General features: G+C 52.8%; 2 protein-coding genes across 2 annotated transcripts; both read left to right on the top strand.

The window, feature by feature from the left end:
* Positions 1-28,292: 28,292 nt before the first annotated feature.
* On the top strand, positions 28,293-86,129 carry CHST8 (carbohydrate sulfotransferase 8). Its single transcript, XM_087827096.1, has 3 exons — positions 28,293-28,464; positions 84,457-84,494; positions 85,023-86,129. The coding sequence occupies exons 1-3, from the start codon at positions 28,335-28,337 to the stop codon at positions 86,127-86,129; spliced, it is 1,275 nt and encodes a 424-aa protein (XP_087683222.1). The 5' UTR covers positions 28,293-28,334.
* A 19,513-nt stretch (positions 86,130-105,642) lies between these two features.
* On the top strand, positions 105,643-121,245 carry KCTD15 (potassium channel tetramerization domain containing 15). Its single transcript, XM_087826774.1, has 7 exons — positions 105,643-105,767; positions 107,355-107,453; positions 108,783-108,875; positions 109,487-109,662; positions 114,532-114,676; positions 116,925-117,230; positions 118,415-121,245. Exons 3-7 carry the CDS (start codon positions 108,810-108,812, stop codon positions 118,571-118,573), a joined length of 852 nt encoding a protein of 283 aa, XP_087682900.1. The 5' UTR covers positions 105,643-105,767; positions 107,355-107,453; positions 108,783-108,809; the 3' UTR covers positions 118,574-121,245.
* Positions 121,246-141,547: the final 20,302 nt, after the last annotated feature.

Below are 141,547 nucleotides of genomic sequence, written 5' to 3'. Positions count from 1 at the left end.
AGGGATGCATTTCTGCCAGCGTCTCCATGGCTCTTAGTACTATTTTGGATCTTCTCAGTCTGTTCTCTTCCTTGTAACCTCAGTCTCTGCTTTCCCCCACGCGAACCATTTCCTTGAGCAGATTATAATTTCTATATGATATTCTAGGGAAGCAAAAACTAGCCAAACTAATTTAAGATTGGTGATTTTTTTTAAATGTTAGCCCTGGGCTTCCTGGGTCCTAAAAGTGTTGGGATTCCCGCACACCCACAGGTAGTGAAAATCTGCGGACTCCACGGCCATGGTGCCAGCTTGGGATTTCCATTCTTTCTGGAAACTCCTCCCGTCCCTCAAGGCTTTTTATATTTCCCCAGATGGGTTGAGTTTTCCAGCCCCCATTTCCAACAAGGTGGGATCCCTGGCAGAGCCTGAGCTTTGTGCAGGAGCCCAGGCCAGCTCCTCGTCTTGGGAGAGCCCAGCGGGACCTCCTGCCCTTGTGGACACCAGCGCCCGGTGCTGGCCTCTGAGGTCTGCTGTTTTTTGTTAGTGTCTTTGGGGCCCCAGCTGACAGTTTGTCACTGCAGCTCTCACATTTCTTCGTTTTTTGGCACCTGAGGATTTCCTTTTCTTTCCTTCAAGCTCAATTATGTATTTAATTATTTTAGATTGTATTTTATCCAGCATTTCCGTGCATTTGGAGCCAGGGGTGGTGGTGGTGCGTCCTGTGTGTGTCTACCATGACCTCTTATGTAGGGTTTTTCCATCTAGAGTGACAAACGATTAGTCTGTGATTTTATTTTTGCTTCACCTTTGGCAGGTTTTGGTACCAGGGTTATGCGTTATTCATAAAATTAATTAGGGAGTGTTTCTCGTTCCTTTATCCTCTGGAACATTTTCAGTAGCATAGAAAATTTCTGTACCTTGAAGGTCTGAAATTTCGCAGTGAAATCTGCCTGAGGACGACGCCTCTGGGGGACAGTGATTGTTTTCCGTGTGTTTTCTATCCGGCTTTTCTACTTCTTAAATCAGTTTGTGTAACTTCTGCTTCCCTAGACTATCATACATTCGATTAATATCATACATTCGATCAAGATTTTTAAATTTATTAGCATAGAATTCCACATGGTATTCTTATATTTTAATAATTTCTTTGCTTCTCTGGTTATATCTTTTTCATTAATGTTGCCTCTCTTTTTTTTTTCGTGATTAGACTTTACCAGGCAAGTTGTATATTTTATTGGCCTTTTCTAAGACGCAGCTGTTGAATTTATTTATTCATCCTGCTATTAAACTCTTAAAAATCTCTACTTCCTCCTTTCATCCTTAATCCCCTTTTAAGGTTCATTGTCTTGCTCTTTTTCTAATGTTTAAGTTGAATGTCCAAGCCATTTATTATCTTTTTTCCTTAAGAATGAAACACTTAAAGCAATAAAATTCCCTCTGAGCACAATTCTGGCCACATTCCAAAAGTCTTGGTGTGCATAAGTTATCATTATCATAATTTTTCATACCATAAAATTGCTATTTTTATTTCCCTTTTGATATGAGAGATATTCAGGAGGATGTTTTAAAGCTTTTTCTTTTTTTCTTTTGTTATTAATTTCTAGTCAGATAGTATTGTAACCCATGCATTTTTTTAAACTCCCATATTTTCATGAAATCTAAAATGATGCTGATTGTAATGCACACTGTTATTTTTTGTGCCACTAAGAAAGGGAGAAAAAAACCCCACTGCTAGTTAAACTCGAACATTCCATCAATTGTAAGATGTGTCTTGGCTTCAGAGATGAGATAAAGTGCATCTTAGAATGCACGAAATATGGAGTTTGTCGTTCATTTGAAATTTAAGTGTGTTGTGGTAAGAGAATGTAATCTGTATTACATTAGTTCCTAGCAATCGATTATAACCTGGTATGTGGTCAGTTTTTGTAAGTGCTGGTTTTTTTTCAAATATGTTTTTATTGATTTCAGAGAGAGGAAGGGAGAGGGAGAGAGAGAGACAGAAACATCAGGGATGAGAGAGAATCAGTGATCGGCTGTCTCCTGCACACCCCATGCTGGGGATCGAGCCCGCAACCCGGGCCTGTGCCCTGACCGGGGAGCGAACCGTGACCTCCTGGTTCATAGGTCGATGCTCAACCGCTGAGCCACACTGGCCAGGCTCTAGTGTTTTACATGTGCTTGAGCATAATGCATCTCTTCTGTTTGCTGCCTATAGGAAAATAGATATTTGCATCCACTCATATTTGTGCACATTCCATTATACACATGCATATAGAAAATTAGTCTTGAAACAGCTTTTCAAATTTTCTATATGATTGTTAATTTTTTAATCAGCTTGATCTTTCCATTTCTGAGCGAGACCTGTTAAAATCTTCCACTTTAATGGTGGATTGGTGAATTCTCCTCGTGATGGCCAATGTTTGCTTTATATATTCCGAGGTTCCGTTGCTAGATGCCTACGAGCTCCTAATTGTTATAACTTTTTTTAGATTGTTCTTTATCTATTTATGTTGTACTGCTCCTTACCCCTATTAATTCCTTTTTGCCTTGAAATCAATATCACCGTGTCAGCTTTCCATTGGTTAATATTTACTGGCCTTCCCCTTGCCATCCCCTTAATCCCAGCCTTTCTGCGCTGCTTTTGAAAGGGTCCTTTTTCGTGTTTTTTCACCACGATTGATGGTCTTCGTCTGGCAAGCAGTAGGCTCTCTATGTGCGTGAGCACCTGTTCGTGAAGGTGGCAGAGAACAGGAGGAAGGACGGACGGGCTGGGGAACCCACACGCTCAGGTCTGAAACCCAGCTGGCTGCCTACCAACTGCGGGCACTGCACTCATTCCTTCACCTCCTGGGGCCTCAGTTACCCATCTAAAAATGGGATAACTACACTACCTAGCTCCTGTGCTTGTTTTGAGGATTAAATAAGCCAGCACATGTAAAACGTTTGGACCATGGCCTGGCACATAGCGAACATCACTAAATGTTAGATGGGCTTAATCCCTTAATATTTATTGCTCAGTAATATTTTCGATTTCTTTCCATCACCCTACTTACGGCTTCTGTTTACTCGCCTTTCTTGTGCTCAGTCCAATCAATACATTTTTTCCTCTATTGATTTGAAAATTATAGATTTTTCTCTATCATTTAACTGAGTACCCCCAAAATGTTAACACACATATTTAACTACAATTTTTTGAGCAAGTTACCTCTTTCATCCTTGGAAATAATCAAGGATCTTTGCACACTATACACTCTCTCCCTCTCCCTTCCTGCTTGTTAAAATGTTAGTCAGGGATTTTCTTTTTTCTATCTTAATACAGAAAAATGCATTATTAATATGTAGAGTCAATAATTAAATTTGCTAACAACTTTTACCAGTGTTCATGTTTTTAAAATCCTGCTCCTTCTCTCTGGGTTCATTTTTCTTGCAGAAACGTATCCGTTAGTAATTCTTTCATTTTAGGGGGCAAAAGGTCTTTATTTTGCCCACACTCTTGAATAGTTGAATAGAAGGACCTTCATTTTCCTACAGTGCTTACCGAAAATGATACCCCTCCACTGTCTTCTGGCAGCTCCTGAAGCCAAGACCTGTCTGCTGTTGGCCTCACTGTTGTAGGCAGCATCTTTTCTTTTTGGTAAACTTTAAGGTTTTTCTTTTTGCTGTTGGTATTCTAGAGTTTTACTAAGATGGATGAATTAAAAAAAATTTTTTTACCCTGCTTAGTACTGTGTGTACGTTCTCAGTGTAGGAAATCATGTGTCTCTTCAATTCTGGAACATTCTTAGCCGTATCCCCTCAATGTATAGCTTTTCCTACCAGTATCCCCTCCTTTTCTTCTGGAACTCTGCATTAAATGGGTGAGGTGATTCTTTTTTAACAACTGTGCAGGATTCCAGAGTTTGGATAGACCAAACATTAAGTCAACATTCTTCTACTAATGGCAATTTGTACTTTTCCATCTTTTTCTATGAAAAATAGTGCTGTAGCCAACATTTTCATCTCTCTTTTTTGTTAGATTCTGTTTTTATTGCATTATGGTTAGGTAATGACTTCTATTGAGATTTTTTCCTTTAGTCTAATATAAGCCCATTTTTCTAAATAGTCTATGAGAGGTTGAGAAAATTGTGTTCTGTTTGCTGAGTGCGAAGGTGTGAGAGGGAGCTTCAAATTTTTATTACTGAAATCTTTAATATTCTCACTTAATTTTGTTTGTATAATTTACACGTTAACACCTTTATGACTGGGGATTTGTCAAGTCTCCGTTTGCCCCAATTGTTTGCTTTCTAGATTCTGAAGCTACATCGTGAGACACATGCCTGTCCTGGAGGTCAGTCTGAGGGGCTGACCCCTGGCATCCCCTGGAAGCCTTCATGGGCCTCCTTTGTGGGCCCTCGGGCTCTCCCCAGTGCCCTGATCTATGAGGGGCTGCCCTTCGCCTGCCCTGTGCCCTCCTCACCGAGCTTGCAGGAATTCCTGCCTCTGCCTGGTTTGCTGCCTCACCCCGAGCAGTTTCCCTCCATGGATACAGGCCCCACCACCCCACACTCCATTTTTACATTTGTCTGATCCTTTCAATGGAAATTAGGAGGGAGAGAAATTAGACAAATGGTGTTTGTTGCCATTCTTAACACAGAAGCGCCTTTCCTTCTGACAGCTGCTTTTCCAAGCATGCAAGTTCTTTCTCTTACTCAGCTTGACCCCTTCCCTAGCTCCAGCCTCCCCACATGCATGAGTTCATGGCAGGAAGGACCGTTTCTAGCACCTCTGGCCCCCCTCATGGGGACACAGAAGCCTGTGGGGTAGCAGCCTGGGCTCCATTCCAGGAGGGAGGCTCCTCTGCTTTCCTGCCTGTCAGCAAGGCCCCGGGGTCTTGCTCTCCTGGCGGAAGGTAGCGAATGGCCAACAGTGGGAGCCCCCTGAACAGCTGCAGTGAGCCCAGCACTGGGTTGGGTGCGCTACCGTGTGAGCTCATCAAGTTCTCACAGTGGAGCCCTGAGAACTGCCAGTGAGGAGGAGCCCGAGGTTAAGCACCATGCACATGGTCATCCAGCCAACCAGTGGCCCAGCGGGCTTTTGAACCAGATCCTCTGTTCCTGGCCACCTCCTGAATTTCAGCTGGACCAGAGCTCAGCATCCCCTGGAGCCTCTCTCTTTTTCCCCAAAGGAGGGTCTGTGGGGCTCTTTGCATGAAGGACAGTCTGGCTTCCCAAGGCTGGACCATCGGGGAGGCAATACCCACTCCCCAGTCACCCCTGCCCAGCCTCATGTGGGACCCCTGAGTCTTTGGCCGGGCGTTCATCCAGCGCCACTCAGGCTGCCCCTGGGTGAGTGGAGTAGGTGGGTGGGACAGCTGCCTCCTACAGATCTCTTCTCCACCAGCAGCCAGAGTGGGTCATTTTAAACAGAAAATTCCCTACATCTCAGAGGGAGAGGTTCATGCCCGGTCCACCAGACCTTTGCCAGGAGTCCCAGATCCTTACTTGCCCCGCCCCTCCTTCAGCTCTCATCTCGAGTCCTAGGCACAGGGGCCTTCCCTGGCTGCGGGACTGTGCCTCCCTGGGAACTCTGCGAGGGTGGTATACACAGGCTGGCACATAGTAGGTGCAGTGTTCAGCGAGGGTTTGGGGAGGTGGGGGGAGGGAAAGAGGAGGAGATGAGAGGTGGGGGTACCTTGAGCCAAGCCCCAGGCTCTGCCTGTTCTGAATGCCCTCCTTTGTGGCACTGTTCCCAGCGGGTGCCAGCTCTGAATGCCTGTTTAAGTCGCTCCACGAAGCTCAGCTTCTCAATCTGTTTTGTATTTGCAGGGGCCAGATTCATCTTCCTTTTTTAAAAGTCAAGCTTCTGAAACAGTCATTTAAATTCACAATGATTCTTCTCTCAAATAGCTGCTCTGAACGGGCGTTTGGAGCCTTGGATCTCGGGGACTCTGCCAGGAGACGTGCGGGTCATGCAGAGACACCTTGACGGGTGCTTGTTGTCCATGACAGGGCTCCCAGGGTGGGGCCAGCTTAAAAAATGGGAGGGAGGGTTGTCAGGGGCTGCAGTCCATCTCGCTTTCCGAGGTGACCTGTGGACCTTGGATCCTCTCTCCTGGGAAGGAGAGTTGGTTCAGCAGCCGCACCAGATGTTTGTCTGCACCGAGATTAGACATTGCAACACCTGCACCTTGGAATATTCTGGACAGTTAAAAAGCATGAGGTAGATCTGCATACACTGCCTGGGAACGTGTCCAAAACATATTGTTAATGAAGAAGCCAACTGTGAACAATATGTACATATATACCATTTATAGCTAAAAAACACATACATGCAAAAAAAGCCACAGCTGTACATTCACTGTTTACATAGGTGTAAGTTTATATCTCGAAGGAAGTCTGGACTGGACTGGGGTGGCTTTCAAAGGGGCCTTTACTAATTATATTGTTTGAAGTTTTTCCTATGAGAATGTTTTCCTGTGTGAGTGTGTAATTTAAAGAGACATAGATTTAGAATTGGGACTCTACATGGCTTACCCCGAGCTTCCGGGATTTTCATTTTTTTCTTTCTTTGACTGATGATGTTGGATGGCTTATGCAACATTTATTGCACATTCCAAAAAGTGTTCTGACTCATACTTTATATGTAAATTATATTTGTAGTTTAGGTCAGAGGTAGCCAACTTACTCTTAAGAAAGCAAGTTGTAAATATTTTAGGTTTTATAGCGCAAAAGGTCTCTGCTGAAACTACTCAACTCTGCCACCATAATGTGAAGCAGCCATAGATAACATGAAAATGAATGGGCATGGCTGCATCCCAATAAAACTTTATTTACAGAAAGAGGTAACCAGTAGGATTTGGCCTGTGGGCTGCAGTTGGCTGACTCCTAGGGGTTTAACTGATCTTTAAGGCACAGACGGATATGAAATAGAGAGAAACAGCACATGGAAATGTTTTAGCAATTTAATCAGAACTGTCATGTTGAAAGGATAGCTTGAGGATCTACAAAATTCAAGGGGGGAAAAAGCATTACTTTTCTCAAGCATCGTTCTGTAGCCTCTTCCAGCTGGACCAGGGCTAGGCTGGGGCTGTCGGAACCCAGGAGAAAGGCCTGAGAGGACAGTGTCCTCTGTGCTCCGGGGGGAGCAGGCCCTCCCGAAGGTGCTCTGGTGGTTCCCAGATCCTGTGCGAGTCTTTGAGGGGCCTGAGCTTGCACAGGGTTGGCACTCACTGCGCTTTGATGATGTGAACAGGGCTCCTAGTGGCCTGCCCAGCCCTGGGAGACAGTGGACAGGGCCAGACTTGGGGTAGACGAGTGACATCCTTACGTTTGGGAAGAGATTAGTAGCATCCCTGTGGCTGGATGCTGAGAGCTAGGCCTCTCCCGGGGCCAGCCTCGGCCTTCTTGGGTGGGGTGTCGGAACCACTCTGCCTGACCCCAGTTTCTCAGGGTTAGGGGCTGAGGTTAAGTGCCGTGGGCTGCAGGACAGGCAGGACCCATTAGCTCCAGCTACGTAGGCCACGTTAATTACACACGGCTGCAGATGGAACACTTGTGTCTGGAACTGAGCACCTCACGCCCCACACTAGCAGGAGGGTCAGGGCCCCCAGGGTGTGTGCGTTTTCTCTGCTCCACCCCCACCAGCCGCAGACCTCCACGCTGGGCAAGCAAGGTGTGCAGATGGGCGTGACAGGGAAGCTATCACTAACTGAGGACCGAGAACCCCTCCTCCCAGCCTCATGGGGAGCATTCTGTCTGCCTGATGTTTCCTGGGCCTCAGGTGGTCAGGGTAGTGAGAAGCAAGGCATTCCCCGTCCTAGAGGGAAGGGGGGACAGGGCTACCCAGGGAAGAGCAAAGTTATTAGAGCTGAGAAAAGAAGGGAATGGAAGGTGAGGGGCCAGCAGGCTGAGCCTGAGGCTGGGTGTGAGGGGAGAAGAGCCGGTTTGGGGGAGAGGGAGGAGGGGAGGGGCCCTGGATGGCCGCTTTGCATCCAGGTGAGATCTCAGGGAGGGAGGGAGAGAGGGCTCTCACAGGCAGCTGGCTGTGACCAGTGGGATTTTGTAATCCTAGTGAGTTTCCAGAATAGATGTAATCAGAGATTGGTTGTTAAGTGGGTCTTTTTCTGAAAGGGACCTCAGGGATGCCAAAGCCAGCCTCGAGCTAGGCCCTTTGCGGTCTCAGGGGTGCGTGTGCGTACATGGAGCACACCCAGGTTTGGACATACCAAGGCTGGCCCAGATGGGTGCAGCCAGCCTCATTTCACTTTGAAGTATGGGATTCGTAGAAGGAGGGTTCATTTGGTCTGTGTCCTGGCAGACAATGGCCAGCCCTGTGCGATGTCACCCACAGACCCTTCTCCTGGGTCTGGGCCTGGCTGTGGGCAGGGCAGTGGGAGACATGGCATAGGAAAGAGCCTTAAGGCAGCGCCCACAAGGAATTTCCTCCCCGGCTGGAAGTCAGTGCCAACTCGCACCCTGGCGCAGCCAGAAGGCTGGCGCTGGCTCTGTTTGGTAACATCGCGGCAATCGGTGCCTCGTCTCTATTTTGGTTTTGGCCACCGCCGCTTCTTTCTGCACCTTTCAAGAAGTGTTCCTTCCTTCTGGAAGGCCAGGGTGCCAGCTCTCCCAGCTCCTTCCCATTGTGGTAAATTAAGGAACACATGGTGCCAAATTGCTCTCATCTCTTTCACGAGATTATTCGGAACCAGCTTATTTTTTTCTTGCCATTGAACGAGTGCATTAAAACTAAAATCATTACCCGAAGCACAGAAAATGCTCCCCTTCATAATTATATCTTCCTAATTGGCATCTGAGGGCCCAGCTCATCTTAATGCTTGTTGGAAAATGTCTCAGACACATTTAATTTTTTTAGGTTTAAAGGTCAACAAGAAGACCTTGCCATAATTTGACAAGTGCTCAAGAAATAATGCAAGACTGGTTTGCGTTCAGGTAATGCACAAAGAAATCTATAAATCAAGCCGGGGGAATATTAGATGATGCCATATCGGAACCCTCTGCCTTCATTCTCAGAAGAATCGATACCACAGAGAAAGCGCCGGAGATGTAGTGATTTATGCTCTTGTGTCGGGGGAGAAATATTGGCCATTTTTAGTCACTTCATATCATCCTAAAACAACAGGGCCTGAGGGAAAGAGTGAGCGCGGCCATAACCCTGCACGTGTCAGAGAGCAAATCTGACAGTTGGGTTTTGATCGTCTCTGCTCAGAAACGATGATTCTGGGCCCCTCCGTGCCCGTGGCTCTGCCCCAGTCTGCTGCTGTATGCAGTGTTGGGTGCTCAGATGGTGTGGAAGGGAGTTAACTGAATTGCCTCCGAGTGGGCGTTGCCAGCGGATGGAGGCTTACAGCTCAGGGACCCTGGGTTTTCCATGCCAGGCGTGCTGCTTAAAACCTTGCCTTCCTTTCTAGAACCTTCGCTGGCCTTCCCTGTCTCGGGACTGGGGAGAGGCAAGGCCTCCGGGAGCTCTGTCTTCCACCCTCTACCATGTTGGATGTTGGGGCTTTCAGACCAGGGTGTCTAAAATGAGAGGGGGTGCTGCGACCCTGTGGGGAGGGAAGGAGAGTCTCGGAGCAATCAGGGTTTGGAAAAACAGGTGGCATCGTTTTTCCACCTTCCCCAGAGGTGGTGGCCGGCAGCAGCCCTCCACCGGGAGCTGGGGGGAGGCACCGATCAGGTGAACCTCAGGCAGGTGCGCTCATCTCTGGGGAGGGAGAGGGGCATTTGTAAGGCTGAAGAAAGAATATTTTGCAATTGGAGAGGCTTCTTGGGAGGGGGGGTTGGAGTATAAAATTACATTTTCATAAGCTCTAGAGAGTAAAGTTTTTCACAATTTTCCTGGTCAGGAAATTCGAATGAAAGGGATTATGAGATTTCGCTTTATGACCCTGTGGTAGGTACGTGTGGACTGTCATGTGTTTATGTTATTGTGTGGACTACGGTTCCCACTATATATCTTAAACGTAGTGTTTTCTATTTTACGGCGAAGATGTGCTTTGAGGAAAGTTTGATTTTTGTATTTACTGTAGACTAGCGCAGAAGAGGCACTGGGAGCCCGTTACAGCTTCAGTTTCCTCCTTTCCAAGAGTGGAAGTTGGTCCTAACACTACAAGCTGGAAATCAAAATAGGATCATTTCCATCACCACAGGCGTGATACACTGTTCTCAGGACTTTTTGTGCTAAACAAATCCACCGTCACATTCCTGCTTCTTAGAGCTGGGGCAGGATGGATGCCTGGCCTGCCACACCACCCTCTGACTGCTGGCCATGCGGGCCACACTGCCATCTGCAAGCCAAACTTGAGCCTCAGGACTCTTAATTTTGCTTCCTTTGCCGCTTTTAGAGGAGCTGACGATGATGCATGAGGCTTATATCAAGGGTGCATTTATGTCTATTGCAAAGGTGGGGTGCACCTTCCTGCAGGGGGTGGCAAATTCTGGGCAGCGATGCCAAGCCACCTTTATACCTTAAGTCCTGTTGGACCAAGATCACATGAAATTCATTCTAAAACCTGTGGGGTTTATGTTTTCTCGCAAAACGTCCTTCCCTGCTTCGCATGAAAGAAACTAGCAGCTGCACACATCATTGGGATCTGAAAGGTTTATCATTCATCCGTACAAAGCCCTTTCAACCCTAAAGGATACAGATCTTTGCCTTATTGGGAACTCCCGTGAACCCGGCGGTGAGGGCAGTCAGACCCCACCTTGGTGGAGAACTGGGAACGCAGCCCAGAGGAATTCACTGTGAAGGCCAAACTAACTATTGAGGTTGGCAGGCTAAAAGTTTGCCAAAAGGTCAAATCTATTATTTGGCTATTAGTTGTGATGAATGGGATGATAAAGGAAACCATGCACAACTAGCAAGGTATGTGTGACACATGGCTAAAGAGACAATTAGAGAGGAATGGCTGTTTCCCTGAGCCTTGGAGACCACCAATAGATGTGATTATGTCTCTGAACTGGAGTCTAATTTCCTCGAAGTCAATGAGCTGAATTGGAAAATAATATTAGACTTGCATCATGGGTGTACTTGCAGTGCCAGATTCAAGGCAAGGACTGTGTGTTGTCTGTGTCTGTGTGTTCAGAGGGAAAACCTCACAAATATTTTCAGAATATACTCCATCATTCCCTGCCAAGCTTCAGCTTCTGACATTTTGCCAAAATTTTACAAGACTTTAACCTTGCTAGCAATGTAATTAATTATGTAAAAATAATAATAACAAAAACCCAAACACCCCCAAAACCAATGCATAGTAAGCTATGCTGTTTTCCTAGTTCTGTGAAGATCTGAATGCCAGTGAAATCAAATTGCATGCTGGGTTCTTTTGATCCGAACTGAAATTGTCAAAGGTGCTTGGTGAGTAAATGGACTGAAGGTAGATGGTTCCATATTTTTAATCATCAGGGAAAAGACCAACTGCATTAAACTTTCAAAATCGATCATTCTGATGTGGTTGGCATACTCGGCAGACGTGATGGAAATGGTTTTGCGAACGCAGAACTTCAAAATAAATGCCAACCCCATTGCTCGTTGAGACAGGCACCCTATCATGGTGGTAGCCCAGGTCCAGTGCTGGCCAAGTCACATCCAGCCCAAGCCCAGAACAGCTGGTGACTTTCCCTTCTCAGTGAAGCACTTGAGGGCCAGTCTCATGGAAGCCCTTCCCAGGAGGGTCACGTTTCTCTGTGGGTTTGCCTGTGGCCTGAGCTCCTGAGGCATTTTTTTTGAAACTTCACAGCCCCCGTTTCTGGCTGGCATTCAGGCTTTTCTAGATGGCAGCAGGAGACGATTGTTTCTCCAGCTCCGGGTTGATGGACTGGCCTGAGAGGGATGCATTTTGCGGAGCTCAGTTCATCTTCCCCAAAGCAGTCGCTAACATGGCCGAGCACCCTGTGCACCCAGTATTCCTCCAAAAGCGACACCCTTATTGCCCATGTAGCCCTCATTACAACCTTGTGAAGTTGCCATCATTCCACCCACTTCACAGGTAGGAAAACCAAGGCATGAGAGCTACCGTAGCTCACCCCGAGTGACCTAGCTGCTGAATGATGCAGCCAGGCAGCCTGGCAGCTCCGGGGCCCGCCTCCCAGTCTTTGCTGTCTCATTACCCCATTTTTATTTCACTCACATATGCCAAGCGGCCGAGTTTCCTTCATGTCTGGATATGAAAACAAGCAGGGAGGGCCAGGCTTAACGTGAGGAGTAACATCATTTTTTCAGGAGCCAGACTACTCACAGCAGAAAGCTTATGGCCAGCAAGTGACCTAAGACATAATGATGTCAGAGCGTCAAGACACAAACACGTCATTTTCAACATGAAAATAAAGTGTCCTCTGAAAGTGTAAACCCTCATGCGAATGGCAGACGTGGATTTTCATGGCGTGGCTGAAATTTCTCAGCAGGACTCCTAAGGTGGCCTCTTTCCTGGCCTCCCTGTGTGGCCAGAGGGGTGCTGCTGAAATCCAAGTCACCTAATGTCCTTCCTCCTCTCTGTCCCACTCAGAGTAAATCCAGCATCCTTTGGGTGGCCCACAGGACTGGCCCCCACATTACTTCTCTGACCCTATCTCCTTTCACACTTCTCTATGTTCATTTCTCTCCAAACACACTGGGTGTCAGGAGCTCCCCCACCCCAGGGTCTTTGAACAGGTGATTCTCTAGATACCCACGTGGTTCAAATGTCACCTTCTCGGTGAGGCCCCATCCCACTTGCTTAGCTCTTGAGACCTGCCTCTAGCTTCCAGCCCTCCCCAGTCCTCCCAGTCCCCCTTACTCTGCTCTGCTTTTCTTTTCTCCATGGCATTTATCACCCTCTAATGTTATTTAGAATTTACTGATTTATTATGTTTCTGGAACTGTCTGTCTCTCTCCTGGTTGCTATGTAATTCTATGAAGGGCAGGATCTTTGTTTTGTTCACCAAAGGATCCTGATCACCTAGAACAGTGCTAGGCACATAGTAGGTGCTCATTAAATATTTACTCCATGTATAGCTTCCTCTGGGGGGGGGGAAGGGGTACAAAGGAGACTGAAAATTTTGGCAATTGTTTTATTCTTTAGGTTGAGGGTAAGTGCACTGGTTGTTCATATATATGAAATATTTTATAATAAATTTTTAAGAATCAAACAGGCCCAAAATGTAGAATTTATCGATAGTTTATATAAGTGGGATAGTCCCCTTCTCCATCTACACATCTTGCCTTGTTTTTGTGTATTGTCCTGGGTCAGGGGCTGCAAGGGCAGGTTCTTAGTAATGGGGGAGATGTGGGGGGAGGTGTGGGGAGATTGAGAAGAAAAGCTGGGCCAGGGTTTCTGATCATCAGGGCAGCTGGACTTGGAGGGGGAACAAAATGAAGGGAGCCCCAAGCTGACTTGCAGAGCAGACCGTCAAAGCAAGTTGGGGACAGTTGAGAAACAAGACAGAGTGTCAGCCAGGCTCAGACTGCCCAGGGTCAGCTCCTGAGAGCAGGGTGCCTTGTCAGGAGGGCTTGTGTCCCCTCTGTTTGTCAGAGGAGAGACTGAAAGAGGTGTTTTCTGCGCCACCTGAAAGGTGAGGCGGGAGCTGAGTGGGCTGAGTCAGGGACCTGGTCCAGTGCACTGGACGGAGGGTGACCTGCACAGGATAGAAGTCTTAACTCAGCTCTGTGACTTCCTGCAACCCTGTAAGGTCCCCAGATGCTCGAAAGAAGACCCAGTTTCTGGATTTGTTTTCATCACGACCAGTTTATGTCTGTGATACTGAAGGAGTGAGTCCCGGCTGTGTGGAAGCTCTGGCCCAGCTGGGGCCTATGGTGTGCAACGAGGTGAGCTGGTCAGTGTCCCGGTCTCATGTCTGGGAGGACACATCTCCCCCCACACACCAGGCAGCTTCCCAGACGTCGATCAATGCCTCTGGTGAGCACGATTCCTTCTAGAGGAGGGCCATTGATCAGGTCAGACAGAAAACAAGTGGCAGATATCGGGACGAGTGAATATTCATTTGGAAATGTCAGTGAACAAGTGGGATTATGCCTTCGGTGACTTGCGTGGCAGGATCGATTTTAGACATGAGGTTTACAGAGGCTGTAAACCAGAAGTTTACAGAGGCTGAGGGCCCAGGCCGGGGGCCCTGGGTCAGGTGGGGGAAAGGGCCAGAAAATGCCTGGAACAGTGAGACCAGACATTTCCCTGCCATCCCGCCCTCACAGTTCTTGAGGTGCCGATTTAAGCTGGGCTGAATAGGCTGTGAGGTTTGAGACCAGTGTGTTTATGGCTGTGCGTGGGCATCCTGTCCGGGGCCTTTGTCTTTAGGTGAGTCACTCTCTGCACAGTGGCACCAGGCCTGGGGACATCTGTGTGCCTGGAAGGGGTTAAAGGACCTCAGGACACACAGTTGCTGGGCTCCTGAGCCTGCCTTGGTCTGAGTTACCCACCTCCCTTCTGCACCATGGGAGGGTCTTCAAGGATGCCAGCTGCAGCAGGTCTAGTCTCTAGCTGAGACCCTTCTCCCCACCTTCATCCCAGCTCTGCTCACATAAGGGGTGGGGCGAGGGGAGGCTGTGGTGCCTGTCTTGTGGTGCCTGGGAGGGATGATGGGTGGATGGGTGGGTGGATGTGTGGATGTTTGGGTTTACCTACTTTACCCTGGGAGCCCTGTTCCCTGGCTAGAAGCTCCCTAGACAGAGGTGGGAGGTCATAGCTGCTGGCCTCGGAGGCCAGCAGCCCTGCCAGCTCATTGCCAGGTGCACTGTCACCTAGGTGCGGCCCACGTCTCCCCCCAGGCCCAATTAACCATCTGCAAGAGCTGCCATTGGCATGGAGAGGGACTTGCTCTCGCTTCTCCGTGCAGACTGCTCAGCTAATGAGGGGGTTTGTGAAATTTTTAATTATGGCTTCCATGCCTGGCTTAATTATTTGCATATGGCTTTTGCAAGTGAGAAGAAGACGCCTGCACGCAGCGCTTCTCCTCAGCCCCACGTTTGACTTTAATTAAAGGCAGAACCTGAGGTCTTTCCATCACTAATGATCGTGGAAAATTAGCTTCCAATTCCCAGGGGTCGCCAGAGCAATGCACCCTGAGGCGGAGAGGAGATGGAGGGGGGAGCGGAGCAGAGGCCCAGATGGCATATGGCCCCGCTGGGTGGCCCTCCTGAGCCCCCTGCAGCCCACCCTCCCCATCTTCCCTCCAGGCCCAGTGCAGAAGGGAGCCTTGCTCTCCTCTGCCAGGGAGGCTGACCCCGGGCAGTGGCAGTGGGGGGGCACCGCTGAGAGGGGGGTGAGGGCTGCTCCTGCTCCTGCTCTTGGTGGCCAGGAGCTGGGAATGGCTTGGGCAGTGGCTGGACTGCTTTCAGCTGGTGGTCACTGGGCAGAGGAGTGAGAGGTTCTGAAATACCCACCCCTGGGTGCACACGAGCACCCCCCGTCCCCCGCACACAATACACAGGCCTTCATCCACAGGACGGAGTCGGAGGCAAGTCTGCATGTTTACACACATGTGCACACGAAAAGGCATGGAAGTGTTTACGTGTGAGCCAAAGGCCGTCTCGGGGCCTCCCTCTCTTTCCTTGACCCTCGAGCTCTCACCGAGGCCAGGGTTCGCGTGGTCAGTGGGCTGGTGCTGCGGGCAGGATGTGGCTCCGTGGGAGGGCTGCTGAGAGCAGTGGAGCGGCCCACCCACTTCCCTGCTGACCAACGCAGGTCTGTGCTGGTATGCGCCCAAGATGTGGCTTCCTCGGTCACAGGTGGCAGGGTTCATGCTGGGAGTGGTGGGAGCACTTTCTTTGGAATAAGCCCAGGATTCATTTCTGCAGTGTGGCTCTGGGTAAGTTACTCAGCCTCTCTGAGCCTTTTTTCTCATCTGTAAATGGGGGTTATAACTGTCCATGCGGCTTTTGTATGGAAGAAAGGAGAGAATGCGTAGTGGATTCTGTCACCAACTCTGTGTCACCCCCCCTCCTTGGAGGGGCTGACCCCATGGCCAGCTCCAGGGAAGGCAGTTCCATCCCTCTGGTTCCAGTAACCCAGGTCTGCTCCCTCCAGAACAGGACATTCCCTGGCCCCTTGCGTTGATCAGGGAGGTGCCATTGGCTTGGGTCCAGAGGTTTATTCCAGGGTTGGGGATGGGGCGCCCACTCTCCTGCTGGATGTAACGAAGGTGCACGGAGGCTGGACTGTGGCTACAACCGTCATGCAGGAGCCCTCCGAGGACAAACCTGCCCCAAGGACAGAAGAGCAGGGCCACAGGAAGGACTTGAGTCCGGGCAACACCATAGAGCTGCGGGGCTCCCACTGAGCTAGGTGTTCTTTTACCCACCTGCAAACACATCCTGGTTGTCACACGGTTCATGGCAAATGCTTGGGTTGACACTGTCTGCAGTTGATGGCAACCGTAGAACGAGGCAAGAGCTAGTCTCCTGGCAACAGCCCAGCCCCCTTCTGAGGACACTGCCCTGCAGGCCAGGGCTGAGCCCTCGGCCACAGGGGCTGTATTATGTGCTGGGGCTGCTGCAACAAAGGTCATGGACTGGGGGCTTAAACAACCATCATTTATTGTCCCACAATTCTGGAGGCTGAAGTCTGAGGTTAAGATGTCAGCAAGGTCAGTTCCTTCTTAGCGAGTGAAGGAAAATCTGTCCAGGCCTCTCCCTAGCTTCTGAGGTCTGCTGGCCATCTTTGGTGTGCGTCCCTTGGCTTGTAGATCTCTGTTTTTATCCACAATGCAGTTTTTCTGTGCACAGATTTCCCCTTTGGTTAAGAACATCAGCCATATTAGGTTGGGGCCCACTCTATTCCAGCATGACCTCATCCTAACTAACTGCCTCCTCAATGACCCTGTCTCCAAGCGAGATCACGTTCTGAAGTACTGGGGGTTAGGACTTCACCATATGAAGGGTTTTTTTTGCGGGGGGGAGCACAATTCAGCACATGAAAGGTGCATATGAACGTGAGTGTGTGTGTACACGTGTGTGCCACTGCTGGGCAGGGATCTGGTGCCACTGTTCCCCTGTCCTCCCTCTGCAGGGACCATCCTCTGGGCTGAGGCAGGTGCCCCGGGCTGGACTCGCGTGTTTCTGCGTGAGGGCCATTAGGTCACAGGGCTGTGGGAAGCAGCTCCTGGCCAGCGAGGCTGCCGCGGCCTCTCCACACCAGCTGGCTCACAGGCTTTTTCTTCCTTCAGCTGATTTTGCACAAAATTTCTGACTGTTAGCATCATTTTTATCCAGAGGTCAGGTGCTTTTCCCCAGCCAAGGCCATCTCTCCTTTTTAAGGCAGGGGTAGCAACAGGGGGACCCCAGGCCAAATCCAGCTTGAACCCGAGTTTTGATTCACGCAGGTAGATTGTTTTGGGGTTTTTTTTGTGTGGGTTTTTTTTTTTAATGAACATCACTTGCCAATTTGAGAATCAGGAAATTTCACGTTAAACTCCGGATTTTCAAATTGGAAGATCTGAAAGTCTGGGTCTGTTACCGAGGGTCATCGGATATGTCATTTTAAAAACAATTTTCATTGTAAAAGTGTCTACGGTTATTATAGGAAATGGGCTGCTTCACACAAGTGTTCACTGAAGACCAATAATTGGCCACTTTGGGTCTCATCATAAAAATGTGTATTTCCACGTTTTTCATGAACCATGTAAGAAGTCAAGTGACCCTTTCTCGATAGTGGCACAAGGGCACAAGTGTGGGGCCTGTGTGGATGCCATCCTGCTTCCAGGTGTTCCCAGCCAGCCAAGCGCTGCCTACATCCGTGGCCCATCACTCCAGCTGGCAAACATGCCACCGAGTGCCATGGCCAGGGGTCATAAAGGTTTAACACCTTTTTTGTGTCCTTGAAGCTGAGAGATGAAGACATCTGGGACTTGGGACAGCAGAAAGAGGCTGCAGGCTCGGGGAGAGAAAAACCAGACTCCCCCCTTCTCTGTTGTTCAAGATAAACAAAGAAGTCAGCAAAGCCGTTTGGCAAAAAGAGAAAGACTCACCTTCTGTAGAGGAGCATATGCCCCTCTGGGAGAGGGCTGGGACCCAGCATCCCACCCCACCTGCCCCGAGCCTCTTTACTCCACCCCAGGACAGCATCTCACCACAGCAGGAGTCTTCACGAACAGCTTCAGTTTACCAGGGACCAACTTACCGGTTAGAAAACCTGAAACTCAGAGATGTAAAATGATGCCCTAAGTCTCCCAGTGAGGAAATGTCATGCAGATGCTCAAAGCCCAGTGCTCCTTTCTCTGCACTAACCTCTGCTACCTGTGTTGGAGGAAAGCCCAGGGTCTGTGGGACATGCATGGCGGTGCCTCACCTGGCCTGAAGGTTGTCTGGGAATGGTGAGAGATGAGACTGGAGGTGGGAGGTCGGCAGAGACTGGTTACTGGCGGGCCCTGTGGGACATGCTGAAACATTTAAACTTGGACCACTGGGCAACGAGGGGCCCTCAGACCGTTTTTTGAACAGGGGAGTGACAGCAAATTTACTTTAGGGACTGGTGTGGATGTGGGGAGCTGTCCAGACCACCAGTGCTGAATCAGCCTCACCGAGGGCCTGGAAAGACATACAGGACACATGCAGGAGGCGAAGCTTGCAGTTGGATGTAGGGGAACAGGGGAGGGAGGGTTAGGGTGAGCCTACATTTCTGGCTTTTCAGCACCCTGTGGTGAAAGGAAGAGAAGGCACTGGGGGTCAGAGTGGTGGAGGAGACTTGAAGCACAGGATGTCCGCTGGAGGCAGGAGGCAGAGACTCACAGAGAAGGCAGGCTCCTGTCTCATGCATAACGACTCATTAGAACCTCCAGGTCACTCACAGTCCTACCCCCATCCTGGTTGCCTGCAAGAGACCCAGTGATCCACAGAGCAACCAGGATAAGGCCAGCAGATTTGACTGTTCTGCCACACTCTTAGTCTTTGAGCCCTTGGAGGGGAGGAAACCAACTGGGGAGAGCGCCTGGGGAAATCATGCCAAACTACTGGGGGTCAAGAATGTGATGGTCATCCTTGGAGCCAGCTTGGAGAGGCCAGCCTGCTCCCAAAGAGGGTGGCTGTGAATGCGCACTGTGCAGATGCACGGGGCACACCTGCTAGACTCCACGTGACCTCAGTCAGAGGACCCAGCCAGCCCTAGTGTGCAAGCATCCCTGACCCCCTTCCCTCTTACCAGCTCCTTTTGCTCCCCACACATTGCCCAAGTACCTACTCTGTGCCTGGCGCTATTGGCAGCAGGGTACACAAAGGCAAGTCCTCTGGGGCCTCCTGTGCCAGCCACGGGGAGAGGGATTCCCTGGAAGGAAAACAAACCTCCTTACCACTCTCTCCTCCTCTGGAGTCTGTGGATTGCTGTTAGCAGCTTGGAGGCAGTTGCACCCTGCCAGGGGCCAGGGCATTCTGGTTTTACTCATACATCCCTTTCTGTCCATATTATACCCCAACTTTCAATTTTGAGAAGTAAATATGCAATTTTTTCCCCCTCCCTGTAATTTTCCCTGCTGTGGCTGTGGATGTCAGAGCAGCTGGAAAATGTGAATAGCTCAGTGCTTTCTAAAAGTAAAAGAAGGCCGTAAGGCATTGTGCATCGCCCGCTGCTCTTGGCTAGATCCAGAGGCTCTGCTGGGGAAGATGCTCTCCTGGCTGAACCGTCAGGGGAACTTTAACCCAAATAATCTGTGTCCTCGCCTTCCATTAGCAATGAGATAATTGCCAAGAGGTGAGCGCGTGTGCGCGCACATGCATGCGTGCGTGCTGCAGGGATGTGAGCAGAGGTGAGGGGAGGGTACCTGCTTATGTAGTCAGACTTTCTGCATTTTCCTCTGGAGACTTTTGGAGGTCAGGACAGCCTGGTGTACATATTTGTTGGGGAGAAGCAAATCAGACATATCTGGGATGGCTTATTTACTGTGTAACCTTGGGTGTATTTAGTCTATCTGGGTCTTAATTTCATCATCTGTAAAACAGAGTGGTGGGCTTGGAAATAGGCTGCCCAGATCCCCTTCCAGGAAGGACTCACTGACCACCCACAGGATGTGTGGTCAGCAGCCAGCCCCCAGCTGTCGGCTCCTTCAGGATCTGCCTCGCCTGCAACAAACTGCCGCGTCCGAGGTCATGCCCTTCCCTGAGCAGCCTACATCTGGCGACTGAGTAAGGGAGCTGGGAAGGGGCGGCCGTTTCTGCCTGTGACAGGCCACCCCTGCGCCAGAGCCCCCGTCCAGGCTTGGCTGGACCTGCATCCTGTTTGACTTCTGCCTACTTCGGTGCCCTTCCTTTTCCTTTCACAGGCGCTGATCCTTAATAAACATCTTGCACCCCAAGCTCCACCTCAACATCTCCTTAAAGAGAACCAAGCCCATGACAAATAGAATAATTATTTTCACTTCAAGAGGTTATTGTGTGAAAGCTACATGGGATGTTTGTATGTATCTGGTTTATATGATGAATACCTGTTTCTTTCCCTTCCCTTCCCTAGAAGTGGTGGCACTGAATCCCAGTCCAGGTCTTGGGCAAGTGTTCATTACCTGTGCTCTGTAATATTGGTTTGGATAAAGCCCAGAGAGGAAAGTGGCCCTGCAAGCCTGTGCCGGCTGCTAAATTGGAGGCCCGAGCCAAGGGTTCTGGAGCCAGTCTTGTCCCTGTGAATTTCATTGTGCTTGGGTCACATTGGGCCTCTTCAAGGTTCCTCACTGAAAAGAAATTGGGCATTTAAATGCTCTTTTATCATAATCACCACGTATCCACATGGTAATTCATAAAAGTGCGGGAAATATATTGAAATTCAATATTGTTTTAGTCCAAATCAATATTAATAATTGTTTGCATTTTTAAAGTGCACTTTGCAATTGAAAAATGCACAAAGATCAACCAGTAGTTGCTAACACATCAAATTTTCCTATTAAAGGCATAGTCCCTTCCCTTTAAAATGTTTCTTATAGAGCAGAGGATGGCGCTGATCCATGAAAATGGTTATTTATTATTTACGTGCACAACATTAGAATTTCCTTCCATTATGCATGAACTGAAAGGCCAGTAACTTTTATTTTTAAGTTCTTGATTTTTTTAAAGTACACTTTTTATTTTGAGATCATTTTAGATTCACCTACCATTGTAAGAAATAATACAGAGAAATCCTCTGTACTCTTTATCCCGTTTCCCCCAGCAGTAACATCTCACACAGCTATAGTGCAGCATCACAGTGAGGATGTTGACATTGAGATAGTCGGGACAGAGCACTTCTTCATCACCAGAAGGATTCCTCATGCTGCCCTTTTAAATTCTTTAAAAAGTAATGATCTTTAAATGACAAAGGTGACTATAAGTACAGTGGGATCCCCATCACTAGCCCTGTTTAGATTTCTGCCTCAAAATGATTTCTATCAATAAGTGAGGCACTGTCCCAGCTGGGCTCAGTGCAGGGGTTCAAGCTGAGCAGCGGTTACCTCAGTAGGGAGTGGCCCACGGTGGGACTCACCTCAGCCAGGCAGGCCTCAGGGGAGCACAGCTTTGAGGATCAGAAAGAACCTGAGAACACGATTTCCAGTTTAACACTTGTGCCAGGGGCCTTTGCTCCCTCCATAAGGACAAAGTAGTCCCAAAGAGAGACAGGTTGGCAGCTTTAGTCCACAGGGGCCCAGCAGTGACCCAGCAGTGACCCAGATTTGTGGCAGGAGTGTGGGTGAGGGGTGTCCTCCCTAGAGAGCCGCCTGCTCTGCCTGCAAGTGGCCTCATGCAAATGAAATTGATGCGGTGTCTTTCTGTTCTCTGAGACATTTGTCGTCACACCAGACTTGCAGGGAACTTGGGAACTCGTCTACAGTGGATATTTTGGATGCAGACTGATTCTGAGATTAGGAAAATCAAATCTTGAGGGTCACACCGATGATTGGAGGGGCAGCCAGGCCTAGAACCTGAGCTCCCCACTCTTAACCTGTATCCATTTCATGACAGCCTGATGCTTGATCAGGCTTCCTGGGGCCACAAACTCAGCTCCTAGCGTCCTGGTCACGTTTCACATGGTCATGAACTTGACCACTCTCATCTCCTGGGCCCACACCCAGTCACCTGTGGGATGAGCGAAACTAACAGGTAGAGAGTGATTTCTGCTCAGTATCACCCTTCCATTGATTTTTTTTTTTTTATTGTGGTAAGGGATATATGTAACATTTTCCATTTTAACCATATTTAAGTTCAGAGACATTAAGTACATTCATATTCTTGTGCAACCGTCTCCAGAACTTTCTTCCCCAGCTGAACCTCTGAACCCATTAATTGTTTTCCATTTCTCCTTCCCCCACGGCCTTTGGTAACCACTATTCTACTTTCTGTCTCTGAATTTGACTACATGGAATCATACAGTATTTGTCCTATTGTGACTGGCTTGTTTCACATAGTATACTATCCTCAAGGCATGCATATGTTGCTCTCATTGACTTTTGATTGGCATATTCAAAGTATAATTTTGTTTGGGAATTTCCTAACGTAATACCATATATTTGGGGGTTAATCCATTTCATGCATTTAAATGTCTTGTATATTTGTTTGTGCATATACCACATGTGTTAATGTACATGTCTATGTAGAGAGTCAACATTGACCTCTGCAAGTATATTAATTAGCTTTCAAGCCCCACGATTTGAAATCTGTCCTACCAACACGGGGGAACAAAAGTACTGCGCTTGCAGGGAGTGTGCTGTCAGTATTTGGGAGCTGTCGGGCTCCGTCAGGCTCCTTGGTGGAGTTCACCTCCTTGCCTCTTTTCCTGTCATGAGATTGGGCTACAATTCAGACCTGATTCTAACCCAGACCTGATAAAAACAAACTCGCAGCTCCTTGAAACATAAATGACCTTTTTAAAATTCCGGGTCCATGGAGTACCTCTTTCCGTGTGGCCCAAACACTTCCACCTATTAACTCGCGCTCGTGCGGCATGCAGCAGAGGCTATTGATCACCTTCGCGTGCCAGGCACTGTGCAGCAGTGCTGGGAATGCACAAACCAGGAGAGGCCCAGCACAGCTCCCCGGGCTCCGAGAGTCTGAGGCAGGCGCGCAAACGCTCCCCATGCTGCGGGGGCAGGGCTGACATTGAGGGACACACACTCACAAGATTTGGGGTCCTGAGTCCCCATTCCAGACTCTGCCAGGATGGGGGTAAGGAGGGACTCGGTTTCTCTACCTGCAGAATTACTATCCCCTACCCTGCCCCATTGGCATAAAATGCCCTGAAAATGTAAGAAGTCCTGGGCACAGGTGGTGTTTATGGTGTGGTTCTACCCTTGACAGCTGTTGGAGGGCCTCGCAGCCTCTGGCACCTTGGCCAGGGTCTCAGGACCCCTCTGCCACAGCTGTGTCTTTGTGGGCTTCCCCTCAGCCTCTTTGTATAAGCAACCATGGGAAGCTGGGACGTGAGGTTCCTAGTGGAGCCGTGGGACAGGACTTTGGGGCTGTTTGAGCCCGATTTATACCTCGGCTTCTGCCTTAGGGCTCCCTTCTCCCCACTGCAGAAAGCACGAGGGGGTGAAGGGAATCCCTCCCTTGTAACAGGGAGCTGGAGGGCAGGAGAATTTCCCGCCCCAAGAAGCGTGTGACCGGGCGGGGCCCGGGTGTTTCAGGACCCTGGCCAGCGCCCCCTCGCCCACGCCCGCCCTTGCCAGGCGCGGGGCCTGAGCTATTCGGAGCCTGGAGCCTGCAGCCCCGCCCTACAGTCCCAGCCCTGGCAGCCGTTCGTCATCCTCCAGGAGCATTGCAACTTTATGCCTACGCATAAAAATTGGAGGGATTCATCCCAGAGTTTGCCGCCGCCGCTGCCATTAGAGCGGTTTTAATTAGCCGCAGGATTTTAATGATCTGAAATCAAGAAGAAGCCCATCTCAGAAGTAATGCGGGAGCCGCGCACACAGAAGAACTTGTCTGACAAAACAGATGGAGGTGGTGGTCCCTAGGGACTGGGCTGTGAGCTCCGATTCAGTGAGGAGCAGAGGAGTTCCTGAGGCCAGAAGGCTGAGGAGGGAAGCGGAGGTCAGTCCCAAAGCCACCCCGGCACCCAGGCGGGGGCAGAGCCAAGGCTGGCCCTTCTGCCGCCAGGGCTAACGCTCGGTGCCGGATTCAAGGTGACGGCAGTGCCTGGCTCCATTCTCCTCAAGTTGCCATAGCAGCCTCTCTCTCTCAATGAGCAGCTTCTCCTGGAGCCCTCAGCTGGGAGGGAGGGACGTCATCGTTAGCTCCTGCCCATGCGAGGAGGAGACCGACTGGCCAGAGAACTTTCCCGGCCCGGGGTCTGCACAGCAAGTGGGTGCACCCATGGGCACGTGCTCGGGCACCTCCTGCTGCCTCCACTGTGGTATGGGGTGGGTCCCCACAGCCAGAAGGGGTCCTCTGGGTGACTGGGGGAAGCATCCAGGCCTTGGAGCAGCCGCAGCCAAGCGTGTCCTTGGAGCCGTCCGTCCGTCCGCCTGCCGGCCTGTCGCCACTGGAGGTGCGTGTGTTTTGGCTGAATTCCCAAGTCCTTGCTTGCACCCTGAAGTGAATTTTTCGAACAGACAAATTTTTAAATCAGATAAATAAGGAAATGGGAGGAATCCTTGGCCCTGCCCTGTGTCCCAGGAGGTGTTTACAAGATTAATTGGATTTTTTTTTTCTTACAGTAAAAATTGGTGACGCCATTCAGGTGGCGGGGAGAGAAGCCGCTGGGAGTTCTAGGAATTGTGATGAGGGCAGGACCTTCTGGAAACTCAACGGGCTGTTTATTTTTCTTGCCTTACGGCTCTCCACTCCACCCTCAGTTATATGACTTTTCTTATTGTCTTTTGGTCTTGGAAGGAGGCAGGGGGGTAGAGGAGGGTCTCCTACTTGTCGTTGGAACTGAGGGTGATGCAGTGCATGGTGGTGATGCAACAGTCCCAGGTAGGCTGCAAATGTGTTTAGGGGGGCCTGGGAAGTCCACCCCTGCCTGTGACAGATCATAGTGCCCACAACCCAGGCAGCTGCTCGACTCCCAGGAGAAGGAGACAAGCAGCCTTTGGACCAGCATATCCCCATTGCCTTGAAAATAACCTCTGACTTTGAAGACAAGGACCCCTAGGGGAACAATAGGAGATCAGTTGTGCACACTCTCTGGAGTGTCTGGAGGTGTGTTGATGACCTCCCATCTACCCCCCGCCTTTAAAAGAAGGAGATTCTTACTGATTCTATGATGTTGGCCCCCTCCTGGGACACTGAGACGCAGCCAGACTTTGAACAATCACCCAGGAGGGGAGGCATGGCAACCTTTTCATTCCCATTTGCACGGAGCAAGGAGTTAGCTGGTCAGATGGTCTGCAGTGAGAGCGCACACTGACGGGAGGGTCTGATGCTTAGGGGCCGGGCAGGGGAGGCCATGCACGGCTCTAACTCCAGCTCCCTGGCCGTGGAGAGGGTGACTGTATCCTCTCGGGGGTCAACAAAGGGAAGGGTCTCTGAAAAGAGAAATGTGAATGGCTGATGCTCTCGCCACAGTGAAGGTGCAGATCCTGAGGCTGCGTAACTTCTCCCTCAGACTTGGGGCCTAGGGTGTGGTTGTCATCCTGGCTCCCTGGCTCATGGGCTGCCGGAGCCTAGCTCCATGTGGTGGGTTGGTTTGGGCAAGTTCAGAAACAAGTGAGTGCGGGTCATGGCTGCAGGACAGGGGAAGTCGAACGGTGACAATGTGACAGATTGCGGAGAAGAGGAGACTGGCCAGCTTTTCTCTAGACACTTCTGCAGTGCCAGCTACTGTAAATGTGATGATCGTCATATGGGCATCTGAGTCCCCTTTCTTCATCAGAGTGTTTGGGCTGAGGTTGGGTGGCACTTTATCAGTTGTTTCACCAGGAGCTTTTAGCCATAAACTTGCCATCCTTTCTTCCCCTTTTCTCTCTCCTTCCCTTGCTCCTTTCTTACAAAATGTCCTGATGTCGGAGGTCACCTTAGATCAGATTGTCCTCCTGGCCTCATGTCAGACTCAGGGGGCCCATGTGGCTGCAGAATGTGTGCCAACACCATGACCGGCATAATCAGGGCTTTGCGGCAAGTTATTTACAGCTGGGGTCTGCCTGGGGACCATCAATGGCGTGGGTGTACAGGTGCTCGCTAGTGAACCTAGGCATGTGTGTGTACATGTTAGTGCACGTGTCCCATCCCCCCTGCCTCACTCTGTGTGATGTCATACCCACTCTCTCAGCTTTTTTCTGTGATGCCTGGGAATTTCCAGGGGTTAAGCCAACTGCTGGGGGTAGGGAGCAGAACAAGGATAGGAGAAAATAGCTTCACCCCCCCCATCAGTGCTCACACGTACCCTGGACCTCAGGGCTGGCCCCAGTGGGCCTCGAAAGCAGTGCCTGGGAGACCACAGGGCATGGAGCATGCTGTGGGTAGCACTGAGAGTGACTGTTCTTCAGCACAGCCCGGGGCCTGCACTGGCCCCCAGGACAGTCGGATCCAGGGAAGCCACAGAAGGAGAGGCCAGGGCCCCACATGAAGAGCTTCAGGGTCTGAGCCATTGCGGAGGGGACATGTGGATGCGCATTTTCACCACTGCAAGCCCAGGGCAGGGTTTCCCCTGTAGTGGCAGGAAGCAGCAGTCTCTCTCTGAGGTGGGGGCCATTGCAGTGAGGTGGGGACCAACCTGACACCCCAGAGCCAGCTCCAGAAACAAAGCTGAGCCTGGCTCAGTGCTTCCTCCCAAACCTAAAAGCTGGGAGGTCGTGGGAACCACCTGCTCAGCACAGCCCAGAGAGCCCAGCGCGTTCCTTGTGTGTAGAGGCCTGGGGCAGGTTAATTAAAGTTAACTGAGTGAAAAAATAATTACAGAGACTGCAGAGGGGAGAAACCCAAACCTGCAATTTAACACTCTTCAGCCCAGAGCTTTCCTGAGAACAGTCCAGTCCATTTTCATGTGGGTAGGGGAGGGAGGGGCTTCTCTTATGATCACTTCCTGCCTCATGCCCCACAGGCTGGACGCAGAGAGTACAATAGCTGGGACTTCCTGCCCCAGCCCTGGGTGTCAGGTCAGGAATGGGTTCCCTGCAACAGAGGAGACCCCGAGCAGAGAAAGGTCCTGTGCTGAGCAGCACATCCGGTTTGGGGCCCAACCAGCCACCCACCTGTGGTCTCAGAGGCTTCTGGGAGCTGCCCACCTGGCTCAGCCTTCCTTGGACACTGCCCTGTTCCAGGATGGGGAAGCTAGGGCTCCTTGGATGGAAAGAAAGTGGTGTCCCTGGGCTGGTAAGGACTGGAGAAAGTAGGGAGACAGAGTGAGTCTCAAGGGGGAGGTCCTGGGATATCTGCCCGTCTGGCCTTCATGGTTGGATTCCTCTTTAGCACCCACGCCACCCCACTGCAGGAGCTGGCATCCTTCCTTGCAGCAAATGGCAAGGGTTGCCCCCAGCCTGGCCCAACCGGGGTCACTGGTTGATACTGGGATATTTGGAATTTCTTCCCCTTCAGGAGGAACCAGGGTAAGTGGCAAGTTGCATGTAAGCTCTGGGTCTGCAGTGCCCATCTGTAAGAACATGAGGTTGTTGGTACCAGCTTCTGAGCCTGGGATCTGCCAGACTTGGTCTGGCTGCCCTGCATCAACCCCAGGCCTGAGGGCCTCAAGATCAGAGACAACCGTGATCTGGCCAGAGCATCAGCTCTGCCAGTGTGACTGTCCACAATCCCACCAGCCCATCCATCCAGTCTGTCAGGGAGGGACAGCTCTGGCTGGTGTGGGGAATGGCCAGGTGGGGGAGTCCATCTGTCCCTGACATCCTCTGGGCCTGAGAGGCTCCTTTTCAAAGCTTCCTGCACTGTGGACACCTTGTCCCGCACATCTCACAGGGAGGGACCAGGCAGAGGAAGATCCAAGGCCTTCACTGTCCACAGGGCGAGTTGCAAGGGACAAGGACCTGGAGTCCTGCCTGTACCTAGAACCCACTAAGGAGTGCGTGTGTGCTTGTTTAGAGGCTCAAAGTCTGGACAGTGCAGGTGGGTGGCCACTGTCCCTGGCTCTGGGTCTCGGGGCCTTACTTCGGGCTACGCCAGACAGAGGCCAGAGTGTGTCTCTCTCCATGGTTTTCTGGGAGTGCCAGTACATACAAGAGACCCTGGAGGGAAGCTGGTGTCCCAGCCACAGGTGGTGACTGGACTTCCCTCAGCCTCTTTGGACTTGAAAAGGTGGAAGGGACACACCTGAGTAAGTTCCGAAGGGCTGAGGGCTCTAGGGATTACAATCGGTCACTCACAGTGATTGGGGCTCCAGCCCGCCCAGGGGGCCCTGCGCCTCGGTGATGGACCATCTTTCTCCCCTTCTCTGCCCTGTAGACTGTGGCCTGATGGACACCTGGTATAGACAATGAGGGAAGAACTCGCCTCCCACACCCAAGAGGTGACCCCGGAGCAAGGCCCAGATGACCCTACGTGCCGGAACGATGCGGCTGGCCTGCATGTTTTCCTCCATCCTGCTGTTCGGAGCCGCAGGCCTCCTCCTCTTCATCAGCCTGCAGGACTCCACGGAGCTCGCCCCCCAGCAGGTGCCAGGTGAGCCCTTGCATTCGGCCCTGCCGCCTGCTTGCCCTCCAAGGCTGCCCTGGTGCCAAATCTGTGCCGAGACCCCTGGCAGGCAAAGGAGGGGTCCTGGCCTCTTCCTGGCGGGCATCAGCCTCAATATGGGGAACACTGTACCTGGTGTCAGACTGCTAGCCTTTGGGCTCTGGCCTCTGACCTCTGACCTCTGGCCTCTTGGTCTCTAGCCTCTGCACTCCTTTTGGGAATGATGGCCAGGCTGCCCATCTCTCAGCTGGTTGTTGCCTTCAGTGAAACTCAGATTTAAGGAGGAGTCTGCCACCTCTCCACATAATCTGGGTCATCAGAGGGTGAATGATGTCTCCTTTAACCCATGTCTCCAAGTGGGACTCTTTCTCTGTCGAACCCTGGGGACCCCTTGAATCTAGCCCCTCTGGCCTGGGCAGAGGGATTAGGGGTACCTCCTGGCTTTTTGAGGCCGAGTCTACTCCTGCTGGCGCCCCACCTGCTGCCTCCCATCCCACCTGTCTCTGGTGGCCCACTGGAGGGCAACCCTCCCTGACTGGCAGGTGTCTGCTGGGGACTAGGGGGATGGCAGTGAGGGGAGAGCAGGATAAATGGTTCTGGAGCCTTGGGCAGGTGGGATGTGGAGAGGGGAGCTCGGGCAAGGTGCCTGCCTGTGGGACACAGCCCCTGCCCCAGAGAACACAGCAGGATTGGAGGGCAGCAGACACAGGGCCAAGGCCAGGGCTCGCTCAGCTTTGGAATGAGAGGAAAGCACCATTGCCAGGCCCAGCGTCTCTCAGCAGTGGTCCCGGGGGCCTTGTTGGGGGGTTGTCCATGAAGACACCCATGTGTTCTGTGCTCTAGGACATGGGGAGGAGAGGAGGCTGGGCGCTCAGGCAGAAGGTTCCTACGCCATCCCTGCCAGCAGCACACAGGATGGGGGCAGAGCACTTCCTGGGGGCACCTGGCCCTCAGAGGGGCACAGGGTCCTCAGGCAGGCAGCCTCCCCCCAGCCACCCTCAGCGCTGGCTGGCTCACACTCTCGGGGTCGAGTGTGGGCCTGTAGGCAATAGGTGGGAAGGCAGAAGGAGCTCTAGGAGGCCAGAGTTAAGAGCCTGGGCTTGGCGGCTGCTATCAGAGGCCCTGCGGGGGAGGCCTATGAGTTGATTCTTTCATCACTGAGTCAGTGAGAGGCAGCCAAGGCCGTGTGTCCCAGGAGACGGCAGCCAGTCATTGGTGCTGACTCACGCCTGGCTGGACCCTCACAGATGGTGGCTGTCACAAGTGGGTCTGGCTGCTCCCCAGCAAGGACATGTGACCAAGCTGGCTCCCCTGTGGGGACTTTGCAGCCTTATGTGAGATAATGACTGTGTCAGCCAAATCGGGCCCCACAGGGCAGCCCGCTAGGACGAACTGAGAGTTGACCCCGCAGTGTGTATTATCTGTGAGGAAGCAAGCTCCTGAGAAGGGGTCCTGAAACACACATCTGTGCTGCGAGTCTGTGCGTGTGTGTGCTGGGGCGCACACATGGGCAGAGGGTCCTCATGGCTGAGGTCTGAGGTCTGTGTTCTGTGGACGAGCCTGGGAGAGAGGGAGTGTGTCTGTGGTGTCCAGCAGGGACAGGGGCCATACACCATCCGTGGTGCACTGTAGGGGAAGGTGCTGTATCCCTGGGATTTCTAGGGTGAAGTGGTGAGCCGGGCGGGGGCTGGGGGCTGGATCTCGGAGGCTGGGGCTGGCAGGGTGTGAAGGATGGAAGGGAGCTGAAGCTAGCATGCCCTGCAGCCACGGACCACGTGCGCCCGGCCGATGCAGGCAAGGAGCACGCTTGGGTCCCGAGCCGTGTTCTTCTGGCTGTAAATGGAGCTCGACCACCTTCGCCACACGCCAGGTGATGGGCAGCCTTGACACTTTAGGTAAATCACATCAAACACAGTCATAAAACTTTAAATAATGCTTCCGTTACTTTCCCTGAGCAAAGTGTTCCTGACACAGGCTGTTTGTGTTGATTTGTTACAATTCATTTATTCTTTCCCTGTACTTCTCACAGCAGCCTAATTGTGATTCGGTACCCAGAAAGCAATATCAAAGTAATTTTCCACAACATTAGTTACAATTTTCTTCTGATCTTTCAAGTGAAACAATCCCATCCTGTTGGCTTCTCTGAGCATATAAACCTTGATTACATTTATCTGTTGGAAACCAGTGCTTACAAAGTGTATGTATCCAGTTGCATGGGTGGGTGGCCCCAAGGGCCCTGGACGAGCCTTCTCTGGGTGGATTTCTGCCCGTGGGAGTTGCAGACACGGGAGGCTGCCCTGCCATCCAGATCCAGCGAGGCTGAGGGGGCGGGGGGAGCTACAGAGGAAATTCTACGCAGGCTGCTCCGTCTTTCCCAGTGGCAGAAAGTTCCCTGGGAACAGAGTCACTGGCACCTGCTGTTGGTGGCACTGACCAAGGTGGGAAGGGGGAGGAAGACAGGTGAAGATTTGGAAACTAGCTTGAGAGGGTGCGCTGGAGCTCTTAGTTACTTGTGTTCCCTCAGGGTTGGGGTGTCATTGAGATTTCTCCCCTCAGCTACCAGGTGTTAACAGCAGCTGAATTTCTCAGGGAGCAGTCAGCAAACATCACCTGGCTCGTGCATTAGATGTAATCTTATGGAGTTGCCAACTCTTGTAAATCAAGCCATATTTTCAAAAACATTTGCTATATTTAAATCAAATCTTTTGAAATGTGAATCGCTGCCAGTTAACCTACCTTCAGTCTAAGATTAGATTTCCTTGTGTATCAGAGAATTCACCTATCCAACTTTTTATTTTTCAATATTGCCAGGCTCTGAGGCCTCAGGAACCTCTCTTGACCCAGAAGACTAGACTTGCCCCTTTCCTAAGTGGAAGACTCGGAGAGCATCCCAACACACTGGCCCTGGGAGGCGGGAGGCAGGCTCCACGCCCATGGCTGGGCAAACTCAATGTTTATTTTTATGAGCTGCTTTTCTCTTTCTTTCTTTCTTTCTTTCTTTCTTTCTTTCTTTCTTTCTTTCTTTCTTTCTTTCTTTCTTTCTTTCTTTCTTTCTTTCTTTCTCTCTCTCTCTCTCTCTCTCTCTCTCTCTCCCTCCCTCCCTCCCTCCCTCCCTCCCTCCCTCCCTCCCTCCCTTTTTTTTTTAATGTTTTTAAATCCTCACCCAAGGATATTTTTTCCATTGCTTTCCAGAGAGTGGAAGAGAGGGGCAGAGAGAGAGAGAGAGAGAGAAACATTGATGTGAGTTGCCTCCCACACACTCCCTGCCTGGGGCTGGAGATCAAGCCCAGGACCCTTCCGTCCACAGGCCTACGCTCTAACCACTGAGCAAACTGGCTAGGGCTGAGCTGCTTTTCTTTATGAACTTTTTATTACGGAGAGTTTGGAACACACAGAAGAAAATTAGAACAGTGCAATGAACCCCATGCCCCGAGCACCCCCGACGTGGTCAGGCTTGCCCCATCCACATCGCCACCCACTTCCCTCCTGCTGTATGATTTGGAAGCATATACCAGGTGGAATGTCAATTCAGCTATAACTATTGCAATATATTTCTCAGTGTAAAAGAGAAGAGTTCTTTTTTTAACATTCAACAATTTTTAATGTCAAATATCCAGCCGGTGTTGGATAGCTTGTTGTCTCACAAATACTATAAATACCTTTATTTCCAATGTTTTGTATTCAGAACTCAGGTCAGGCCCACACACTGCAGTTGGTGGGGGAGTCGTTGAATCTCCTCCGCCTGTAAGATTCCCTCTCCATCTTTATTTGTCTCTTGCTATTTGTTGGAGGAAACTGGGTCACAAGTCCTGTAGAGTTGCCCACAGTTGGGAATTTTGCTGATTGTGTCTGCTTGGTATAGTTCAATATCGCCTTCTGTCCTTTGTCTTCCCTATAAGTTAAGTAAATTAGCTGTTCAATCGGATACAGATTTGGTTTTACCTTCTTTCTTTGTCCCCAATTCATATGCGGTACCAGGTCCTTCCTTCCGGAGGCGCACATCTGCCCGGCCCTCCTCTGTGATGCCAGTTGCCTAGGTCCAGCCATTCGGTGGGGCTGCAGGATTCCACGTTCTATTTTATCAGCCCTCATTCTTTTAAGTGGGATGGATTTCGTTTTAATGGGATGAAGTGAGTCGTAGGTAGTGACCCATGAAGCCGAAGTGACCAACTGGTTGATTGGCTTATTCATTGATACATTAAAAAATTGACTTTATGACACAAATTCTGTTGCGAGCACACTATAAATCGTTTTTCTTAATGTTTGGTTTTTGTAGAGTGAGTTGTCTGAAAGTGGTGTAACTCTGCTTCCCCAAAGCTGTGGAGTTGTGGGTGGTGGTGCTGGGGGCTGGGGCTGGTACTGGGGTGTTGGGGTGGGAGGGCAGCCGCCGTGATGGGAGATCCCGCTCAGGGGCCCCAAGTGCAGGCAGAGGGGACTGGGCAGCTCGGATGATGTCTCGGTCTGCAGCCTGCCCCAGGTCATTCCTTCCAGGGCACAGGGCCTTCAAGGGTAATAATAATAACAACCAACCTCGGGGCATGTACCACACGCCACGTCTTGTGTTAGCACTTCACATGTTTTAATGCATGTGATTCTTATAAGCAATGACTATTCACATTTGCAGGCAGGTGCCAAGCACTCCCTAGGGTGGACACACCACTACCGATGTGGTGCACGCTCTCAGGGATTCGCTCGTGACGGGCACTGCCGCAGCTCTCTCCATGTATTTGGCATTCATTTAATCCTTTCGAAACCCCATGAGCTAAGTGCTGTTACACCATTTGACGGATGAGCCCGCTGAGGTAGGAGAGGTTAAGAGCTGTGCCCAAGGCCACTCGCTTTGGGCTTCGGAGCTGGCTGTTGCCCGCCGCACCTGCTGCCTTCCCAGCAGCCGTGATGCTCAGTGTTGCCTGGTGCGGGCCCGGAGCAGAGCCTGGGCAGAGAGAAGAGCGTGGATCGATGTTTGGAGGCGCGAGAGAGTGCGGCGTGGCAGGAACTCCCAGTGGGTTCGGGGCTGGAGTGCGCCCTGCGGATCTAGACTCGTGGCTGAAGACACAGCCAGGCTGGGGCCCGGGGAGCCCTTGGAGCACTGCGGAAGAGCAAGCCTCTCCGCAGGTCACAGGGTGCTCGGGATTCTGACGGGGGTGGCTATTAAAAGGCCCTCTCTAGTGGCTGCATGTAGGCAGGAGAAGAGGAGGGGACAACCACAGGAGAGCAGCCGGGAGGGGGTGAGTGAGGCCTAGGGTGAGCGGGGACGGCGTGGGGTGGATTCAGGGCATCAGGGGTCAGGTTCAGAGTTGGATCCCGTGGGTGAGAGGGTGTGGAGGGTGAGGAAGGCAGCCATCTCCGTTCAGGCTGGCTTCCACGTGGGTTTCTGGCTCTGGCAGATGGGGGTCAGGGGTGCCACTCACTGGGGCAGACATACAAGACAGGGAGTGGCCGGGCAGAGGGGCTGTAGACTACACATTCTGTTTTAAGCAGATGGCATCTGAGATGCTTGGTAGGGTGTGAGGAGTCACTCTATAACTCTTCCGCTCAGCACTCCAGCCCCATAGACCTCAGAACCAGGCGAGAGAAGTAGGAAGCCCCCGACTGCCCCACCTTGCCTCCACCCACATCTTCATTCACAGGTCATACACCCACTCCTTCCCTCTCACACACCTGAGGGCAGAGTTCTCCTGGCAGGGTCAGGAGGGCTTCTTGGAGGAGGGGATTTGTGAGTTTCTTGCAGAAGCAGTGAAGTGGGCTTGAGTGAGTCTGGAATTTCTCCCCGGAGCACACACTGATGAGTGTCTTGCCCAGTATCTCACAGCTAGAAATCGACAGAAACAGAATCCTAACGCCATGGGCCTGACCAATTCCGGGGGGCCTGCTCCAATCCCCTGGAGGCGGGGTTGTGTTGGCTGGAGGCGGTGTGGCCCTCACTCTCGGTGCCACAGTTACCAGGGACACACAGCCCTGCCTGTGCCAGTGATGAGGCTACACTGCAACGTCAGAGGGTTTGTCTTGTTCCTACAATGACCGTTTCTGTCCAGGTGTTTACCCTGGGAGCTCTGAGCGCACACCACCGGCCCAAGCCCGGGGCGGGCCAGGGCCACAGCGTAACTGCTGCGAGGCTCTAACAGCTCTAACATCACCTGTGTGAGGCTGATGGGGGAGATGGAAACTTGGTGGCCATCCCTCCTTGGCTGTCGGGGGAGGGGCAGCCTGCTGGGTCGGGGTGTCCAAGCCCACGGTCCTCTGGGCCAGGGAGCCAGCCCCTCCAGTTTCCGTGGAGCCCCGGCCAGCTGGGTTTTATTGGAATCCTCTCTGGACAGGTGGGTTTTATTGGAATCCTCTCGAGTCTGTTTCCTGAAACCGTTTTCTAACGGCATTGCGGAACATCATATATATTTCCTACAAACCTTGCAAGGCTGACACTTCCTTGTTGTGACTGTGAATATCAGAAGTGACATGTAATTGCAGTGATCCATCCTGTTAAGTAGCTAGCAATCTATCATCGCAAAATCAGCAGGGCTGGGCCTCTCGGAACCTGGTGTTTCTAGGCAATTCAGCCTCAGTGAGCCGAAGCTCTTGCCAAGTGCCGCTGGGCTCACGAGGCCGCTCTGCCCTCCCTCCACTCGCCTGTCTGCGGCCACAGCAAAGAAAGTGTGCTCTGCGGAAACCATCCCCTGCTCTCATTCTCTGGAGTGCCCTCTCCTCGTCACAGCATGCGCCAGGCTCTCAAAGTCAGGCTGTGGGTCAGGTGCCTGTAACAGTGCCCCTTCCAAGCGTGGCCCTTGGCTTCCTCCCCCCTCCTCCTTGTCATCTCCAGCACAGCTTTGTGGGGGTTCTTTCTGGTGCCATGGAGTGGTCAGTGAGCTGGAGCCCTGGTGGGTTCTGTGTGGACAATGTGAGGGTTTAGACAGAGAGGGGACCGGGGATGGCCTCGCCTGCCTCGATGGGGTGGACGCACCGAGGCAGGGCCTGCACATTTGGGGGCACCACTCACACTGTGTTCTGTGTTAATTCTCGGGAAGTGTTGACTTAAACTGCACTGTGAAGGGTGTCCCCTGGAGTTGTGCAGAGGGCAGTACTGGTGCAGAGGGAGACATGGGGCCCCCACCTGGCAGTTGGCCAGTGAGTGACATAAAGGGGGGCGGTGTCAGATATGAGCCCTCAGGTGTGGGCACCCGGAATCCAGTGGGTTTGGGGGGCCCTTGGGATGCTGGCTTTGGGCCTTTTCTGATTGTGTGTTGAGCGGCAGGGCTTCATGAAGGATCCTCACTACTACCCTCCCTGGGCCCTGACCTCGGCACCCACCGTGGGCCCCATCTCTGCAGTGGGAGTTGACCTGCCACAACCCTCTCTCACCTGAGACTGGGCTGCTCCAAGTGGGAGCACCCGCCCTCAGCTCCCTGCCTCTGCTTCCCTGGTGTTGTCTCCATTTCCTGGGTTCCTCTGCCCTCCTGCAGGGGCCGAGAACATTTCCCTCCTCCCTGCAGAAGATGCCCTGAGGGTCTGCAGCCAGAGCCTCTCTTTCCTTTGGTGCATTAAAATCTGCTAAATGAAAAATAATGAGCGTGTAGGAACTAATAACGGGAATCACCTAATTAAATTAGGAAACAGACATCATATTGCTGTAATCTGAAAATTCATATTAATAGAAAATGGTCCCAGAATTGTTATGCTAAAGGTTCCTAGGGGTGGGGAAATTAAAGAGGAGAGCAGAACAGAATATTGGGACAATTATATCCAATAAGAGCAAGACTTGGGTTTTAAAGGAACTAAAGTAAAATGCTAAAAATAGAAGACAGGATCATCGGGTGGCTCTAATGAAGTAAAGGACAGAAATGGCTTTGAAAGCCATGGAGCTCCACACATGCGTGACAATAATTTTTAAAACAAGACAATGTAATTAGCTTCAATGAGCATGGAACGTAGTAGCAGTTATCGCTGTTGGCGCCTGACACTGTGCTGCATTTCACCTTCCTTCACCCTGTGGGGCATCATTGTCCTCAACTTAGACTCAGAGAGGTTAAGTCAGATGCCCAAAGTCCTGCAGCCAGAGTGGCCCAGGGCGGGTTTCAAACCCAGATGTGCCTGACTGGTTACAAAACTTTCGTTGGGCTCACTCTGCCCTCGCCTGTTGCTACTAGTTGAAGTCATGGTCTGCATTTCTTGTATTCTCTGTTTTTCTACCATTTCCTCAATGGGCATTTCTTGCTGACACCCCGCCGATTTCGGCAGCGGCCGCCTCCCTGACCCCAGCCCCAGGTTGCTCTGGTGTCTTGGTTAATGATGCCCACGCGAAGCCTTCTGAAATTACAGTCCAGCTGGAAAACTGGGTCTGCCATTGTGTCCGGGCCTGGGTGGGAGCCGAGCAGGGCGGGCAGTTCCGATGCTGGCACCGGTGCCCGGAAGACCCGGTTTCAGGTAGTGTCTGCACCAAGGCCGATTGCTCCCCTGGGCCCCCCACTCAGGGCGTGAATCGGGCTCTGTTCACCTGCGACATGAGTCATGAGTCCGCAGGCCCAGAGCGGGGCTCAGGTGTGGGCTGACCCCTTTCCCACTCTGCCAAGCCCAGAATGAATTGGAGACACCCCGAGAGGAGAGGAAAGATCTCTGTGTGAGATGCCCCAGAATTACTCTGCTGGGACTGCAGCTAGGCTGGCGTTGAGCCCAATGTTGGGGTGGTGCTGGGGAGGTATTCCAGACCGGGGTGGGGGGCTGCCCCCCACCTCCCCCACCTCTCTCCATTCACTGCTTAGGCATCTTTAGCAGAGCCACCTGACATTAGAGCCCAGCCCCCACCGAGCCCAGGAGATCTGCCAGGAAGAGCGGAGGGCAGAGCGGGACTGCAGCCCCGAAGTGGCAAGGACCCAGAGGGGCGGCCCCTTCTGCCTGGCTGGCCTCCCTGCTCAGCCCCACTTGGCTTGTAGTCTCAGGGCTGTGGGATGGGGGGTGGAGGGGTGGGCTCAGGACACACAGGGAATCAGAAGACGACGCTCACTGCAGTGTGGGGGGGTCTGTAGAACCCTAGCCCAGGCGTCGAGGCCCCACCCACCTCCCTGCCATCCTACGCTATTAACGCAGGCAGTGGAGACACGGTTCTGTGCCAGGACAGGGTCCAAGGACAGGACCGTTGCTATGGTTGCTGTCCTTCTCCATGGCCACTAGGCAGTTCTTGGTTTTTTAAATCCTGAAAAGGTCATGGTGGTAGTTATGACAATGGAGGCGCTGAAGGGCTGGATCTGGAGGCTGATGCACTTCTCCTGTTTATGGTGGCACATTTCATGTGGCTTTAGGGTCAATGTGGGTGTTCTCCTTCCCAAAATATTTGCAGTAACTTGGGAGCTCAGGCAGATCCCACCTAAGCCAGAAGCTCACAGTTACACATCTGCTGATATTTTCATTATAAATCTTATTTCCCCAGATTGTGGCTCTGCAGAATTAATTTGAATCACGGTGGAACTCAGTGGACAATTCTTTCATTCAAAATGTTTATTTATATGGGAGAAACAGCTAAACTTAAATGGGTCCCGTTGCCCCCGACAGCCTCTGCTTGGGGCCCCCTGCCCGGCTAGCTGTTCTGACAGAGGGTCAGGAGCACAGGGGTCTCCCATTCTCACGGTCTGGGACCCAGGCAGGAAGTTAGGGTGCCTCTCACTGAGCGAGCCCTAAGGCTTGGCCAGAAGTCCTAAAGACCACCTATAGGGTACCTGGTTCCATCCAAGCTCCCCCTTCTCCCCAACTTGGTTGTCCCCAAAGCAGGTCAAGGGTCTAGGGTCTGGCCAGTGGTTCTCAGCCCAGGTAGGCTCCTAGCCTGGGTTGGACTGAACCTCTCGCCACATTTTGGTTGTGGGTCCTGTGCTTTGTCCTGTGAAAGGCAGCGGGGAAAAGAGTCTGGGATTCCTCCCTCCCCCCAGAGCTGCCATTTCTGAATGCATTCGACCTTTGCCCTCAGAGTCTGGGCCAGCCCGGGGGGAGGGTGATGAGGGGGGATGTCAGTGGCAACCGTGTGGGGTCTCCAGTTTACCAGAAAATGCACACTGAGTGGGGTCGGGAGGGGAAGTGGACAGGCAGCCCCTGGGTGGGCAGCTGCGTGGCTCCAGCCCAGAGATCTGTGCTGGGTGCTGCCCAAAGTGGCCAGATCCTCCTCTTCATTTTTTAAAAGAAACTAGGAATCTGTAACATATTTATGTGAAGTCTCCTGATTTTTAAATGGCAGCTCAAATTTTAGGTGTTTTCAGAGTCGGACAATAAGTCATCTTGGTTGGATGGGCTGGAAGGAGAGGGTCTGTCCAATATCCCAGCCTCCCTCAGGCTGAGACCTGCCCCCCACTCCCTGGGCATCTCTCCCGTCAGTCCCCCCACGACAGAGAGGTGGTGGGTCCCCCTGATGAGGAGGGGACTCCTTAACTTTCCAGCCCCAACAGGACTGCATCAAGCCAGACCCCAAGGGAGTCATGGGCAGAGCCCTCCCAGGTGCCTGCTGACCAGCAGGGCCTCCTTCTGGCTCAGAGGGACAGGAGCCCTGCCAGATACCGTTCACTGTTCACTGGTCAGGCATGAGACCTGGGCGCCTAGAAGGTGACTGGTCAGCAGAGGTGTGTGGATGGGCAAGGGCCCTGTGGGGGTCTGGGTGGGACACACAGTGAAAACCTCCCTTCATTTGCAGTTATTCATATGCAAATATCAGCACCCCAGAGCAAGCTTTTGTTGCTGTGACTAAAGGATGAATCATCTTCCTGCAAGGGTGGGCCCTTCACCAAGGAGCTGGGGAGTGGGCTGTGGGTGTCTGTGGAGTGCACTTGGGTGTAAATAGAAAATGATTTCCTGTTTCCCACAGTGACAGCACGTCAGGGACAGCTGCACTGGCCTTTCTTCCCCTCCTAGGACACTTGTCTGGGGCCAAGCCACCAGGGATGTGAATGGGACCAGAGAGTCCCAACAGGATCCTGGAGGCGGCACCTCAGAGAGTGGCTTGAGCAGTGATGAGGTAGGGAGTGCTGAGTGCCTACTGTGTGCCGGGCACTGCACTTTACGTGCCTTACAAATATTCTCCCACAGAAGCCTCACAGCACCTTGTCTCCATTTTACAGATGGGGAAACTGAGGCATGGAGAGGCAAAGTCATTTGCCAAAGATTATCCAGCCAGGAAGTGTCAGTGCCTAAACTAGAACCTGGGTCTTCAGATCCTAGACACACAGGGTCTTATGGTGACTGACAGCCACTCAGAGCTGTAAATGCCACACTGTGTGACACTCGGTGTTGGAGGGCAAGCCTGGGGCCAGCACGGCACCCCCACACTGATGTCTGGGGCGTGCTTCATTTCTGTGCATGGCAGACGTGTTCCAACCTGTGCACGTGTGGGTGCTGGTGAAGCCACGGGACCTCTGTGAATCTGTGTGCATGTCTGGCTTTCATTCACAATCGCGTGAACGAGTGTGTGTGTGCACAATCATGAGCTGTGTGCATGCCTCGGGCTCACAACTCACGTGGGAAACATTTCCCATTGAAGTTTGGGTTTGGCTGCTCCGGGTGCACACTGACATTTTAACCTGCCATGAGCAGGCTTGGGACACAGGGCCCAGGATGGGGCAGGTGACTTTGGCACCACAGTTGTAAGCCGCAGAAGTGGGTGAGGAATTGCCATTTCAGCATGAAGTCGGCAAAACCAGTTATTGTAACCCCCTGCCTGAGACCTGGGCAGACCAAGTGATGAAATTACATTCGTAATATTTCTGGCCAAGCGATCGCTGCTTGAATTAGTTCCTTCCCAGAACCCAGTCAGAAGTAGCAGCAGTAATTAAAGGATTTTCTGGGCTTAAACCAAGCCTGCTTGCCAAGCAGGTACAATATACAAGGGCTTTCGAAATGTGTATGGGCCTTGTCCCTTCCTGGGGAGTGAGAGGGAGCGACAGTCAGTGACAGCAAGAGGACCACAGCCAGGAGGGGGGGGTGGGTTGTTACTGCTGGGGCACTTTCCCACTTGCACCTGTTTATTTCAGAAATGTCTATGAACCCCACCCAACCTGGTTGGGCGCTGGGATTCTGCAGAGGATGGGACCATGAGGTCCCCGTTCTAATTGAAATCAGTGACCAGGGGGATAGGGGGTTCCTGGTATCCACCCCCGCTCCTGCCCAAGCAGGGGTTTCGGCGCTGTTCCCAGGAGCTCTCGACGTCCAGAACTGCCTCCCCCTTCCATTCTGCGGCTGTAAACTGGGTCTGCGGCTGAGACCAGACTGGGACTTTGGCCGATCAGAGAAAGAAAGGGCATTAGCGTGGCTTGACCCTATCTGACCATTCCCGTGTCCTAGAGAGTGAGGGAGCCAGGCCCAACAGCCAGCACACCAAAGTGGGGACCACCAAGCCTGTTTCGCATTTCTTCCATTGGCTTCACTGAGGGCAGCACACAGCCTTTCTCGGGGAGTGGAAAATGCCAGAATCTCATGAAAGCAAATACCAGCAATGTGGCCAGTGTGGGCTGACTGAGCTGATGTGCCCGCCTGCCCTGGGTAAAAGGGAACCAAAAACTTTTTTGAAACTCAGGAAGAATTTCAGGAGCCAGAAAAAGAGAAGATGAGGGAAGTGGGGAACTCCAGGAATGCCTGCCGCAGGGCATGGGGCTAGGGCCTTTTTTTTTATTTTTATGTTTTTATTGATTTTAGAGAGGGAGAAAGGGAGAGAGAGAGAAATATCCATTGATCAGCTGCCTCCTGCATGCCCCTGACCAGGGATTGAGCCTGCGACCTGGCATGTGCCCTGACCAGAAATCAAACCCCGAAACCTCTTGGTCCCTGGGATGACACCCAACCAACTGAGCCAGAGCAGGCCTTTTTTAAAAAGCTTTATTCAGTTAAAATTTACATGCCATAACATTAATCTATTTTAAGTGTACAAATCAATGATTTTTAATGAGCTTACGGACCTGTACAACTATCACCACAATCCAATTTTAGGATATTTCCATTGCCCCCCAAATCTCCCATGCCCACTTGCAGCCACTCCCAGGCAACCACTAATCTACTTTCTGTCTTCATTTTGTTTTTTGAGCATTTCACATGGTGTAATCATAAAATATGTAGTCTCGTGGGCTTTTTTCACTTAGTGTAATGTTTTGAAATGTGTCATGTTACAGCTTGTGTTCGTGGTTCACGCCTCTTTATTGCTGAACAGCATTCCAGTTTGTGGAATTTTGGTTTATTTGTTCACCGCTTGGTGGACATGTGGATTGTTTATACTTTTTTGGCTATTATGACTAATACTGCTATGAACATTCACACACAAGTCTTTGTGTGAACATATGTTTTTATTTCTCTTGGGTAAATATTTTAGGTTGTATAGTAAATTTATGTTGAAATTTTAAAGAAACTTCCAAACTGTTGACAAAATGGCTGCACCATTTACATTCCCACCAGCAAAGCACAAGGCCTCCAAAATCTCCACACTCTCGTCAACACTTGTTATTATCTGTCTTTTAAATTATAGCCATTCAAGGGGGTGTGAATCGGTATCTCCTTGTGGTTTTAATTTGCATTTTCTAATGACTAATGATATTGAACATATTTTCATGTGCTTATTAGCCATTCAAATATCTCTTTTAGTGAATAATCTAATCAAATCTGCTCATTTTTTAAATTGTTATTTGTCTTTTTATTGAGTTGCTCTTTATTTTCTAGATCCAAGTACTTATTACATTTGCAAATAATGTCTTCCATCTGTGATTTGTCTTTTCATTTTCTTAATGGTGTCTTCGAAGTGCACAAGTTTTTAATTTGAAGTACAGTTCATCAATTTTTTTCTTTTATGGATCCTGCTTTCAGTGTTGTATTTAAGAAATCTTTGCCTAACCTAAAGTCATAAAGATTTTCTCCTATGTTTTCCTCAAAGTTGTTATAGTTTTAGCTCTTATATCTACGTCTGTGATCTATTTTGAGTTCATTTTTGTGCTTTGTGTGAGATAATGGCCTAACTTCATCTTTTTGAGTGCGGATATCCAACTGTCCCAGCCCCACTTTCTGAAGACCATCATTTCCCCCCATTGAATTGCTTTGGCACTGTGGTCAAAAATAAATTGGCCATAAATATAAGGGTTTTATTTCTGGTGTCTCAATTTTATTCCATTGATCTATATATAAATCCTTACTCCAACAGTACAATGTCTTAATTACCATAAGTTTATAAAAAGGACCACACACCATGAAGTCAGGAAGTATAAGTCCATTTTCAAGATCATTTTGGCTGTCTAGGCCTTTGTAAAACCATGTAAGATTCCATGTAATTTTAGGATTAGTCAGTTCCTGCCAACAAAAAGCCTGTTGGGATTTTGATTGGCGTTGCATCAAATCTAACATCAATTTGGAAAGAATTATTCTCTTAACAATATTGAATCTTCCAATCCATGAACATGGAATGCCTCTCCATTTATTTAGACTTCCTTTTGTTCTTAGCAGTATTTTGTAGCTTTCAGTATACAAGCCTTACCCTTCTTTTGTTAAATTTATTCCTAAGTATTTTATTAGTTTTGATGCTGGTAACTGAGATTGCTTTCTTAATTTTATTTCTGGATTGTTCACTGCTAATATAGAGAAATACAACTGATTTTTCTGTATCAATCTTGTACCCTTCAACGTGTTGGTTGATTTTAGTAGTTCTTTTTGTGAATTCCCTAGGCTTATTTGCCGACAGCAGGGTCATGTCTGCAAATAAAGAGAGTTTTACTTTTTCTGATCTGAATGCCTTTTTTTTTCTTTTCTGATTGCACTGGCTAGTACAATATGAAATAGAAGTAATAAATTCTGATCTTAGCGGGGAGAGCATTTAATCTTTCACCAGTAAGTATAAGGGTAGCTATTGGATAGGTAAAGATGACCTGTACCGTCTAAGGAAGTTTCCTTCTACTGCTACTTTGTTGGAAAAAAAAATTTTTTTTTTAACATGAATGGGTGGTGGGTTTTGTCAAATGCTTGTTCTACATCTACTGAGACGTTTAGGTGATTTTACCCTTTATTCTGTAAACATAGTGTATTACATTAATACATCAGTCTTGCATACTTGAGATAAATCCCACTTGGTCATGGTGTATGATCCTTTTTATACATTGTGGGGTTCAGTTCGCTAGGATTGTTTTGGGGATATTCTGAAAGATAGTTGTACATCGTTTTCTATTGTTGAGATGCCTTTGCCTGGCTTTGGTATCAGATTAATATAGCTGTAATGTCTATATGAGAAAAGGAGGATCTCAAATCAATAACCTAAGCTTCTATCTTAAGAAACTAGAAAAAGAACAATAAACTAAACTGAAAGCAAGCAGAAAGAAGGAAGTAATAAATATTAGAGTAGAAGTCGATGAAACAGAAAACAGTAAAAGACAAAAGCAATGAAACTAGAAGTTCGTTATTTGAAAAGATCAACAAAATTGACAGACTTTTGGCTAGACTTAGCAAAGGAAAAAGAGAGAATACACAAATTACTGAAATCAGGAGTGAAAGAGGGAGCATCACTAACGAGGATGAGAGAGCACTATCAATACTGCAGGTCTCCGCCTGAGCCGGGTGCTGAGCTGGAGGGCGACCTCTGTGGATATTGCTCTCACAAGCCGTCCAGCCTCTGCCCGGTGGCCCAGTTTGCCTGGGAAGGTCCCAGTTTACGCTGTGGCCCTGGTATAAGTTGTATCAGTGCCCCCCTCACCCTCAGGAGTGGCTTCATTTTTACGATCAATCGTTGTATAGGCATACTTCCGTACAAAGAAAAAATTAACCAGAAAGAATGGGGTATAAAAAAATAATGGTAAGGAAATAAATTGTAGGCATGTAGATAAATGTGAACAAGTACTTACTTTAAAAATAATAAACAACCCTAATTTGGGGAGGGGGAGTTTAGGAACTGTAATAACATGCAGGTTTAGATAGGGGACAGTAATTGGAGTTAAGAATTCTAATATCTTTATCTTGTTAGGGAGGAAAATAAGGGTGGTAAACTTGGGCCTTTATTTTAAAATAAAGCTGACCACTGGAAGTTTATCTTCTGAACTTCTGCACTGGCCTCTCTCAGTGTAGCCCCACCACTACAGCTGGGTACCTGTTTAATCACCTCCTAGTCACCTCATTAGTAAGGGGTCGCCCCCCTTGATTGTAGGGATGACCAATACTTAGCACTGGACAGATGAGCCCCACAGCAGTGGATTAGTCACATGAACTGGCAGCCTGGGGGAGCAGACACCACATGTCACACACATCACATGGAGAGCAAGCAAGCAGGGGCTGTAGAGGCAGGTTAGCAGTATCAAGAGGGTGGGGTGACACCCTGGTCCTTGCAGGGAGGTGATATTGGCTTGTCTGAATAATCCCATGGGCTGGGAGGGCACTGAAACCTGCTACCAGGGGTAAGAAAGAACTGCCTTCTGTCCCCTTCTGAGGTTGTTTGGCTAGGGGACCTCATCAGCAGGAGTTCGGCTGTTTGAGGGAGGCCTCCCAATTTCACCAGATGTCCAGGAAGCACATGATATTGGGCCTTAATTTAAGGCCTTTCACCATAGCAGCAGACTGTCCCAATGGAGAATAGAAACGCCTCATCCTGAATGGGGGCAGCCCTGAGCCAATGTGAGCCAGACAGGAGGCTCCTTGCTCAGCCTCAGAACTGCTCACCCCAGCTAGGGTGCTGGCACCCTGCTCTACTCCTGCCCTGGTCAGCCTCTGCCCTTCCACCCTGCCTGCCCATCTCTCTCTTTACCACCTGTCCATCCTCATATACAGGCACATGGTATAGAAACCCATAGCCCCAGGGCCTGGTTTGTGACTCCTTCAGAACTGTCCTAGATGGAGACTGTCCAACCAGTGTGGACCCTCATGTGGACAGCAGCCAGGCCTCGGTGATGAAGCTCTGAGCTCACATTGGGGTTTCTGGCACTTGCACTCCCTGCCTGGATAGGTAACTCCAACCTCCCCTGGCAAAGGCCCTGCATTCTTGACCCATTGCTGCCATTTCAAGAACCAATGTAGTCAATGGGTGGGTGAAGTGAGGTTCCACTGGCCACTTGTGGCTTCTTCTGGCTCACAGGGGTCTGTGGAGGTGCCACATATCCCAGCATCTGCCTTCCCAGGGGAGGAATGGGTTGGTCACCCCGGCGGGCACCATTGCTTGGCATACTAGGTCAGCAGTAGCAGTATGGCAGGCTCCCACCTCAGTGGTATTGGACACATTCCCTCAAATGCCACCGTGGCATGGGCAGTGTGCTGGCGAGGCAGCTGCCTCCCCCGTTCCCTCCCTGGGGTCTCCATTCCTCAAGGTGTGTAGCTACCAGGCCAAACCCAGGCATTTCAAGTTGTGGCTGGAGAGGCTGGGGTTGGAGTTCTGAATCTGCTGTTTTTCTGAGCTACAGAGCCTGGCTGAGGGGTGCAGGACTTGGAGAGAGCAGCCTCAGAAGTCCAAGTCCAATGCCAAGGCTTCCATCTCCGTTGCACCAGGAGGGGCAGCTGCTACCTAGAACAGTTCTCTACCTGGGCCGCTTGTCAAAATCACCTGCGGAGGTGTTAATGTTTAAAACCTGGTGTCCAGGCTGCACCTCAGACCAATCCAATCCACGCCTTAGGGGAGGGACCCAGGCAGCAGTTTTCAAAGCTCCCCAGGTGACTCTACTATGTGAGCAACTTTGAAAGCCTTTAGTTCAGAATAGTGCTTCTCAGACCTTAACCTCACTACAGGTCACTGGGACCACTTGTTAAATGCAGGTGATGATCCAGCAGGTCTGGGTGGGGCCCAAGATTCTGCATTTCTAACAGCAGGGCTTATACTTAGAGCCCTGCAGCTGAGAGTGTAGCTCTAGACACTAGCACCGGCTACATGTGGGAGCTTCCTGAAAATGCAGACACTCCAGCCTGGCCCAGGTCTACTGGACCAGAGTCTGCATTTTACCGCGATCCCCAGGTGGTCTGAATGATGAAAGGCTGAGAAATGGTGGTTTAGGAGACTTTACTGGCCCAGCAAGTCTGAGAAATGGAGGGTGCTTTCTAACCTCATCAGGGGTCGCAGGCAAATATCTCTTTGTCATCAGAATGACAGAGCCCAGGCTTGGGTCCTTCCAGCTGGGTAGCTCTTTTAATTCTCTCTCTCTCTTCTCCTACCTGTTGTCTGCTCTGGGAGGGTACTCAGCTGGCCGCGCCTCTCTCTTTGCCCTCCCCAAGCCCCCTGCTTTAGCCTCCCCCTTGCCTATTCTTTCCTGGTACGGGGCTCTCACTCCAGGCCTGCCCCACGCTGCCCCAAACCTCTGAATTGCGCCCAGGCTTCCGCACAGCCTGCTGACTGCACAGCGCTCTCTCAGCACAGCATCCCCACTCCGCCCCACCCTGACAGACCCAGCCAGCCCCTCCCTCCACTGGCCCGACCCTAGTACCAAGGTCGCGTCACCTCCTGGACTCATCTGCTCTGTTTTCATGTTTGCCCTGTTGCCCTCTGAGCTGCCCCCCTTCTCCAGCCAGTGAAGAGCTCCAGCCCTGCCCTTGTACAAGTCACTTCCTAACATGCCACACCCTGGGCCTCCCCTTCCCCACTCATTGGGGCTGCTGCGGTCAAGGCCAGGGATGTGCTGTGACCAGCCTGAAGCTCACAATCTATTGTCTGGCTGTGCTTTCCCCTGCCTTGTCCCTGGTATGATCTGAGCCTCCGAGAGCTTGGACCCAGGCCCCCACTCCCAGGGGTAGGTAACGTGGGGATCTTCGCTGGGCTGCTGCAGCTTCTCCTGACAGCCGGGGTCAAGGAGACACAGAGGACAGGTTTCTGCACTGACAGTGACAGGCCTTGAGGGAGCACTGACAGTGACAGGCCTTGAGGGAGCATTGATAGGACTGTGATTCAGGAAATGAAGACAGGACTTCCCTGGGACTGTCTGCTCTGCATCCCAGCACACTTCTGGTTGCCTTGGCAACTCAACAGGTTCAACTTCTTTTCTGGGCATCTGTATCTGTTCTGGCAGGAGGTGATAGGGCCCATGAAGTGTGCAGGTCTTCAGGGGGCAGACACTTGGTGCTCAGGATGACTCTCCTCCTTGCTGGGTCAGCTGTCCCTGGTTGTCATCTAGCTACCTTCACGACTATATGATCGTGTCCATCCTCCCACTCATCTGCCCATCCATCCATCCATCCATCCATCCATCCATCCATCCATCCATCCATCATCTTTTTGTCTAGTAAGCAGTCACTGACCACCTGCTGTGTCTCCGCTTATGCTAGTTTCTGCAAACAGGTATGTGAGTTCCTCACCCTCCAGGTCAAACAGGAATCCTCTGTGGGCTCCGAGTTATCCGAGCAAGCAGAGAGGTCAGGAAGTCCACGGCAACTTTTTTACCTGGCACGCGTGTGGGCCCATTTAGAAGATATTCTCAGCACATGCCCACCGCAAGCCTGCCTACCGCCTTCTGCCAGACCCTTCTTACATACCTGCAGCTGCGTGAACGCAATCGCCGCCTCCTGCTGGAATCTCTTTTCTCTCACCTAATGCTACGTGGTAGACCTCTTTCCACGTTGATACATAGAGTATAAAAGGGGTGAACCCCTTTCAGCAGCTTTACGGTATTCATTGTAAAGATGCTCCGTTGGTTCATTTCACCAGCTCCCTACTGATTTATGTTTAAGCTGTTTGCGGGTTTTTGGCTAGTTTATGAATTATTTTTGTTCCCTCTAGGGTCACCTTTTTCTGCTTCTTTTGGTCTTGCTTGTGCGGGAGGCTGTCCCCAGATGCCTGGTGACCTTTAGTTACCCATTCATTGTTGAGAGTGGGACACCAAATGCCTGACTGATGTAAACGGGGACCGGGCTCTATGCACATTGTGCCACAAGGAGTTGGCACCTTCCAGGAGCGCTCCAAGGAAGAGTGGACCAGTTTGCTAGCTGCCACGAGCCGCCACAGACTGGGGGGCTTAAACAATGGGAATTTATTCTCTCACAGTCCTGGAGGTTAGAAGGCCAAGCCCGAGGTGTTAGCAGAAGTGGCTTCTGAGGCCCCTCTCCTTGGCTTGTAGACGGTTCCCTCCTGGAGACTTCACATGGTCTCCCCGCGTCCGGGCGTGGATTTCCTCTCCCTGCAAGTGCACCGGTCAGGTTCAATTAGGGCCCATCCTAATGACCCACTTTAACTTAATTACCTCTTTAAAGGCTCTGTCTGGAGTCACATTCTGAAGTCCTGGGGGTTAGGACTTCACCATTTGAATTTCGGGAGGACGCAGCTCAGCCCATAACTGAGAGATTTGCGACCTCCAGCCTGGGGGGCTCCTGGTGGGGCAGGCTGGGTCGGGAGCCTGGGGCGCTGGCCTCTGTCCCTCTGAAGGCTTCCAGTTAATCCTCTTATTTCCCTGCTGCCCAGCTCTCCTCCCAGCCTGAGTGCCGGTCCTTTGTCCTTAGCGATTCCCGGGAAGGGTCATGTCCCATCTCCTGCTAGGTAGGGGCAGGTTGGGGGGGGCATGTCAACCTCCGGCTTCAGTGAGGCAGGTCGGCCCTCTACACGCACCCCTTCACCTGGGGCATCGGTTACCTCGCTGCACCCACTTTCCCATTTCCAAAAACTTGGAATCTGGCACCTGCTGCTGTCTTCCCTCCAGGTCTCTTTATTCATGTGAGACTCGGTTTTATTCCCTCACTGTCGTTACGCTGGGATGTTGGGAGGAAGGTGAGATAAATGTATATGTTCAGTCCACTGTGTCCTGCGGGGACGCAGCTGGGACACGGAGAGAGCTCAGGCCCGGTGGATCCGCGGGGGGGCTGTGCCACCTGAGCTTGGGAGGGCAGAGACGAGGCTGCAGCTGGACCTTGGGGTCTGCCCTTTGAATCCAGAATCCCTGCTGCTACTCAGAGACAGGGAGGGAGGCTCCCAGGCCTTGGTCTGCATGGGATGGGCGGGGCGGGCTCTGGACCCCAGGCTCCGGTTCCCTGGGCCTGGAACTTGCCTTGCCTGCCAGTCCCCTCTCCCCCTGGTGATGTCATAGGTGTGACACTCCAGAGCCAGAGATAAGGTGGGCGTCTGACACCTCCAAAATAATACGTGTTTTCTAAACTGTCGCTGAAGCTGCTAAAATGTTTTTTGGGTTTTTTTTTAACCATTGGCACTTCCCTTAATATAAGGCAAACACCTTCTGGCACTGGGTGTGGGTCAGGTGGGGGAGGGCTGGAACTGGAGAAGCAGGATCAGAGCATCTCTGGGTTTTGGTGTGTGTGTGTGTGTGTCCCTGCTCCCCCCCCCCCCCGCGCCCAGGCACAGGGGGAAGCTACTGGGGAGAGCAGGCCTGGGGGAGGGCCCTCTGCCTGTGGGTGGGGCTGCAGGACAGGCAGGTAGGGGCTATAGAGCAGTTGCAAGATATCCATGGTGATGCTAATCTGTTTTTAGTCCTGGTTGAATTTTCCCTCCCAAGGTCTCTTGGTGTCCTTGTGGGTGTGAGCTTGTGCCTGAGGACACACTCCCCATTTCTAACTGGTGTTTTGGAAAGCCAGAGCTCACCAAGGAATTGTTCTAGGGAAAATGACAGAAGGCCAGCTCTGAAAGAGGCGAGGCAGACTCAATGTCCAAAGCTGAAAGGAATGGGAGTTTGCCTGAGGCTAGGAAGAGATAGGTGTTTGGGGTCCCTGGGTAGTAGTGACAGGACTGTGGGGGACACCTGGGAGACTGGAAAATACCTGAGAGCTGGGCCATCCACCTACCTGTAATGACCAAGAAGGAACAAAGGTAGAGCACCCTCCCGACGCCCCAGACTCTGGGGGCTCTGCCAGACCCTGGAGAGAGGAAGGAGGTCCTACACAGCTGAGCCTGACCCTGGCCTCAGCAGAATGGGGCCTGGAGCAATACATTTTGAGTGACAAGAAATAAAAGAAACTTGTGCAGTGGGACCCGAACTGTTCGCAGCAAGCCTGGACTCTAAGCAGCTCTCCAGCCAGCCTGTGTGACGGGGCCGCAGCTGCAGCCACAGTTGCCGGGTGCTGATAGGAAGGTGGCGGGTCCCAGAGGAGACGCCTGGGCTCTGGCTTCCCCACTGTAAGGGCTTCTGCACTGTTCCTTTGCTCCATGGGCCTCATGTCTCCCTCCTGCCTAGGCTGGGAGTTGACCCCTCTGAGCCACAGAACCCCCGCCAGGCCTTCCCAACTAGAGAACCTGCTATCAGAGGTGAGAGAAGGACCCAAGGTTCCCAGTACCTTAGAGAGGGACTGTCTAGTCCCTGTGTTACGCACACACACACACACAGACATCCAACACACGTAACACATACCACATATCATACACACTACATATTCACTCAGATTTCACACACATACCACTCTACCCTATTGGCCACCCTTCACCAGCCAAAGTCACGCCCAGCCAAAGCTCCTCTGCCAAGCCTGGCATCTACTCACTGCAGAGGGGCAGCTCTTTTCCCTGCTTTAACCCTCTGGCTCCCACAGTGACCTCAGCACCTCACACTGAGGAGGGGTAGGTGACTTCTTCACTTCAAAGCCATAAGGACACAGGAGACACAGGGAGCTGGTGTGCAGTGCAGGAGTTTCCAGAAGCAAGAACTTGCTTGCTTATCCTAAATGTCACCCCTTGGCTCCTTTCTCCCTGCAGGGGCCAACCTAGCGTGGGAGCTGGGGCCAGTTGGGGAGTCCCTGTCAAAGATGGCCATGCCTGTCGTTGCTGAAAGCATCAGTGGCCAACACTGTGCTCTGGCCCAGCCTGGATGCAAAGATGAATGGTGGTCCGACCTGGCCCAAGCCAGGGTGCCCAAAGCTTGGTCTGACCAAAATGGTCTACCTGTACTTGGCCTGCACCTGTCACTACACCCAGGCTCAAGGCTGTTTGTCCCAGATATGCCTGGTCTGTAGCAACAGGAAACCCATAGTTCACATATCCATGAATGAAACCTTTGTGGGAGGTGGGAGGGCCTGACAGGAGGGCTGATGGTCTCTGAGGCCCCCTTCTTGGAGCCCCATGGCCACCCCTGCAAGCCCAGTTCCAAGGTCTCTAGAGCCAGTGTTGACTTTAGAAGTGTGCGTTTGCTTTGCCACCAGCAGAGGGCGCCCTGAGCCAGCTCACAAGGTACTAATCTGCCCTCAGTCCTCCGTCCTTCTGGTCCTTTGAGACTGGCCACCCCTACGGACAGGGCCCAGATCTGTTCCTACCTGTTTACTTCTAGCCACCTCCCCGCCTCCTGTAAGCATAATGGAAGCCAGGATCACGCTGGGTACTTAATGTCTATTGAGTGGAAGAAAGGAAGGGAGGGACAAGCAGATGGTTGGTTGGTTGGTTGGTTGGTTGGTTGGTTGGTTGGTTGGATGGATGGATGGATGGATGGATGGATGGATGGATGGATGGATGGATGGATGGATGGGCAATGGGTGGAGGGACAGATGAGTGGGTGGATGGATGGACAGACAGACGGATGGATAGGCAAATATACTATAAGAAGGATGTGAGAGGGAAGTCAGGAAGGGTTTATTGATAGACTAAAGCCGTAGCACCCACTGAGGACTAAATTCTATCAGGAAACAGATAAAGCTTAATAACAGCTTCAAGAAAAGAGTCCAAATGCTGATTTTTAAAATTTTTTGTAGCTCTGATGACCAGTGTTTCTGTGGTCTCTGACCCCCTGTTCCCTGGTCATACCCCTTCCCCTGTCCAACCTGGCTGGGCGTTCAAAACTAGGAACACAAGCCTGGAAGGGCTGTGGCCGCACAGCTGCGATTTCCGAGGGGAAGCTGCTGTTTCCCGCAGCACCCACCCCTCACACTGACGTGGCCCTTCCCTTCCTCCCCTGCTCCTTATGTTCTTCAGCTGGTGCTGGCTCAGGCTTTGGGGTTGCTGGTATGAGTACACTAAGTGGATCAATAACGTGTCAGCCCTTTGCCAAGAGCAAACCGCATCAATCAAGTGCTGAGCGACAGCTAATCATTTTCACCTGGTGGTCACCCTTCCTGCGCTCCTCAGGCTGCTCTCCGAGGCCTGCTGGAGGCAAGAGGCGGCAGCGGACTCTGCCCCGCACCGCGCCGAGGGTGCGTGCTCAGGCCCTGTTTCCACTCCAAGCACACATGAGTGTGCAGTCTAGTGGGAGAGTGCACACGGCCTGGGCTCATGAGAACCCGTGTGCCTATGGGTGTGAGCAGGAGGGGGGATGCCTGGCTTTGGGCATGAGGGCTCATCTGCAAGTGTGTGTATGTGACTGTTTGAGAATATGCATGTCTGTCTGTGTGTGTGTATGTGTGACTGTGTGCACATGTGTGCCTATCTCTGAGTATCCGTGTGAGTGTGAACACACAGGTGTACGGGAGTGCATGTCTTTGTGAACATGTGTCTCTCTGCGCGTGCACATGTGTGTCTGCATGAAGGTGTGTGTTGGGTGCCTGTGTTTGTCGTCAGGGTGTCACTGTGCAAGCCAGAGACTATAGTCCCCTTGGCTGCTCCTGAGTTCTCTCTAGGAGAGGGGTGCCTGCAGGATGCCCTATCCGGGCCATCCACTGTCATTCACCCTGGGCCATTGCCTGGAAGGGAAGCATGGTGGTTGGAGCCCTGTCTCCACCCATTGTCCCCTTCCTGAAAGAAAGGTCCTGGGTTGACAGGAACATTTCTGTTGAAAGGGACAGCGTCAGACAGGGCTGTACCCAGGCTGTCTCGGTGCCATCACACTCAGCTTCCCCTGATGGCCTTCACTCCCAGGCAGCCTTTCCTCTAGGGGCAGCCCTGGCATCTCCAGGCCTCCATCATCAGCCTAAGCTTTGTCACCTGACCCTTCATGACCAGTTCCTGTGGCTGAGGGATGGACCGAGCTAGTTGGTCCAGCTGAATCACATGCCCCGGCTGGTGTATATGGTGTCACCTCATCCAAAGCACAGGGGCTGAGGGTGAGGAGGGGGAAGCAGGTGCTGGTGGGAGGGGAGGGAAGGGGACAGAAGTAGCCTGTGTGTGCTTGCTCCCTGACATAGGTCTCACATCCCAGGCGCTGACAGGTACATCCTAAAGAACGCTGTGCCTGCCTCCTCGGTGTCCTTAGCCCCACACAGGGCTCACAGCAGTCAGTACCAGGCCCTGGGTGAGGCCAGCTGCTCTTGCTTGCTTCAGGCTTTCAGCGACCCTGGTCTCTGGCCACATGCCCTTGACCAGACTCTACTGGTTACCAGCCATCCAGGCCCTGAGCTGATTCCTTCCCTTCAAACCCAAACCCTACCCCAGACTCCCTGGCCAGACCCTGACCGCAGGCAGTATCTTCACCCCAGGCTTGGGGCCTCTGGCCCTGTGAAGCCTCTCAGAAGAAGGGAAAGGTCCTAAGCTAGGCCCCCCCATGGGGTCAGGTACAGTGTAGGGGCGGGGGGCTCTCGCCTCCCCCAGTGGTCCTCCCATCCTAGATGAGAACACACATGGCCCCTCTGGGGCACAGCCAGAGGAGCTCAAGCAGCCTCTGCAAAGTGTGGCTACAGGGTTGCTCTGGGCAGGCAGCAGCTCTTCCAAGTCCCCATGAATAATTGAAGACACCTTAAAATGTGGGCCTGCAGCTGGAGGATATCTGTCCCCCACTGTGTGCAGGAGCTGAGCCCAGATAATGCCCCTGGGTGGGCCCCATCTGCTAGGGACGGCTCTGGAGAGAGGGGGAGGCCAGGCCAGGCTTGCCCATCCTGGGCTTGTCCCCCTCCCCCCATCCCTGGCCCACCTCTCGTTCCTTCCCCTCCACCCTGCAAGCCCCTGGGTCATGAAAGGGCCAGCCAGGAGGGCCTGCTGCAGATGGCAGGCCCAGCAAGCTCCCGAAAGGGCTTCTGGGCCAGGTTGCAAAGAGGCTTGATTCTGAGTGAGGCAGTGGCAGGGCTGGGGAGGACTGACTTGGGGCCATTCCAGGGAGCCCAGAGGGACAGACCATACCCTGTTAGACCCCATTGAGGGGCTGGGCTGGAGCAGAGCCAGCCTGTGGCTGCTTTAAGGCAGATCCCTGGAGGAAGGACCAGGCAAGTGATGGGGAGACAGGGCAGGTAGAGGATTGCCTGGAGTTCCAGGGAGCCATTGAGCTCAGCTGTGCATGTGCACCTGAGTGTGGGGTGGGGCTGGTGTTGTCATGAGGGCCACAAGTGTGCGTGTGCAGGTAGGTCACACTGTGTGGGTGTATTGGGGAGCTGTGTGGCCTTGTGCAATTGAGGGGACACCCCTGGGTCTCCACATCTACAGCTCTGTGTGTCACAGAGACTTGAATGGGGCCAGGAGGTCCCAGGCCTGGAAGGCCATCTCCTTTGGCTCCAGGCTGACCCCCACACACAGCCCCAGGGCACCCCCCAGGGCATCTTCCTCCTGAGTTTGTCTGCCCACCGCCATCTGGGCTCGCCATCTGGGCTCCTTCCATACCCTCACCCTGAGAGCTGAGCCTCAACTCCTAATCCTTCAAACCTGAAATTCCTGGTAATGAAGTTTGCAAAAGGTGAAAATTAAAAGCCAACTGCCACATCCTTTGGTCACTGCGCCAGCCCAGGCTCCCTGCCGGGCCCTGCGTGGGATCTTGAAGCCGAAGCCGCTCTTCCCCACATAGCTCTGCTTGCCTACAGGAGCCTCGGCTGCCTCATTAGTAGAAAGGGGTGACCTTGTCATCCTTTCCAAAGGCCACACGCATGGGAGACCGGATTCCTCCCTCCGCTCTCCCTCCCACCTGGGACTTCGGGGCTCTCGGGAGAGAGGCATGAGGAGGGAGGGTTGGGGTGTGAGGGGAGCTGGAAGAGTCAGGCTGGGGCATTCATCTGTGGGTGACCCCTTGCCTCTGGCTCCGGCGTTCCCTGTCCCTTCGTGTCCCCTCATCCAACCATAGTGGATGCTTTTGGGAGGCTCAGTCAGTGGCCTGGGTTCAGCTGGACTTGCTGGCTCGAAACACCAAGAATGGGGCCTATTAGGGCTGTCGTCTGCGGTGGTTTTATCCCTGTGAGCCCAGAGAGCTGCTATCAGGATGGGGCATCAAGGTCCTTGCTCACAAGGGGTGGGGTTCCCTTCACTTTCCCTCTTCTTCCCTTTCTGGATCTGCAAGGTTGGCTAGGAGCTGAAGTTAACCCAGCTCTGCCCTGAGGCCTCCATGGACCTGAAAGAGGGGCCTGGGGCCACTGATCTCCTTAGATGGCCGTTCTCCTGCCTAGAATGCAAGATGGGGTGGCCGGTAGGGCAGGGGACAGAGTAAGTCACACACAGGCTCTCATGGGACTGGCCACACTGGGTACTGGCATTGGACCACTTAAATGTGAGGCCTCAGCCGGGGGCGGGGGTGAGAGCCCTAGAGCTCCTTCTAGGTGGGAAACAGGCTGGGTCCACTTCCCGGGAGCAGCCATCACGTGTGCCTCTCAGCAGCAGTGCCGAGCCCCAGACTTGGCAAGGGCAGGTCTGGGTTTGCTTCTTGACCGACTGCCGCAGAGGAGGGAGCTTGCCTGGCAAGGGCCAGAGAGATGTGGGCCGAGGGTTGTGAGCAGAGATAGTGGGAGGGAAATGTGACAGGCCTGGCTCTCAGGGCCCTCCATCTGCCTGGCCTCAGGGCTGCTGCTCCCACGGCCCACCAGCACCCTGGCCTGGCCACGGTCCCTGATTGCTCCTGACCTGGCAGGTCCCCTCCCAACACATGCAGGTGCTGGGACGATGTGCTTCATCCAGAATCTTTCAGGAGCCACTGGTGGCCCTGTGACCAGATGGGCCCACAAGTCCTGATCCTCTCACACTACTTTCCTTTCTTCAGAACCACAAGTTTTCTTGCTCTGAGGCTGAGCCTGCCCTCCCGGGGAGCAACCTGGTTCCACTGACATCCCCTCCTGGTCCTCCATCTGTAGAGCTTGGGATAGAAAGGCATGGACGAGCCATAACCTCATGCTGACCCAGGAGGCTGGACCAGGCTCCCACGGCAGCCGGCAGCACTGCCTGGGAAGTCCCTGCCCCATGGTGCCCGGGACTGCGGGGTAGGCCTGAGCCTGCGTATGCGGTATGTGTGTCCAGGCTCCTACAAGCCTGTGGACATGTGCATTCATGCACATGAGTGTCTGTGCACATGTGTGTGCCTTGGGGGAGCTGAGTGACTGTAGCTGACCGGTCCCCTGCCCCGAGGAGGCACGGCACCCGGCAGTGCGGGGGTGCTGGGGATGCTGCTTGCTGTGGGTTGCGCATCTAGCCGTGGCTGGCTTCTTTATTAATCCGCTTTGTGAGCAGGCTCGGGAGTTCATGTTGTGAATCTAGCCATTTGCTCCCGTTTGCTCCGAGCCCCCCGGGAGGAGGAACACATGTTAAATATTTGCGGTTTTGCTGCGTTAGTTTTTAAAGTTCAGCGGTAATTACCGTGACCAGGTGCCAAGTGCAGCTGCTCCCCCGGGGAAGCTCCCTCTGCAGCGGCCAGTGGCTGCATTCCAGGCCCGCGGTGTGCGGGGTCACACAAAGCCCGTCCCCTCCCTTCCCAAGCCCCTCTGTCCCGGGCCCCCACTGCCTTGCTGAGCCCCGAACCCAGCCAGGCCACATGGCCTGTGGGTGGGGCACAGAGGGATCCCTGCAGGGGTGCTCTCCCCAGAGGGCCAAGGGCAGGGCTGCTGTAAGCAGAGGGGGCTCCAGCAAGCGCCTTAGCTCCGTGGCAGGTTCCCAGCCACACCTGTGACAGTCCACAGATTCTGGCCTAAAAGGCAGAACTGTCTATATTTCCCGAACAGATTTTAGTTGTCTTCTAGACCTCCGGCCTGCCTTGTGTCAGACTACTTAGCTACTCTTTCAGGTAAATTCAGCCCAACCCGTGATTTCCTCAACAAATTCAGGATAATTGACACATTCCCATGTAGTTCAGAATTCTCTCCAGGCTCAGGCCTGGCCGAGGGGTGGCGTCCATGGCCTCAGTCTGGTTGCATGTAGAGGCTGCTTTGGAGGTGGTGCCTTCGGCTTTCTGGGTAACACCTGCTTCTCCCCTTGGCTTTTCCCAAGACTACATGTCACAAGTTCAGCAAGGATGTCCTTTGGGGCAGCTGCCAGGTTCATAGAAGGTGTGTGGGGATGGTGCCAGACAAAGAAGGGGCATATTTGGGCTGAACCTCCATCACCACGCCTGCAGACTCAGGCAGCTAGGAGAGAGCTCCTAGCGTGGCCCCTGATCCTGGGTTTGGCTTGATTGGCCTCCCAGCCTCTCCTCTGCCATCCTGAGCTGGCTGGGGGCACCTGTGCTCTGAGGCTCACAGTCCACTGGGAAGAGAGGTGCAGGGGAGCCCAGAGCAAGGGAGGGAGGGAGAGAGGGAAAAAGGGAGAGAGGCAGACCCCACCCCTTCCAGCTCTCTGGGAAACTGAGCTGGGGTCGAGAGAACCTGGGCCCCCCTAGGGAGAGAATGCACCACAGGCAGTCTTGCCCCGGTAAGGGAGCCTTGAGACTCAGGATGGAGGCGAGCTCACACAAGCATGGTGTTAGCTGCTCTAGTCCGTCCTCTGGCCCCCCCCTCTGTGGACCACATCCAAGTTCCATGGCAGGGGCTGGGTACAGACAGAGAGAGCATCTTACCAAATGCTTACGGAGCATTCTGGCACAGGGGGCTGCTCTGCTGGCATCCAGGAGGGAAGGTGGGCCCACCCCATTTTGTACCAGAACACCCTGCCATCTGGGCATGCCAAGAGCTCCAGGCCTCAGTCGCCAGTGGAACTTAGAGGGAAATCCAGCAGAAACTCAGAGGGAAACAGGCCACAATCATCTGAAGGTTAAACTGAGGGCGGAACTGTTTCCAAGCTCAGCCAGATGGCTGTTGGCCAGAGAACTCCCTGGGTTCCTGCTGTGCAGTCCTTTCCATAGGACGGCTCACATCGGGGAGCTGGCTGCCGACAGAGCAAGTAGGAGAGAGGGCAAGCAAAGCAGAAGCCTCAGTGTTGTTGTGACTTACTCTCAGAAGTGACATCCCATGGTGTTAACTTGTCCTTTGTGTGCAAAGCTAGTCTCTGGGGTCAGCCCACCTCAGGGAGACAGGATTGCAGGGCAAGGGGAAGTGATCAGGTGGTGGGGCCACTGGGCGCCATGGGAGGCTGCCTACCACAGGTGGGGTGTCCAAGGTGCTTTCGTGAGGGTAGTTACTGGGTAAAAGCAACACTCTGGCTACTGGAGAAACGGTTGGGGTGGGGCAAGGATGGAGCAGGGAGATCTTTTGGAAGAAACTTCTCACTGAGACTAGTTATGTTGATGTAATGTTAATTATAGAGCCTTCCTCAGAGGGTATCGTGAGAACTAAATGAGAAAATATGGGAATCTTGCTGGTCAGGGCATGTGGTCTGGGAAGACATGTGGTCTTTTTCCTTTGGACACACCATTGCCCACCCCACTCCCCAGGGTCTGGCATTTGCTGCCACTCCCTTTAGTTCATTGGATGTGTCTTTGTGTGTCCACCTGTATGTAAACAAGGATTGGAGACAAGGTTCGAGTTCTTCCCGTGGAGCTCCAGCCCTGTGCGGGAGGGGCAGCCGATTCTCTGGTTTGCCCAAGAAGAGCCTGGGCAGAGGGGAGGTGTGAGGATCAGCTGTTCTCCCTGTGGGCTGCCCAAGACACCTCCCCCCCCACCCCACCCCCCGTTTCCACCAGGAGTAGCTCACAGCCTCGGGGAAACAGGAGAGCCATCTCAGCACCTCGATCACTTAGCAGAGATTGGGGTGCAGGGTAGGGGGGCCCTTACCCACATGCCGGGACAGCTGAGCCTCCCCTTCAACCCCACCAGGTCTGCCAGCGCACTGACCCGGCTCTATGAGTTCAGCTGAGAGCTGGATGTGCTCTGCTGGGATGCTGCCTCCTTCCTTGAAGAGTCTGAAAAGCAGGCTCCAGAGGCTAGTGATTGCCCTTTAAAGATGAGGTGAAGCACACAGGAGACCCTCTGTCTAATCCTCAGACTGAGAATCCTTGCTCTGCATTGGCTGTTAGGAAGCTCCCGCCTGGCCCCGTGCTGTTCCTCCCCGGCTGGCCTGCACTACAATATAATTCTGACGCCAACACCTGGAGATGCATCTGCCCCGCAGTGAAGGGCAGAGTCCTCCAAGTGAGCTCACTACAGACACCACCCACACCGATGTCCAGCAAGCTACAAATTCAGGGCATGCCATGACCCCCTTGAGCTTGACAATACACTAGAAAGACACAAAACCTAGGAAAGTGCCATATTTACAATCACAATTTCATCATAAAGGGACATGTAGGTCAAGGTCCAGGAGGGCTCTGAACGCAGGGCGTCCATGTCCTTCGCCCAAGGAGTCAGGGCATGTCCCTCCCCAGCACATCAGTGCTCAGCCAGGAGCTCTCCTGAGTCTCTGTCCAGAGCTGCTATGGAGGCTACAGGGCATGTTCCATTAATCACGGGTGGGACCGAATCCCCAGCCCCTCTCACCTCCTCGGTCAGGTCTGAAAGTTCCAACCCTCTGGCCAGGTTGTTGACCTTCCTGGGCCCCAGCCGCCATCCTGAAACTGTCTTGGAACCTTCACCTCAGTAGCGTAACAAAGACACTGGTCGCTCAGGAAATGCCAAGGGTTTTGAAGCTCTGTGCCAGGAACTTGAGGACCAAGACCAGTTGTACACTTTGTTGTTCCACAGCCCATTCATTCCCATGAGAACCCGTCTCCGTGAAATCCACTTTCAGCCTTACTTCTGGATCCATCCACACGCCCTCACTTGTTTTCCCTTCTCCTGTCACGTTTAATCTGTGCCGTTATTTCTTGTATTCATCCCACAGCCTCTGCATTAGACGGAGTAGAACAGACAGTTAATGCTGGCCCCAGCTTCAGCTCCAAAAGAACACGTAACACGAGAGCTTCCTGTGTCACACAGACACCTGGGAGCACTTTCCAGGGCCCCTCCCCACACCTGCTGCAGAGACTTCAGTGGCTGACCCTGTGGGTTCTCCTAAGAGTAGACAGTGACAGGGACCCACGTGGCATGACACAAATGGGGTGGAGATGCAGGGGTGGGAGGTGGCTAGCCAGGCCAGACCCTAGGCTGCTAACTTCCAGGAGCAGGCCCTTTCATTGTCACCCCAAGTGCAGGAGAGCAGTCAGTGCCCAGGTCAGGAGTGGCACCAGCAGCAGAGTCTGTTGGCAGTGGGGACCCACCTTCCTGCTCTCAGAGCTGCCCCAAGCTTGTCCTCACCTGTCTCTGCCACCTTGTGCAGCAAACCACCCTGGGAGCTGGCTTATCTTCTGTGCCCTCCCTGCCTGGGTTGGGGGAACAGGCAAAGATCATGCAGGGTGAGGTCCCATTGACAATCATGCATCCTTCCCATTTGGTCCCAGGAACATCCCCCGCCCCACTCATCGTCGAGCTGAGCAGAGGGTGAATGGGCTCTCTGTCCGAGGGTCCTCCACGCCATGGCCCAAGCAAGGCCAGAGGCTGTAGCAAATGTCAGGAGGCAGCCTTTAAAGGCACCAGCTTGCTGGCAGGCAGCAGTGCCAAGCCTGGCTTTTGATCAGAAAGCCCCAACTATTGGCAGAGACCAAGACAATGCCTGAAACAGCCTGGCTGAGCAAAGATGGAAGTGGGCAGGGACCGCTCCTGGCCCCTCCCCCACTGGCACACAGCCTCCTGCCACAGTGGCCAAGCTTGCTTCCCAGCAGGGAGCTAAGGGGCACACCCAGACAGGCTCCAGATGCCTCACACAGAGGGAGCAATTGAGCTGGAGAAGAGGATTCTCAGATGATAAAGGAGAGGAGCAGATGTGCCCCTGGCAGTGTGAGAACTGGATGTGAGAGGGGACATGCCTGCCCGCAGCCAAGTGCTTCCCTCCTGACTCCCCAGCCCACCGCAGCCAGAGGGTGTGTCCTAGTGCCTCCTCTCCCCCCCCACCTCTCTCTCCCTCTCTCTCCCTCTCTCTCTCTCTCACACACACACACACACACACCACACAGCTCTCTACAGCAGTCACAGAAAATCATACTCTGCCTTCCTCCAGAAGCATTGCTCACACCTGAGAATGGAACAAGGTGTCCACTCCACCTGTTTCTAGTTAAGGATGCACGTTTTCAAAGGCACCATCCCACCACCGACAAACAGGACTGTCCCCTTTTGAGGGGCTGCAGAGGCCTCAGCCCAGCAAAGCCAAGAATTTGGTGACTGAGACAGACACCAGGGGTGCCTGGGAATCCAACCCCTGCCCTCAGCCTCTTGCCTCCAGTCATGGACTCTCAGCCTGGGGACAGTCTTGGAGGTCGCCTGGATGGAGGCAGCCTGTGGAATTCCTGCCAGAGCCTGTGCTCCACTGGGTTTGGGGAGCCCAGCAGCACCCAAACTGCCCCCAGGCTGGATGACTGGCTGGCATTCTTGTCACTATCCACTATGCCCACTGAACTGGGAATTGGGCCCCAGAAGGGCAAGGAGAGAGGCTGCAGGACTGACAAGAGAGCGTCTGAGGCCAGGTGCGTTTGGAAATTGGGAGGGAAGAATTGGCCATGGGCTCAGTGCTGACCTGGGGCCTGCACACCTTCCCGGTGCCTCCCAAAGCCACCCCCTGCGTTCCCCACTGCACCCCAGCTCCTGGGCCCCTGCCTTTCTTCGTCAACTGTGAGCCTGCAGGTCGGGGAGGAGGGGGCCTTAGTCAACCAGAGCTCTCAACCTTGGACGAGGTTCAGGATCCCACCGGACTCTCCCAGACCCTCCTGTTCAGAATGGGGGGTTTCCCAAGGGCATTTAGAGGGGCTTCCTGGTGAGTTCTGGCCTAACTGCTCGCCAGCCTGCCTACGCCTCCCCCTCCCCTGCCTATGATTTGCACCTGGCTGGGCTTTAACCTGGCACTGCCATCTCCAGGGAGCAGACCTCACTTTTACAGAGAAGGGATCCCTCTGAGGACCCCTTCGAGGCACTCGGGCAGTTTCCTTGAGCTCAGACTGGCTGCATAGTCCAGCACCTGCTGGGCCAACTGGGGTGAACCCTTACTTGGCAGAAGAGCGTGGGGGCAGCTCTGGGGACCTGGGGCACTGCAGGGGGACTCATGTCCTTGGGTCTGTGGAAAATGTCCTGTCCAGACTCAGCAGACACACTGGCCACGCCACTGCTTCCTCTCTCTCATACTGAAGAGGTTGGGGGGCTGTGGCCATGTGAGATAGAGTCCACAACATACATGAAAGAAAGTCCCCAGCACTGGCAATGGACCAGAAATAAAGGTTCATCGTGGCTGTGATCAGAGCTGAGACAAACTGGGGAGACAGCTCACCTCCCCATCCTGTTCTGTTCTAACAGTCAGCTTTTCAAAATCCAGAAAATGGCCACAGGACAGAATTCAAGAGGGAAATGTCCCCTGGATTTGTCACACTCTCTGAGGACAGGTGGTGTAACCAGCTCTTCCCTTGGGCTCCCTCTGGGCCTCCCCCAGTTTGTTCTCTGCCCAGCTGAGTCCTCCTGCCTAATCCTGGGCTTCTCGCTAGTCCCGACCACTTGTCCCAACCACTTGTCACTCGGCCTCTGCATTTGATAGCCACGCGCCTGGCCCCCAGGCTGTGACAGCATTTATCTCTAAGTCCTGGAGAATTTTACTCCTGTCATCTTCTGCAACAAGTGGTTGCAGTTTTCATTATGAGACTTAAAAAAAAACCACACCAAAAAAACCTGTAGCTGAGAAAAGAGATGTGTGCCTTCCACCTCACACTGGGGACATCTTGACATTTAAATCCAATTACCCTTTCCCGCTCTTGATGAGGATATGACACGCGGCTAGAGAACATCCTGCTAGATAAATCCATCAGTTTCTCTGACTGCTCACAATTCCCCAGGGCTGATGTGGGGGCTTCGTGTCCCCCGGACGCCACCAGCCTGTGTGAGAGGATGGGGTCATGGACTGGCCACGTTAAAAGGCCCTGAAAATATACGTTTGGAAAATGTTTGCAGCATTTGACCTCTGCCCTTCCCCGAGTCATCAATTGGGAAAATGGAACAGGAGCAGGAGCAGGAGAACCCTTGCCGACCTTTGTAAAGAGTCTGTGATCATTCCGAGCTCCCAGCCCTGGGCTTTCAGCAAAATGCCACAAACCAGTTGGCTGTAGTAGAGCGAACACATTCCCTTATTACTTCAAAGCTGCAGTCTCCCAGAAGCAGAGCATAGTGGTCTCCAAGTGAATCGGAAAGCTAGTGAGGGGCTTGTGCTATTATTCTGATGTAAATATCAGTTGTCTTTGGCATCTGGAGGGTTGGGGTGCAAATTCTTTAGCCCGGTGCACAGACCCCTCCCTGGCTGGAGAGGGAGACAGTGGGAGGAGAGGGAATTGCCAGGATTAGTTAAGGCTGTGAGAATCCTGCCCCTGCCTTCTAGAAGGGCTCCCTGATGTGGGCAGTATCCAAGGAGACCAGGCCCAGCTCCCCACCCCAACCCTGCCCCTCTTCCGAAATCCCTTTACCACTTAAAGTTACAGGGTTGGCCTGGACTCTCTTCGCTCCATTTCCATCTGCAGAGAGAGACGTCAAGGAAAATATAAGTTCACGGAGATTTAGAGTCTCATTTTAACTGGGTCCCAATCACCTAACCTCGTCCCCAGCTCACTCCCAGGCGTGCCTGTTACCAGCCCGAGCGGACTCTCCCCACTCCCACCAGGAGCAGACGAGCAGAGAAAGCTTAACCCCATCCCAGGCGTTGTGGAAGCAGAAAATCTCTCCTCCCCCCCTTCCCACCTGCGCCCTCCCACAGGGCACAGCCGTGTCGTGGTGCCCAGCCTCCTGGGTCTCCAGCACGGTCGCCTCTGTGAGCCTCAATGTCCTGCACGCAGTTCCCTCACCTCTGCTTCACTGAGTGTGGGCCACAGCCCCCTCCGCATGTCCAAGAGCCTTCCTAGCAGCGTGTCAGCATCGTCACCTGGGGGCCTTGCTGTGCCATTCACTCCTCTGTCCCAGGAGAACGCTCCCCTGTGGATTTTTCTTACTCATCCAACTCTAGGTTCTGCTCTCTTAGCGCCCTCAAGTCAAGTTCCGTGTACGTGCCTGGCTCCTGCCAGGACCTGTTTCTGGGTCACACACCTCTTGGGATATAGGTTCCCCTCTTCGCATGCGTCAGTCCGGGTGTCCCCATCCTATTTCTCAGGGCCCTGTTCCCTGACATTGCTGAGAATGAACCTTCTGCAACTGGGAGTGGTCCTCTTGCTGCGGAAGAGGAGTCTCTTTATAGGCTGCCAAAGAAGCAATAGCCAACCAATTCCGTTGTCTCTAGATTACTGCTTGCCGCGTATTTCACAGACTTCTGACACATGTTTACACGCACCAGTGTTGCCTTCCACCGCTATGCCATCTCCTGCCAGGGGCTATGTGTGCCCCACCTACCACCAGTCTGGGGTCCCTGCTGCTGGCTGGTCACCAGGTGATTCAGCACTAACATTGCATCTTGGATCTGCTCTCTCGGGCCACTGGCACCCAGCGTTAGATTCCTGAGGAGGAGGATCTGAGGCAGTGGAGGGAGTGAATGGGTTCCCTTGGATCAGCACCTGGGGGGGGAGGGAAGGAAGCAAGAGTGGGCAGAGGGAGGTCCGGCTTGCTGTAGCCAGCCAGTCCCACGTGGCGCTCTGAGCTGAGATGGCCCTGCAGAGCAGTCCAGGACTGATGCAAGGGCCCGAATTTTTATGCTTCACATCAGCCAGTCGCTGGATGCAGGTAGCCCCTGGGAGCAAGATGTGACCTTGGGCGAGGCGACTCTCAGCAGCCGAGAGCTGTTGGAGGGAAGCTCGGCTGTGAGCTGTGTCACTCACTGTGTCTCCACGGCGGCCACTGCACCCAGTCACCCCCACAATTTCATGTGACCCCAGCCTCCCTGCAGCCTTCGCCTCTGGCTCCCAGCACCGCCTCACCTGGCCCTACCCCACGCGTGACTAGGAGTGCCGCAGGCTTACTTTGTGAGGGGTCAGTTTTTCCAAATTGCTCAGCTTACTCAAGGATCATTGGAAATGGACTGAAGTTGATGTTATTGAATTCACTTCTTTCTGTCAGTTTTATGAAAGCTTTTTCCTTCTAGGCATTGCCATTTTGTTTCTGAGATACAGGCAAGATCTCGGCAAAACAAAAATCACATTTTTTTTTTAACATGGCACTTGAGAGTTCTAGAATATGTTCTCACAACTTTTTACCAGTTTACTTGAGGTATGATTCATATACAAGAGAGCACATTCATTATGAGCTTGGACAAATGTATACCATCATCTGCCCTGGCTGGTGTTGCTCAGTGGTTACAGCATTGACCCGTTCACCGAGGGGCTGAGGGGTCGATTCCCAGTCAAGGGCACATACCTGGGTTGCAGATTCGATCTCTGGCCCCAGTCAGGGCATGTGCAGGAGGCAACCAATCCATGTGTCTCTCTCACATCAATGTTTCTCTCTCTCTCTTTCTCTCTCTCCCTCCCTTCCACTCTCTCTAAAAATCAATGGAAAAGATATCCTCCGATGAAGATTAACAAAATAAAAAGAAAACATATACCATCATCCTAATCCAGATATACAACATCTCCCTTACCCCAGAACATCCTCTGGTGTCCCTGCTCACTCAAACCCCCTCCACCATGCCCCACCCCAGCAACCACAGATCTCATTTCGTGGCCAGAGATTAGTTTTGCTTGTTGTGGAATTTATATAAGAGACCCCACAGGAGGTACAGGATGGCTTATTTTGCTCAGCCTAATGTTTGTGAGCTTTCTTCCGTGTTGTGTATATTGTTAGTTGGTCTCTTTTTATAGACAGCAGCATTCCACTGTACGGATATCCACTGTTCGTTTACCCATTCGCCTGTCGATGGGCATGTTCTTTGAGTGTATCACAAAGAAATGTGTGGACAAAGGCAGCGTGGTCCTTAGGGACGTTCAGGCAGGGCATGTGACCTGTCCACAGCGATGCAGCCAGGAGTGCTGGGAGGGCGGCTCCACGGGCCAGGAGGCTGGACTTCACTCCAGCATCACTTAACAAAAGAGTCCTAGAAATCAATGATCTGGCCAAATAGAGCTGGTGCATTCTGTAATTCCTTCCAAGGTGTGTATTTTTCCAGAAGATGCTCTAGACATTTTCTTGGGCTGCTGCTTGAGTTAGCATCCTTTGTTAATTCAGGGTAATAGTAATGGAGGGGCAGACCTGCCGAGCAATCTGCTTGGGCACGTGCATGTTGAACGGACTATATATCATGACATCAGACATTCTGAGAAAATTGCTTTTCCTCCCTGAATGCCAAGTCATAAATAATTTCAGGTTGGGAAGAGCTCTGGTAAGCATGTGTTTGACTTCAGGGAGTGACCTGTAAATACTGTGAGCCACAGGGGGGGAAAAATGAGGGGACAGATTTGTGGGGTCACTTCTAGTCTGGACCTTTCTGTAAGTCGATGTAGCAGATGCTGTGAGCGTCCTGCCCAGATCTGCATTCCCAGCTCACAGCGGCATCTTTAAATCAGAGATCTGACCTCTTCTCCCCGAAGGTGATGCCATCCCTGGGAGGTGGCCTACAGCCGGTCGCATGCTAGTAAATGTGCTCTGGGGCAAGGGACCAACCAACAAGCAAAGCCCTGGCTTGTACCGTTTGTCAGCTTCTGTGGTGTAAATACTCCCACTGTGGCCAATTCCAAGCTACCTCGCAAAAATAAATGATAAGTTGCTTAGGGGTATACGCACATGCAAAAAAAAAAAAAAAAAAGACATTGAAAAAGACAAAGGAGTGATAACCACCGAATTCAGTGCAGCGGCTGGGGAGGGGGAGGATGTCTGAGGGGCAGAGGGAGTTTGCTGATACTGATAAAATTGTTTCTTAAACTGGGTGGTGAATACCGGGGGGGTGTTCTTATTCTTTATACTGTACATATTGTCATATATTTCCTTTGATGTGAATGGAAATTTCAGGACAAAAACAATTCTAAGGAAGCCTTTTAGGCTTTGAGCTTGTTTCACCTGCATGGGAGGGGCATGGCTTTTGGTAGAGACGGAGCTGGCGGCTCGAAGGCTGGTCGCGGCCCGCACGTCTGTCTGCCTGCTGGGTTCAGCTGCAGAGTCACACTCCTGACGGGTTCCGTGGGAGGAAGCGTGGTCCGTGGGTGGGGGCTGCCGCTTTCCTCGGGATGGGCAACGAGAGCATGTGAGCAAGGGTGGTGGACAGAACTGTCCAGGGCCCCCTCCCGTTGAGCACCAAGGGGAATGCAGACCCCTCCCCTCACCCAGTGCAGTTCTTTGGACCTGGTGGGTTTTTAGATCCAAGTCGTCCCACTGCCTGATACTCAGCATTCGGACTTTGAACATCTAAATATGCCCAGGCACCTACCAGCTGCAGGCATCCCGCCTCCCCCCTGCAGGTGAGCTCGGGTAGCCGTCTCCACAGTCCCCAACGTCAGCCCCATCGTCCACGTGAGGAGATGCAGGACTAGAGCAGCTCTGGAACTGGCCAAGCCCCACAGCTGGTGGGAAGTGGGGCCAAGACTTCCACAGGATGGACTGCTCCTGTAGCCACTCGAAGCCACCTGCAGTCTGGTGCCAGCGCCACTGAGCAGCTGTGGTACTGTCCCCTCCAGCAGCTCAGGTTCCCCGTCACCAGAGTCTTCTTTCCCCGAGGTTCTGCTTCTGCATGCAGCCTAGCTGGGGTCCCAGCTGGGGAGGGGGACATATAGGGCCTGGCCCTGACCTGGGCACCCTGGGGCTCTTACTGTCTGAACATGACTGGGGCTCCTGCGCGCTCCTTCACCTGCAGGCCAGGTGGTTCACGTGGTCCTTTCCTCCCTGAGACACATTCGTCTTTGGGCACAAAGCCTCTGACTTCCCTTTATAGAGACAGCGAGATCGAGGCTGCTGCTGGTCATGGGGCCGCGGGGGTCTCACAGCTCAGGCCCTCGGTCCTCAGGCCACCTGCGCGAACCTGGAAGCAGTGCAGCAGGAGAAGAGGGACCACAGCTCAGGGAGGGCAGCCAGGACTGAAGGCAGTGAGCCAAGGAAAGACTAGAGCAGGAAATGAAACGGGGAAGCTGATGTCCCACAGGTGCACACACACCTGAGGGCATCCGAGAAGTTCCAGAAGCCGTTAAGATAAAGCCTAGGCTGAAGCTGGAGGGGGCAGCAAGGAGTGTCCCCACCCTGAGTCAACCCACAGAGGCCTGTGGGACGGTGGGGTGGTTCAGTGCTGAGGAGAGGAGGCAGGGGCAGCCCAGTCCCCCACTCAGCAGATCCCTGCAGGATCCAGGCATACTGGATCTCCAGGAGGGTCTCACCCTTCGTCTGTCCACAGCACATATGAGTCCTGCAGCCCCAGGGCCTCTGTGAAGCCTGGCGCCTGGGCTAGGGGTGGTCCCAGGTGGCAGGCATGAGTGAGTGGCCACAGTGCGCAGAGACAGACCAGAGGGATCGGGGTGGGGTAGGACACAGGCCCTGCATCAGGGTGTTCTGCGGCAGGCCTGCCTGAGACGTGGGGACTGGGACTCGAACCCGCAAATGTTTTGGTGTACGGGTGATGCTCCAGCCCACTGAGCCCCTCTGCTGGGGTGGAGGATTGTGTTCTTGAGCAGGGGCTTGTCACGTGTCCAGGGAGGGTCACAACTGAATTCAGTGTTTTCAGATACCTGTAAAGCTAGATGCCCTGGCTGGGGGCTCTGGTCCCCAACGAGGCCATGCACAGGGACAGACTTTCTCCTCAGAGTCTCTGGTTCATTTCTCCTGGGGCTACCTGGGTCTGTGGGCCTGTCCCTGAGGAAAAGTCACAGACTTGGCACCTCCTTGGGCCACCCTTCTCTTTATGCCACCCACCTCAGCCTTGGACCAGGCCATCAGTTGGCAGAGACTGCCAACAAAGAGAGCCACACCCCCACTCCACCAGCAGCCAGCCTCCTGGGGCCCCCCTTCTCAGTCTCCCTAACCCTACTCTGAAACTGTCCATTGGCTCCTAACTGGTTGCCCATAGGGGACCAAAGAAATAAAACAGACAAAGCAAAATAAAACATTCTTTTTAGTTTTCCATAAATGTGGGCACCAAAGTCTTGTGGTTCTCATGTGAGACCCTGGACACGAGACCCTCACACCCTCAGACTGAGCCTCCCCTGCAGGACAACACCTGTGTAGCAGCAGGTAAATGCACCCACCAGCCCCTCACCCGCCCTGCCATGCCGAGGGGGCCTGAGGATTTCATGAGCTCAGATTTTTATCAAGTACAAGAGGGAGTGAAGGGGACATTATAAGCTCTCTTTTTTTTTTCAGAGAGAGAAAGGGAGAAGGAGAGATAGAACCATCAATGATGAGAGAGTCATTGATCGACTGCCTCCTGCACGCCTCCTACTGGGGATCGAGCCTGCAACCCCGGCACATCCCCTGACCTAGAATTGAACCATGACCTCCTGGTTAATAGGTCAGCACTCAACCACTGAGCTATGCCAGCTGGGCGTAAGCTCTCCTTTTAATAATGAATCCCATTTCCTCTTGCAGTTGGTTTTCTTGCAACAGATGCTGTTGCAGAAAATGGAACAAAATGGACAAGATAAAAAGGCAAGTAATTAACTCGGCCCAAAAGCCTTCCCAGCAGATGCCAGGGACTGTGGGGCAGGGTGCCCACGGCCCGCCCACCACACTCTCCCTGGCACATCTGCCTGCTGCTGGGGGGACACATATGTTCACACGGTTCTTGGCTCTCTCCGTGTCAGGGAAGCACGGAGCGCCCTCCCACTGTTTAGTAACTGATGACCATTTTTCTCCAATTAAACTAAAATTGAAGGATCCTCAGACACAGACACCCAAGTGAAATAATTAGTACTTCAAATGATAATTGCACTCAGATGTGCCTTTGCCTGTGGAGGCTGCCTGCCAGTGAGCATGTAGGACGGCCATCCGGCACGAGGAGGAGCAGGCTGGCCCCCCAGCAACCCTGGTGCGGACAGCCCCCGGCCAAGACCGTGTGCCGTCACTGATGGCCGGGTGAGACCTGCTGCGACCCTCTGCTCAGCCAGCCCTCTGGCCCTAGGCACCGACAGGCATGTCGCATAATGTTAGAACAAGGGCATATGGAGTCAAACAGGCCAGCAATGTGGACCAGGGCAAGACGCGTCACCTCTGAGACTCCCTGCCCTCCTGCAAAACACTGGTGGTAAAATCAATCCTGCTGCAGCACTGGGAGCTTGGAGGTCTCTCTATCCGCCCTGGGTCCTCAGCGCCCACAGGCCCCGATGAGTGATTACCGAAGGGCAGCCTCCCTGTGCTCTCTCCTTCTGGGCAGTCAGGGGCCGGTTCTGTGCAGCCTGCCTGCCCCTGGGGAAGGCTCTGCAGCTGCCTTCCGAGGGGAAGGGGTGTGGGGGCTGCCTGCACCCACCAACCTGCTCACACACCGGGGAAGCAGCCCCCTGCCCCTGCAGAGGAATGCACGCCCGAAGGCTTTTCCTGCTGTGACTTTGCCCCGAGTGCCCCAGCCCTGCTCTCCCGGAGATGACAAACCTAAGAGGCTTAGGCTCCTTTGTGCGGTGTGTCCCAAGGAAATCCACTTAGATATTCCGTGTTCCCTGAGCTGCCACATAATAAGATTCCCTTTATCTCTTGTTGTCATGGGAAGTATATATTACCTGATTAATATTAATGTGTTGGCCGATTAATATTAATATCTGAACCAATTCATACTTCACAAGGCGACGATGCTGATGAACACGGGAGCCAGACAGCTGTGGGGTTTGGCAGCTCCCGGGGGGCAGCGAGGCCGACGCTGACCCTCCACCTCACCTCTGGCGGGCACCGTGTGCTTCCGTGGTGTCTGTCAGAGCTGCGGGAAGTGTGTCTGGATTCTAATTGTGACAATTAAAATCCTTGCCATCCAAGACAGCATATTTTATCATTTAAACAACATTTTGCATTCTCCTAACATATTTCCCCAGTAACGTTGTTAAATTAGGTGATAAAGGTTATTTCTTGCATCTGAGGTTGAAATGCATCACCCTGTTTCTTATCTGCCTGGAATTAGGTTTCGGTATTATATGCTCTAAAGGGTTCATTATCAAAATTTGCCAGACTTTATAAAGCAAACAACATTTTTTTTTCTGCCCTTGTTTTAATCAAAGACGGACAGAAGCTTTGTTTTGTGATGAGGGAGGTTGCTTTCAGCACTCGGGGGGCGAGCAAGCGCCAAGTTTTGCGGCAGCCAGGTGAACCCTCAGGGTTCACGGGGGTCAGTGGGGCTCTGGCTTACCTTTGATTGGGAGGTGGCACCACTGCTGTCACCTGTGCCACCTCCTGAGTATCAGGGAAGCCAAAACAGTCAGGGATGCCCAGCCTCCTGTTCGTCTTGCCCACAGGGAAGGCACAAGCAGAGACTGCCCCTTTGGCTCATAGAGCTGGCCTGGAGCCTGCCTGTGGCTGTGAGGCTTCCCCATCCCTCTGTCACCCTCACCAGCCTAGCCCCAGCCCTTGCCTGCCTCCCCCCATCTCGTGTCCTTTCCTCTCAACCTTGAACCAGCAACCCACCGTCCATCCACTGCCATGAATTCACCCACGACCATTCAACCACCCGACATCCACCCGCAACCTGCCTACCATCCTCTCTGCACATCCATCCAACATCCCAGCTGCTGCCATGTGCCACCCATGTGCCGTCCCCCCGTCACCTGTGCTCCATCACTTCTGCCACGGAAGACATGAACTTGCTTGTGCAACACGTGAACCTCTCCCACTCTGGTTCCCCTGCCCATGCCCCCAGGTAAATGTGCCATGAACAGTGCCGGGGCCACATGCTGGTAACGGATCGCTTTCCCTCAGCACCCAGCATCCCTGAGTCGCCCTGTATCATGACTTCTTGTGTGGCATTTTAGACCATGAGGCTCTTCTGAGAACACATCTCCATGCCTCAGGAAGAGAACACAGGGGCCGGACTGTTCCCCTGGGATAAAGGGACCTTCCCCTGAAATGTGACTGCAATCTGCCTCCTCCCATCCCCTGTCCCGCCGTGTGGATGCCAGGGGCAGGGTTAATTTCACCAGTGAGGGGGCTCCTGCTCTCACAGACCTCTGGCCAGAAAGAGCTTTAGCTGGGCTAGTGGGAGCCGTCCAGGTTGCTCTGTGGCAGCCCCCTAGTGTTCACCCAGCCTGCGTGCCATCTCCAGCCTCTGCCCTGCCTCACAGGGACAGCCAGTCCCAGAAGTTGGGGGCATGGGTGACAGCGTCTCTGACGGAAGACCTTAGCCAAGGACCAGGACGGGAGCTGGGGAAGCGGAGCTGCGCGTTTCTTCCTGGGCCCAGGCTGGGTCTTACCTAAATCAGTCATGGAGGTGAACCTTGACGCTGGCTTCAGTTCCTCTGAGCTCTGCTGCAGGGCGAGGTCTCGGTGGAAAGGGATCACTCTCTGCTGATCAGTGAGTGAGAGATGCCGGCCCAGGGACACCTGTCATTCTTTCGAGGGGCTCAGCCCTGCAGAGCCACCCTAGCCTGCCCCATCTAGGTCTTTCCCATCCAAGACAGAGCTACAGACTGGAAAATGGCCCCAGTGTATTCCAGAAGCTGTCCAGAGCACACAAGAAAGGTGCAACCCTCAGGAGGCACATGTGGGTCCCAGGGCCTGACCTCAGCTGGCTCATGTTCTCAACTGAGGATGCAGCAGGGCAGACAGGAGTAGAAAGCTGCAAGTGACATTCTCAGGATGTGCACCACCCATGCGCTACCCCAGTGCCCAGGATAGCGCCTTCCTGTGGATTCCCTGCCAACTACAGGCACAAATTCTCACCACAGTCTCAGGCATTCAGAGCCTGATGCCCCCGGTCAAACTCCCAGCGCCTGACACCATGTTTGTCCTGGGCTCTCCCTGCGCCGTGGGTGCGTTACACAGCAGCCCCTCCTGCTACTATCACCTCCCTACAAACAGAGAACATGCTAGTTGCCATTATAAGCATCCTCGGTGTGATTTATTGCCATCATCACAATATTTTGTTTGGAGCTGTAAACCTCGAGGCATAAATCAAGTCATTAGAAAGAATGACGTTTAATCCTGCAGAAGATGCCTCGGTGGGCTGAGCAACTCGTACCCAGCTATGGAATCGTTAATTCTGGAGGGGACGGCCCCATACGTACCTCCACGGGCAGCTCCTCACCACCACACACAGGTGTGGAAGGCCAAAGGCACAAGCCAGGCTGCTCTGTGTCTTGAAATAGCGCATTCACGACCGCAAAGAGGTGCCCAAAACACATGCCCGGTAATGGAGACAGGAGCCTTCATTCGGCAGGAAACGCACGCAGCCGGGAGGGGCCGCCTCCGCGCCTGTGATGTCTCTCTCGTCCCCCAGAGCTCCCGCTGGTCGGACTTCAAAGGCAGCAAGAAAGCAGCTCAAACATCTTCCACTCTCCTCTCACCGTGACCCTGCCATCCTTCAAGCAGCCATTATGCGGGGACCAAATTCTATTTGCAAAGCCACGAGTCTAATTCCCAGGCTTTGCTGCAGACATGCAGGCCACGGCCGAGCCTGGAGGGGAACCCAGCGGCCCCCACCCCACCAGGCAGACACAGACACCACCCCAAGTTCCCCGAGTTCAGGAGCAGTCCCTTCATGCTGGAGAGGGGAGGGGACGGGGGCCTCAGCTCAGGGGCTGCCTTAAAGCCTTTGGCAAATTCTCGGTCCGCATGACAGTTATGAAGATTCTGGGTGACATTTCCAGTGTTTAGTCCTACTTCTGTTACGGGTCACAGATGTTGGGAGTCGAAGGGCTGGGCTGCCTGTCTGTGTCTGGACTCTGTTTCTCCCCACACTCCGCACTGTTTCCAGCTGAGGGCTTCGACCTGCAGGTCTTGTGTCTCTGGTTCAAATGGCCAAACCCAGGGTGGGGGCTTCTCCCCATCAGCTCCTCCCTCCCCCGACCTCCCTTGGACGGCAAGTAAGGGTGGGGGCAGACATCCCCTCACCCGACCCCTCGGGCCTCTAACTCCACGAGCCCGCCAGCCCTGCATGAGGTTGCTCTCCAGAATAATCTGCCTCCCTCCTCATCTCCCCGCCCTGCCTGAGGCCAGGCCCCACCATTCCCCACCTGCCTTAGGATGTAAGGAGCCTAATCCTTTCCCCCTCCTCTAGGCTTTACCGTTCTTCAGGCCGTCCCCGGGTCACCTCCAGAAACACCATGGAGCATACAGCCGCAGGCCTCTCCCCACTCCCCTCTTATCTCAGCCTTGTGGTTGGTTGGTACTCCAGGACTGGTCACCTTTCAAGAGCCTGGAGCTGGGTGCACAGGGCCTGGGGGACTTTGCGTGCCTGTGTGATATGTGTGGAACGCAGCCCCAGTGCGGTGTGGAGGGGCCATGGGACAATAGTATGTCTGCTCCCCAGGATAGGCTGGGGCTGCCATGGTCAGCCCACAGTGGGGTTCACTGCTAGACCAACCCCAGAGTGCTGCTGGGCAGAGCATAGCCAAGGGCTCGCCAGCCAGAGGGGAGAGGAAGTGGGTCTTGGCCAGATGTCCAGGGATGGTGGTGTCCCCACAGCCAGCCGCTGCAAAGGGCAGGATTAATGTCTGTATTCTGAGCCTTACCCCTTGGAAAAACTGGCCAAATCCTCAGGCCAGAGGCTTCCTGAGCTGCTGGTGGCCTAGTACTTGGCTGAACCCAACTCCAGGTTCAAGGCCTTGCCTTCGGATGGAGCATTACCTCTCCTCTCAGATGTGCGTTGCGGAGACCCAGACCCGTGGCAGAGAACATCTGGACTGACTGCCAGGGCTCCCAGGTGCTGCGGGCACCTCCTGCCTTGCCCTTTCCATCTGTGAGTTGTCGGAGGCCCTGTTCAGCTTGGGGGCACACAGGATGATCCCAGAAATGCAGTTGCCCCTCTGATCCCTGTGGTGCTTGAGGAGACACTGGTGAACTGAGGCCTGGAGCTGCAGCCGCCCATTTGCAGTGCTTGAGTCAGTCCAGGAGGGGTCTTCTGCCCAGAATTGGGATAGTCAGTGAACAGTGGTAACCACTGGTGCACAGCCATTCGGGGCTCTCTTATGAGGATCAGTACATCCTTCCTTGAGCCCCGAGGCCCTTAAAAGGAAGCTGGCTGCCCCGGCCTGGAGAGTCTCCCCCAGGAGAGAGAGGCCCCTGCAGCATGTTGGGGCTGGGGGCGCATCAGGGAACCATCAGCTCAGAGGGATTTGCTTTTTGTGGCTCAGGCAACAGCTGCGACCATTCTGACAGCCACAGGCCAGCTCAGTAATTGACGCCGCAGCCGGAATGACACATCCTGAGACCGGCAAGAGCTGGACCGATCATTATCTTGTGGCCCGGCCACCTCAGTAATGAGGCTGCCCGGCTGGCGGCCTCCGATGTCCTGACTCCATTCCAGGAAAGGAGTGCCCGTCACTGGCTGGGCCAGTCGGCTCTGCTGGCACTGTTCCTGCAAACAGGCCGCCCTTTGCTGGGGCCACTCTGCTCGAGCTCCAGTGTGACTCACTCATTTTTATTTCTTGGTAAACTCCAGCGGGAATTCACCAGTATTTAAGCCAGATTAGACCGCTTCCTGCAGAGCTGGCTGGAGAGGGGTCACTAGGTGCCCTGACAGGCAAACAGGAGGAGTCATTACGTTCGTCCCATTTGGCCGGCCACAGCTGCTCAGAGCCAACGCGAGGACGCCCTGTGGGTTCTGGACAAAGGCAGGACTTGGGCTGGCCTGCTGCTGGGGCTTCAGGTATTGGCTCTTAGTTCTGTGTTCTCTCTGAGAAGTGCTGGTCCCATGCTCTCACGGGGCTCTGGGGGGCCACAGGCAGCAGAACTTGTTCCTGAGCATGTGTACTTGTCCCCACCCTCCATCTGCACTCAGGACATCTGCATTTGGGAGACCCACAGGCATCTCAAACTCAGGGACGGTCTGGCACTAGTGCTCACCCGCCATTCAAGTCGGAAACCAGAGTCCCCCTGTCCCTCTCCCAGGCAGTGCCAGTCCTGCTGGCGCAGTGGCATGCAGGATCTGGTCTGTACCAGCCCACGCGGGCCCAACTCCACGCTCACACTAGCAGCTTGACGTCTGTGGCGATGGAAGCATACCCCATGGAAATCAGCATGCACTGCAAATTAGGCTTCTCCCATCACCCGGGAGCCAGAGGTTAAACGTTTACCAGCCCTCCACCCTGCGACTACCCTCCTGAAATATTCTTCATGTCTTCCTTCACTTTCTGCCATCAGCACCTGAGGCCAGGCCTTGGACCTCTCCTGCCCCAACAATGTCAACATTCGCTGACCAGCCCTTCTGTCTTCAGCTCCTCCTCTCGGAATGGTGCTTAAATTCAAAATAACTCCCAGCTGAAAGCCCTCCTAGGCTCCCTTGGACCTTAGGGTGTAAGACCTAGTGCCTTTGCCAGGACCGTAGGCTCTTTGCATGCTGGCCCCTGCCAGCCACCACGGTCCTGCCATTTCTTGACCCTCGGTCTCTACATCCCTTCATCCCAGGAGCCCTGCACTCATGGTGCAAGGCTACCAAGCTCTGCCAGGAAGACCGTCATCACTCTCAGGTGCCAAGTAATTGTCACTACCATAGGGAGCCCTCACCTGATGCCCTGGGCTTGCTGACACTCCCCCATCACACGCTGCCTGCCTGGTCCTCCGAGGCTGCCACCACACGTGGGATCACCGTTCAGTGCCTCGCTTCCTTGCCAGACTGTAAACTCCACAGGGCAGGGACCATGACTGTCTCATCTCATTCGTGGCCAAGACACCGTCACCAATGCCTAAGACACAGGTGCTCAGGAGTGTTAGGTAGTCAGACTGTGTTAGGTAGTCTGACTGTTCTTCCCCCTGATATCCTTGCAAACGGTGTTAGTCTGACTGTTCTTCCCCCTGATATCCTTGCAAACGGTGTTAGATAGTCTGACTGTTCTTCCCCCTGATATCCTTGCTGCCAACATACTGCAGGGAGGCAGAGACGGGGTGCCAGGGGCACGGCGACCTTGCTGGTGAGTGAGGTCTCGCTCACCTGCAGCAGCATCACCAGCTCCTGCTTATCCTTCCAGGCCATGTATGTTGAAAGAACACACAAAGGGAGAAAAGGGCATGACCTGCTGCAAGCCATGAACACACAGAAACCACACATGGACATGAACACACACACTCCCCACCAACATACGCCCCAGCAACAGCGGGAAGCATGCACAGGAGCAGCACAGAGATGCGGTGTGACTCATCCCCTTGCCATGAGTCTGCTCCACGCAACATGCACACATGGTTGCAGTGCAGTGCTTGGCACATGTGTGCTGGGGCCACACCCCTCCCGAACATGGTGGGAGTCACCACCAGGCTCTAACAGAGAACAGCTTCAAAGCAAGAGCTGAAGATCTCTCCCTTATGGGCAGGTGGGCAGACGCAGGATGCTCAGGGACACCCCTGCGCCCGCAGTGATGGGCAGATGAGTGGGTGGGGAGTGGCAGGACAGCTGTTGGGTTCGAAAAGCAGCTAACTGGCTGGCTGGCTGACTGACAGGCAGCGCCGATGCTCCGCTCTGACAGCTTCAAGGGGATTCACAGCCCAGGCTGAGCTGACAGGGAACTACCCAGTTAAATCGTGGATCCTAATCACGGAGGCAAGGGAATGGAATCGCTAAACAAAACAAGTAGTGGTTGAGCTGTCAGGTGCCTGTCAGCCCGAGATGGGGAGACTCCTGCGTCCCTCCCACACAGACGGGTTCCAGAGTCTCTGCACTGGGGCAGGAGGCAGTCAGGGAAAGTCAGCTGCTAGGAAGGTGGCCAGGTGTCAGGAAAGCCAGGGACTGGTAGCTTCCATCCCATGGGTTCTGCCTGTGCCCAGCACTGTGCATCATTTCATTTGCACATTTGTGGACCTGCAAGATGGGTATTTTTTATCCTATTTTACAGATAAGGAAACTAAGGTTCAGTTAAGTTAAAAGACTTGTCCAAATTCTCTATCTCTCCCTCTCCCCTTCTTTAAAATATCAACTCCTTGTTAAAAGCTATGGCTCAGAATAGAGTCTCTTGGCGAAGGGAGAGGCTAAAAGCCTCTATAGGTTTGGTTTTCTCAGAGCAAACTAGAGGAAGCCTGCCAGAGGCTGAGGCAAGAGGAGAGGGCCCTGCCCAGGAGCATGCCTGGCTTGACTATTGCCTTTCCCCGAGGTCCACAGAGCCACCTTTGGGTTCCAGGAGCAGCCGGCACCTTTGTCCGGGGCAGCCCCACTGCCTGGAACCCCATTTCCCTGCCTTGCACCCTGGAGCAGCACCGGCAGGCACGGCTGTGACTGAGGCTGGTCTCCAGACTGGACTGAGGCCTTAGCAAAGAATTTAATGAGGTTGATTTTGCTGTGAACACAAGTGAGAATTTAAGGCCCTTTGGTGAGGCTTCTTCCACCTGAATCCTGGCCTTGAGTCCAGGCTGCCCTCTAATTGCTGAGTGTGTTTAAACTTTAGTTTTGCATCTAATCTGCATAAATTAACCGTCTGCCCAGATGAAGGGAGCAGCTCACAATGAGGCAGTCAGAGGCGGATGTTGGGGGGGTGCCCCTCCAAAAGGCACAGCCTGAACTGCTAGGAGAGGAAAGAGCCAGAGCAGGTGTGGCCACCACGAGGCCCCAGGCCCCCATAGATGCAGTGGGAGACAACCAGCTGAGTGTGTCACAGTTCAGACCTCACAGCCCCTCACAGCCTGGGTGGGGTGGACAGACCTTCAGCCCGGGCAGCTCCTGTCTGTATCCAGCTACTTGGCTGGCAGCCACCACCCAGACATGCAGACCCTTCCCAGGCTGCCAGGCCGAGCTGATGGACTCCAGCCAGAACCCTGGGCCTGACTTCTTCGGGGAGGATCCCAATGCCCAGCCCCACCTCCAGGGCCAGCTCTCAGCCCAGGCAGCAGCAGCAGCTTTTCCACAAGCATTTGTTGAGCTCCTGCTGTGTGCCAGGCATTGTGCCAGGCTTTGTCTGACACAGATGGACTGACACGGTCCCTCCCACAAGAACACCGAGAACTAACACAATCTCTCAGTACTGATGAGACAAACCAACCCAGCAGGGGAAATTTTTCTCACTTCCTCCAAGTTGTTGCCACCCTGCCTCCCGAGTGCTTGTAAAACCCCTTATGAAGTCACCTTACCCCCTGGCATGAGCTGAATAGTGTCCCTCCAAAATACACTGAAGTCCCAACCCCTGGCCCCCGTGAATGTGACCTTATGGGGTCTTTGCAGATGTAATCAAGTTAAGGTGAGGGCATTAGGGAAGACAAGCATGTGAAGACAGAGGCAGAAATTGGACTTAAATTGCCGCAAACTAAGAAACATCTGGGGCTGCCAAAGCTAGAAGAGGCTTCAGAGGGAGAAGGCCCTGTTGACATCTTGACTTCAGACACCTGGCCTCCAGAGAGAATAAATTTGTTGTTTTAAGCTACCAGTTTTGTGGTAGTTGGTTATAGTAGCCCTAGGAAACTAACACACCCCTGTGATGGTTAATTTTACATGTTAACTAGGCCATGGTGCCCAGATGTTCGGTCAAACACCAGTATAGATGTTACTGTGAGGGTATTTTTTAGATGTGATTAACATTTACACCAGTAGCCCTTGAGTAAAGCAGATTGTCCTCCATAACGTGGGTGAGCCTCATCCAGTCAGTTGAAGGCCTTTGGTCACCTGAGGTCACCCAAGGAATAAAGGATTCTGCCCCCAGACCAGCTCTTCCCTGGGTCTCCAGCCTTGGCCTGCCCTGCAGATTTTGGACTTGCCAACTTCCCAATTGCATGGACCAATTCCTTAAAATAAATCCCTCCCCCACCCATGTATGTATCCTACTGGTTGTTTCTCCGGAGGACCCTGACTAGTACAGTCCGTCATTCAGAAACCTTCCATACTTCCTATGGCGTGGGGCCGGGCAGTTCCCCCACAGCCTTCTCCCCTGACCCCTGTGGGCAGCGCGCCCACCCTGGCTGCACTTTCTCCTGCCAGCGCCCTGCGTCCCACCTTGTGGCCCATCACTGCTGTGTTAGGCCCACACGCGGACCAGCAGGAGGCCTTTCTCAACTGGGATGTGGGAGGCACAGAACAGGGCAACAGCCTCCGTCCCACCAACTTCCAGGGAACCTGGGATGGGACCAAAGCTTGAACTCGGGCTCTCGGGCATGGGGGAGCCAAGACACAGTGGGCACCTCGCCTTCAAGTGTCTCCCCTGGCTCAGGTCAGCCTGAAACTCCTGGGAGTTTGCTGGCCCGATGGGCAGCCTAAGTGAACATGTGAGTGGATGACACAGGTGGATGTAGCCACACAGACTCAACCATGAGAGGATGGAGGACATGGAAAGGGAGCCAAGGAAATGCAGCTTAGTTCAGGAAACTCCAGGGATCCAAGAAGCACAAGTCAAACTCAGCACAAGGCAGGGGCTTCAGACTTACACCCACGCCCGGTGGCTTCTCCTGGCCCCTCCAGTTCTCTCCCATCCCTGTCCCTCTTTGAGGGCCTGACTTCTCAAGATGGCCCTGCCTTCCCCCAGGCCACAGTGTTCAGAGTGGCAGGACCCTCTCCCTGCTGCCTGCCAGGGCCCGGAGCCTGGATTTGAGCAACCAGAATAGCAGCCACTCACCTTAAATACGATCAGCCAAGGGTTGGCTCCACACACACCTCCAGCCTTTTCTAGGCACTTGGGTCCTGTTTTGACACATGCCAGTGTCCCCTGTTTACACTAACTGGCATTAGGGAGTTGGGGCTTTTGAGTTGAACCCAGCAAGCCTCTCTTCTGGGACTGGCATAGGGCAAGGGGCCCTCCTCTCCCACAGCTCACAGGCCAGCAAAGCCCTCTCCCCAGCTCTGCTCCCGACCCAGGCTGCACACTCTGATTCTCAGCACTGGCTTCACACCCCCTCGTCAGCCTTGGCAGGTAACCAGGGCGCCTTTCAGCCAGACACCGGGAAGGAAACCCGTGAAGAGTTCACCATGCGGAACACACTTGGCAGTCCCAATAACTCACACCTTGTTTGTTCTCGCCGACGCTAACCCTTATTATTGTATTGTGTGCATTCCAGCAGCTCTACGAATGTCGTCTGTCCAGAAAGAGAAAGTGGTTGTTTATATTTTACCAAAGTGCGGGGGATGGATCCCTTACAGTGTTAATGCTGTGTCGAAAGGAGGGGACAGGTAACTCAGACACTGAAAGTGGCGTGTACATGACTGGCTTTGGGCTTCCCCTGTCCCGGGGGGCGGGGGGAGCAGGGGCTGTGCAGGGCAGCATTGGATGGATGAGGTCATGGCTTGTGTTGCTCAGAAAGCCCAGTTTTTATCCAGAGTGTATGTTTATTTGGCGGGTTGGGAGGGGCTGGTCATGGTAATATTGAGACCAAGCTGTCCGTTCTATAAGTCCCCCCTGGTGCCAATTCTGCTGGCTCTTGGTCACAATACCTTTCTTGTGGGTGCAGGAGAGGCGAGCCCCCCGCCCCGTGCTCTCACAGAGCTGTCCAGGGTCCTGAAGTGCAGCCCCATCCCCCAGTGTCCAGGCGCCCCAGGCCCCTGGCCTTCCCCTGCTTGGAGCTGGGGTCGTCTTTGCTTCGGCCTGTATGCAAACTGTGTGTGGAAAAGCATCCTTCTTTGTGGGTAAACGGACACTGGGCCTGTGGCTGGGGGAGAGCCCAGTACATTTCCTTTGCTAAAATTCTGTCTTTATTCCAAAGGGACAGTCTTTGCTCAGCAAGTTGCCATAAGTTTAAGAGTTGGGAGCATACAGCCTGTGACAAATTCAGTCTCCCCATAAGATCTGTTGTTGGGTTTTCCCCAGACAGTTTTTCTTTGCAAAGGGGGCCACTGCAGCCAGGCTGGCTTTGTTAAACAGACGTGGCCAAAGGTCAGGAGGTGCACCCGGAGCTGGGCTTTGAGTGGGCCACGCTTGGGAACTCCTGTCCAGTCTGCACAGATAAAATGGGACAGGCTCCACAGCCCACCACCCTCCAGGCTGTGGGGACAGTGCAGGTGGGAGGTCACAGCGTAGGAGCTGCGACCTCAATAAACACATCATCGCCTGAGTCCCCCAGCTGGCAGGATGCTTTTTGTAAGTGGCCCCTCCGCTCTACTCTTGGGCGATCCTGGCATGACTCATTTTCTCCAAAAAAGGAATATAAATAAGCGCATCGCACCTTGACAAGTTGACAGGGTTGACAAGCAGAGTAAATTCCTGTGTCTGAAACTCTGAGGAGGAGAGGTGAGTTAGCAGAGCCAGCTGCCGTCACCAGAAGAAAATAATTAAGGAAACCCAGCAGTGTGGAGGAAAACTGAGTGTGTGGCGGGCTCTGTGATCATCGGCTGCGGGAGGAAACTGCACATGCCAGAAAAAATGAGCCCAGGAAGCTCATACTGGGGATGGCTGCCAGGAAGAGGGGGGAGGAGGGAGGTGGCAGGAAGCAGCCTCTGGGCTGGGAAGGGGACCCTGGCAAAGGGCTTAATTCTAAAGGCTCCTGCCTCACAGTCAGGCACCCCCTGCTCACATCCTGTATCCTGGGGGGTGCAACCAGTTCTACGTAGAGCTTCTCAGCCTCTGTGGAAGAGTCCAGAAAGTCTGTTTCAGAGCTTGCCACCTACACACATATATGCATATAACCCCGGGTATGCTCAGGAAGCTGTGGACACTCTGCCCTTTGCCCAGGGAAGGGCACACCTCTGTTCCAAGCCCAAAGATCACACAATAATACAACAGAAGAAAGACGCACTGTGCCCAAATTCCTCTTTATTCCCATCTCTCTTGGGGCTCAAGAAAAGCCTCAGCAGGCCCAGGGACGTTAGGCTTTTCGGTCCAGGGTGACCTCGGGTACCCTCTCCTCAACTGCAGATGAATGAAGGAGACATGTGGGCACATCCTCAGACTGACCAGGATGAGGCCAGGGCCAGAGCAGTGGCTGAGCCTGTAAAACTGGACCCCACAGAGAAATCAGTGGAGTTTGGGGTCAGGGACAGAGGACCTGGACATCCCCTCACCATCTGGGCTCCAGCCACTGGACCTCTGCCAAGTACGCAGAGACGACAGGGGAAGTCCCTGGCATCCAGAGCACCCCACCCCAGGCAGCCGCCAGAACTCAGTCAGGTGGGGTCGGACACCATGCCCCACCAGGTCAGCTGGGAGTTCGAGCTCTCCACTTGTTAAAGGGGTGGCTGGCTCTGGTTGTGACTGGCTTCTGGCAAAGCCTCAAAGCCGACGTCACTCACATGGCACAGGAGCAGGAAGAGCCCCTGATGCCTCTGGCCCTGCAGGGATGGGGGAAGGAGGCCCAGACTGCTAAGTAGGTTCCTCCAAAAGGAATCCTCTTGTCCTCCCAGGACATTCTCCAAAACAGACCAAACGAAGTATGAAGCAGAATCATCTCCTCTTGTCATAGGTTTGCCTCCCCAGTGCCTGTTATCCTGGGTGAGCCCAGCCCCAGCCCAGGCAAAGGGCCTCCCTGGTGGGCAGAGTGGATGCTCTGGAGTGTGGCCAGTGATGCGCTGGTCTCTCTCCATCTTCCCCCTGTCACCAGTGAGTTCTTGCTGGACACTCTGCGCCTGGGCTCTGCTTTGGAGGAGAGCAGAATGTGGTCAGCTCACCCCCAGAGCCCCAGGACCAGCTGAGAAGCCAAAACCGTAATGCGGATGGCTAAGTTAAGGCCAGAGCAAGTGGGGAGACCCCAGTCCGAGGGGAATGAGTATGTTCCAGTCCCAGGCCTGCTGTGTGCAAAAGTGTGGGTGCAAGTGTGTCGTTTTCCAAGTACAGAAAGTCCACATCGGCTGCAGCTGGGCAGGGCCAACAGGGCATAAAGGGAGCATGGACGGAACTCTCTGAGGGGACCTTTCACCTCTGATTTAGTGACAGTGTGAGGTGGGGAGTGGGCTGTGAGCTTCCTGGCTGCTCCACTGGGCAGGCATGCGGGCACACTCGGGCAGGGCGCCTTTCCAGACGGTCCAGATCACATCGGGAGGGGAGACGCCAAGAAGGCAGCCAGGGGAACCAGGTCTTTCCTGCGCCCCCATTTTCCATGTGGATAGGGGCAGGGCACTCACACTGAGCCTCGCCTCTCCTCCGTTCCCCCTGAATTGCCTTTTACAGAGCTTACCCCAGTGCCCTGCCTACCGGACACCCACAGTCAAGAGACCATAAGCAGGTCCCTGGGAACCGCGTGGTACTTCTGCTGCTAATACTGTCCTCTCTGTTTGCTTTCCAGGAGTAAAGTTCAACATCCGGCTGCAGCAGCCCCGCGATGTGAGTTCTGAGAGTCAGATAAACCTCAGCAGGGGCAGCCTGGGGAAAGTTGGCAAGGGCAGGGCAGAAAGTGTGGCGCTCACATCACACCCATTCTTGGAAAGGAAAATGTGCCCGGTCCTCCCCACGAGCCTTGGGAACAAAGCCCGGGGCTTTGGACCATGAATTTCCCTTTCCCACTGGATGGCAGCCTCGGAGCGTGCTAATTGACTCAGTAAATCTGAGCCAGCCTCCTTCAGCCACCAGGCCGAGGTTCCTGGGAGGCCTGCGCCACCTTGTGGCCAAAGTGACACTTGCCCCTCAGAAGGTGGCCCGCTGAGAGGAGGGGGACCTCCAGGGCCCGGCGGGAGCTCCGGCCAGACAGGTCACATCCCGCAGGGTCAGCCTGTCTCCCTCTCCCTCACCTTTGGAAAAACTCCTGTCGCAGAGCGGGCAGGGAGCTCGGCCATTGGCGAGGGCCTGGCGCGCGTGACCCTCAGGGCCCAGCTGACCTGCCCACCCTGGTAACCGTGTCTCTTCTTGCTCCAGGACTTCCCACCAGGCAGTTCCCAGAGCGGCGTTTTTCAGACGCCCGCAGAGACGGTCGCCAGAGGCTTGTCCAGCCGGGCACCGAGAGGCCTCCGCCTGCTGGTGCCTGACCACCCTCAAGCCCCGCTCCACCTGGGCGCCCGCCTGCGACCCCGGCAGCGCCGCCGGCGGCTGCTGATCAAGAAGATGCCCGCTGGCGGGGCGCTCGCGGCCAACAGCTCCGCGGGTGCCTCGGTCCAGCCAGCGCCGCGCGCCCCGGACGGCCGCTGGGCGGGCCTGCAGCAGCGGCAGCGGGAGCGCAAGCGGCTGATGGGCGAGGCGTGCGCCAAGTACCGCGCCAGCAGCAGCCGCCGCGCGGTCACGCCGCGCCACGTGTCGCGCATCTTCGTGGAGGACCGCCACCGCGTGCTGTACTGCGAGGTGCCCAAAGCCGGCTGCTCCAACTGGAAGCGGGTGCTCATGGTGCTGGCCGGCCTGGCCTCGTCGGCCGCCGACATCCAGCACAACACCGTGCACTACGGCAGCGCCCTGCGGCGGCTGGACACCTTCGACCGCCAGGGCATCCTGCACCGCCTGGGCACCTACACCAAGATGCTCTTCGTGCGCGAGCCTTTCGAGAGGCTGGTCTCCGCCTTCCGAGACAAGTTCGAGCACCCCAATAGCTACTATCACCCCGTCTTCGGCAAGGCCATCCTGGCCCGGTACCGGGCCAACGCCTCCCGGGAGGCCCTGCGGACGGGCTCGGGCGTGCGCTTCCCCGAGTTCGTCCAGTACCTGCTGGACGTGCACCGGCCGGTGGGCATGGACATCCACTGGGACCACGTCAGCCGGCTCTGCAGCCCCTGCCTCATCGACTACGACTTCGTGGGCAAGTTCGAGAGCCTGGAGGACGATGCCAACTTCTTCCTGAGCCTCATTCGCGCGCCGCGGAACCTGACCTTCCCGCGGTTCAAGGACCGGCACGCGCAGGAGGCGCGCACCACGGCGCGCATCACCCGCCAGTACTTCGCGCAGCTCTCGGCCCCGCAGCGGCAGCGCGCCTACGACTTCTACTACATGGACTACCTGATGTTCAACTACTCCAAGCCCTTCGCCGACCTGTACTGAGCGCCGGGGCCCCCGCCCTGCCCGACGCGCGTGGTTCCTCTGCCAGGGGCCCCGACGTGCCCAGAGCCAGCGCGCTCTGAGGCCGTGAGGAGCCGCGGCGGCGGCAGGGCACCGAGGTTGCGGCACCGAGGCCCAGGCCTTGGATGGGGACCCTGACCCAAGTCTCACAGCCACTTCTTGACTCCTTGGCTGAGAAACCTACGGGGGGGGGGTGAGCTGGACGCCCCAGGAGCTCCCGCTGCCCACACCCAGCTCAGGCAGGAGTCAGGATGACCAGGGAAGGCTGAGGCCCAGAGGACCAGGGCCCAGCAGTGAGGGATTTCCTGCAGTCCCTTAGCCATTGCCTTGTACCAAACCGCGTGGTTTGCAGCTTTTCTATGACCCAGGAGGAGATTCCCTTGTAATGAGGTTCCTAATAAAGCACATGGTTTCCAGAGCAGCAGTGTCTACACTCTGTGTGTTGGTGTGGGAACGTGGGCCCCCTACCCGCTGCTGTCCGGGGCTCTTTCTCCCTCCCTACCCACTGCTGTCCGGGGCTCTTTCTCCCTCCCTACCCTCTGCTCTCCAGGGCTCTTTCTCCCTCCCTACCCGCTGCTGTCCGGGGCTCTTTCTCCCTCCCTACCCGCTGCTGTCCTGGGCTCTTTCTCCCTCCCTACCCGCTGCTGTCCTGGGCTCTTTCTCCCTCCCTACCCGCTGCTGTCCGGGGCTCTTTCTCCCTCCCTACCCGCTGCTGTCCGGGGCTCTTTCTCCCTCCCTACCCGCTGCTGTCCGGGGCTCTTTCTCCCTCCCTACCCGCTGCTGTCCGGGGCTCTTTCTCCCTCCCCAGAGCAGCCAGACCAGGTTCCTGCAGGCCCAGCTGCACGGAAGTCCAGGGCAGGAATGGCCTGTGTGTGACAGGATCAGGAGACCCCACAGCTTTCATTCAGGGCCAGCGTCGGCACTTCACACTCAGGTCTCTGAGGCCAGGACTTGGTTAACGGGTCCGCCTGTCTCAGTACCAGCACCCTCACCCTGCAAAAAGATAGGCCTGCCCCACAGAGGCCCACTGAGGTCTCTTCTTGTCAGTGCACTTGGGGGGGGGGGGCTCTAAGGACTGCCAGAGCGAGGATGAGCTCTTTGGGTAAGCCGCCACTTGGGGCTGCCACTGGACTCGATGTCACACTGCACGTGGGTCTCAGTAGGCGTGGCATTGCTGGGCAGGGAGTAATGCCATCCCCAGCTTTTTGAATCTCTGGGCTATGCAGGGCTTTGGACCAAAGCTGTCATGTGACCCTGGCCTTGATCCCTGGCTCCATCTACCAGACAAAACCACCTCAGAGTTGTCAGAATAGTCTTCCCCTGAGTAAACCAGATCTGGGGGAGGTGGGGGAGAAGCTGCAGAGGAAAGGTCTCCAAAAGTATAGATTTCACACAGAGAAATGGTTCTGAAATTGTCAAGAGCCAGAGTGATTCCTGAAAGGTCTTGGGGAAAGTGTCTGTTGGATCTTTGAGTGCGGGGGGGGGGGGGGTGACCATTTGGGGTCCTGTTTGTAATCGGAAATGCTGCCTGACTATTTCTAGGGATCTGTCTATCTGCCTGCCTCCTTTTGGGTCTCATTTCTGTCAGTCTGTCTTCCAGGGGTCTGCTGCATGCCCTTCTTGGTCCTTCTGTGGTCTCTCTGTGGGTCTCTCCCAGGACATTGCTCTGTCTTTTCCCACTCACTGGGGGAGATGCTGGTGGACCCTGAGAAGGAGACGCTGCGGTTCCCAAGGTGGGACACCCTGCTGGACTCCACCCTGGATCCCAGGCAGGCTCACATTGGCATGAGCTGCTCCGTCTCCCTTTGGGCCTCCCCATGGGCTCTGGAAACTTACAAAGGTGGAACAAGGAGTTGAGGCTGCCACCTACCTATTAGGGCCACATGCGTCCAAGAACCCTGAGCAGGCTGAGGCCTCCCTTCAGGTTCCAGCTGGAGCGGCCTGGCCCATCTGACAGGAAGGACCCAGTGCGGCAGGGAGGAGGCTGTGGTCAGGGCCTGAGGGACTCCTGGGTGTGGAAGGCAGGAGGGTAGATGCCAAGGGGCTCAGAGAGCCAAAGAGGATGAGCCACCGGCACCTTGGCCAGGACAAGGGCAGTGTAAGAGGAGGCGAGGAAGGCTAACAATGACCCAGAAACAGCTGCCCCCGGGGCTGGGTGCTCACAAAGTGAGATAGAATTCACGATGCATTCAGCCAAGCCTGAGGCAGTGTCGCTGGTCATTGACTCAGCAAGGGGGACACCTGGAAGGCCAGTTGGGGCAGTCTGCAGCTTGGAATCAATCAGGATTGCCCTGGGCCCATCCTCCTACAGTGTGAGCATGTGTGAGTGTGTGTGTGTGTTGGGTGTCTGGGCTGGGGAGGGGGTGGGTGAGCATGTGAGTCTGTGTATATGTCTTGTGTCTGAGTGTGTCTGTGTGTATGTATGTGTCTCTGTATGTGCGTCTGTGTGTCTGTGGGTGTGGGTGTATCTGTGTGGGTGTGGGTTTGTCTGTGTGGGTATGTGTGTCTGTGTGTATGTGTGTAGGTGTCTGGGTGTGGGGGTGAGCATGTGAGTCTATGTGTATGGGGGGGCGGGTGTAAGTGGTGTGGTAGACGTCTGTCTTATGGGTGTCTGTGTCTGGGGTGGGGGAGTATGTATGTGTGTGAGCCTGTGTAATGTGTCAGGGTTAGGGGGACTGTGGACAGTCCTCTCCTCCCTGGGACCATCTTGTGCTGCCAGTCCCTTCCCCACTTCATCTGCTTCCCACTTTGTGGGTATAGTCTGGAGGGAGGGGCTGTCTGTGTCAGGGACCCAAGAAGGGCCCACAGGCTCCTCCCAGAGGTCAAGCAGACCCGCCAAGTTGGGAAAATAACCACTGAACCCCCGTGCCCTTCCCCAGCTCAGCCTTCCTGATGGGGGCCTCTCCGGGGCAGCCCACAGTGAAGTCCCTGCCAGGCTTTGCCCTCAGAGCAGCTCAGGCCTCCCCAGACATGAGCCTTCCCCTCTGAGTGGTGAAGAGAATAGATATAAGGCCCCCAGGAGGCCTGTGGGCTCCAGAAGACCTTAAGTCCTCTTGGGAGATGAGAGTTGAAGTCCACCAGGTGAATCTCACCAGGTGTGAGATTCACGCACCTCCAGCTTCCAAAACACAGCCAAACCCTTCTACTCCCACCATCCCCGCTGGCTTGTCCTCCCACACAGGGCCCAGGACAGAGACGGGCAGGCAGTGGTTGGAGGGACAGTCCTTTAGCAACCCCTCCCCTTCCATATGCCAAGTTCAGCCTCAGAGTTGCGCCCCCTTGGTGGGGGGTGGGGCACGGGAGCCTCAGGAGAGCCCAGGACTGGCAGGCGGTCTCCCTTGACTCTCCCCATCTCCTCTTAGCTTCTCCTCTCTGGGGGACACCCATGGCTCACCAAGGGAATTCCCTCCTGGTGCCTCCTCCCCACTCCACCCAAGCGCAGCAGGATCCACAGCTGGGCACAGGGAGCTTCGCGCTGACCCACGGGCGCGGGAACGGACCGGCCAGTTTCCAGGAGCTGGGGGTGGCAGTCTGGGCCTGAGCAAGGCTGGGATACCGCTGCCCTCACCTCCGGGGACCCTATATTGACAGTGCGATGGCCTGAAAGAGGAGTAAACGGGCACCCTTAGAGAGCTGGGGGGCTTACCCTAGTGTGGGGAGAGGAGAGAGTGAGGAGGTCACAGCTGCCCTCTGGTCCCTCTGGGGGGCCTGGCCTGGCGGTGAGGCCCGTGTTGCTCCCAGGCTCTTCACCCTGCCCGGAAGGGCCCTTCGCACAGGTGTCTCGGGGGTGAGATGGTGGCCAGAACCTGGTGGGGCTGGGGCCACCTAGGAACAGATGTCTCTGCCCCCTCCCCACCGCCAGGCAGGACTCCAAAAGGGAGGGCCGGCCAGAGTAGGCTGGGGGCTGCTCCCAAGAACACTCGAAGACTAGGACAAGGGTCAGAGGTCAGAAGAGAGTCATTTTAGACCGCAGAGCCTAGGGTATACCTCCCCGAATCCAGCACTCGGGACAGTGGGTGCTGCGTTGGCCTCTCCCAGCAGCTCTGACCGTGCCTGCCTGGTCCTGCTTTACGGGTGAGGGGACAGAGGCACAGAGATGCACAGGACAGGACCTGGAGCTGGGATCTACCCCGCAGGCGGGTTGTGACCCCTCTCACTCTTGTGGCCACCCACCGCCCCATCCCCCTCGGCATCTGGGCGGTCCCAGGAGGGGCGGGGGCCGGAGCAGGCCTCCGCTGGCGGAGACACGGCGCGGCCACCAGGGGGTGCTAAGTCCTCGCTCCTGAGCAGCGGCCTGGGTATCCCCGGCCGGCCCACGAGGTGGCAGCAACAGCCCGACTGTGTGCGGCTCCACGCGGGGCGGAGCACTCCCAGGCCCACAGGAGACCGCGTGCCCAGCCTCCCGCCCCAGTGGGTGGTCTTCTACCCTTTCTCCCTCCCAGTCATGAGGTCGCCGGGGCCCTGCCTCGCCAGCTGTGTCCGGACAGTCCCCAGAAGTCATTCTGGAGCCCACCAGCTGCAGGGGACCCACCTGCCTAACACCAAGCCTTCAAATATCCCCTGCAGCCCTCACCCCCCCCCCCCCCACTGGGCCCGGCGGGAGCCAGAATGTCCCAGGAATGCTTCGAAAGCACAGACTGGTCAGCAGGGAGGACGCCGTGTGTGGAAGGGCCAAGTGTCATCAGGGGCGTGGGGAGCTGTCACCACCGGGCCAGCTTCACTGCCCTCTTCCGCCAGCTGACTGGGGTGCGTCCTGACCCACCTTTCCACCTTGCCCGCTGCTCCTTCTGTCTCCCTCCCCTGGCAGACCCCAGCCGGGCTCCCCCTCCAGCCCTCTCCCTACACCGCAGGGGGCAAGGGCTCCCTGCTGCTTCCTTACACCCAGGGCCACAGACCCCACAGGGCCATCTCGGCAGGCTGCTGGCGTTCGTGCTCCACTCTCCGTGAGGGTGACAGCAGGCCTTCTGTGACCTCAGCCACAATACGCACACCCTGACGCAGGCACAGGCACACAAGACATGCACACACACACAGACACACACATGCCCATCCTCACAAATACACATCAGACCCAGAGACACATCCACGGATACACAGCTACAAACATACCTGCAGACGCATACACATGCTTGTGACACACGTGCACACAGCCCTAGGTGCACATGGACACAGAGAGACACACACCCACACACTCACAAAGACACCCCCAGAAAGATGCTCAGCTAATGGTGTATTTCTGACCCCAGCGAAATAAAAGGGAAGGACCAGAAAGCCCCTCACTGCCATATGTCAAAATCATTCTCCTTCTGCACGGCCCCCTGGTCCCCATCTCTCTGAGCTGTCCCTTCAGGGGTCGGCCCTCCACTCCCTCTTGGATCCCCAGCCCTGTGTCTTCCCCTCAAGAAAATCACTCGCGGGCTGCTGGGTCATCGGACTTTCTCATCAGGGCCCCATCTTCAAAGATGAAAAAGCCTTGGCCCCACGCCCCTCCGGCTCGGCCTGCTCCTGCACAGCCTTTCTCTCGCCCCTGAGCGGATGCTTTTCTCCCCCCCCCACGCCCACCCCTCAACCCCAGCTGCCCCACCTCCCGCCTAGGCTCCATCGTAAGAACGATGGTATCACTGCTTTACCAGGCTCTGTTCGAAACATTTCACGTATATTGTCTTGTTTAATCTGCATCACAACCCTGCAAGATAAATGTAATTATGTTATCCCCATTTTGTACAGATGGGGAAACTGAGGCGCAGAGGTGAAGTGATTTGCCCGAACCCACACAGCTGTTAAGAGGATGTTCCAGGATTCAAACCCCGGCGTCCACCAAGGTGCCATCCCGCATCCCCAGCAGCACGGAGAAGGTCCGAGCTGGGCTCCTCCCAGGCACGGGTGGGGGAAGGAGGGAGGGGACAGAGAAACGCTGGCCCGTGGATCTAGGCTTGACCAGGAGGGGCACGAGGACAGGAAGGGCTGATGGGCAGAGGGAAGGTGGGAGTCGGGAATCCGGGACCTTGGACACGGCGTGGCTTCCTGTGGTGATGAAGGCAACTGTTGGAGGTGGGGAGGGGTGGGAGGGGTGGCCAGGATGGGCAGTGGGAAAGGTCACTGGGCAGACATGACCAGTTCCTGAACTTATAGACAGGCCATGTCCCACAGACACCTCCTCTCCAGCCTCCTCTGGGACCCGGAGACACCACCATCCTACCCTGTGTCTGCACCCCACCCCACCAGATCCCCTGGGACAGCCTGACTGCGCTCTGTGACTGTCGTCTGATTCTGCCTGGGTCCGGGTCCGTGTGCCAGCCTGGGTTGGTGGTGGTTGCCAGGGCCACAAGTCAGGCCTCTCCTCGCTGGGGATGCAGAGGCGGGAGCAGGAAGTCAGGTGGGGCCCAGGGCTGCTGACGCCTGGAACCTGCTCCTGGGGAGACAGACCCAGGTGCGCAAAGGGCATTTCCTACAGAGCCGCGGTGAGGGCCCACTGGGCGCGCTGGGACAGGGTGGCTGAATGCAGGCCAGGAGGGAAAGCTCATTCTTACTCTCCAAGCTGATGTGCTGAATTTTACTTTTCCTTCTATTTATTTCTTCTTAAATCCTGTTTCTCTCCCTGAGGCATCTAATCTATTATTTAACATTGGATTGTGCGATTGAAACTCCCAGGCAAATTGAAAATTATTTGTGTTTGAGGTTTCAGGCATGAGGCTGAGGCAACCAATTCTGGGAGATCCAGGGAACCTGGGCGAAGGCGCAGAACCTGCAGCCCTGCTGCTGGAGGGGGCTGGGCGGGGTGGGCTGGGTCTTGGGGGGCTCAGGCCTGGCAGGCCCAGCCTGGCTTCGCTCAGGCCTCTCGCACCCAGAGCCCCCAGCTCAGGGGTCATTAATCTCCATGCAGCATTTCACTAGGGAAATGCCGCCCAAGCCTCCCACTGGCCAAAGTCCTCGCAGGCAGAGCAGGTGCAATCAGTCACCCTGGCCCTATGCCCACCCTGGGGGAAAGGCCTCAGTCACAGGAGAATTAATGACATGGGACAAGGGCCCACCATCATTTTTCAGGGGTTGGGCTCTCCATGGAATTGCAGTCAGGGTTGCTGCCTAATGGGGTCCTAACTTAACCAAGAGGGATAGTAGCCAGGGCAGGGCTCAAGGTGGAGCTGAGGGCCCTGGTCTGGGGAGCCCAGACCCCAACTGAGTATTTGAGGGCCCAAGAGTGTGTGACCTTGTAGGGCTGGCTCCAAGGACATGACTCAGGACCACCCTGAATTGGAGCGGGCTGGAACCCAGGGCCATGTGCACAGACACAGTGTGGAAGCTGCAACACATACATGCAGGGTGCAGGGGTGACAGATACTAGATAGGGAGATTGAATCTGGTGCTGAAACAGTGGGAGCCACTGAAGGGGAGCAGTGATCACATTTCCATATCTAAAAAGGTCGGTAATAAGTCAAAAGGAATTTTTCTGATATGATTAAGGATCTTCGGATGGAAAGATTATCCTGGATTATCCAGGTGGGCACAGTGTAATCTCAGGAGTCCTTATAAAAGGAAGGGAGAGGGCAGATGAGACAACGGAAGTAAAGGCCCAAGTCATGGAAGAAAGGAGCCATGAACCAAGGAAAGCAGGCAGCCTAGCCTCTAGGAGCTGGAAAAGGCAAGGAAACCTGTTCTTCCGAGGGCCTCCAGAGGGCATACAGCCCATTTAAACTCCTGAGCTCCAGGAGTGTGAGATGATAAATTTGTGTTGTTTTAAGGCACTGAAGTTTGTGGTATTGTGTTACAGCAGCAATAGGAGGCTAATACAGCATCAGAGCCCCACCTCCCCCCCCCAATCCTGCTTTCTTCCCCTCCAGTCCACAGGTGCTGGTCCTGGGAGCCCTCCCTAACAACCTCTTGCTGCTGACTTCTGCTCCCTAGGGAGCCCCACCTGCAGCAGTGAGTGCCCAGGCGTCAGAGAGGGCCGAGGCAGGCAGTGGTGTAGAGCAGGTTCACTCATCTCGTCTGCCCAGCCACTGTTGTAGGTGGGACACAGGTAGCCCCTGTCACAAGGTGGCTACACTACTGTTCAAACTTGCACCTTTGGCCCTGGCTGGCGTGCTCAGTGGTTAGAGCGTCAGCCCGCGCACCAAAGGGTCTTGGGTTTGATTCCCAGTCAAGGGCATGTACCTGGGTTGCAGTTTGGATCCCTGGCCCCGGTTGAGGCATGTGCTGGAGGCAATCAACCCATGTGTCCCTCTCACATGGATGTTTCTCTCTCTCCCCCCCCCTTCTTCCCTCCATCCCTTCCATTCTCTCTAAAAATCAATGGAAAAATATCCTCAGGTAAGGATTAACAACAAAACACACAAACAAACTTGCACCTTTGGGGAGTTGGGATGGTTTGCACGTGCAGGGAAACACAGTGCTGAGCGCAATGTACCCAGGCACTGGAGAAATATCAGGGAAAGCAAGTCAGCAGAGTTAGGTGGCCACTGCTACTGACTAACACTTTGAGAAAAGACAACAAGGCCGAGAGCAGCGAAAAGCTAAGCATGAAAGCCAGAGGGCCCATGGTAGCCCAGAAGGAGGTCTTCGGGTCCTGTGGTAGGAGGGCGGGCAAAGCTGAGGACCTAGGAACAACCAAGTTGCAAAGAAGGTCAAACTCAGCCTAAGCAGATCTGCTGCACCAAGGCCATGCTCTGGTTGGGGAAGAATGACACCCTGGCATTTCCAATGGGATGTCTGAGTTGATGCAGCCCAAACTGTAAATCCCTAGATTGCCTTGAACCCTCTGAGCCCACAGAGGTGGCCCATTCTTCCCTGTGAAGGGTTCATGGCCCTCACTCCTCGAAGAAGTGCGAGGTCTTTGCCCTGCAAGACAGTGTTCAGCCCTCCAGGAGCTGCTCCCACCTCCCCTTCTGGCCACTAGACTTATAACTGGGGTCAAGTCACAACATACCTGGGCTAAGGAAGTGCTGTGCCTGATAGGAAAGGAGGGACCTAGAGCCCACAGGTACTGGCAGGAGCCGGGAGAGCACAGGTGGGACTGATTCTGAAGGTGCTCGGTCCCAGGTCGGACACATAAGGTTGAAATGGGTTGGTGAGCTTATCGATACGAGAGCACTTTCCTGGGTGACAGGATTCAGTGTCCTAGCAAGGACTACAGGAGATGGTGCAAAAATACTGCTAGGATGGGTTCCAGAAGCATGGAGAAAGTAATGGCCATGCTTTTAGAAATGCCAGAATTTCTGTGTTAGCCGATGGAGAAGGCTCTGCGCAGTGGGCGTGCTGGACTGAATGTGCTACGTGAGGCCGGGGGAAAAGGCAGGAGGACTGTGGTCCCAGGGAGGGCCGGGCGGACACCCAGCTTACCAAACCCAGCGTCCCTGAGAGGGCAGGTGCCAGCTGGCATCTGTAGGTCAGGGGTAAGGGACAAGAGGCTCTCGCAGCAATCCTCCCAATAAGAAATATTTGTGATTCCTTGCCCAGTTGCTGAACTTTGAGCCAGTTTTCAGACCAGAAACCCAGAGGGTGAAGGAGAGATAAGCTCCCAAGACGAACCTGTAACCCAAAGCACATATATATGTAATCATACCCTCCGGCCCTCCCCTAAAGGTGCCCTGGGGAAACAAGGCACCCAAACAGACGTAGGACCATTGGACAATCTGACTTGAGACTGATACGATGATGTATCATGGGGACCCTCCATTAGACTGGGGGCGTGTGGGACCAGAGACTAAATGGAATGCTGTCCAGGCCTGGCTTACAGAGGATCCACCGTGCTTCGATGCCTCACTCCCCAATTGTGTGATTCAAATAGACTTACTAAGCAGTTGTCACAACACCCACGTGGACTCCTTGGCCTGTAGGGCAAGAGCTTTCGCAGTAAGACAGGCCAAGACGAAGCCTCTGAAACTGCCCTCCGCCCCCTTCCAAAATAGTAAATAAAAAACACTGTTGCATCCTGGGCAGGGGAGTGTGTGGAGGGAGGTGGCAGGGATTGGAGCTATCTCTTAAAACCTAAAAGTTCCAAGGGTAGTGGTCGTCGTGCTAGCTCCATTGAACTGACAGTCTAGCTCCTGCACAAACAAGACAGATCCTGGAGGGCGGCAGTGAACACTGCAGACCCAGCCAGCTGTAGTCGGAACTGCAGCTGCTGCGCCCAAAGTGGTCCCCTTGCCAGCGCAAAGTGCCATGACCTCAGTGTGGGTATTTGTCCACTGATCTAGCAAATGCATTACTTTCCACCTCTGTCAAAAAGATGACCGAAAACAGTTTGCATCCAGGTGGAATGGGGTGCAGTTTGCATTCAAAACAAAATGTAAATGCATACATTTACACAGCCTTGCCCCAGAAATGTGTTAACTCCCCAGCAGTCTGTCCAATTATAGACCAAGAAGACCTGGATTGGCTGGATATCCTGTAGAGTGTCATATTGGCCATATATCAATAACCTCACGCTGATCAGAATGAATGAGCAGAAGTGGCTAATACACTGTGGGCCTTCGGAAGATCCACGCACTGCAGAGGGTGGGGGGACGAGCCGGTGAAGTGCCAGGGGCCCGTTATATCAGAAAAGCTTTGAGGAGCTGCAGTGGGCTGGGGCACGGCAGGACAACCAAAGCAAAGGACAAACCGTGGCATCTTCGCCTCCCACCACCAAGAAGGAAGCGGTGCCTGGCAGGCCTCCCTGGGTTCTGGGGGCATAGGCCTCATGTAGGAATACCCCAGACCACTTACCAGGAGGCGTGGAAAGCTCCCAGCTCTGAGCTAGTCCAGAGATGGAGAGGGCTTTGCGGCCCATCCAGGCTGTGGTGCCAGAGATGCTGGCTCAGGCTACGTGACCCCGAGGACCCTATGGTACTGGAGGCATCAGTATTGGGAAAGGCACCATGTAGAGTTTTTGACAAGACTCTTAAGGTTCTGCCACAAGGCCAAACTATAAATCTTTTGAAAAGCAGTTCCTGGCACGCTATGAGCCCTAGTATACAGTACCTAACCATGACCATGGGACACCAAATGAAAACGCAGCCATAATTGTCTGTCTTAGTCCTTTCTGGCTGCTATAACAAAATGCCATAAATTGAGTAGTTTATTAACAACAGATTTTTATTTCCCACAATTTTCAAGGCTGGGAAGCCCAAGACCATGGCGCCAACACAGTTGGGTGAAGGCCCTCTTTCTGGATCATAGCCGGTGCCTTCTTGCTGTGTGTCTCCTCACAGGACGGAAGGGGCTAGGGATCTCTGGAGCCTCCTTTATAAGGCACTAATCCCACTGATTAGGGCTTCACTCTTACGACTTAAGCACCTCTTAAAGGCCCCTTTTCCTAATATTATTACCTTTGGAGCTTAGGATTTCAACATATAAATTGTTGGGGGGAGGAGACAAGCATTCAGATCATAGCATGCCCATCATGAGCTGAGTGCTGTCAGACCCACCACGTCAGACGGTCCCGTGGGCCCAGACGCACCCATCCAGAAGACAGAAGTGGTCCATCCAGGGCCAGGTGTGAGCAGGACTACAGGCCGCAAGCAAGCTGTGTGGGCAGGTAGCCCAGGCTCCCTTGTTATCTACCACCACGGCACCAGGCTCTCTCCCTGGGCTCCCGGCCACCTGGCGGGAGGAGTGAGCGGCGATGAGAGGGGGAAAGGCCAGAGCTTGGTTCACAGCAGAAGTGTCGGCGTGGTGCGCGGACCGAGTGAAAACGGGATGGTGCCTGGACTGCCCCACTCGGGGCGGCCTTGAGAGGTGGTGGGAAAACGAAATCTCCCCAAGGAGTAGAGCTCTGGGTCATGTACATGGTCATCCACTTTGCGGAAAGAGAAGTGGTCAGGGGCCTGGAAGGAGACTAATTAGAAGATGGGACAAGGCTGCAAATACATCAAGAGGTCTTTTCTTTCTGTACTTCCTCGGGCGACCTTCCAGCTCTTCAGCCAGAGGCCTGCGTGGCCTAGAGGTGGAGGGGTATGGAGGGCGGAAAGGAGGGGGGAGAGAGAGGAGGGGCAGGAGGAAGGAGGAGGCAGGAGAAATGAGAGAGGACGGAAGAGGGACGAAGGGGAAGGGAGGAGGGGAAGAGTGGCAGTCACCCACCCAAACACCTGCCAGGCAATGCCCTCTTCCCAAAGCAGGGGGCGGGTGGTGGGAGGGGGGAGGGGAGCCTTTCCTTCCCTCTGACAGCCCTGGTCCAAAACCACGGTTTTCAACAAATGCATCAAAGACCCAGTTCCAGCATGAGAGCCCCCAGCATGAGGGCCGGGCCTATAATGCGCAGAAGAGCTGGCTGGGGGAGGGGGCTAGGGAAGGAGGCAGAGGCCTGGCGTGGATCAAAGGAGTGACGAGGGAGGGCACCAGCCATGTCCAGTGATGTGAGAGAAGCTGTGAGAGAAGCGAGTGGTAATAGCAAGTGCAAGAGGATACACGGCTTGGATACATTTCTGTAAAAGTTTAAAACATACCCAAATGTTATCATTGTTTAAATATGTTCATATGTCGCAAAAAGTATACAAATGTGCTCAGGAATGTTGCAGCTTCTGGTTAGCAATTACAGGGGGGGAGAAGGAAGGGGTTTAAACTGATCCGCATCATTTCATCTGATTTTTAAAGAGGGGTCTGAAGGAAATGTTCAAAATATTAATATGTGGTGGTGGGTATGTGGGTGTCTGCTAGATTGTTTTCTATATTTTGAAATACGTGGGAGGGGGGAAGACAGCCTGTGGATTTGTATCAATAATTTGATGCCATAGTTTAAAACCTATGTGTACCTATGCATGTTTGCATGTCTGTGCTCAGGCCTGTAGCCACTTGTATCTTGGTGTCTGTGCAACATTATGTGTGTGTCCTCGTGTCCCTTTGTGTCTGCCACTTGTGTGGGAGCATCTGTATATCTATGTGCATGTATCTGTGTGACTGTGTGTGCATCTGTGGCTGAATGTGTCTGTGTGTCTGTACGTGCAACTGTGTTTGAGGTTGTGTTTGTGTGTGCACACCTGTGTGAGTCTGTGCAGTTGTGTGTCTGTGTGTGCTACACACTTGTGTGTTCATGAAAAGGGAGAAGGCAAATCATTGACACATTTCTCTCTGGGAAGGGGAGACAGGATTTTTGTTTCCCCTTCTTACATTTTACTGTATGTGCATGCGTTTAAAAATGATCATCTATTCTTTATTAAAACTTAAAAATATTTTTAAAAATATAGCAGTTTCACAATTCAAAAAAAAAAATGAAAAGAATTTCCCCTTGATGCCCTCCAGGGCTCCTCTTTGCCCCAGGGCCCCAACCCATGATTCCATCCACCCTCAGGTGCCCTGAGGACAGAGGAGCCTGAGAACACTACCTAGCTCCACCCCAGGGGCATGGACCAAAGCAAGCACGCAATTTCTCTGAAGTCTTGTGTTTTATCTTTAAGTGTTAGGCAACTTTACATTCCCCCTGTAATGTACATGTACATGTTTATCTTGGAGTCAAGGGGCCGCTCAAGGGGACTCCCTCTCACTCACTTCCCCAGCTCCTGTTTGCCCCCTGTGGTGGGTGCTGGGCCCACAGTGCCTGGGATGGGGCTGAGTGTGTAACCACAGCCCCACTGGAGGCTCTTGGGAGGTCTGTTGAAAGAGGAAGCCAATCATCTCACTTCAAGAGGGCTTACACCGGGCTGGCCAAGCTCTTTGCATATGCTATCACATTGAATTCTCCCGGCGACCCCATCAGCTTGGCACTGTTACTGTTCCTGTGTCGCAGGGAGCATAGTGAGGCTTCCAGAGATTAAGCCCAAGGTCACCCGGTTGGATTCAGACTTCGGAGTTCATGCTGCCCACAGGCTGTCTCCCTACAGAATAGGCCCAAGGAAAAGGAATTGCCTGTGATAAGACGACCAGCATGCTGAGCTTGGCCCCAGGAAGGAACCCTGGGCAGGTTTTAGTTTTAGTTTTAGTTTAGAGAGAAAGGGAGGGAGAGACAGAGAGAGAGAGAAAGACCGACAGACAGACGGACATCAACGTGAGAGAGAAACATCAATCGGCTGCCTCCAGTATACGCCCTGACAGGGGATCAAACCTGCAACCTATATGTGCCCTGAGCAGAAATCAAACCCGCCACCTTTGGTGTATGGGACAACGGTCCAACCACCTGAGCCACCGGCCAGGGCCAGGCAGGGCTTCTGCTGGACCAAAGTCTGCTTTCCTCACTGTCTCATCTTTTTTCTCCCTCAAACCTGGGCAAATGCATCTGCTGGGCCCCTTGTCCTGTGACACCCCCCAGGCCACTTTGATGTGGTCACTTTGAACCAGAATGGCAGCCACACAGTCACTTAGGAGTGGAATAGTGCTTCAGGCTCTTCTCCGAGGGATCCAGACGAGGCTTCCATTCACTGAGAGACCTGGAGGACCCCAGAGAGGGCCTCACTGTCCCCCAGCGACAGCAGCAGCTTCACCTTGCTGGAAATCCTCTCCACGTGCTCCGTGGTGGGAGCATCCTGGGGCTGCATTTGTGCTGCTCCTCCCGTTGGGCACCAGGCCTGTGTGCAGAGCCACTGCCCTGCAGGACCCCAGGTGCTGTAGACAGGGAGCAGCCTCACCCCCCAAGCCCTGAGGGGCCGCTGGGAGGACTGCAGCGGGAGAGAAGCACGGAGAGGGTCCCACAGGTAAGGGTTCAGAGGGCCTGGAAGTAGCCATGCTCTGTCAGGCCACCTCCCTGGTTGGTCTTGTGTCTCCTGTCTCCTGGGATCCTAGAAGGACTTGGGGCAGCATTACTGTCTCAAGCTTCCTTGGAGGTACCCTTTGGGGTTTGGGGCCTCTCTTCACTGCTTAGCTTCTACCTTCCTTCCAGCTCAGGGTTCTGGTCAACAGCTCTTCACCTTTGAGGGACAGCAGCCTCCAACACAAAATCCCTCTGCTCCTCCTTCCCCCAGGCACCTTCCCTGGGATCAGGGCAGCAACTCCAGCCCCATGCAGGCCTGGGGCTAGACCTGGTTAGTCTAGGCTAACCCCTTTCCCAGGGGTTGGCTTGCAAGTTGGCCAATAGGATGTGACAAAGAGGGCTGGGGGGCCACTGGGATCACCTCCTTGCTCCCAATGCTTGTGCGGGGAGATGTGAAGCTTTGAGGTTCACTTGTCTTGAGATCAGAGAGCAGCCGGTTGAGGCCGGGCCAATGTGAGCAGGACGGCAGAGGAAAGTGGAGAGAGCCTGGGTCCTTGCAGGCTCCCACCTGCCATTGCGTGAATCAGCTTCCTTCATGACAAAGCCAACCCAAAGTAGGTTCTGTTACTTGAACCCAAATTCGCAAAGACCCTTTGAGAACCTGATAAAAATGCTGAACCGTTTCTCTGGAAAAAGGCTCAGAGTAGTGATCAATTTGGGGCATTCCTGGTATCCCAGGGGCCACCCATTGTCCACAACACATTGGGATTCCTGGTCAGATCTCCTGGTCTCATTGCTGTCCCTGTGATGCTGGCTCCTGGGGAGGGCAGGTTGGTTTGGTTCTGAGCAGGATACGCACCAGCAGGCAGACGGCAGGATGGGGGTGGGTGGTCTGCAGCACCTGGAGACAGCCCCTGCTTTCTCTCCCACCAGAAACCATAAGTACCCACTGAGCACAGTGCGGGGACTGGGCAGAGCTCAGTGAGAGCTGGCTGGTCTCATTTTTTTCTTTAAGGGACAGACAGGGGCAATCTGCCCCCACCCCCACCCCTCAGGCAGGTTTGGGTCTCTGCTCTCCAGGGAGTGAGCATGCTGCCTGACAGGCAAGAGGCCCAGTTTGGGGGATGCGGTGGGGCCACCTGGCAGCACTAACAGCCCCATGTTTTATCACTCCCTTTATTCTCCAGGTTCTCTGAGGTCCTAATCAGGAAAAGGGGTTAGGGGGTGCCTGGGCTGAAGGCAGAAGCCAAGTGGATGTCAGACTGTGATCTCTGGGCCAGGCTGGCTCCATCCTAGCCCGGTCAGGGGCCATCTCTGAGCCTAGAGTTGGGCACAGACCTAGGAGGGTCTGGCTTTTCACCCCAGGGGGCCTGGGGATGGGGAAGGAGACAGCCCTGCCTTAAAACCCCAGTGTCGTGTCCGTCCCGTCCCCCCCCGCCGGGTTCCAACTGTGTCTCAGCCTATTCATCCGCTGTCTGGTCACAGCCTTCCTGAGGAGGTTGAGTTCAGCAGACTCCGGGATCTCATTCTGAGCTCATTTTACTTTCTTTATTAAGGTCCTCATTTTTAAATACAATCTGCAAGCGACAGCAACAACAAAGTACAAAGTCACTCTGGAAGCCACTTTGAAACATCTGGAGACTGAGGGCTTGTCTGCAGCCCCTGGATGCAGGGCCTGACCTGCCTGTGCTTCACACAAGCACTTAGAGAGGTGCCTCAAAGCAAGGCAGGTTTGATCCTGCTTTTTAAAATATGAACTGTAATGGCTCACATGCTAGCCAAATCAACTGATACAGCAAGTTACATTCTGATTAGACTCACATCGAATTTCATCTCTTGGACCAAGATGTATTTCACAAGATGTTTCAATATGTTTTCAGACCTAACTATGCATCTGCAATTAAAAAGCAAACCCAAAAAAGCCTCACTATTGCCTTATATACCACAGGAACTTTTAAAGCACTGAGAATAAATTAGGACTCAAATTTACTCTTCTTAACAATACATATAAAGTTCGACTCTTTAATAAAATAATTCTGGATCATGAAAACAAAGTTCCCAGCAATATGAAGGAAATAAAGGGCCTTCAAAATGGTCATTTCTTGTTTTGATTAAATTGTGCATTTTTAATATAGTTGGTATAAAGTGAAACTCTTTTTTAAAAAAAAAAAAAATGTAGGAATTTAAAATAAGTGGAACATCCTGTTTTCAGGGTCACCGGTACTGCGGTACTGCAGTGAGATTTGTCTCTTAAACAATGACACTTAGTATCTGTGTAGTTCCATGAATACTTTTGAAGTGTCATATTAAAACCAATCCCGTGGCCTTGAGGCAAAGAGAAGCAATTAGTCTTGGAGTTGTGAATAAATAAAAATCCATTTATACACCCGTCCTTGACATGTACCTTGCAAATCTTAGAAACTTCATCTAGTGGGAAAAGAAATGTTAAATCATGAAGACCAATACTAATCACATTGCCACATGGCTCCCTAAAATAGTTTGGTTCATACCAATCTTTAAAGTATTAATTTATATGTATATATTCATCCATATTGCACACAAAACAGAATCTCTAGCAGCACCTAGGAGGGGGAGAGAGCGGCATGAGGGGCGCTGGGGGCCATAAGGACCAGGCTAGCAGACTGTCAGCTGGTCTGTGGTCCTCAAACATAAGCCTGGGGCGTTTTTCCTTATGCTCCCCCCTCCCCCCCCGCAAGTAGTCAAAGGCCTGGGAAGGGGTAAAATTCTGTCCGTGAAAAAGTTTGGGGTGCCCACAATGCCCTCCTCCATTTGTGATCCCAGCCACCATTTAAGGGATTCGGGAGGTCCAAGTATTGCTTCACTTCTTATTTGGGTCCATTTCTTCAATGCCAGGTTGGGGGGCAAGGGGTTTAAACGGGGACTTTGCTGCCCCTTGCCTTGCGCAGTGCGGAAGAGATTGGGGCTGTCAGCCTCTGGGGCGCCGCAGGCCCGGGGTGCGGAGAGCAGCAGAGGGGCGCTGTCAGGCGGGAGCTGGGAGCCCAGGGCGAGCTCGCGGCGCCAGGGGGGCAGAGCGGGCAGTCCGCGGGCCGGCTGCAGCCGCTGCACAGATCCCTGACCTACTTCCACGGCCCCGTTCTGTTCTAGGAGCAGCTAAAAATCCATAAATTAAGAATATTAACTGATGGGGCCTGCGGCATCCTTATAAGCTATTTAAATCTATAAATTTACAACATCTTCTGCATATATCAAGTAATTGAACTAACTGCAGGGATGTAACTTTAATGAGAAAATTTCCCTCTTCTCCTGTAGTTCAAGCTCCAAAATAAATAAATAACATCTCCCCCTAGGAGGAAAGTTTCTTATTCCCGCGTGGAGAAGTTTCAGAAGCGCCGTCCGGGCGCTCTTTCCACGCGCGAGATCCCCTAGCCAAGGGAAGCAGGCCCCCCACTTCGCCCATCTCCTACCAGCACCCCACCCCGCCCCGCCCACGGTCGACCCGGACCCAGTACCCCCAGTGAGTGAGGCCGCTAGAGGGCGCCCAGGCCCGGCTCCAGCTCGGGGTGGGGGCCCCGGCGCCGCTCGGGACGGAACGCACCCACCCTCCAGCCCGAGCCTGGCTCGGGCCCCGGCGTCCCTGGAGCCGGACGCGGAGCGCAGTGCAGGCCCAGCGCGCCCCGGGCTTCGCGCTCCGTTTCCTAGGAGCCGGGAAATGGTCCCGGGGTGTGGGGGACGGGTAGGGCGCCAGGGAAAGCGGAGGAAGGGGAGGGGGAGGTAGGAGGAGAGGGGGCAGCTCACGCGGGGACCTGGGAGGGACGCCTCGGGCGCTGGCCTCGGCACCGTGGGGTGTCTTGGCCGCGGACTTCTCCAACGCACCGCGCGCGGAGAGGAAATGGCGCGTCTGGCCCCGGGCGGCCGGCCGGGCGCCCCCCGCGCGCCCCTCCCCCGCGGTGCCCGACCGCGTGTCCGCAGACGTCACGGGCGGCGCTGCTCCACGGGAGACGGGCAGTCGGGGCAGAGACCAGCGGAAGAAGGCCGGGGAGGGGAGGGGGAGGGGCGGGCTTGGCCCCCGGCTCCGCTCCAGTCCCGGCCGACTCGCAGCCCAGTTTCTTCCCAAGTCCCGCCCCTGGCCCCGGGCGCCGTGGCGGCGGCTGCTCTCCTCTTTGTAACCGAGGAGTCAAGAAATGTGAGAAACGTGCCCTGTGTTACTTATTTGGGAGCCGAAAATTTATGCCCAGCTGAAAGCGCCCGGGGAAATATTACATCAGATGAAATGACAATGATTAAAATCAGCTTCTCCCCCGCCCCCTTCTGAGCCCAGAGGAGGCCCGGGCGCCGCGTGGCCGGTCGGCGGGGGGCGGGGGGCCTGGGCGCACTGCTCCCGGGAGGGTCCTGGCGGAGGCCCCGGCGGGAACGCGCCGGGCCCGGGAGAGGCGGGTGGGAATCGCCCGACGAAAGGAGGGGAAATAGTGCATTTCTGTCGCCGAGCGCGGCAGGCGCGGGCGCGCGGAGCTAATTGCGACTCTAATCCTCTGCCCCGCGGCGCAGCCGAGCCCGGAGCCAGGAGTCGCCGCGCGCTCCCGCTCGCGCTCGCCGCGCTGGGTAATTTGGAGCCGAATCGTTGCCCTTTGCGTCCAGGCTCGGCAGCCACGGGGCGCGGGCGGGGGGCTGGTTTTCTCGCCAGCGATCCGGGAAGGCCGCTGGAGAGAGAGGAGGGAGAAGAGGTGGGAGCGGCGGGAGGGCAGCCGAAGAGCGGCGCGAAGAGGAGGCGGCGGCGGCGGCCGCGAGGAGGGGAGGAGGAGAGGGGAGGGCGGGAAGGGGAGGCCCCGGCGCGCCGCACCGCGAGGGGCCGCGCGAAGCGGGGGCCGGGGCGGGAGGGGTGGGTGGGGGGGAGGGTTGGGGGCGAGAGAGAAAGTAACTCCAGGACGAGACCGGAGCGACCCGCGCTGCGAGCACAGGCGGCAAGGCTGCGCCAGGCGCCCGAGACCGGCGGCTGCGGGGGGCGGGGGCTGTGCCCGAGCCCGATCCCCCGCTCCGGCTCCGAGGTAAGCCCAGCGCGGGCGGCCACCGCTCAGCACCGCGCACCCCTGTCCCCAAAGTGGCTGCGATACTCAGAAAGTCGCCCGGCCGGGGTTCGGACTTGGGCGGGGGCGGCTGCTTTGTCCCGGTGTTGGTCGGCGGGGGCACCCAGCACAAAGGCCTGGCGCGGGAGGGGTGATTGCCCACGTGGGCTGGTCCTGGCTCAGGGTAGACCCTCCCCACGCGGGCGGGCTCGGCTCTTCCTGCAGCGCGGGGGGGGGGGGGGGCGGGTTCAGGCCCCAGCGCCGGAGCCCCAGTGCAGGGCCGGCGAGTTTCCGGGGTCACAACTGGGCACACGCAGCTGGGGCTTTGGGGCGGATGGTGCCCAGCTTGGCGCTCAAATCAGAGAGAAAAAGTCTCTAACGGGACAGATGTGCGTCCTCTGACGCCCACCCCGCGAGTGCGAAACGGGGCGGGAGGGGTCGGCGCGCCGCTGGTCGTCCCGGGCGCGCGGGGTTTGGGGCTCCGGGGCCGGCCGCGCGGACACGCGATCGCCGCCTCCGGGTTCCTCCCTGCTGCCCGCCGGTACTCACTGCCTGGGCGCGCGCACCGGACACACACTCCCCAACATCCCTCCTTCGGTATCCGGAGCACCTTTAGGTCTTCCCGCGACACCCCCTCCCCCCCCGCACCCCGACTGCAGAAAGATAAGCTTCAAGTTTTCACTCCGCCTCTCAAATGTGCATGAAGGAATTTAACTGCATGGGATAACAGCATTAGTTTCAATTAATTTTTTTAATCCCGCCAACAATAAACTTTGAGAACAAAAGCGCTTTTACGTCCTTAATTAGGCAAGCTTCCCATCTGTGGTCTCCAAGTGTCTGCTTCTTGATTTAACTTTGTTCTCCGCCCCCCACCGCACACCCCTCCCCTCCCCGCCAGGCTCTTCGGGTTCCGCGGCCACCCCCGCCCCGCGGCGCCACGGACCTCGGCCCAGCAGGCTCCCGGCGCCCTGAAGTTCACTCCGGCCCGCGGGCTCCGTGGCCGGGGCTGGCGCGCACCGGGAGGCCGGCGGACCTCGCCCCCGGCCAGCCCCCGGGGCCGCTCGGCGGGCCCCCGGCAATCTCCCCGCGGGCTGGCGCCCCGGGCGCCGAGCTAGAGAGGACTCGCGAGGCGCCTTCTGTTTACCTTTTATGGTTAAAATAACAGCTTAGCAAAGAAGCGACTTCACGAAGAAGCGATTTAGTGAAATCGTCTCAAGCTGCCGCAGCACAGCCAGTTTAATCACCCCCAGAGAGCTGAACAACTGCGAGCACAATGGGACACAAAATCATTTTGTGTGTAAATGAGCGTGGCATTCTGCTCGCTTCTCTCTGCTCTAGCGGGCGGGGCTCGGCGGGGGCGGGCGGGCGCGGGTCCCGGGGGCTCCCGCCGCAGCTCCAAGACGCGGGTCGACACCCAGCCGGCTCGGAAACCCCAGGGCCCTGCAACAGGCTGTTTGGCCAGCCCCGGCAGGGCCCGCGTTGTTGGGGCTGGGTCATGGGTTTGATGCTGGTGTTGGCGGAATGAACTTGTGTCTCTTAACTGCACCCACTTTATGCTTCTGCCCTCAGCAGTGGCCTCGGAGAAAGGGTCGTTGTCCAGCACAGATGCGTTGGTCAGAGGGAGCACTGGAGGTTCTGGTCAAGGCGTAAAGCCTGGGGCTTCCAATGGTGAGTTTCCGGTTTGCTGTGACCATCAGATTGTGCTTGCGATGGGAAAAGAGGCTGGGTGACAATGGGACTGAGCAGCTTTCGGGATGGGTACTTGGTGTTAAATATCACTTTTGAGTAGTGACCTGGCAGTAGGAGAAACTGTGCAGCTTGCTTTGATAAATATCCAGCGGAATTCCTCCCAGCGCAGTTTATCCTTAGTGTCAGTGCGGCTCTCCTGCAGACTCCTCACCCAGCAGAGCCTGCCAGGCAGGACAACCCATTCTTGAGCTCTGTTTTGGTTTCTCAGAACTTCCTTGAGATAAGTGACCTGCTTTTAAAAAAAGCTAACTGGAACTCAGGAATGCCAAAAGCAGCAGCCCCCACCCCCCTCAGTGAGGGTATAAATTAAACATCTCTGTCTGCTAATAGCACCTCTACCCCCACCCGGTTTCCTGTCAGGGAACTTGCCAGGATACTCGGGACAGAGCAAGCTTACTTAAATTTGCACGGTTTGGTGCTCATTGGACCTTGGTCCATGTTTCAAAATTGGATGTTGAATTTCAAGGCACAGAGTCAACGCCTGTGCTCCCTCAAGGCTTAAACCTGTGAGAGACAAGTCCAGCTAGGCTTGTGGACGCCAGCAGGGAGGGTGATATTCGCTGTGCGTGCCCCTGCCACCCCCATGGGATTGGAAGGGCTGCAGAAACCCGCTCTTCTCTACCGTCCTGCACAGGGTCCCTACAGTTCCCTGGAGTGGCTTCCAGAGAATGAGGAATGATCTTTTTTCAGGTGGCTGTGGAGCCAAGGAAAGGTGCTAAGTGACCGTGGGGAGGAGCGGGAGATAGGGTCCATTTGCTGAGCTGCTGTGGAGTTCCTTCTGGAAGCTCTCTAATGCCTTAGGGGTATGATCCCAAGGGGGCTGAGACACACCCTGCACAGTGGTCCATGGGGTTCTCTGTTGATGCAAGAGGAGACACGCTTGGTAACATGGCTCTAAACCAAAATACCAGGAAAATCAGATTTGTTCTGAAACATTTTGAGCAATTACGGTGAGCATATGTTTCAGTGTTGTCATTAGCTGAATTAGCAGACTTGGAGCTGCCCAGAAAACACGTGTGTGTGTGTGTGTGTGTGTGTGTGTGTGTGTGTGTGAGATTTGGTATGGCCCGAGGGCATGCTTTGGGGTATGGGGACAGGACAGTGGTAGATGGAATCTGGAGAACACTGTAGTAGGCATGGGGTCCAAGAGAGCCTGTGCAGGACGATTCTAAGTGTCTGACTCCGTGGAAGACACAGCGCCCGTGACCTCTGAGGAGTAACCCTCTGGTTTCTCGGTGCTTCCCACAGATACTCTGGGCAGCGATGGAAGCCTAGATGCCTCACCGCAAGGAGCGGCCGAGCGGGTCCTCGCTTCACACCCAAGGCAGCGCCGGCACCGAGGTGAGAGCCAGAGGGTGGGCTGATCAGTGGTGGCCACCTCCTTGCCCCTTTCCTGGGTGCCTGAGGCTGCCCTTCCTCGCAGCATTCAAGAGATGACTGTTGACTGGCTGTACGATTATGTATTTTTTGAAACAGAAATGCTCTTAATTTGATGTGAAATTTACTCCATGTATAAAACTCAACGCCTTAGGTGCTGAGGAAGTCACTAATTTAGAGGTGTCTCGTTACTGAGACAAACTTGCAAAAACCCCTGAATCCCAATTCACAAATTGGTGATTCGTTTGTCAGGGGATATTTCACATCTAACACATAAGCCCACGACCTTTAATTAGAATTTTGCAGTTTGTTTTATGCCCCTGGAGGCTGACACCTTGAAAAATTTTTGTTCTTGATTTCTTATTGCTAATAAGCATCTTTCTTTTTCCCTCTGGTACTTTGAAGAGAATGATGCAGATACCCTTAATTACAGTGGTGGCCGTAATTTGTCAGCTGAATATGTGATCAGGCACAGGCGAAGTGATCTGATTAGATCTGTGATCACATTGGCAATAAAGGGAGTACACGGCTCTGTTGTGAAGAAACTCTTGTTTCTGCCTTGTTTCCATCTCCAGGAGGGAGGAAGCATGTCCCGGTTGTCTCTCACCCGGTCACCTGTGTCTCCCCTGGCTGCCCAGGGGATTCCACTGCCAGCCCAGCTCACCAAGTCCAACGCGCCTGTGCACATCGACGTGGGCGGCCACATGTACACCAGCAGCCTGGCCACGCTCACCAAGTACCCCGACTCCAGGTAAGAGCCCAGCCCCTTGTGGTACCAGGCGTGTGGTAGGGCCTGTCTCCCCTGCCAGCCAACACACAGGGCTCTCCTGGCCCACCCAGGGAACTAGGGCTTGGGAGGCTGAGTCTTCCAGTTGAAGGCTGGTTTGTACAGGGACGTGCAACCCTTAGCTCGCTGCATTGGTAGTGCTAGGTGGAGATTCTGAACCACTGGCAGAAGCCACTTATTCAGAGCAGTCCTTCCTGATGCTGGCCAGCAGCTGGCTGGGGGATCTGACATGCCTCTAGGTTCCTCTTGAGTGGGACTTAGGCCTGGCCTTTGCAGGGTATCATCTGTGAGCAATGCTGTGTCCTTGGGGTCCTGTATTTAATCTTACTTCTGATTCTAACACTTGGGAAATCACATAAGGAGAGGGAGGAAGGAAAGCTACAATCTGCCATCTTTGTTGGGGTGGCTACTCCTACACCCTGAGGGCTAGCAGCAGGCTTCCTCAGGGAGAGGGGGAGAGGTCCAGTGACTGCTGTGGAGAAGCATAAGCCTCATATCCCATCAGCACATAGTGTCTCTGACCAGGACCCTCCCAGCCTGGTGCCTCACACTCCAGAGCTCCCTGGCACTCCTGCCTTGTGCGCCCATCTGTGGGAGGCGCTGGGTGCTGCCGAATCCTGCTTTTGCCTCATGGGCATTTCGCTCCACAGACCTGGGTTCCCACTGGCACAGCAGCGGGGCTGACCTGAGCTGGGGTGGGTCTCCTTGAGCCTGTCCCAGAGGTGATGCCGTTTGCTGCTTGCTGAGCCCGCGACTGCTTGCTCCTGGCACAGTGATGCAGCCACCGCGGAGGGCTGAGCAGCAGGAGGGCCAGTGCTGCGGGCACCGCCCGTTTTATACATTTAAAATAGCAAGAGGAGCTAATTAATCCCCCAGACACTGAGGGATCATCTCTGGGAAGCTTTCTTGTCAGGCTGCCTTGTCGTCAGTGCAGTTGCTCAGAGCACAACGGACTCCTACTGTGCGTAGGTGGCTGGTGCAGGGCCGGGGTGGAGCCCTCCATGGGGCTGCGGTGCTCCCTCAAAGAGGGAACTTTGAGGTGGATGCAGTGTCCCCTTCGGAACCTGGGGATTCTGGGGGGGCAGATGGTGGTTTAAGCCTCATTTTCTTGGCCCAACAGAGGCTAGGCCTGGGGCATTTGTGAACTTGGGGCTTCGGGGGAAGGGAGAGGGGGAGCCGTGAGGCCACACCAGCAGTGTTGGCTGGTCCGCTAGCTTGCAGAGCCTTGTCGAGGACAAGAGATGGATTCAGCTTATTTAATTTCAGTTTTTCCCTCTGTGGCATTCCCGAGTTGTTTGAGATAGATCACCCCTTAATCGGTGGACGACGTTTGTGAGTGAAATTCATAAAACCCTTGCCCACAGCCTCTCTGAAGAGAGTTTCCTGAAATCAAACACTTGCCCCTTATGGAGTAATTGCAGCTCAGGCCTCCTCCTTCTTGTGTCCAGGCTGCTGCCTGGGAGTCGGGAGGGCAGTGGGTGGCCCTCCCCCAGGCCCCCAGAGCAGCTTGTCCTTGTCCTTGGTCCTGCTCTACCCCGTGGTCTTGCTCTGTGGTGGGGCAGGCCCTCCAGCTGGGGAGCTGAGCCCCTTGGCTGCAGGACGTGCTCAGAGGAGGTGGCAGTCTGCATTTTTTCCTGAGGCTGGGACTCAAAATGAATCTGCCGTTCTGCTTGGATGGCTTCTGGCTCACAGGCAACCTGCTCCCCAGGCCTGAAGCTTTGGCCTAGAGGCCAGGGGTGGTATGACCTATAGGACAGCCAGGGGATAGTGGGTCAGGCCAGGCCTGAAAAGTGGGTTGGGCAGCTGTGCTGGCAAGGGCCCCTTAGATCTCTCATCCGTCCTTGAGTGAATCATTAAAATTAAAAAGCTATTTTTCATCAATTCTGGAACCAAGAGCAATCCCTTACCCAGTATCACTTTGTCAGTCACCTGGAAATGGAGAATTAAAAGTGTTGAGGTCCCCTGGAGGGTTTCTGTATAAAAGTGCTAAAGTCCCATCCTGGGCAGTGCTGGGAGACAAGGGGCTCCTGCCACCAGACCCTCAGGTTCCTGTGCCCACAGAACTGTGCTTCTGACTCTTGGCTGGCAGGGGTGGGGAGGGGAGTGGCTCCGACACAAGGAACAGGTGCCACCACTGGTTGGCTCAGGAACAGCTGTCAGTCATTTCCCAGAGACTGGAACACAGCTGCCAGGGGCTGGGAGTGGACTCCCTGCAGCTGACACCCAGCTCGTTCCTGCCTGCTGGACATGGTTTAGCTGCTGCCATGGTAGCCTAACTCTCACAGCCCTCCTGGCTGCAGGAAGCAACAAATTGAGATGTCCAGGAGTTTCAGAACCAACAAAACCTTCCACTGGAATGTTGAGAAAATTGGAACCAAAGCTTTAAAAAAGAAAGTAAGAAAGACAAGATCCCTGTCAGTGGGGGTCAGAACGGGCTAGCCTATACCATGGAGGACTTCTGAAGGTGGCACCCCAAACCCTGAAGCCTCCTCAGAGGGTAACCTGGGGCAGGAGCTGACTCAAGACCCTGTAGGTGTCTGTGCTCCTTTGCGGTGACTGACTAACCTCCCCTCAACCTGCTCACATTCTTGGTAGCCTCAGACCCCAAGAGCATGAAAACCTTGTTCCTGTGGAGATACACTGAATCCTGGAAAGATCTAGAAACCAGCCAGTTCTAAAATAAGGCAGATTGAGCACTTTCTAGTCTTGGACCAGTAAACAACCTGGAACCCAGTCAGCCCCAGAATGTGGGTGGACCAGGAGTCCTCTGGACTGACAGGTGGTCTGAGCCCCATCCACCCCTGACGTCAGCGGGACTGGCAATGCAGCCAAACGTAGAACGCTGTTGGCTGCATGGAGTGTTTGAGCTCAAACCAGGAAGGGTGGAGAAAGTTCCACAGGGAGCCTTCGGCTTAGGGCCTGCTGGCTCACCTGTGGATGTGGTTTTTACTTCTGTCTGCTGATGCCATGTGGGGGCCCTTAGCTGTCTGATGGTGACTGCCCATGGCACCTGGCAGCCTTGCTTAGTCCCATCTGTCTCCAGATATGCTGGGTGGCCCTCAGTCTGACATTTGAATGCCCAAGCTCTGCTGAGGCCAGGTCTCGGAGGCTTTGACAGTTGGGACAGGCCATGGAGCCCCCAAGGCTTTCCAGTAAGGCTGTGTCCCCCAGTACTATTGTCACCAGGCCTAGGGGGGTTGATAAGGCTCGATGGCCTTTGGAGCCCCGAGATGAGTTGTATCTGGGTGACTGCAGCACTGGTTCCTCTCCACACCTCACCACAGGCTCTGACCTGCTTATGCCCATCCCTGAGGCAGCCTTGCCCTTTTATACAGCCCCACTGGGACCAGGGCTAGGCCATGTCCCCAGACTGAGAGCAGGTCAGTACCTGGGCGGACTCTCATGGCCGATGCCTGAGTGTACCAGGCCACTGAGTGGAGGGCGGTGTAGATGGGAGACCCTGAAAGGCTTTGAGCTCTAACCCTCAGTTTCCGCCCAGCTCATGCCCCTGGCCCACAATGGCAGGGGCAGGGCAGGGCCTCAGGCATAGTGACCTGGGATACATACAGCCCTGGGCTGCTGGGGGAGAGAGGCTCATGCCTGGAAGGTCCATGTCAGAGAGTGAAGGGGCTTAGGGATCAGATTGTGCAGGCTGGACTGGAAGGCCTGATCTCAGGTCAGGGCCACCCTTTTCCCAGGCTGTGCAGACAGGATGCAGCCTTGGAAGGGTCTAGCTCTGGACAAGTGTGTGGCCTACGAAAGGATGCCTAGAGGTGCCATCACTGGGAAGACTCTGCCAGCCTTCCTCCTGTTCCCAGGCCAGGCTCTTGGCTCTCATCACCCCTCTTTGTGGCTCCTAATTGTCCACAGCTGGGCCTGGGGTCTGCAGGGGAAGTTAGCCAGACCAGAGCCTGCCTCCCTGGGCATGGGATGGACAAAGTCTTGGCTCCAGGCCGGCTTCCTCCTCCCTGGAATGGATGGGGGTAGGCCTTGGGAGCTCCCTAAGACCTGAGTTTCTGCCAGAACCACTGCCCTTCAGAGGACAGGGTGCTGCGTCCTGTCTCCCCTCCCAGACCCCTCCCAGGTGTGCATATCTTTGTGCACTGTGGTGTATGTGCCCGCACTGTTCCTGTACGTGCACAGTGGTGTGTGTGTACATGTGTGCACTGTGGCATGCATGCACATGTGCAGAACCTCCTCCCTGCCCTGGATCTCCCCTAGGGCTCCCTGAATGAGTGGCTGTTGTTGGTTTATCTGTGAGTTTGCCTCGTGTACATAGCTGTGTCCCTGGTGGACTTGTGTTGGCTGGTGTAGCCTTTGCCTGGATGTGCCTGTGATTGGTGTGTTGTGAGGGAGGGGGCCGTGTGACCCTGTGCCTGTTGCCCAGGTGTTTCACATCTGGTGCTCGTCCCTGTGGGTTGGGTGATGTGGATGTGTGGGAGCCAAGACTGTCTTGGCTGGTTTACGGGTGTTCATTGGTTGTGTGGCTCTGGGCTGGGGTGTCTGATGGTTGGTGGGAGTTTTCTGGGTGGGTCTGCCTGGCTAGGGTTTGTGTGTGGGGGGAAGGAGGCTGTGTGTGTGTGTTGCTGTAGTTTTCCAGGCCTACAGCATGTGTTGGCAAGCAGGTATGTGTAGCTGGGCGTGTCTCCCTGGCTGTGGCTTGTGAATGTAGGCGGAGTGTGTGGCATCTGACGCTTGCTGAGCCGGTGTCCTGTCCGACGGTGGCCTGGCTGCCTCCGGTGTGTGCAGACATCCTTCAGGCTTGGCACGGTTTCAGGAATGGGGCTGGGGTAGGTGGACTGACCCTTCCATCCCACCCTCCATCTCTTCTAGAATAAGCCGCCTCTTCAATGGCACTGAGCCCATCGTTCTGGACAGTTTGAAGCAACACTATTTCATTGACCGGGACGGGGAGATTTTCCGCTATGTCCTGAGCTTCCTGCGGACGTCAAAACTGCTGCTCCCGGATGACTTCAAGGTAAGTCTGCAGCCGGTGGCTACCCTGCTGCCTGTGTGGTGGCATTACACAGGGGACGCTGTGACTTAATAAGTGGACCCACGGTCGTCATGGCAACCATAAAAAGTTACTCAAGGAAGCCAAGGGCGAAATAGTTTTTTCTAAACTAATTTTGTTTTCTCACATTTTTAGCTTATTGTCAGGGTGTAACAACAGTTAAGCGGCTGCACTTACCCTGGTTTCACGTTTGTCGTGTGCCAGAGTTACAGGAGCTAGAGGTTCCTAGATCTGCTTTGTTGGCCATTTGCAGGGGGAGACCCGGATCCAAACCAAACACCCTTCAAACAAAAGATGACCTGCAGGTTCTGGGGTGAGCCTGTCCAGGTCCTGAGTCCTGACTCGGTGCTGGGCCCCATCATGGCCCTGGGGATCCCAGAGAAAGCAAACTCAGGCTGGGCTACCCCGGCTCACAGCAAGTGTCCTTCCTTCCTTCTGGAACCCAGAGGACCAGTGGCCCTGGGACTGTTTTTTCTTCCATCCAACTTAGTTACTGCGTCCCAACAACCGAACTCATGCTGAAAATACAGTGAAACAAGGCAGACATGGGTCCTGTCCCCACAGCACTTACGGTCTGGTGGGAAGACATGTTGAACAAAAAACACCTGAATTCCACAGAATTCCAACTCAGAGAAGGAGCTGGGGAGTATGTTTCTCTGGGAAGCGAAGGAGGAAGGGGGCAGACAGGTGTGACAGCCCCGGTGAGGAGGCGCGGTGACGAGGAGCCACACCGTCCTGACCTGGAGAGGGGTCAACCTGGGGCTGTGTGAACTGGCAGAGCAGGAAGGGAGGCTGCTGGTGGATGTCAGGACCTTGGGGGCTGGCTCAGCATTTGTCATTTTACCCTGAATGCAGTAGAAGGGTCATGAATAGGGTTTACTGGGGAAATGACCATCAGATTTTCAAATTGATCACCCTGGCTGTTGTGGGGGTGGGGGAGAGCAGGAAGCCAAGAGAGGTTATTTGAAGGCTTTGGACCAGGGTGGAGGCAGTGAAGAGGGAATGAAGTGGCAGGTTAGACTTATATTTACGAAAAAGACACAAAAGGCTATGGGGGAGTGGAGGTCGGGGGCTTCTTGAGGGTACCTCCCAGCCTGCAGCTTCTGTCTGAGTGGATAGTGGAGGCCCCAAGGGTGGAACAGGCTGGGGGGAGTGTGGCGTCCTACTCCTGCATGGAAATGCTATGGGACGTGACTTGAAAATGGTTGTGTGGTGTGCAGATACCACTTAAGGAGCAGATGAGAGCAGAAGCCCAGGATGGAGCCCTGAGGAACCCCTGTAGAGGGATAGGATGGGTCCCCCGGCAGGCCTCCCTCGGGGTGGTTCCAAAGGCTGGGGCCAGCAGATGGCAGGGTAGGCCCTCCTTTGGGGTTCGGCTTCCTTGCCTCTCCCCAAGGGGTCCTTAGGTTCACCAGCCAACCTTGAACTGAGCCCCAATGAGTGGCATGAGTCATGGATACTCGGCTACACAGGGCTGGGGCAGATGTGGTGAGCACGTGTTTAAGGGACAGTTGGTGTGAGCCCGTCCATCCCGGGACGGGGCTGCCTGCCTGATAAGAGATGGGCTCCCCACACCAGACCCCTCGTACAGCCTACTAGGGCAGGGGCTGGCTGGGCACTTGGCAGATCTTGTCCTTTAAAATCCTCACCCCCTTCTCTGGGTGTCTACATCCATTTTTAGAAGAGAAAACTGAGGCTCAGAGAAGCTCAGTTACAGATGATCAGAGGCTTCAGGGCTGGCAGATGAAGATGCCGAAAGAAAATCCAGCCTAGGCAGATCTGTTTTGCCTCCCTGCTGGGCTGTGTGCTTTTTCAGGGCAGGTGAGCTCCTCCTCTCTGGGGTTCTAAGAAGGCAGCAGGTCCCCAGGCGTAGACAGAGCTCCTCTAGTCGAGCCTCCTGGTCTTTCCAGAGGCTTCTTTCTACTTTAGGGGGATGAAGCCTTCCTGAGTGCTTGGGGCCAGATGGAAGGGCTCGGGGCTGGCACAGATGCACACCAGCCGCTGCCCTTGGGTCAAGGCTAGACTCCTTGTGCTTGCCCGCGTTCACTTGAGCCACATTTTCTCCATCTGTACAATGGGCACAATCCCAGTCCACACTGTGCCCTGGGTGGGTGGGTGGAGTCACAGTTCCGTAGAATGGTGAGAGGAGGGCCCCTTGGAGTTAGAAAGGGCAGCCCCCCACCTCCCTCCAGCCTGTCTGTGGTTCCTGCAGGACTTCAGCCTGCTGTACGAGGAGGCGCGATACTACCAGCTGCAGCCCATGGTCCGCGAGCTGGAGCGCTGGCAGCAGGAGCAGGAGCAGCGGCGCCGCAGCAGGGCCTGTGACTGCCTGGTGGTGCGGGTCACGCCCGACCTGGGTGAGCGGATTGCGCTCAGTGGCGAGAAGGCCCTCATCGAGGAGGTCTTCCCAGAGACTGGGGACGTCATGTGCAACTCTGTCAACGCTGGCTGGAACCAGGACCCCACGCATGTCATCCGCTTCCCGCTCAACGGCTACTGCCGGCTCAACTCGGTACAGGTGAGAGCTACGTCTGCCCCGCTTGCCTCCCCCCCCCAAAGCCCTCCGGCAGTAGTGAGGTGGAGGGAGGCGCGGTCCCTGAAATGGCGAAGCCCTCCCTGCCATCTCACAGAAAAGGCAACAATGTACGGATGCATAATTTATGTCCTGCTCATAATTAAATGATGGTGCCTGGGGGATGGACTTAAAAAAATTGATCTGTACTTTTTTTTTTGGGTCCAAAAAGATGTTCTATAAAAATTGTCCAGAGTACTTTTCACAAAGTGTGCTTCGTTTGACACCCAGAGTCTGAGTCTGGATTCGAATGAAACCTAGACGACAGGAGCGGCAGGTCAGAGGCTGAGCGTGGAGGCAGCCTGGAGCCCCTCCCTCACCCTGCTGACCCGGGCCACAGGCACCCAGACAGCTGCCCGGAGCATTTCTGGACTGGCTTTCCCTAGATGGGTCTAAGAGTTGGGGAGCTCAAGATGGAGTGGGGCGCATTTTCCACCAGCTCTTCCAGACCCAGGAGCACACCCCTGTTTCAGACTTGGGGCAGAGTGAACTTTGCTGGGAAAGTGCCCACCATGCACACATTCCATGGGCTGCCAGCCAGACTTGCTAGTTGCAGGACACAGGTGTCAGACAGTGACTAGACCCATCCCTCACAGAAGCACAAACCCACGTGGACATGGAGGCCTACAGAAACTCAAACACAGAGAGAATACCTCCTCCTCCACCCCCAGCTCCCTTGAGCTGATGAGCCCCCAGGCCTCAGACCATCTGGGACTCGAAGCTCAGGGAAGCAGGTGGCTGCCCAGAGGCCGGGGGCAGGGTCTCTCTATTATTAGAAAGGTCTGAGTGAAGAGGGGGCCCTGGGACCACATATCTGGAGAGACAGGGGCAGGTTATACCCTAGAGAAGAGACAAAGGGCTCAAAGGCTCTTTCTCCCTCCCTGAACCAAGGCTGTGAGGCCCTGAAGGCAGCAGTGTAGTAGCCCTTGGGTTTGGTCACTGGAGGGCCCCGGAGCCTGGCCGCTTCTGTACTGCCCGTTTGCCCAGCTGGTGGTTCTGGAACCTCTGTCATGAGACTTGATACGTTAACAGGAGAAGGTGGCTTGCCCAAGCTAGGGCCCAGCTCCACAGCAGGCCAAGCCGGGCAGACTTGCAGCTGGGCATTGCTGACCTGTGTTTCTTCCTGGCAGGTCCTGGAGAGGCTGTTCCAAAGGGGTTTCAGTGTGGCTGCGTCCTGCGGGGGTGGCGTGGACTCCTCCCAGTTCAGCGAGTATGTGCTGTGCCGGGAAGAGCGGCGACCACAGCCCACCCCCACCGCTGTCCGGATAAAGCAGGAGCCCCTGGACTAGGCCCTGCCTCAGTGCCCACCTGAGGCCCATTGGCCCTGGGGACAGCCCAGGGACCTGGAAACAGTGCTGGGAAGTTCTGCATATACCTGCTTAGTGGTCTTCGTGAGACTGAAGGTGGGACTAGAGGGTCTGAGGCCAGCCCAGGGAGCCCCAGGACCCCATGTGTCAGTCAACAGAATGTGGGGTGCTGGAGGCATGCTCACCGAAGGATTGCTGATGTGACCCAAAGATGCCTCGGTTGGAACTCTGCCACCAGTTTCCTGGGGCCCCTTGGCTCCCCAGCCTGGCACAGCATCCTCCAAGGCCCTGGGGCCCCCCACGGCGGAGTGCGCACTGGCGTCCCCAGCCCACTGCAGAGGAGCTCTTCATCTTTCCCCCACATGTCGCAGACTCCCGTGGGCCTCCTTGCATCAGAGATGGCTTATTTTTCTACAGTATTTAAAACAGAAGTAACTGCAACTGCACAAGCCAGAGAGGCGGACAAGAACCAACACTTCTTTATTTGGTGCTCTATTCTCAGTCAGACGTGCGGCATGCCCGCCACGTGGGGAAGAGCTGCCGAGCTCTGGTCCCTGCTCTAGGGGCATGCAGGGAGGGCAGCTCTGTAGGAGCTGGAGCCGGGCTTCTGGGAGGAGGGTGGTTTGGGTGAGGGGGACGGGTGGCTGTGGAACCACCTAAGACCCTCACCTTGCTGCCACCTGGGGCGCGGGCCACACTTGGTGGATCACTTGACCCAGGGGCTTCCAGTCCAGTTTGTGTGTCCTCACACCTGGGCTCCCAGAGGAGTCTCTCCCCATCCAGACCAGCCACAGGGCCACATAGCATCCTTACCTCATGAATGGGCCCCTCAGGGAAGGGGCCCACCTGTCAGCAGCATCCTCTGGGTCCCCACCTCAGGAAGCCGTCCCAGCTCTGATTTTCCCACACTAATATGCACACTGAATTTTAATGAAATTTGTTATACTGGCCTGCTGGTAAGACCTGGATATAGGCATACCTGGGACTCTTGCCCCAGATTCTAACAAGGACTGGCCCTGCGGGTTCCTCATAGACCTGCTGCCTCTTAGATGACAGGCCCAAAGATGGACACCCCAGCCTGTCACACTTGACCAAGCTGGCTCTTCCCAGGTGGAGAAACCACAGACAACTGCTCAGTGGGTGGGGCGCCCAGCCGGCACCATCCTGCATACAATGCCTGTAGACTTGTATATGACTCCTTTAATATTGTAAAGATGCTAATGTACAATTGTCGTGTTGGTGTAAACACATTACGTTCCTCGTTCATGCCATAAACGTTGCTGTAAAGCAAAAGACTGAGGCTCTGTCCTGTGCAGAAGCAGCAATGGATTCCTGCGATGGATGTCGTGCAGGGGGGTGGGGGTGTCATCAGCACTCGAGGGGGATGGGCAAGGTCCCAAGCTGGCCGTTATTTATGATTGCATCTTGGCTGTTTCCTCACTGCTGTGCCTGTCCCCTGTGGGCCGCACAGACTGAATTCTCATAGCCCCTAACCAGGGAAGGCAGACGAAAGGTGTCCAGGGGCTTTTGAACCCAGTCTTAAGTGTTTGAGATTTTTCCCTCTCTGGCTTTTGGTTTAGGCTGACATCCTCTTTAGAGCCCCACAGAATAGTAGAAGGTGACAGTTCACAGCTCGGGCCAGCCAGGGGACATGCAGCCCCTGGCATGAGAAGGGTAGATTGCCAGAGCGCAGCGTAAGACCTCAGTGCATCTCTACCCAGGGAAGGAGTTTGAAGGTGTTCACGGAGGCCTCCAATTTAAATGAGCTTTTTTGTATTTTTCCTCAAAGCCCTTATGTTCAACCCATGAGGACCCTTTTATGTGCCGGATAAAGGCCACCAGCCTCGACCTGCCTGGAGGACGAGAGCACAGCTGCTTCCTGTCGGCTGCAAAGCAGCCGCCACCCCGCTACAGTCTAATTTGCTGGACAGACTTGCTGGCCGCCTCCTTTGCTTAGCAACGCGCCTCCAGTTGGCACATCTGCATTTTGGCATCTGAGAGGAGAAAGTGGTGTGTTTATTAGAAAGAAAGTCTTGTGAGAACAGCTTACTGCGACGTATGTTCATGGATTTTTCTGGTATGGTAGCCAGCACGGTTGCTGGTTGGTGGAGATGCCCTCACATTTCTAAGCAAACGATCTTTGAGTAAACCATAGTGCTTAAAAAACAAAAAAGTACCTTACTGAATGTTACTTTTAATTTATTTCTTCTTTACTAAGTAAAATCAGGAAGTATAATTTTATATAAACTGGGGAATTTCTGAATTTGTAAAGAAATACTATGCTCCCGTAGTAATGCTAAAATTCTAATATACAGTCCCCAAAACAGTAAGTACCAATTTTCAGTTCCTTTAAAACATTTATATACTTCCTGGAATGAATATAAGTAATCTTTTGATCAAATACCAGCAGTACAAATGTTAACTTCTGCTCTTTGTAAACCTCAAAAGTAATTACTTTTGATTATAAGCAACTGGACGGAGAGGCCTGGGCACAACCATAGCAGGTGGCTTCTGCCGCTGCTCAGCTCACATGGGGCTCAAAGCCAGGTCACAGCACTAATAAATAGTATCTTTTTAAAAGGTTTGTTTTTTTTTTTAAAGCTACCACTTGACCATGTTCCTTAGAATAAATAAATGATATTTTATAAATTACACATGCAGGGCTAGTGCTTCGTTTCTGTTCCACTGAGGCAGCCACAAGAAGGTACTCTGGCTTGGATGATTTTTGGAGCCACCACTCCTCACACTTGGGGCTTCGCTTGGTCACTTAGGGCTTGAGTAGCTCAGGTCCCCAATACTGAACCTTCCCAATCTGAGGGGCTGGATGGTCCCCAGTGTCCTAGCATCCACCCTGCTGTGAGTAGGGGCAGTGCAGGCAGACTTCTGGACTACCTTCGCCTCTCCTGAACCCCCAACCTGGATTCCTGTGTTCAGGGTGTGTTGGGCCTTTTGCACTGTATTGACTCTGTGTGTGTGTGTGTGTGTGTGTGTGTGTGTGTGTGTGTGTGTGTGTGAGCCAAACCACTAGTACATTTGAAAACGGGCAAAGAAGCATGGATGTGAGAAATGTGGATGTGATTTCCATTGAGCTCCTGACCAAGGGAAGACTCATTAGCCAAGCCCAGCAGATCCAATGAGCATGGGATTGGGGGGCTACCCCCCTTATCCAGAAGGCAGACCTACCAAGATGGCCCCATCCCACTGAGCCCTGTTCTCTCTCCTGATTTTCTGGAGACAGGAGAACAGCTGCAGTGACCCTGAAGGACATTCTAGGACATACAAGATTGGTGTTTCTCTGGAGTAGATGACAAGGTAAAACATACAAAAATAGGGGGTGCCAGAGGATTTTCAGTTCAAGGCGGGGTGCTTGGTTCAACCCAGTGGGGACCTCTAGACAGAGCTGGAGGGACAAGAGTTGGCCAGAGAAGGCTGCTGCTGGCCTTGAGCCTGACACCTGGGCTAATGTGGGATGTTACAGGAATTGTGATGTCACAGTTTGATGGAGATGGGGGCCCATAAAGTAGCCCTTTGTGGGCCAAGGGACAGATAAAGGAAATGGTGGCAGCTAAGGGCAGCTTCCTGCTAGGAGCAAGACTAGCAGTGGTGTTCTCTTAGAAGCATCAGTTTTGTGAAGTGAACACAACCCCAGTGAGGGTTGAGGGTCAGAAAGGAGGGCTGACCAGAAACTCTCCCTGGACTCCGAGCCCTGGCTTCAGTCCTTGCCCTCACATCTCGGGAAGCCCAAAGGCATCTCTCTGTGAGCTTTCAGTGGAGAGGGGAGCCCAGCCTTTGGGTAGCCCCCGCCCCTCGCCCCCAGCTGATCCTTTTTGGGACACTAGATGCTAGCTCTCTTCCCCTAGCCTCAGAGCTGGACAAACAAGGCACCTGCCTGAGCCACAGGCAGCGTGGGGTCTCCCACGAGTGAGGGACCCCTCCTGCGGGTGTGTCTCCCCATACAACTTCCAGTTGGTTGCTGTTTATCCACAGAGAAAGGCTCTATTTCTAGTCCCACCCTCCTACTCTCAGTGGAAGGATGTCTTGTATAGAATGTGTGTGATTTTAGGCTCATATGATTTTGACCTAATGTGACCATGGAGGCTTTGGACGTCCATTATCAAAAGGGTCCCTGCTTACTGCAAGATCCTGTCTTCCCAACCACCCAGGGAGGGCCAGGGTTGGCCCAGCATGTGCCAACCTCTGCAGGCACGTGGAGACTGAGCCCATGAGACTGAGAGAAGACATTTGTTTATCGGCAAGAATTGTTTGCTTGAGGCTCTGTAACATAACTTGGAAGAGAAATTCCCATATCACACTTTTCAAGTTTGTCATGACATCAGCATGGATGACCCCCAGGTTCCTTGACTTGTACATGGGGCTAAGGACCTCTGAGGCCTCAGTGTTGGCATCTCCATGGTGAGCCAGGCTTCTCCAAAAATCCAATGACAGGCCCAGGGAAAGAAGCAGGCACAAGCCCTGGGGAAACACAAGCATGAGGGCTGGAGGTCAGCTGCGCTTGGATTCTTTACTTAATTTCCATTACGCAGAGCAGCCAGTTCTGACAGCTCTCTCTCAGCTGGTCACCTGTGCTGGGCCCAGGACTATGGTTCCGGATGGTGGAGGACCTCCTAACACAGACATCAGGAACCAGGACAAAGTGTTAAAGAGAGGGATGGACCCGGGAGGGTCCCTTGAGGACGCCCACCCTGCCCCCCTGAGCACACAGACCCCCACATGCCTGACTAGATGAGCTGGGGGTGCCACCTGCCCCTGGCTCCAGCTGTTCCCGGCCAGGCCTGCTCCTCAAAGCCCGTGTCGAGTGTGTCACTAGAGCTTCCTGCTCTGTGTCCTGGACCTGGTCCAGGACTCCCGAGGAAGCTGCGGTTTGGGGCGCACCGCCTGTACCAGCAGGGTGGGGCGGCAGCGCCCACTCGGGACGCGGGCCACGCCCTCTTGGACGCGAACACACCCCCATTTCCCGGGGCCCACAGAGACCCGCCTCGCCCTGCGGCCAAACAGCAGGAAGGCAGATTCTTGCGAGTATGTACAAGGTCTTGGAATTCTCGCCGGGTTGCCACACAGGAGTCGGAGCGTAATTGGGGAGGTTGTGCAACTGCCCTGCCTGGAAGCTGGGCGCGCAGAGCTCTCCAAGTTCTCAGCACAGGCGTCCGGGGGGGCTTGGGGCAGAGCCAGATGCCAACATTGCCACCTTGGGATGGCACCGATGGCCTCGCGCTGATGTGGGGCAGTGTGGCTCCGCTGAGAGCTGGGGGCCCAGGTCCCTGTTGGGCCAGTGGGGGTGAGTGTTGGGCACAGAGGACCCTGCCTGCTCCCCCCCCCCCCCGCCCCCAGCGGAGGCAGCAGTGGCAACAGCCCTGAGCGGCAGTGCCCTGTGAGCACAGACCCCCCCCCAACACCCCCAGGCTGGGCGCACACCAGCTCCTTTGGGAGGGCAGTGGGAGGCAGCACTGGGGAGAGCTCCACCCAGTAAGACAGGAAACTGACAGTCCCTTTCCCACCTCGTGGGGCCTGTGCTTGGGCAGCCGGGCTGCATTCCCAGCCCCCCTGAACCTCCATGGGTGGGTCCATCCCAGGGGCCCAGTGAGTCACTTCCCCAGGCCCTGAGGCCTGAGTCGAAGGTGCCTCCCTCTCCAGAAAAGCCTCCTTTGTTCTGCTGGCTTCACTTCGCAACCCTGTGCCCCTTGGTGCTGCAAACTCAAGTCTTGAGGGTTTTAGGGGCACCAGCTCTAAGTAGCACCGAGGAGGGTAAATGGATGCTGCCTGCAAAGTGGTCTGGCACTGCAGAAGGCTGGGACTTGCTTTCTTGCTTTCTGTGTCCCCTGCCTTCTCAGGGCCCAGGCCCTCGCACCAACCCACACCTCTGGGGGAAGCCCCGTCTCTTTGCATAGGTAGTGGGTGTGCAGCCTCAGGAGCACTGATTCTGGACGAGCACCAGGAGGGAGGGTGATTTGGATGTGCTCACCCTGGCAGGCACCACCCGAGCTGCTGAACTGGCCCCTGACACTTGCCTCAGGGAGAGGCTCCCTTGGCTCAGATGACTGCCGCACCTCACTCTCTCTCGGTGCTCTCTCCTCTCAGCCCCCCCCAGTTCCCATGCCTCGGTGGAGGAGCCCTGTGGAAGCCCAGCCTAAGAAGAAAATTCATCAAAGCACCTTCAAACACAGCCTCTAGTCTGCCTCTCCACCCTCCCCACCTTCCAGCCCCAGCTGGCCCCGGGGGGGGGGGGGGGCTGCTCCCAGTCCTGAGAGTTGTCCAGCTGCAGGTGAGCTGAACCACCCTGAGCTGTAGGCAGCTGTCCACAGCACGTCTTATATGAGATGAACATCACCCTTGCAGCCAACTGGGGCTCCCATCTTGAAGAAGCAGAAGACTAATTTCCAAAAAAAATTGTATTCACGAAGAGATTCTCAAATTTCATTGACAACAGTAAATTCAGAAAATGAGGAGAGGAGACCCCAGCATCCTAAAAACAGAGGAAAGATGAAGTCTATTATGGAACACCATTTGATGAAATATATTTACCCTTCCACAAATATGTATTGTTTACAGGCTCCCACGTGTTTGTAGGGCCGACTAGACAGCAGAGGGGTTCCCAGAGGCCAGGATCTGAGCCATGCATGTCACAGACATCAGTTTACCAAATCCTTAAACCACACCCATGATGAAGGAGCAAATAACAGTCTTATTTACACAGCAGAGGAAAGGCTTACGTAAGGTTCCTCCCCTTTCAGGGCCAGAAGAGCAGCCCCAACTGGCTCCAGTGCCTGAGTGCCTGTTTGAAAACAAAGGCTAGTATGTATTAGCTTCCTATTGCCGCTGTGACATATTACCACAAATTTAATGGCTTAAAACCAGGAATTTATCACCATACAGTTCTAGAGGTCAGAAGTCTGAAATGGGCCTCACCAGGCTCAAATCAAGGTGTCAGCAGAGTTGTATTTCTTTCTGGTGACTCTAGGGGAGATTTGGTTTCCTTCGTTTTCCAGCTTCCGGAGGCTGCCCAGATTCTTTGGCTCATGGGCCTGCCATTTTCTAAGCCAGCAATGGAGCATCTTCAAATTTCTCTGACTTTTCTGGACTCATGATTACAGTGGGTCCACCCAGATAATCCAGGATAATCTCCCTATTTTAATGTCAACAGGTTAATCTTAATTGCATTTACAGCCTTAATTCCCCTTAGCCATGTCACTTAACATATTCACAGATTCCTAGGTTTAGGATATGAACTTATTTGGGGACATTATTCTGTCTTCCACAGCTGGGTAGCAACTTTATCCATTCAAAAAATATTTATGGAACACGTGCTAAATGCCAGGCACTAGTTTAGGTGCTGCTGGGGATACAGCAGTGAATGAAGAAAACAAAAATCTCTGACCTTGTGGAGTATATACCAGTGGAGGGAAATGGACAATAAAATAAACAAGCAAAGTGTACCATAGATTAGATGGTGCTAAATGCTAAGGGGAAAAATAAAGCAGTGAAGGGGGTAAGCAGTTGTGTATTGCTATTTTGGTCAGTGTGCTGGACATCTACCATTTGCCCCTCTCTCTTTGCCCTGTGTCTGGTAACTAACATTTGTGAGCAGCATGAAGGGACTCCCTTGCCCTCTGGCTCCCTGTTAGATGCGGCTGATATTGCCCGGCCAGCGTGGCTCAGCGGTTGAGCATCGACCTAGGATGCAGGACATTGCAGTTCAATTCTTGGTCAGGGCACATGCCCGGGCTGGGGGCTCCATCCCCAGTTGGGGGCATGCAGGAGGCAGCCGATCAATGATGACTCTCTCTCTCTCTCTGAAATCAATAAAGATATATTTTAATTTAATTAATTAAAATAAAATCACCTTTAGATGTGGCTGATTTGAAACACCATATCAGGAGACTGGAGGGCAGATTGCAAGTGCGGTCAGCATCCCTCATTCCTCCTTTAAAGGCCTCAGCTCCTTTTAGGAGACTATTCCTAACAGCACACCCAGGTCCCAAAATACCTCCTCTTCTTCAGTTCTTCAGGCCTAGGGATAGTAACTGTGGCTGCATTTCCTAGCCCTGGGGGGACTCGCTGACTCTTCTGGTTTCCCTGTACCCTGATCACAATTTTGTAAATAGTATTTTATTAGACTCTCCTCATATTATCCTGAATGCACAGTGCCATCTGTTTTCCCAGGAAGGACTTGCTGAGCTGGTGACATTTAGGTAAATCCCCAAAGAAGGTAAGGTGGGAGATAGGCAGGTACCTGGTAGAAGAGCATCTTGAGCAAGGCGGCTACAAGTGCAAAGGCTCTGTGGTACAGATGCACCATATGTTTGAGAAACAGCAAGAAGGAAGTTTGTGTGGCTGGGGTGGGAGTGGGGAGTGGTGGGAGGTGAGGTCACAGGGCTACCTGGGTGGGAGGGAAGTCAAGTCAGGTAGGGCCTTTGAAGGAGGTGCCGCTAGTGCCTTGCCTATAGCCCCTCAGCACTCCCCGCTGGATGCACACAGAGCCTGAAGCTTATTTCTGCCCCTGCAGCTCACTGTCTGAGGCCTTTGCTGGCCACAGCAGTGCAGCAGACCCTCGTGCATGGGGCAGGCCAGGGAGTTAATGCCCCTGGGAGTAGCCTCGGGTGTCTTGTGTTTGACAATTGTGCAGCATGCTTATAGGCACTCTCCCAGAGGCCCCAGGGAGGTTGAGCTCTTGTGCACTCAGGTAACTCAGTGACACTCTGTATTGGCTTTCTTCCTCTCCCTACGTCATTTCCCTGCTTTTCTCCCCTTGCTCTCAGGAGTCACCTCCTAAATGAACCACAAGTACTCAAGCTCTTGTCTCAGCATCAGTGTCTGAAGCATCCTAACATAAGATACCCTGCTGGCCATTGTTTGGACTTGGGCATTTATAAGAGTGAGGGGGGCAGCCGCTGCAGAGTGGTAAGCAGAGGAGCAATGCGGGCTGAAGGGGACAAGGGGGAAAGCAGGGAGACCAGTTCGATGCTACTATCACAGTTCAGAGGAGAGATGAAGGTGGCTTGGAGCAGGGTAGAAGCGGTGGGGTGGTCAGAGGTGGTTGGATTCTGGATACCCTTTGAAGGAAGAGCCAATGGATATGCTGCCTGTTTGGATGTGGGATATGAGAGACAGTAAGGGGTCTAGGGTGGTTTCAGGGGTTTTGGCCTGAGCAAAGAACGGGTAGAGTTATCTTTTACTGGAATGAGGAAGATTGTTGGGAGGCGAGCAAAACAGAGAAGGTTCAGCTTTGAACATGTTTCGCTGAGATGCCTGTTAGACATGTGAATGAAAATGCTGAGTGGGCAGATGGTCAGGGACACCGTGGGGAACTTTCAAGGAGTCCAGGCTGCAGGTAAGAGTGGGAGGGTCATCAGTACCTAGAGGGAATTTAAAGCCACGACTGGATGCGGTGTCCAAGGGAATGATTGTAGAAAGAAAGGGGAGGAGTCCCAGGTGCTGGGGACTGAACCCCAGACACCCAATGTCTGGAAGTCAGGGCAGGGGAGAAGGGACCAGCAGAGGAGTTTGAGAAGGGGCAGCCAGTGAGGTGGGAGGAGGGCCAGGAGGCTGCCCCAGGGGAGGAAGGGGTCCGCCTGCCAGATGCGGGGGGTGAGGCAGGTCCTCTGAGGCCCGGGGCTGGCTGCAAGGAGCTCATCAGGGACTTGAATACAGGCCCTATCAAGTGGATTGAGGAGGCAAGAACTACTCAGAGAATGTTCAAGAGAGAACAGGAGAAAATTGGAAACAAGTATGGACAAGTCTTAAGGGAAAATTGATAAAATATTTTAAATTAATTGTTTCGTTTGGAAACAATCCCAAATTTACATATAAGTTGCAAGTACCAGGCAATATTATTTTTTCTATGAACCACTTTATAGGAACTTGTTGACATAACCCTACCCCGCCAACTACTTCAGCGTGTGGTTTCTATAAACAAGGAATTCTCCTCTACAACCATCGGACAGTCGCCAACATCAAGAAAGTGCATCGATGCATCACCGGCACCTCCTCCTCTGACCCATTCGGGTTTCACCAGCTGTCCGGGCAGCGTTCTTAGCAGCAAGGCTGCTACGAAATCGTGTGCTGCTTTCAGCAGTCATGTCTCTTTAGTTCCCCCACCTGGGAAAGCTGCTCAGTCTTTCCCTAACGCTCATATGCTTAACATTTTTGATGATTACAAGCCAGGTATGTTATAGGATGTCCCTCAATTCAGGCTTGTCTGATATTTTCTCATGATAAGATCGGGTATGTGACCCGGCAATTCCACTCTTAAATACCCAAAGGAATTGAAAACAGGTGACCAAACAAATACGTGGACACAAACATTCAGAGCAGCACTATTCACAATAGCCAACAGGTGCAAATAGCCCAAATGTCCGTCAGTGGATGAACAGATAAAAAAAATGTGGTGTGACCATACAATGCAATACTGCTCAGCCATAAAGAGAATGAAGTACTGACGCGTGCTACAACCTGGGGGAACTTCGAAAGCTTTATGTAAACTGCAAGAAGCCAGACCCAAAAGCTCACATATTGTATGATTGTATTTATATGAACTATCTGGAGTAGGTAAATCCATAGAGACAGAAAGCATATTAGGGATTGTTGGGGGCTGGGGGAAGGGGTCATGGGGGGCAACTGCTTAATGAGCGCAGGGTTTTAATAGGATCATGAAAATATTTTGGAGCTAGGTAGAGATGGTAGCTGCACAACATCGTGGACATGCTAAATGGCACCGGATTGTTCACTCTGAGATGTTTCTGTTTAAGCTGTGTGAATTTCGCCTCAGTTTTTCAAAAGAACCTGGTTATGCATCTGGCAGGAAGGTCCCAGAAGGGTGTTCCTGGTCTCACTGTGTCCTACCAGGCAGCACGTGCTTTCTGTTTGTTCCATTACAGATGAGGCTCACTTTGCTCACTAGGTTAAGGTGGTGTCTACCAGCTTTCCGCTCCATAAAGTTACTCTTTTCCTCTTTTTTAAAAAAAATATGTCTGTATTGATTTCAGAGAGAGGAAAGGAGAGGGAGAGAGAGAGAAACATCAATGATGAGAGATGGACGTTGATCGGCTGCCTCCTGCACGCCCCCTGCTGGGGATCGATCCCAAAACCCGGGGCATGCACCCTGACCAGGAATCAAACCCTCAGTCTCCTGGATCACAGATCGATGCTCAACCACTGAGCAACACCGGCCTGGCTCCTTCCTCTTTATAATTAATAAAGTACTTTATGGGTAGCTATTTTGAAACTATGTAATACCTGGTCCTCATTAAATTTTCATCTACTCATTTATCTGTTTACATCAGTGACTTCCTATGCATTCATTTCTATTACATGAGGTGGGTTATAATCTGTTACTCTCATTATTTATTTTGGTGCCCCAGTTGGCCCAGACTTGGCCAGCGGGTGCCCCTTTATGCTGGCTTTAAAGTTCTTTTGACATGTCCGCATCATTTTTTAGTACCTCCTGGCTTCCTGGCACGAGGTATTTCAAGCTCATCTTGTACTTTCCCTGCTCCAGCCCTGAAGTCAGTCCTTTGTGCAAAAAACAAAAAAACAAAAACAAAGCACAAAACCCTGTGTTGTTTTTTTAATTTAGAATAGTATTTAGAAACCAAGATTTGGGAGTCAGTTCTCCCAGGCCTTCTCAGTGGACAATGTCAAGGAGCACCCATATTCATGCACTCATGCTTTCGTGCGTATTATTTCTATGTTTCTATAGAGAGAGAAAAATCATGGCTTCTCACCAATACTTTCAATTCCAATTTAACACCACATATTTCAGTCTATAATCATAAGAAAAACGAGTCAGTACATATAGCAGAAAGAAAAGAGACGATAGAATTATCAGACAAAGAAACTTTAAACATATATAGTGTCGTTTTTAAAACTCAAGGATTTAAAGGGAACATAATGACACTAATGGAAGAGAAGACACAAATACAACATATGAAGATGAAAAATACACCTTTGAAATAAAATTTTACTAAATGAGATTAAATCAGAATAAACACTGAAGAAGGTAATTATCAGCAAACATGAAGACAGGATTTGAAAACATAGAATAGAAGCAAATTGAAACAGAAAGAAAAAAGACTTTAAAAAATGAACAGTCTCAATGACCTTTGGGACAATATCAAACAGTCTAACACACCCATAAAAGCGGAGGGGAATTTTTTTCTTAAGAAGTAATAATCCAGCCCACTGTGCGTGGCTCAGCGGTTGAGCATCAACCTAGGATCCAGGAGATCGCGGTTGGATTCCCGGTCAGGGCACATGCCCGGGTTGCAGGCTCGATCCCCGGTCAGGGGTGTGCAGGAGGCAGCCGATCAATGACGACTCTCTCATCATTGATATTTCTCTCTCTTTCTTTCCCTCTTCCTTCCTCTCTCTGAAATCAATAAAGATATATTTTAAAAAATAATCATAATAATCCAAAACATCCCAGATTTTATGGGGGGAAAAAATGTCCACCCATAGATAGAAGTATCTCAAAAATCCTAAACAGGAAAAGCACAAATAAATCATACTTAAATGCCTGAAAACAGATATACTCTTTAAAAGCACATTACATACAGGATTACAAAGATAATAGTTAATGCTGACTTCTTGTCAAAAACAATACAACCAAGAAGAAAACAGAACATCTTTAAGTGCTCAAAGAAAAAAAGAGTCCATTTGTAATTCTACCTCCAGCAAAGATAATCTTCAAAAATGTTTCTCTGAAAATGTATTTTACTTTAATGTTGAAGGTTACCTTTGCTGGATACAGAATTACAGATTGACTTTTTCTTTCTTTCAGCAATTCAGAGAATATGTCACTAGCAGACCTTTATCTAAGAAATGATGAAGGAAGTTCTTCAAGCTGAAGGAATGTGACACCACATGGAAACTTGGATCAACACAAAGAAGGGAAGAGAAGTGGAAATGGTAAATATGTTGATAAATGTAAGCCCTTCTTTTCCTTTTAAAAAATTCTTTTAAAAGATCTTAGATTATTTAAAGAAAAATAGTAAAAATCCAGTTTGAGGTTTATAACATGTATAGAAATAGACTATATGATAACAATTCTACAAAGGACACGAGGAGGCAAAAGGAAGTATACTATTGTACACTTCTAACACTGCACACCAAGTGGTATCATATTACTTGGAGGCACACTGTGATAAGTCAAAGATGCACAAAGTAGACACGCGAGCATGACTAAAAACAAAATGAAGAAGTATTCATCCAACATAGAGGTGGAATAATAAAAAATAATTAACCTGAAAGAGGACAGGAATGAGGAACAAAAGAACAATGACGATGGGATAAAAAGAGAAAAAACACAGCAAGATGGTAGACTTAAACTCAACCACATTAATAATTACTTTAAATGGAAATGGTGTCAACACTCAGAGTCAGAGATCTTCAGTCTGGATAAAAAAGCAAGATGAAATTATATACTATTTAAGAAACACTTTGAATATAAAAATACAGGTTGGTTAAAAGTAAAATAAGATGAAATATATATACTATACAAATACTTATAAAAAACCCGAAGTAGCTATATTAATGTCATGCAGTGTAGACATCAGGACAGAGTATCATTGGAGATGAACAAGAACATTACATCATGATGAAAGGATCAATTGTCAAGAAGACATAAAAACCTAAAATTGTATGCACTTAATAACAGAGCTTTAAAATACATAAAGCACAAACTAACATAACTAAAAGGAATAATAAATAAAATCACAATCATAGTTGGAGATTTTCACACTTCTCTTCAACTGCTAAAATAAGTAGACAGAATACAGTAAGAATATAGAAGACTTGAAAAATGTTATCAACCAACTTGATATAACTGGTGTTTATAGAACATTAGGCTTAATAATGGTAAAATGCACATTCTTTTTAAATGCACATGGATCATTCACTAAAACAGACTATTTGCTATTGTATCACACAAGTCTCAACACATTCAAAAGGATTGAAATCATAGAACACATTTTCTGATTACAAAGTGTTAAATAAAAAATTAAGAGTAGAGCTACCGTATGACCCAGCAATCCCTCTTCTGGGTATCTACCTGAAAATTTTGAAAGCATTTAGGTGTAAAGATAAATGTACCCCCATGTACAATGCAGCATTGTTCACAGTGGCCAAGATGTGGAAACAACTGAAGTGTTTTTGATAGATGATTGGATAAAAAGAGATGTGGTACATTTATACAATGGAATACTGCTCAGCCATCAGAAAAGATGAAATACTGCCATTTGCGATGTGGATGGAGCTTGAGAATATCATGCTAAGCGAGATAAGTCAGATGGAAAAAGTCAAAAACCATATGACTTTACTCATATGTGGGATATAAAATTGAAAGCAACAAACAAGACAAACAAACAAAAATTCATGACACAGACAACAGTGTAGTAATTACCAGAGGGGAAGGGAGATGGGAGGAGGTAGTAAAGGATAAAGGGGGTCAAATATATGGTGACAGAAAGAGACTTGACTTTGGGTGGTGAACACACAATGCAATATACAGATGATGTATTATAGAATTGTACACTTGAAACTACATAATTTTATTAACGGTGCCACCCCAATAAATTTAATAAAAATTTACTAAATAAATAAAATATAATAAATCAATAACAATATGATATCTATTAAATACCCAAATATTTGGAAATTAAATAATACAGTTTTAACCTTGGCCAGTTTGGCTCAGTGGCTAGAGCATTGGCCTGCAGACTGAAGAGTCCCCGTTTTGATTCCGGCCAAGGGCACGTACCTTGGTTACAGGCTTGATCCCCAGCCCAGGTTGGGGCACATGAGGGAAGCAACAAGTTGATGTGTCTCTCTTACATCAATGTTTCTCTCTCTCCCTTCCACTCTTTCTGAAAAGCAATGGAAAAAATATCCTCAAGTGAGGATTAAAATAATAATAACAACAACAACAACAACAATACAGTTTTAAATAACCCATGAGTTAAGAAGTCACAGAAAATTTTAAAATATCTTGACCTGAATAATAATGGAAATGCAACACACTAAATTATTGGTACACAGCTAATGCGGAGTTGAGTGCATCTAAATAGTGCTTAAAGGAAAACTTAGAGCTTTCAATGCATATATTTAGAAAAGAAGAAACGTCTAAAGTCAATGATGTAAAATCCCACCTTAAAAAGCTACGAAAAAAAGACCAAATTAAACCTAATCAAAATAGAAGGAAGAAAATAATATAAATGAGTGGGAATCAATGAAACTGAAAATAGACAAGTAATTGAGAAAAATCAATAAAATAAAAACCTGATTCTTTAAAAAGATCAATAAAATCTATAAAATTTTAGTTAAAGTGATCACAGAAAAAAGAGTGGAGACACAAATTATCAACATGAAGTATAAGAAGGAGTCATCACTAAATAAGAAAATATTATAAACAACTTTATGCCAATAACTTTAATAATGTAAATGAACTGAACCAGCTCCTTGAAAGATACAAAGTATCAAAATGGACTCGAGAAGAAACAGAAAGTCTGAATAGTCTTCCATCTGTTTTTGAAATTTTAATTAATTAATAATTTTTAAAACTTCTGGCAAAGAAAATTCCAGGCCAAGGTGGCTTCACTGGGGATTTTTATCAGACATTCAAGAAGAACTCATTCATAAGTATACATAAATCCTTTCAGACTGTAGAAAAGGAAGAAACACTTCCAACTCATTTTTATAAGACCAGTATTGATCTGATAATGAAATCAGACAAAGCCATGAGAAAACTCCAGACTAATTATATCCAAGTTACATAGGTGTATAAATCTTCAACAAAATACTAGCAAATTAATTTCAACAATATATGACCAAATTGGGTGTACCCCAGGAATGCAAAATTGGCTTAATACTTCAAAATCAATTGATGGAATTCACTATATTAACAGAATAAAAGAAAAATTTACATGATCATCTCAATAGATGCAAAGTGAAGTATTTGAAAAAAAAATCATCATTCATTCATTAAAAATAAAATGCTTAGCAAACAAGGATTAAAAAAGAATTTCTTCAATCCAAAGGGCATTCGTGAAGAAGCTACAGCTAACATCACACTTAATCCTGAAAGACTGAATGCTTTCACTCTAAGATCAGGAATAATAAGATTTCCACCCCTACCACTTCTACTCAACACTGTACTGACTATCCTAGCGAATGAACTAAGGGAAGTACAAAAAATTTTTTTAACATACAGATTGTATAGCAAGAAGAAAATTTTCTTTCTTCAAAGATGACATAATATTGTACACAAAGAATCATAAATGTCCAAAAGCCTACTAGAAATAGTGAGATTAATAAAGCCTGAGGGTACAAGTTCAACATACAAAACCTGCCCTTTTTCTGCATACTAGCAACAGACGACTGAAATGTGAGATTTTAAAAAATGTAGGATAGCATCTAAAACCATTAAATTATATAGGAATATATTTAACAAGAGATACGTAAGACTTCTACACTTAAAACTGTAACACATTGTTAAGAAAAATTAAAGAGGATCTAAGTAGGTGGAGACATGTTTCATGTTCATAGACTGAAGACAACATTGCTAAAACATCTATTCTCTCCAAATGGATCTACAGATTCAAAACAATCTCAATCAAAATGTCAGCAGGCTTTTTTGTTTCAGTTGAAATTGATAAGCTAATTCTAAAATTTACAAGGAAATGTACAGTCCTAGAACACCTGAAACAATTTTGAGAAAAGAAAACAAAAGTTGAAAGACTTATAGCTGTTATCAAGACTTTCAATAAAGCTGTAGTAATCAAGAGAATGTGAAATTGGTGTCAGGATAGACATATAGATAAGTGGATATTGATTCTGAAATATAGATCAGATTAGAGGCCCATAAATAGACCCACATTTACATGGCCATTTAATTTTTTTGGCACAGGTGCTGCGGTTATTTGACCAGGAAATAGAACCAGAACAATTGGACAATCATGAAAAAAAACAAACCTCAACACTTACCTCATGACTTACACAAAAATGAACTTGAAATAGATTAATAAACCTAAATGTAAGATACAAAATTATAAAACTTACAGAAGTAAATATAGGAGAAAATCTTTGTGAACGTGGAGTAAGCAAAATGTCTTAGAGAAGACACATATTTTCTTTTAATAAAGAAATTTTTTGATAAATTGGACTTTATCAAAATGAAAAAACACTGCTCTCTGACACTGTTAAAAAAAATTCCAGATACAAACTGAGAAAATATTCTTGACACACATATCTTTCAAAGGACTTATAAAATATCTTACAGAGGACTCAGTAATATGGGCAAAAGATTTGAACAGACACTCCACAGGCTAAGAAGCACATGAATAGATGCTCAACATTATTAGTCACTAGGGAAATACACATTAAAACCACAATAAGTTACCACTAATCACCCACACAAAAAATGGACTAAAATGAAAAAGACTGACAATACCAAGTTTTGTAGGAGCAACTAGAACGCTCCTACATTTTAAAAGTGTAAAATGATTCTACTATGCAAATAGTTTAGCAATTGTTATAATGTTAAACGTAAACTTGCCATGTGACCCCGCGATTCAACACCTAGATATTTACCCAGAGAAAGGAAAATGTTATCCACAACCAAGATTTGTACACAAATGTTCATCGCCCCAAACCGGAAATAACCCAAATGTATAATAGATAAATGTAAAAACAAATTGTGGTATATCCATACAATGGAATACTATTCAGCTATGAAAAAGATTGAACTCTTGTGTGTGTGATAGCATGGTTGAACCTCAAAAGCATTATGCTGGGCAAGAGAAGCCAGAAGAGTATATGCTGCATGATTCCATTTATGTGAACTTTAGAAAAGGCAAAGCTCATCTATAGTGACAAAAAGCAGACTTGTCACTGGCTGGAGCCAGGGTAGGGAGGCAGATTGTCTGGGAAGGGGTGAGGGAAAATTCTTTTGGGGTAGGAATGGAAATGTCCTATATTTTCAGGGGGTGAGGGGTGGGCATGGTTACACGGTTGTATACCTTTGTCAAATGCACTGATTTTCCATTTAAAATAGGTGTATTTTATTGTGTGTGAAATATGCCTCAATCACCTTGAATTAAGAGGAGAAAATATTTTATGTCATTGGGGATAAAGAATAATTTTTTAATAAGATAGAAAAATTATAAATCACAAAGGAGGAGGATTCTTCTACATTAAAATTAGAATCTTCTGCATATCAAAAGACACCACCATCAATGTTAATTAAAACAGTACAAAGGCTGGGAGAAGATATTTACAACCCATATAACCAAAAAAAGTTTAGTGTCTGGAATATTTCACAAACTGCTATAAATCAATTAGAAAAAGACAAATAATCTGGCCAGGATATCATCAGGAAAATAAGCCACAGGTAAGAAAAACTAAATAGTCCATAAACATGTGCAAAGATGTCCAATAAACAGGGCAATAGAAACAAGAATGGCAAATTGTGGTCATCTGATAACACCAACTGTCAGCAAGCATGCAGGAAAATGGGAAGAGTTTTGTGTTGCCAGCAGAAGGGCATCTTCAATGACAATTGGAGGTGAATTTGGCAAGAGCTAGGAACGTTGGAGGTGGACTGCCCTATCACCTGGCAGTTTCTCATTAGCTATATAGCCCAAGTCCTCAAGGCCAGGTGCATGAGGACACACAAGGAGACATTAAAATGTGTTCAGCACAGCATTGATAGAGCCCCAAAGTGGGAATATCCTAAATTTCCATTGATTGAGCAATAAATAAATAAAATGCAATATAGCCATATAATGCAATATACTCAGTAATTAAAATGAATAACCTAAATCTATATCTATCCACATGGCCATAAGATCTAAAGATATATGTACTTATATTAAATATAATAAGTTTATATTAACTTAAATCACATATATATGTATGTGTGTATATATACATATATATGTGCATGTGTGTGTATGTATATATATTGTCCAAAGAGGGAGGTGCTTAGAAGGACCCTGAGAAGGGGTCCCCACTTTGTGGAGACAGAAGCGGGCAGTGTTGGGGTGAACAGCTGGAAACTGCCTGTGGATAAGGCCTCTCTGAGACCCTAATGCTCCCCACCAGGGACCAGCCCGAGCTCCCCGTCAGCGGCGCAGGGCTTTTGAATGTGTGGGATGCTGCGGCCCGCCGCCTCCCCGCAGCAATAAGATACGAACAAGCGCCGGGAAACGTTGTGATCCCGCAGCCTGAGCCCGAGCCGCGAATGCGAGATGAGGGAGCCAGGGGCCTCCAGCGCTATCCACATCACAGCCTCGCCCTCGTTTCTCTTCTCCCCACCATTCCACTTACTTTGGCTCCACAGACTTGCTTTGAGGTTTGGCACTTTCACATATTTAATAAAAACCCAGATTCTTAAGACGTTGGCATCAAATCCTTGAAAAATAATTAATAAATAAAACAAAAACATACATATCTACTTGCTAATTTCCCACCTGCCCTTTGTCTCGCTAAAGGACATGCACATAAGAGTAGCCTGGAGGGTGTAACCTTTTTTCTAAAAGAGAAAAGAGCGACCTGCTCTCTCCTTGCCGTGCGCTCTGACCTGCAAATCCCAAAGCAGCACTGGGGACGCGGAGCCCGGCTGCGATGTCCAGCCCTGCTGGGTGCAGGCGTAGAAAGGTGGGAGGTGGGCACGGCTGAGGTTTGTCTCTAACCACGACCCTTCCCCAGTCTGGCTTTGTCGGTCATCTTTGGGGAATTTAAAAAGCATCAGCATCGCAGCTGGAAAGGATCAGCAAAGCGAATAAAGGCCCTTTTTGTACCAGTCAGAGCACGGTGCTGAAAGGGAGGACCACTTCCCTGCCAAATGTGTTCCTTTTGCCCTGGCAGGTACCCTCTCCACCTGGCTCTCTGCCCTCAAGCCTGGCCCATGTGGACGGCATTACCGGGCTCCTTAGCCTCTGGCTTCCAGTTGGGTCCAGGCCCTGGGGTTCTGCTACTCAAGACTGGAATGCGAGAGGGGCAGGAAAGTGGGCACTTAGTCCCACAGGCCACTCTCATTGAAGGTCACCACCCAGAGGGGCTATCACGTGCCCTTGCTTGCTTTCACACTCACAACCGGATGCGTGTGACAATATTCTAAAAGTGAAATAAACCCACTCTGCCGTTGTCTTAACAATTTCTCTCTCTGTATTAGGAAAACCAGTCCTTCCGCCTGTATCTTTCTCCTTTAGTCTTACACATAACACTTCACTTCTAGTCACCACATGTGTGGGGTGTTTTCCCACCAAGCCATTCAGCAATACCCCCTGCGTGGCCTACAGTCGAACTCGATTCTGTCTACCTGGAGATAGCACTAGGTCCCACGGGTTAAGGGCTCAGTCCCACAAGGCTGCCCCCACCCCACTTCAGACACCTGTTTCCCAGGGAGCCTTGGGAACAGCTCCATCCGAGGACCTGTGAGCAGGCCCAGGAGTGATGGATACAGGCTGCCTTTAGGGGGGAGTTTGGTCAACTCTTCCCTCCCTTAAAACCAACAACAAAACCCATAATCACAAACCAATCTACCAATAAGTGTTACCTAAATACCCACCATCTTTGTCCCAGCTGCTGCCTTGTCAAACCCGTGCCCTGAGGGCTCCTGACCTGCAGCAGCAGTTGGAGGTACAGAGAGAACCCACAGAAGATGATCCGTGGGAAGTGGTGAGCGTGGAGGTGGCAGAAATGGGCCCTGAGGCCAGTGGAGTTTGGAGAGGTGGCGGGTAGTGATAGTAATGATACTGCGAACAAATGTTACCTGTGTCCCAGGCGCTGTGCTAAGGGCTTCGCATGAGTTCTTTCACCCAGAACTGCCCCTACAGGAGAGGAAACTGAAGGTGAAAACAGGTAAGTGACCTGCCCATGGTGACAGAGGGCACAGCATGGGTTGAGGGGTGGGACAGCACAGAGAGCACTAGCAGAAGGGCAGGAAGCCAGTTAGGTTGGAGCAGAGGCGGGGTGAGGGGTGTGGAGTGGAGGGGGAGCCCTGTGGTGAGGGCTTCCGAGGCCAGGCTGAGGGGGTCAGGCCTGGAGGGGGGGTAGGGAGAAGCCAGGAGGCCAGCCCTATGGTGCTTCCGGGAGAAGTGCCCCCCCACCCCCATCAGCCACATTTCATTCACATAAAGCTGGGTTTGTTTCCATTTATCTGCTTGACTTTTCAGCCAAGATGCTGTTAGAAAAACATATTGCTCTAATTTAATCCACATGTGCATCCCCAAGACAGAGGCTGAAAGGAAACTTCAGGTCCTGAGTCCTCCAGACCCAAAGTCTCAGCCCCCTGGCTGTGGCAAGGAAGGACTGTCCCTGAGCCACCTTTTAGGGCCCTTCCTGAAGCAGTCCCTGTCCCACCTGTGTCCTAGGTAGGCAGGGGGCATGCCTCCGGAAAGGAGACTCGCAACCTGGCTTTCAGTGTCTCCAGGCAACTGCGGGCAGCTGAAGGGAGGTAAAGAGGCCAGCGGGCAGGAGACAGGATGGGGTTGGTGCTTGAGGGCTTCGACTCCTCCAGCCCTTCCTACTACCTTTCCCAGGATCGAGGCCTCAAAACTCTGAGGCAAGCAGGGGTGACGTGAGACAATGCGGAAGATGCTGTCTGCAGGATCGAAGCCTCAGATAACCCAGGGCTGGGGCTCCCCAATGTGCACCAGACCACGTAAGATCAGGTCAGACATGTGGCTGCGCAGGAGGTGTGGTTCAAGGAACTTGTTCCGCAGCACGGCCTTGCTGGCAGAGCCAGCAGGGAACAAAGCCAGGGTGCTCATTTCAATCCTCTCTTCCAGTTCTATTCCTGTCACATAACTTATGTTGAATATACTTATGTTAGTTGGAGTAACTGATTGCCAAAAATTAGAAAACCCATCTCACGCAAGATGTTTACTCAGGACAGGGATTGGAGACAGAGCACCAAAAGAGAGAGCCAAAATGTCTGATTTTGATTCAAGATCTAGGACCCTTTTGGTGGCTTTGAGTCAAGATCTTGGTGAATTAATCCATGCAGAAACGATGGTCCACCTTCCCCAAGCTTGCCACCTCCAGAGTGTCTCCCTCTACTCCAAAATTCACCGCCATTTGCTTTGGCCTTGATTTCTAAGCAAAGGCACATTTAAATACCCGCGTCTGAAGAAATTGATATCTGAGGCAGCACTGGAGTATTTGCACAAGCAGCTTACATCTTGAACTCTCAGGGACCCCTCTCACCCTTACAGACCCCTCAGCTGGGAAGGGCCCTCAGAGCCCATCTGGGTGGCGTCTCGATGGCTGCTGCTGGAAGGAAGGGATCTGGGCAGATCATAATCTGATTTTTGAATTGTATTAAAATTCTTTCTATCAGAAGCACCAAAGGAAATGAAAATAGTACCCAAGTATGTCAGTCCACTTACAGCCCACAGACTGGAGAACAGTCCCTGTTCATGTCTGTGATGGGACAATCTTCTCAGGGCTCCCAAAGGCAAAGCGTGGCTGTCTCTATTGAAAGCTTTGGAAGCTGCCAGGGTTCCAGGCACTTCCCTCAATCTGGATAGGGGTTCAGCTATCAGGAGCTTCCTCCTGAGGCATGCAGCACCCCTTAGTGCCATTTCCGGATGGGCAAGTATAGGGAGGCCATTCTGGATTTTGCCAGGACAGGTGTCCAGTCCAGTCTGGAGCTGTCCTGGTTCTATAGGGGTGGTTCAGCCCAGCTCCTGGCCAATCCTTTGATGAACCCCGTGTAAAGGAGCTAGCAGGCAATCCCAGCAGAGGCACTTAGCAAGAATCTGGGGTCATGAGCAGGCAGAGAACACAGAAATCCAGGGCTCTGCCCAGCCCTGAGCCAACACATGGATCCTAAAGAGAAGGCCTAGGATTCTGCAGCTTTGAGCTCACCTTGGGAAGTGAAAGTAAGGACGTTCCCAGATGCAACCCCAGGTCCAGTACGAGAAATGAGCCACTACATACAAG

The sequence above is a fragment of the Miniopterus natalensis genome, chromosome 18 (assembly GCF_054644295.1).
Source record: "Miniopterus natalensis isolate mMinNat1 chromosome 18, mMinNat1.hap1, whole genome shotgun sequence".
NCBI lineage: Eukaryota > Metazoa > Chordata > Mammalia > Chiroptera > Miniopteridae > Miniopterus > Miniopterus natalensis.
This window is presented reverse-complemented; position numbering and strand designations above follow the sequence as displayed.

Coding starts and splice junctions, on each gene's coding strand:
- CHST8 (XM_087827096.1), top strand. CDS start 28,335: ATGACCCTACGTGCCGGAACGATGCGGCTGGCCTGCATGTTTTCCTCC. Junction 28,465..84,456: donor CGCCCCCCAGCAGGTGCCAG/GTGAGCCCTTGC, acceptor TTTGCTTTCCAG/GAGTAAAGTTCAACATCCGG. Junction 84,495..85,022: donor GGCTGCAGCAGCCCCGCGAT/GTGAGTTCTGAG, acceptor TTCTTGCTCCAG/GACTTCCCACCAGGCAGTTC.
- KCTD15 (XM_087826774.1), top strand. CDS start 108,810: ATGCCTCACCGCAAGGAGCGGCCGAGCGGGTCCTCGCTTCACACCCAA. Junction 109,663..114,531: donor ACCAAGTACCCCGACTCCAG/GTAAGAGCCCAG, acceptor CATCTCTTCTAG/AATAAGCCGCCTCTTCAATG. Junction 114,677..116,924: donor TGCTCCCGGATGACTTCAAG/GTAAGTCTGCAG, acceptor TGGTTCCTGCAG/GACTTCAGCCTGCTGTACGA.